At 44.4% G+C, this 119,592-nt stretch overlaps 1 protein-coding gene and 1 long non-coding RNA gene across 2 annotated transcripts; one reads left to right on the top strand and one right to left on the bottom strand.

Moving 5' to 3' along the window:
- Positions 1–3,365: 3,365 nt before the first annotated feature.
- On the top strand, positions 3,366–42,059 carry SUSD1 (sushi domain containing 1). The gene is made up of 17 exons (XM_035140393.2): positions 3,366–3,542; positions 6,441–6,572; positions 8,797–8,952; positions 10,305–10,457; positions 14,938–15,114; positions 15,424–15,606; positions 18,011–18,190; positions 19,851–19,942; positions 21,968–22,154; positions 23,243–23,305; positions 25,034–25,059; positions 27,196–27,382; positions 31,485–31,578; positions 33,416–33,674; positions 36,253–36,292; positions 38,128–38,221; positions 41,137–42,059. Exons 1-17 carry the CDS (start codon positions 3,464–3,466, stop codon positions 41,279–41,281), a joined length of 2,247 nt encoding a protein of 748 aa, XP_034996284.1. The 5' UTR covers positions 3,366–3,463; the 3' UTR covers positions 41,282–42,059.
- Positions 41,167–53,664, bottom strand: LOC118097509 (uncharacterized). Its single transcript, XR_004694058.2, has 3 exons — positions 53,376–53,664; positions 50,850–50,990; positions 41,167–41,301 (listed from the first exon to the last, which is right to left on the bottom strand). It is a non-coding gene; the product is annotated as an uncharacterized LOC118097509 (long non-coding RNA).
- Between the last annotated feature and the right edge of the window lie 65,928 nt (positions 53,665–119,592).

Here is a 119,592-nt window from a genome sequence, read left to right as displayed (position 1 = left end):
CGACTTAGAATAAAGCATTGGTAATCCAGGGGAGCCCGTAACAGACAGGAGAGGAGAGTCAGAGGCCAGAGAAGCTGCAAGATTGGAGAATGAAGAATGGGTGCAGGAGGGAGACAGAGGTCAGGCTTCCACAATTCCTGCTCCTGCTCCCACTTCTCCAGCTCCACTGTCTCCCAGGTCCAGGAGAGGACTGAAGCGGGAGGAGCAGAAACAAGTTACATGCAGGCAGAGTATACGCCTGCTTGCATGCAGCTCGAGTAGGGGAGGTATGTAAGCTGAGTTCAGGGGTGGGGCCTCTCTGTTGCTGCAACTGCACACCTAGGAGGAGCTGAGAGATGGAAGACTGATAGACTTGCCTTTTCCGAACTTGTACGTAAGTGTACTTTTGGCAACAAAGAGTCCATACCTCACTCTGGACATTCCTTGCCTGACAGCGGATGTGGGGTGTGCTGGGGAGATGAGAAGAAGTGGAAGCACCACTGCTCTAGTAGAAATATGTCCAACTCACAGAGATGTACCACTGCGTATCACCCAGACCCAGGTCTGTGGATCCCATCCTTTACATAGGATCAGGAGATACCAAGATGTCAATATTAGCAGTGTGTGTTTCTTTTAAGGCGGAGATTTTGTTGCAGATGCACGGGGGTGGGGGGGTAAGTGGAATATTTACAGTACAGTCGTACCTCCGTTTACGTAACCCTCTGGTTATGTAAACTTTGGGGTGCGTGCACGGCAAACCCGGAAGTATTTTACCGAGTTTCGCTGTGCGTGCAGAAGCGGTAGACCACTTCTGCACATCCTCAGGTTGTGGAAACCTCAGAATATGACCGGACCTCCAGAACAGATCCCGTCCGCAAACGGAAGTACCAATGTAAATTAAATTTATATCACAGCCTTCCCCTCCCTATACTTCTACAGTGGTAGCTGTGTACAAATGTGTTGGTTTTCTTGTTCTGTTTGTGTATTTTACGCTTTTGTGGGTGAGGAATCACAAGAAATATGAACTTAAGAGGTGCACTGCCAACACCATCAGACTTGAGTGATAGCATGTTTTCTTCGCAGTGAGTGTTATTACAATAAAAACACTTCGGTGGCACAATAACCACTGAAGCGTTTTGATGAGAATTAGAGAGCCCTGGTCTGGCCAGCTATTTTTCAGTCCCACTTTATTGCTTATGCTTGCCCTGTCATCTAATGGGAGAAACAGGAGGAATTGTTAATTAATCTGATTTGCAAATAGGCCAGAAGGACAGTATTTGCTCCCCATGCGAGGCACAAATAGGCAGCCCTCCATCAGATTTCATCAACTCTCATCTCAGCTGGTCAGCAGGCAACCAACAGAGCATACAAGAATAAATGCAAGTTGCATTTTGAATGGGTAATCCATATTCACTGAGCTTACTTCCAAGTTACTGAAGGGTAACTTTCATTATGTAAAAAAACCCTGCTACCAAAGCCATAAAAGTCCTTCATATTTATTTGCTGTATTTAAATGTCTGTATTTATGCTTGAAAGAATTGACAAACCTGTTGAAAGTATGCTGCATAAACTGTTAAAGGTAAAGGGACCCCTGACCATTAGGTCCAGTCGTGACCGACTCTGGGGTTGCGGCACTCATCTCGCGTTATTGGCTGTTATATTACTGTTACCATACTTCTAATGCAAGGCAGTTGAACCTTGTAATACTTCTCAGGACAAAAGAAAATACAGTAGCTTGATGGGAAAGTAAATCATTTCTAACTTGCGACCTCCTATTTTCTAACATCAAGCCCATTTTCACGACCAGCTCCGTTTTTCTTTTTGTAATATTATTTTAAATTGCTGATCACTTCCACAGGTGATCCCCTGACCTTCCAAAAATTATTTGTTGTTGTTGTTTTTCATAAAGTATTTCTTTTTCCCCACTTTTACTGTGTATCATGCTGAAAACTGAATGATACAAATGATTTAAATTTGCGTAGAAAAGCTTAATGGGAAAGTCTTCTGGAGGGCAGCCATAAGAACTGCAGTTCTCACCCTGCTAACTTTTGTGGTTTGATCACACTTGGTTTTACATGTCTGCCCCACAAAACAAGCCAGCAAGCCAGCCAACCAACAGCTAACTAGTCCACTATACTGAGAACTGATTGTGACAATGGGAACTCAGTTATGCTTTGAAAGACTACAGCTGCAATCCTAACCCACTTTTCTGGGGAATATACCCCAGTGAATTCATCCGGACTTACTTCTGAGCAGGAATGGTTAGGATTGCACAGTACAGCTCTGTAACATGTTGCACCCGGACCTTTTGGTTTCCCTTTTTAAAATCTCATGTGCTGGGTAGCATATGACCAAGGAATCGACTGAAATGCTGTTGCAACAACTTCCACAATGTGAGTTTCTCGCTTCCTGTCCATGTTTCCCACTGCTGCAAGCATTGCAAAATAGACTGAAGTGTGCGTCAAATTTTAACGCTGTGCAGCCCTTACGATCTCAAACACTGTAGCTTCCAAATAACCATCTCTGTCTGTACTATTCTTATAATTTGGGCTCATCAGGTACCTATAAGCAGATTTTCATTTACTTGTGACATTCGTTTGCAACCTTGTAACATAAAGTTATTGGGATGGCTTACAAGAAAGAAGCCAAAGGAAGCAAACAATTGATTTACAGCTATTTTGCTCCAGAGCTCGCCTACTGCTGGTTTTAATTATATCAGAGAGGTGACACTGGAGAAGGCTTTGTTTTTAAACTATGTGCTGTTATCCTGACCTAAATTATACCTGTTAGCTGTCCTGCTATGAAAAAATACAGGTATTTTCAAAGATTGCGACTGGATTTTTCAGGTGCTTCTTTCATACTGTAACTACATATTCCATTTAGAAAATATGACTTTTGAGTTTGAACAGGAAGAATAAGGGGGTCTACAGAAATAAAGAATCACCATTTTGGCTGCTAGCTGAAAATAACCACCGTTTCGTAAAGCCACAAATAATTCTTATCAGTACAGCCACTTGTGCGTTTCAAACAGAGAGTGTAGCAAGGGTGGCATATGGAAAGAAGATAGGCAATGTTCAAGGAATAATAGCTCAGGACTGAAACCCCAAATGTTGAAACAAAGCAAGAAACATAGTTCAGAGTTGGGCTTAGTCATCATGACATGAGCTTAAAAGTTGTTGCCAAGGGGAGGGGCTGGAGGGTGGGCAGCTGCCCCCCCCAAAATAAATAAAAATACATAGCAAACTGAGGTTCTGCCCCCTCCCCCCCAAAAATTTCTGACTGCTGTCTATGGCCCTGGCACCGAAATTTGTGTGTGCCCTGCCCCTTCCTGGGGAATTTTGCTCGGGCTCCCAAGGGAGTTGGCACCTATGGGTGGGGACCAAAACAGTAGGCGAGGGGGCGTGGAGAGCGAGCCCGAGGCGCCCTTCACTCTCCGGGGCTTCAGAGCTGCGGAGAGGCGCGCAAAGGCGGACCTGGAGGCGCCATGAGTCCGTCTCCGTCGCTCCTGCTCCTTCTCCTCCTCCTGCTCCTCTCGTCCCCTTCAGGAGGAGAGGCGGACCCGGGTAAGCGTCGCCTCTCGGCCCCGCTAAAGGGAGAAATTAAGCGCGCGTTTCACACCCGCGCAGAGTGGATCTCTGCTGGAGCAAGAGTGCCTCTGGCCATGTGCAGAGAGGGGAACGCGCGGAGGAGGCGGAGCTGAGCTCCAGCCACCGTGGAAACCGTGCAGAAGAAGGACGTGTTTCCAGCTTACTTTCTTTAACTTTTCCCTAGCCCACCTTTAAAAAGAAGCTTTGAGGTCGAGGGTGGTGGGGCGGGGGGGGGGGAGAGAGCACCGAAAACCAATTGAACGATGTGTTGTTCCTATGAGTTGTGTGATTCTGTGTTGGCTGCCATAGGAGCCGAGGTCCCTTCGGGGCCCCCCCCCCCGCACCCATTTCTTTTGAAGGGGTGAACCCCCCCCCAAGTTGATGCGCATTGCCATCCAGACGATGTGCATGTGATAAATTATATGGTGCAGGGATTACCTGTCGCCCCCCCCCAATCAATTAAAATACTTAACTGACCAATTGCATCACAGATAACTTGGTTCTGCCCACCCCACCCCCAAATAAATCCTGGCTATGCCCATGCCCCCTCCTCCTATTTTCTTCAAATTCGCACCTCTGGTGGCTGCGCATACTCTGGCTCCGGCATGCTCCCCTGTTGGAAGCGGTGTGTGGGCAGGACATGTACCATCCATATCTATCTTGCTGTTCGTGGAGAAAGATGCCTGTTTGTTGCATTTCTCCTCCAACCAGCTTTCATTGGATTTGGAAATTTGAGCCACGTTCACTTAGCATCCGAAGGGTGTGTGTGTGTGTGATCGGAGACAGCCGGTGCATGTGCACAGATGGTGACAGCTTTCACGAAAAGCGGTGGGTTTTTTGGGGTGGGGTGAACCAGGGAAAGAAAACAGGTTTAATGCACACCAGGTTTCATGTACACACCTCCCCCCTCTCTGGTGTGTACAGCAATACATAAATATGATGGGGTGGACGGACGCTGCTAATGCGTACATATGTATATAAATAGCAGTTCTATTGAAAACCGCCCACATTTCTGCAGGGTTTTTTTTGTTTTGAGCGCTCAACTGTGCATTTTTAGCATTCCAAGTCAGATTTAAAGGTAAAGGTAAAGGGACCCCTGACCATTAGGTCCAGTCGTGACCGACTCTGGGGTTGCGCGCTCATCTCGCATTATTGGCCGAGGGAGCCAGCGTATAGCTTCCAGGTCATGTGGCCAGCATGACAAAGCCACTTCTGACAAACCAGAGCAGCACATGGAAACGCCGTCAAATTTACGTCACATCAAATAACGGTGCTTCTGACAAACCAGAGCAGCACATGGAAACGGCGTCAAATTTACGTCACATCAAATAACGGTGCTGAGTGTTTTCTTTAAAATGTGTTTGCATGTTAGTAACCTTTGGGTTAATGTCCACATTTAGCCTTCACTTTTCTTTAAAATGCAAATAGTAAACACTCGTGGTGGATAGACTAATAATTATTGGGATCACAGTTGGTGTTGTTCAAGATCCTAACCATTTCCTTCCTTGCTATGGCCCTGAAAATTGCTGCTCCAAAACTACAAGGGGGTGGGGAACTGCCAAAGGCACCAAGAGTTATTTGGGGCCAACAGAGTAATCTTCAAAGAGTACCGGTACTGGCCAACATTCCCCCCCCCCCAATCCCCATGCCTGTGTTTGGTAGTTTTGCTCCTAGGCTGGCAGCAGCGCAGTGCTGGAGGGCAGAAGCTTAGGCCAAGACTCAGTGTTGTAACTGGACTATGGATTGTCCTGCTTTAGAGCAGGTAGTGGCTGCATTATTATGTTATTTCAATTCATATGTTGCCCTTGCTTCCAAAGGAGCCCAAAGCAGCAAACACATCAGTGAATAAAACAATACAGTTAAAAATAAAGTATAACACCTGACAACATTAAAAAGAACATATAAAATAATCCGCAGTGCTTGTTGCCGCAATAAGGCTACCTCTTCTGTAATTCAGAATTCCTTCTTTCCACCACTCTGTAGAATTCCAGTAAGAATTCCAGCTGATTTATTATTAATAATTATTGTTATTTGAATTTATATACCACCCTATACCCGGAGGTCTCTGGGCAGTTCACAAAACAGATCACAATATATAAAACAAAAACAAAAATAATAACCCAATAATATCCCCCCCAAAAGAGCCACATTTTAAAAGGGTATAGGATATTGATCAGGTCAACCAAAGAGGAAAATTTTCGTCTGGCGTCTGAAGGTGTATAATGAAGGTGCCAGGGGAACTTCCCTGGGGAGAGCATTCTACAGATGGGGAGCCACTGCAGAGAAGGCCCCATTCTCGGGTTGCCACCCTCCAGACCTCTCGAGGAGGGAAGGAGGGCCTCAGAAGATGATCTCAGGGTCCGGGTAGGTTCATATGGAAAAAGGCGATCCTTGGGGTATTGCGGTCGGTCCTGAGCCGTTTAAGGCTTTATAGGTCAAAACCAGCACTTTGAATTAGGCCTGGAAACTAATTGGTAGCCAGTGCAGTCAGACCAGAATCGGTGTAATATCTTCAAACCGTCTTGCAACCTGGCCGCTGAATTCTGCACCAGCTAAAGTTTCAGAGGCAGCCCTACATATAACGCATTGCAGTAATTATTAATCCTTAGCTTTTTGTGGGAGTGAGCTCATCCAGGCCTGCTATCTGGATAGAAGATGCCTTGTGTCATTATGTCTGCCTTGCTTCTCTGCTCCTTGGCTCTAGAAGCACATGGTGCTGCTATGAGAACTAACATTATCTTGTACTGTATACCTGTGTTGCAGTTATACTTGAGTGTGATTCATTGGGAGGCTGAAAATGCCCCAAAAGTTAGTTGTCCAGTGCACTGCTTGGTAATTCCCCAGTCCTAATTCACAGTGCTTTGTTTTTTATAGATGCTACAAGTGCTTTACCTTCTGATGTGTGCGCCACTTGCCATGCTAATGCCACATGCCAGCAGCGAGAGGGCAAAAACGTCTGCACCTGTAATTATGGATTTGTGGGTAACGGGAGGACTTACTGTCAAGGTAGGTGGCCATTTGCAAGCTGGTATGTGATTCCTTGCAACTTCACAAAGGCATGTGTTGAATAACAATTGAACTGTTACAATTTAGGATTTGTTAGGTAAAGGTAAAGGGACCCCTGACCATTAGGTCCAGTCGTGACCGACTCTGGGGTTGCGTGCTCATCTCGCATTATTGGCTGAGGGAGCCAGCGTATAGCTTCCAGGTCATGTGGCCAGCATGACAAAGCCGCTTCTGGCAAACCAGAGCAGCACATGGAAACGCCGTTTACCTTCCCACTGTAGTGGTTCCTATTTATCTACTTGCATTTTGATGTGCTTTCGAACTGCTAGGTCGGCAGGAGCTGGGACCAAGCAACGGGAGCTCACCCTGTCACAGGGATTCAAACCGCCGACCTTCTGATCAGCAAGCCATAGGCTCAGTGGTTTAGCCCACAGCACCACCTGGGTCCATTTTAGGATTTGTTAGAAGAATGCAAAGGCCTCCACGGGGTGGATGGCGTGACATACTGCTGCTCACATAGAACTGCTCAGATATACTCCACATATTAATATGCCTTTACTGAACAAACCGAACCCCATGAATCGTAGCTTGCAACTTTCGGTTTTCTCCGCTTCTTCTCTTGTGATAGTTTGTTCCCTTAAAGTGATAGGCACACTTACTAGAACGCAAACCTATATGCTGTAGATATAGGACATTAGAGTGTGGCAAGACAGGTTTTGTGATGTGGCAAGCTTGCCCCAGATATGCTAGGTTGTCTTCACAGATAGGACCCCCAGTGAGGGGCTCACAGTAAATTGGGTGAATTATCCGAACAATGGGTTGTATACATCTAAGTTCTATTTAGAATAGTAATGTTCATTAATTTCACTGGGTCTATGCTGAGTACAGCTGAAACAGGATACTGTACAACCTTTTGTTTCCATTGCATCCGTCCTTTACGGAGCTCACACAGCATGTGCAAGTATTGTACCTGCGTCCCAATTTTGCCCTCTCGGCAACTTTTGAGAGAAGGTGACTGGTCCAAAGCCACCCGGTGAGCTTAATGACTGAGCAGGGATTTGAACCCAAGTCTCCCAGTCAAAGATCAATAGAATTGCCACAGCACTGCACCGGCCCTGTGGAGGTATAAATAAATAAATATGGCACCTTCCTCCTCACCCTATTTAAAATTGTTTTATTTATGCGAATCATACACCTGTGGTATCAAGTGTATGGAATCCAGGGTGTAGGAAGGGGCGGCAGTTGCAGGGTGTCATCCGTGAGGGGGTGACAAAATGGCACACCGCAGGGGGCTCACCGTGCCACTGTGCACAGCGGATTGTGCCACCCCCCCACGTGCAGCACCCTCCACCCCCACCCCCGGGTGCACAGCATTCTGGGCTGTTGGATGACCAGATGGTCCCCAACTCCTGCCTTGGGACTGAGGAGAGGGCTGGAGTTTGCCCTCCGGAATCCTTTCTGCTCAGCCTGGCAGGGTTGAGCTTCCTATAGGGACAGAGTCATAGCAAAGAGAGACAACAGGTCCCTGGGAGGGGGCAAAAAAAGCCCTCAATTCCTGAACTTATTTTGCATCCAGAGGCGCACGCTCTCCAGGACGCAGTGAGTGGATCTGGGCTGGATCAGTATGTGGGTGAGAAGGAAAGACGAAGGTAGAGGAGAAGTTTGTTTTCCTTTGCCATGGGAACAGAGGGTGCCAGCATGGAGTAAGGCAACAAGAAGAGACTTGGGTAGGACGGTAGGGAAATGGGAGAGCGGGGGCCTCAGCCTTCGGATTCCCAGCGACTCCATTGCACTGGAGACAGGCGCTCTTTCCGGTGTGGGGTGCGTTTAGCGTGATGCTGCCTCTCTGCCTTTCTTTGGCTGCAAACCCATTTAAAGCACACACCCCCCAAGAATCCTGAGATGTGTCTCTCCCAAGCCTACCCTGAACCGTCTCTCTCTCTCTCTCTCTCTCTCTCTCTCTCTCTCTCTCTCTCTCTCTCTCTCTCTCTCTCTCTCTGTGTGTGTGTGTGTGTGTGTGTGTGTGAGAGAGAGAGAGAGAGAGAGAGAGGGACAAAAAAAATTCCGCACCGGGTACCACCTCACCTTGCTATGCCTCTGATGGAATCAATTCTCTTTTAACAAATTATCTTCTTAAATGGTAGAAAATAATTAGAGAATAATACTGATATATAATGGTTTGCTTTAACCTCTACATTTTTTTTTAAAAAAAATGTTTTGTCAGACAAAAACGAATGTGATATTGGGGCAAGCAAGATTTGTGGAGATCATGCTTCATGCCATAATACACAAGGAAGCTTCTATTGCATTTGTCTAGAAGGCTTCCAGGCTTCCAGTAAAAACAAGATATTTATTCCCAATGATGGCACAAAATGTATAGGTAAGTACAGCAACAAGTCATAAGGTTTTTTTTTACCGTTTTCCTTTATGTTCTTTTTAGAACACGCACACAGAGACACACAGAGAGAATTTTAGTTTTCAACTAAAGCTGTTTCTCTTTTTAATGTATGTCCTTTCCACTACTTGAGCATGTCTAAATTGACACTTTTCATTTTCAAAATTGCTGGGAGCAGTAATTGAGAAAGATCAAGCCCATATTTCCACATAGTTATGTAGGAGAGGGGGGAATTTTCTGCTATATATTTTTGGCAACTAAAATATATACCAGTCAAATCTAAAATAAAAGTTGTAGTTATTATTATTTTTAACTGATTTAGAGAAGCCTTCATTCCCCCCCACCTCCGAAACCTAATAGGGAAGGGGATACTTGAGTCTGTAACAGATTTACAACTTTTCCCGTAAAAATAATTTTCAGGTAAAGCTTTGAATTTGTTGCAATATATAACATCTAAATCACATCAAATGTACAGGTGAAACTCAGAAAATTAGAATATCGTCGAAAAGTGCATTTATTTCAGTAACGCAATTTAAAAGGTGAAACCAATATATGAGATAGATGCATGACATGCAAAGCAAGATATGTCAAGCCTTTATTTGTTGTAATTATTTGTCATTAGGCGGCTCAATTATAAATGGAATGTAATTAATGAAATGTAATAGCGATGTTTATTTTTGTATTATTGTAACTATTTGTTTTATTACTGTGGAATTTCCAAAAGAAAGCATTTGTAAAAATCAAAAGAAAAATAATAAATAATAAGTTGCATTACTGAAATAAATGCACTTTTCGACGATATTCTAATTTTCCGAGTTTCACCTGTACTATATTAGTGTTTTTTCAACAATGGTATGTTTTCATCCATACTTCCACTCGTCCCCACGGATTGAACCTTCCTCCGATTCAGTGCTAAAGAGTGGGTTTCCCCAGGGGAAATGGCACAGAACAGTCATAATATTACAACACTGAGTTCCACCCTTAATCCATATTCACACACTCCAGTTATACTTCCCTCTTCATTTCTCCCCTTTCTTTTCTTTTCCCTCACTGTTGAACCCCCCCCCCCGACACAAGAACCAGTCATTTTCATGTACTGTATGTTATTCTTTAAAGCACTATGTGTGGTAGTTACTCAGAGTAGGCCCACCAAAATGAATGAACATGACTTAAGTTAGGTCCATTCATTTCAGTGGGGCAACTTGGTTCTTTGACGGTGCTAGGTTAAGTTCTAACAATAATCGTTGATGCGTGTTAGCTCTTGCCGACCACCGAGTTCAAAATATTTCAAGTAGTCTTCATAAAAAGATGGTCACAATTGTATTTACATTTTCTAGATCTTGATGAATGTGGAATCTCAGGCATCTGTGGCCTTGGAGGACGATGCACGAATACACTAGGAAGCTATGAGTGCTACTGTATTGAAGGATACCGAACAGAAAATGGAGTGGAACCATTTCATTCGCGTACAACAAATACTTCGTGCAAAGGTGAACGCTTGTATTTTTAAAAAGAGTATACAGTTTTAGCCCCCTTTAGGTATTGAAATACAAGGGAAAACATGTCCATATGCTCTGCCCAATTGTGCAATAAGTAGTAAATCCATTTTCCAGTATCCTAGCTGATGAGGCACTGGGATGATTGACAAGCACTTGGATATTTGGCACTTGCTGTTTAGTTTTATTCCAAGGTTGAATCCCTAGTACCTTGGATCCTGAAAGGCATAGTTGTCGAACAAATCGGCTCCCGAACACCACAAACCCGGAAGTTAACTGTTCCGGTTTGCGAATGTTTTTCAGAAGCCGAACATCCGGCGCGGCTTCTGCTTGAGTGCAAGAAGTTCCTGCAGCTAATCAGAAGCCATGACTTGGTTTTCGAATGGTTTCGGGAGTTGAATGGACTCCCGGCACTGATTAAGTTCAAGAACCAAGGTACCACTGTATTAATATTTAAAAGGACGACAGAGGCTAGAGAACTTGAGTGTGAGGCCCCAAGAAATGCTTCCAGAGAAGGTAACACTGGGCTAAATAGATCATCTATTGATAGTAAAATACTTTGGTGTGGAGCAGGAAGCGATCACTTCAAGATTTGTTACAGGAGAAAGGTTGGGATTCAAACTGCTGACCTTCTGATTAGCAAGCCCTAGGCTCTGTGGTTTAACCCACAGCGCCACCTGCATCCCTGTGTAAAGCAGTGTAAAAAACCAACCATGTTATGCGCTGCTAACAATAGGAGAGGGGGGCAGGAAAGTCTGTTACAGATACGACTCAGAAAAAATGTAAAACAGCACTCTGCTTTTTAATTTCTGTTTTCTGCAGCAGTTCGGTTTAAGACATTGTCGCTTGTGTGTTGTACGAGTGTCTGGGACCTTAAAAAGAGGAAGAACACTTAGAATTTAACTGCCAAGTTCTGTCACTTTTTTCTCTGAGAAAATGCCTAGCGCAATAGTTATCTCATGGGAAAATATATAATCACAGTGACTTGTGTTTTCAGGGGGGAATGTAAAGAAATGAAAGTAATAACAGCAGTACTCCTGCAAGAATAAGGAGCTTTTACCACTTTGCCATGTGGAGTTGGCATAATCTTCGGATGACTCATTTTAAATAAGATAGCAGCACCTCCTGAGAACTGTGCTTTGGCAGCCACCGTAATAACATAGTAGAAATGATCATGATAATAATGATCATAAAAAGACAGAATACTTCAAGGAGGTTATATAATTGCTTGAGTGCAAGACTCATTGTACCAGCGCACAGGTGCTGGCTTTTGATTAGCCATGCCAATAGGTGTGCCAGCACATTTTAAAAGGTGATGCTATGCAGGCATTGCAGTATAGCAACATCGCAGGCGCGGAAATGTTTTAGAACTGCAGTGAAAACATCCATTGCCTCTCCCAGGCACTGGTTCAACCCACTCACAGGGCTCATGCAAAGTATGGGATTTTAGAGGATGGTGGTCCCATGTGCTGCAGCATGGGCCTATAGCAGGGGTTCCCAACAAAATTTTCTCGAGGACCCCTCATCGAGCCGCTATTGTGACAAGGACCCCCATTAATTCCTAATCCTAAAATTAAAAAGTGGTTTTATTTATTTTTCAGTTGTTTTCCTCTTTTCTTTATCCTTCGGGGGGGGGGCGTTGGTGTGGTGGTGGCTGTGGTGGCGGCGGTGTGATGGCCGTCTGGGGGTCGGGGGGTTTCCCTCTGGAGGGGGGGAGGTTTCTACCCTTTCACCTGGGTTGAGTTGAGGGTGGTGGTGGGGCCCTCTCTTCCCTGTCGTCCCCTCTTCTTTTCTCCTCCTCTGGGGGTGGCTGTATTTGCGGCGGTAGCAGCGCCAGCGCCAGCAGGTTCGATGCGGCCTTTGTTCTTCGGGTCCCTACGAGGCTCCCCGTGTGGCGCGCAGGAGCTGCGGGATTGGGGGCCTTCGCTTGGGGGGGGCTCCTTCCCCCTCTTGGGCAGCTAGGGGTGATGGCGACTGCAGTCGCGAGGCAGGCCCCCCAGGATCGTTGCGTGGTGGGAGGTCTCGGGCCACGGAGCTCTGCTTGGCCGTTGGCCGGGCACCCTTGGCTTCAGCCCGGCAGGTCTGCGGGGGGCCTCAGCGGCTCCTCGCTTGCTCCGCCGGACGTTTCCGACGCCCACGCGGTTGCCGCGGGGTCCGCGGGCTGGAAGGCGGTTTTGGGCCTCTAGGCCCAGGGGTTCCACCAAGTCTCCGGCCGGGCGCACTCAGCCTCGGTCCGGTGGGGTCGCCGGGGGGCCTTCAGCGGCTCCCCGGTTGATCCACCGTGCTCGCTTGGCGCCCGCGCACCGGCGGTGGCAGTTCCGCCGGTTCCGGCGGGCCAGAGGCTTGGCATCTAATAGCATCTTGAGGACCCCTCTGGCATAGCTCGCGGACCCCTGGGGGTCCCCGGACCACCTGTTGGGAACCACTGGCCTATAGGATCTGATGAAAGAGGGGATAGTTCCTGCCCTTGCACGACACCGATCTGTCCTAAATGCCACACCTAAAGTGCAAAAGTGTCAATCTTCTAGAGTACCAGTAGTTAGTAGGCAGAGCTGGAGATTCACTAAACATTGAAATCTCAATGTTTTCTTGTCTTTGTTTTCTGAAACCTTTTTTTTTCTTTTCTTTTAAGAGGCTTCTGCTGGAGGGCAGTTTTGAGCAGAGAGCAGAGATGTGAATAGGGAAAGGTGCTTAGCTTCACCTGCTATTTCTTTGCTACAGGTTATCCTTATGTGGGGGGACGCAGGTGGCGCTGTGGGTTAAACCACAGAGCCTAGGGCTTGCCGATCAAAAGGTTGATGGTTTGAATCCCTGCGACGGGGTGAGCTCCCGTTGCTTGGTCCCTGCTCCTGCCAACCTAGCAGTTCAAAAGCACATCAAAGTGCAAGTAGATAAATAGGTGCCGCTCCAAGCGGGAAGGTAAACGGCGTTTCCGTGCGCTGCTCTGCTTCGCCAGAAGCGGCTTTGTCATGCTAGCCACATGACCTGGAAGCTGTACGCCGGCTCCCTTGGCCAATAACATGAGATGAGCGCCGCAACCCCAGAGTCAGTCATGACTGGACCTAATGGTCAGGGGTCCCTTTACCCTTTACCTTTATCCTCATGTTCCTCTCATCTTTCAAAATAGGTGTTTCCCAGTGGTTTCAACCCATTGGGGAGAGAAAGCTGCTTGGCTTTGTGATTTCGAGCAGAGAAACGGATGCAAAAGGGTTTAAGCACTCTTTGCCTCCGCTGCTTTTCAGTTTTAAATTGGCACACCACAAAGCTGCTTTCAACACCCCACCCCAAACCGCTCCAAAAAAAGTACGGCATCAAAACTATAAGCATGCCCATTAGTTCCTTAACAGTATTGTTATGGGTTTGCAGGGGGGCAAGGATCCCCTAAAATTTCTGGGTGCCAGTTTTCCCAGTAATTTCTGAAATCAGTAAATGCGGGGTTTGGTCAATGGATGTAGCAAGGCCTACAAAAGTCAAGCCAGGTTTCTCAGGAGATTGACTTGCGAGAGGTGCCATCAAAGAAGAAAACAGGCAGAGTCGTTACCCATCGGGACATTCAGTGGCAGACAGGAAGTGGGGTGGAGTCCCTCCCCCAGCTGTGTGACAGTTAGCAAAAGCCAATAGCAGAGCTGGGAGGGGGAGGTTGCCAGGGTTACAGGGGCGTGATGTCACCACAGAAAAAAGTGTCCTTTTTGCGTGAGGCTTGGGTTGTGTTTTAGCAAGGGTTTTGGGAAGAGGAAGGGTGGAAAGTGATGCCATACAGGCTGAGGGATGGACAAAGTGTGTGTGGGAGACTCAGAGACATACCTGCCAAGTCTCCCGCTGAAAAATGCGGGATCAGCAGCGGTGCGGCACCAGAAGTTGTGTAGAAGATGGCCACCGGGCATGCGTAGAAGCGACTTCTGGTGCCACTCTGCCCGATTTCCAGTGCCCACGCATGGGAAGAGTGGCACCCAAAATGGAGGCTCCCTGGCAGGTAAGAAATCCGGGGGATTTCCGGGATTTTTCTCCATTCTGGAGAACAGCGGGAAACGGATTAAAATCCGGGGGTTTCCTGTGAAAAACGGGATACTTGGCAGCTGGGCTCAGAGATGGTGTTTGGGTTGCTTTTGAACCCAATGGTGCGCTGCTGCGAGGAGCAAGCCCCTCACGAGTTGTGCTGCTCAGAATCCTCTCTCTATCCAAGCTCAGAGGTAAATATGTGTAAATAAACCATATTTCAGAAAGGTGCTACCGTCTCCACCGTGCCTCATTTTCCACAAGCAGCAGTTCCCAGTATTCTTTGGGGTGACGAATGTGCTTCAAATGTGTGATTAGTGGCAGCCATTGTTACTTTAAGAAATTGGGCCTTGAATGTCCTTTCTATGAGGAAAGAACACTTACAAATCATAGAGTGTTGTTACAAATCATAGAGTGTCTTTGCCTTATACTGTAGTGTCTTAAATTATTCTCTCTTCCCCTCCCCCCTTTGGTGCAGTTGTGGACTGTGGGCTCCCACCTTCCGTTCCAAATGCATATTCTGCAGTCAACAAAACAACTTATGGAAACAAAGTTGTTTATACTTGCCAGCCTGGTTATGTCATCGAAAGTGGAAATTCCACTGCAGTTTGCAGTTCCAGTGGACAATGGAAGGAAACTGATTTTGTATGCAAAGGTAAAAGAAAACAATTTAAAAGCTTTAATGACTGCAGCATTTATTTCAACAAAGGCTATTTGTTACATTAATTGTAAGCATATCCTTAAAAAAATTAGGCATGCTCAAATCGCAAGGAAATCAAAGTTTTTATAATTAAAGTCAATGGGACTTAAGTATGTAGTTAAATGGCTTGGTTCTCTTGATTTCAGTTGGTCGAAGTGCTGCTTCACAAAATACTCAGCAGCATATATTTTACTGATAAATAAATATTAATGGGGAAACTGTTATCTTAATAATGCTGTCATCTTTCTCTTTCTTTCCCATTAGAAATTGATTGTGGAAAACCACGGTGGTTTCCAAAAAATGCAGATATTATCTGGGATAACAGAACAACTTTAGGAAGCAGGATATACTACAAATGTAGGGAAGGATTTCAGTCTTTTGGAGAGCATAATTTTTCACAATGTACAACTTCTCAGAAGTGGGGAAACGTCACCTTTGAATGCAAAGGTAAAAATATCATCTGTAATCTTCATTAAAAATGCTCATTATTTATGAATGAACACCACCATAAAACCTATCCTTTGTGAAGAAGAAGAAATGTTTTCCTGAAAATCCCAAGGTTCTTACCTCTTCTTAACAATGGCAAAATGATTTTTGGGTAACTTGACAAGTACTAGAGGTTCAGGGTCAGACTAGTTGAGATGTTAAACAGCATCCCTGGAGGAAGCCCCACCTCTCATACACTCAGATAGCTGATTCTTGGTTTACATTTTCTATTTGGTTATGGAAATTGGAGAACACAGTATACGAGGCATGATGGCCGTGTGCAAAATTTTTGTGCCTGATGTTTCACAATTTTTTATACATGCTGTAAGCCACCCAGAGTAGCTAGGGAAACCCAGCCAGATGGGTGGGGTATAAATATTATTATTATTATTATTATTATTATTATTATTATTTCATATTCCCAGTTCTATCCCATTGTTGCATCTGAGAGCTTTAAAGGGACAACTGCTCAACTTTCATGCTTGACAAGAAGATTATTTTTTTGTAGTCAGGTATCTACCGTATTGGCCCAAATATAAGCTGCACTTTCCCCCTGAACTATGATCGTGAAAAGTTAAAGTGCAGCTTATATTTGCGACCTTTCACCGCCAGCAAAGCGGCACAGCTCCCCCCCCCCCCCGCAAGAGAGCAGCCCGGGAGCGCAGGGCAACAGTGCCCGTCCTGTCCGCGGCTCCCAAGCCTCTGAATTTTAAAGGTGTGGCTTATTTGCGGGTGCAGCTTATATTCGGGTCAATGTGGTATATCAAAGGACAAAATGTAAAGTGAGAATTGGCCCTCAAAATCAATGGATACAGTCTGGCATGGAGTTGTATGGGAGCTGTTCCCCTTTAGTGGCTGAAGCATTTGCCTTATTTATTTTTATTTAACAAATTTTACATACTGCTTGACTGTAGTAAAACCTCTAAGCATGCATGAAATACACATTTGAGTTCTGCAACTTTGTGGCCAGGGCCTTTCTGGGAGGGAGGGAATATTTATAGAGTGCTCCCTCAAATAAAATGACCAGGCCACAAAGTTGCAGAACTCAAATGTGTATTTCATGCACGCAGTAAAAAACAAAAATAGGCAAATGCAATAAAGCAATACAAACTAACTGTCATAATGTCAAACTGAGAGCCAGTGTGGTGTAGTGGTTAAGAGTGGTAGACTCGTAATCTGGGGAACCGGGCTCGCGTCTCTGCTCCTCCACATGCAGCTGCTGGGTGACCTTGGGCTAGTCACACTTCTCTGAAGTCTCTCAGCCCCACTCACCTCACAGGGTGTCTGTTGTGGGGGAGGAAGGGAAAGGAGAATGTTAGTCGCTTTGAGACTCCTTCGGGTAGTGGTAAAGCGGGATATCAAATCCAAACTCTTCTTCTTCTTCTTCTTCTTCTTCTTCTTCTTCTTCTTCTTCTTCTTCTTCTTCTTCTTCTTCTTCTTCTTCTTCTTCTTCTTCTGCTTCTTCTTCTTCTGCTTCTTCTGCTTCTTCTTCTTCTTCTCATGACCAGCTCATACTGAAAAAGTCTGAGCAACAGAAAAGGGCCTATTGGCACAAGAACATCCTTAGGACACACGCATACACATTTCAGTAGTGCAGGATAGCACCATGGGAAGGTAGCTCCCCTGAAGTCTAATCTTTGCACGATCAGGAGGTCTATGAATTTGTAGCTCAATGGTAGAGCACATGTCTTGCATGCAGAAGACACCAGCTTCAATCCCTGGCATTTTTAGGTAGGGCTGGGAAATACTACTGTCTGAACCCGGAGAGCTGATGCCATTGCCTGTATGTTAACAGTGAGCTAAATATACTTATTGTCTGACTTGGTAGAAGATAGCTTCCTATTGGTACCAGGGCAGCAAGCCTGAACCATGGGAAACTGTGGGATGTGTCATCATTTCAGTTAAATAACCTTAATTGCTCAAGGATGTAAAGGTAAAGGACTCTTGAACAATTAAGTCCTGTCAAAGGTGACTATGGAGTGCAGTGCTCATCTCGCTTTCAGGCCAAGGGAGCTGGCATTTGTCCATGGACAGCTTTCTGGACAAATGCCAGCTCCCTTGGCCAGCATGACTAAACCGCTTCTGGCGCAATGGAACACCGTGATGGAAACCAGAGCACACGGAAACACAGTTTACCTTCCCGTCGCAGCGTACCGATTTATCTACTTGCACTGGTATGCTTTCAAACTGCTAGGTTGGCAGGAGCTGGGACCGAGCAACAGGCGCTCACCCCATTGCAGGGATTCGAACCGCCGACCTTCCGATCGGCAAGCCCAAGAGGCTCATTGTTTTAGACCTGGATGACAAAAAGTCTAGACTACTGCAGATGCATTTCTGAATTAAAACAGCTTCTGATCCCATTTAGAAATAACCTGTGGTGCACCTCCTGCCATACATCACTCTGACATGATATGGAACGGGATATCAAAACCAGGAAGCCTTGTGGAATACAAATGTGTCAAAGGCTTCTACAACACGAGCATGAAAAAACATTCATTCTGCACCAAAAACGGATCGTGGGAAATCTTGGATCTAAGATGTGAAAGTAAGTGCATGATTATAATCCCCAGCACAGACGTTGTGGGCAAGTTCTAACTACGCAACACTGGAGTTATTATTGCTCTTGTGGTGAAATGAGGGCACTATCCCTTTGGCAGGCGTCTACGGGTTAAGAACCAGAGGAGGTTGTTTGTTGGAATCTCCCTGAGTGAGGAGAAAGGGTTAAAGTGCTCCAGGTGAGAGTTGGAAGATGAGTTATTGGCTGGTGAGAGCAGCTGATAATTTTGATAGTGGATGTTGGAAGGGTACTGGAGCTTTTTTTGTGAGTGCACATGTTGCAATTGTTCTGGAATTCTTCTTCCTCGTTTCCATAGTGTTACTCTCTCTGCAGGGGGGAGGGCTATAGCTAAGTGACAAAGCTCATGCTAAATCTATCTGAAACCTTGGAGAACTGCTGCCAGTCCATGCAGGCAATACTGAGCTAAATGGACTAGCAGTCTAACTTGGTTTAAGCAGCTTCCTAACTTTTATCCATTCTGTTGTTGGTGCAGATCTTGGGGATGGTATTGAATGGCCTAATTGTGATTGCAACAGGGTGCGGGAGAATTGATGGTGGAGGGGAAAGCTGATCTTGTTAAGGGGAACAAGTTAAGGGGAACAAGGGCCATAAATTTGATGCAGGAATGAGGTACCTGTTGCTCCTCTGATGTTGCTGAATTCCAGCCTCCATCACCCTCAGCCAAAAGGATCAGGGGAGTTTAGTTCATTAATTTCCCAAAGACTGATTCACCACTATCTGATTTCATAGCCTACTTGCATGTGAGAAAGGCCCAATCTAGATAGCTGAAGGAACTACTGAAATTGGGTATCAAACTGGTTCACTGATGAATATTTGGGAGTTTCAAAAGGATTTTCCTTGTGTAAGATGGACTTCTGTGGATTTCTCTTTCTTAATTATTCTTTTTTGTGTGTGTTTGGCGTTCTGTCGCACCCTGCTGCTACTTTCATATGTTTACGTGGAGGAAAGATCAAGAGAACAATCACCCCTCCTTGATTCACGAAATCCCATGTTGATTCTATGCCGCTTTACCTTCTCAAATGTTGATGTTTAACTGAACTACCCTCTCCCAATAGAGCTTTCACGGAGGATTCTTGAAGTTTTTGGAGCTCTGTGTTTAACAGAACAACAGTGGCATCCAGTGGCTTTCTTTGTTAACAACATGCCAAATATAGTAATGATGATCGATCAAAACCAGGTTCAGCAAATAGACAAGAATATGAAGCATTAGCAGAAGTCGAAACATGTCTCATTCTAGAGAAGGCACCCCCAAACTCGACCCTCCAGATGTTTTGAGACTACAGTTCCCATCATCCCTGACCACTGGTCGTCTTAGCTAGGTATGGTGGGAGTTGTAGTCCCAAAACACCTGGAGGGCCGAGTTTGGGGGTGCCTGTTCTAGAGCAATGATATGGCAGTTCCCTGTATTGTTGATGGAACAAGGTAGAGAGGTAAGTGATGATGGCAAAGGATGGCTACCCTTTCCCTGTCATTAGTAAGTTGACAGTTGGTAGGCTGAAAAAGCTGGATTTAAATTGCAGTTGACCACCACTATATCCTGCAATTGAAACAGTGACAAGAAGAAACCAGCTTTTAAATGGCATTCAAAAATGGGAAATGTTTTCGTTTGTTTGTTATTTTTTTGCAGAAGTGCAAGACTTTGTCGGTATTGCACTGAATAACTCTTGTTTGTCGTGGAGGAGGCTTAATGGAAATATAGCAGTCAACGAGACTTATCAAGTGCGTGAGATATTTTAAATATATTTTTTTGTACTAGAAAGATAAGAGGTTCTTAGCTTTCTAGTGAGAGACAGGCAGGTTTCTGTAAGTAGGGGAGGATGTATAAACATTTTATTAAAATATTGCTAAATAACACCTGCAAATGTTTCTTTTTTAAAGGATGTGATTTAATTGCTCACGGTTTCTTCTACTAAATGCCATAACGTAGGAAGTAAAGCAGAAACACAGAACTTACCTGTGTTCATTTTGAGGTGCCTGGAGACATTTACAACTTGATAAATAAATATAACTGCTTCTTGATTGGCCAGAAGGGCTTCTTTTCTGGCCAAGTCCGCTCTGTCTTTAATGTTGATTATCTTGGCCTGTCTCCTTTCCATCTCAAAGTGATTCTATACGATTTGTGGAATGATCTCCCCAGGGAGCCTCGCCTAGCCTCCTTTATTACATACACTGGCATAGGAAGCCACTTGGGCACCCGGAGTGGCAAACATGACGCGCACCCGGGGGCGGGGCGTTGCTATGTAGAGCGCAAGTGCAGCGTTGCTACGTATGACGCATGCATCGCTACATAGCGACACTGTGTATGCGTGCTACGTAGCAGGGTGCCGCCGTCGCCGCTCGCACTGCCCCCCAAAAAACAGAGCTAGGAGCAGGCCACCCCCTGCCCCCCCTTGCAAGTTACAGGGAACCAGGCAGAGGGCCTTCTCGGTAGTGGCACCCACCCTGTGGAATGCCTTCCCACTAGAGGTCAAAGAGAACAACAATTACCAGACCTTTAGAAGGCATCTCAAGGCAGCCCTGTTTAGGGAAGCTTTTAATGTTTGATGGATTTCTGTATTTTAGAATTTCTGTTTTGTTGGAAGCCGCCCAGAGTGGCTGGGGGAACCTGGCTAGATGGGCAGGGTATAAATAATAAATTATTATTATTAAATTATTACTATGCCCCTGATTACATATCCTTAGGTGCCTGGCAAAAACATTTCTCTTCTCTCAGGCCTTTGGCTATTTAAATAATCTATGGCCTTTTAAACACGGTTTGGGTGTGTTATTGTGGGCTTTTGTTACTATGTTGTATATTTTTGTGTTTTTATATTTCAAATGGCTCTGTGATCAGTGCCAGATTTATGTATAAGCTAAACAAGCTATAGCCTAGGGCCCACTCTTTGACAACCCCCCCCCAAAAAAAAAACTAAAGGAAAAAAAACCTGGATGTACATTTCCAAAATATAAGATAAAAAAAAACAAATAAAATAAAACCTAAAAATGCATTGTATTAACTACAATTACATTGTACAGGTTATAACACTTAATTTCATATTGATTGAGCTATTTATTACTATCAGTAGTTTGCATCATATATTTACACCTATTATTATTTCATGTTAAAGCAAGTTTCTAAAGACTAGATTATGAGTCTTTGTAAATTGTGTTTCTAAAGGAACCTTTGTTATTGCCAAATGCCAACGTGTTTGCATTATTAAGTTTGTTATGAATAAAAAAATCATTTTAAGTTAGAGCTTAATAATTATTTCACTATTCATATACTTATTCTTAATTGTATTTCAGTTCAACAATTACTTTGATAAAATAAATATTTTGTTATGTGCAAATGGCTTTAGATACCTATTAGGTCCATACATTACCGTATAGCATATTTTTGAATTCAACACAAAAAGCAGTGACAATTTGTTGTTGACAAAGGACAGCTGGACATATAAAGGGCCCCATTACCTTCAGTAGCTAAGGGCCTCATCAAACCTAAATCTGGCCCTTTCTGTGATCCTCGGATGAAGGGCAGTATAGAAATTTAACAAATAAACAAGTTTGTACCAGCTTATCTGTCTTGACTTCTTCCCCAAAGACTCCTGGAAAAAAAACCCATGTGGTAAAGTGTGGCCTTTTCAGAATGAGCACCTCCAGAGTTCTCTGGGGACTCAAAATGGATCGTTAACCAAGTTTATATTATAGCTATGCCCCAAAGTTTTGTCTCTGAGAACTGACTTCCCTTTCATTTCCCATGCACAGCTCACAATGAGGATGCTAGGGAATGAATCAAAGAAAACTGTGGCTGAATCAAAGATTAGCTATACCACGGCCGAGGAGGCTATAAGGATATGCTTGGAGCTACGTCAGGATGCAAACTACAGTGTGGAAGTAACTACAGGATCCACCAATTTGGCTTTAAAAGTCCGAATAATGCACCCAGTAGTTGGTAGGTGCTGCAGCTTTGCAAATCATCAATATTGATAGTTAAATGAACTAGGAAATTTTACCCGGAAATCTTCAGTGCTGATAATGACACAGAACAATGTTCTTAAACTGGTGGCTGCTATTACTGAACTGCTCATGAGGAATGGGCTGAGATTGGCTAAGATCTGGCCATGCATCTCCTTTGCAGCAGATCATAGCAGCAAAAGGCTGCTCTACTAAGTACTAAAGATGCTTGCCATGATGGAATTGAATAAAAGTAAGACTGGAGAAGCCTGTATAAGTTGCAATTTCAGCTGAATTTGGGGGATACCACTTGAAGCATCCATTGTGTTGAGCTATTTCAATTGTTTTGCTCATGAAACTTTTGCTCTGTAAATTTTTGATAATAAACCTGATTTGGAATGGGGGGTTGAATAATTTCAATTGCAACTGTATGCTATAGATTTTGTAGTGCAGGCATGTCCAACAGGTAGATCGTGATCTACCGGTAGATCACTGGACGTCTGCAGAAGATCACTGGTAGATCATTGGCTTCCCCCCAAAGAAGGTGAACAACTGTGGCTCCCCTAAAAAAGCTCAACATTTTACCTCCTCCCTGAAAAAACTCAACAACTTTGACCTGAACCCAAAAAAGGGGGAGCAGATCACTGCCAGTTTTTAACTGTGAGTAGATCGCAGTCTCTTGGAGGTTGGCCACCACTGCTGTAGTGAAATGGGCTGGTGAACCCTTGTGATAATGATTAGTGGATTAAAATGAGCCAAGGAATCAAATTGGGAAGCTACATATAGGGCCTAGAGAGACTGTGTGCTTTGGACCAGGAAGAAAGAGGCCAAGCAAGGGAAGGAGCCAAAAGAGAGTTGGGTTGCAAATCAGGAATTATGCCAACTGTGTCTTCTGCAGTAGCATTGCAACCTGGCTACCCAAAAATAGCCATGGCTGTCAAGAAACAGGTGAGTGGGCCTGAATTTTGCATATTGGATTTGCTCAAACCAAGCAGTTCTGACTGCAGGCAACTTCTTTGTGTTACCTGTTATTATTAATAAATTACCAGCATAGCATAGCTGATTAAGAGTTTCTCTTCCCCCCAGAAAAGAAACCTGCATTCAGCAACATCTCCGTATTTAATGACACCTGTATTAAATGGCAAAGAGCAGGGGTGTCAAACTCAAATTCATCGGGGGGCCGCATCAGCAGTTTGCTCACCCTCAAAGGGCCGGTTGTATCTGTAGGACTATGTGTCCACTCTTTATTATTATAAATTATTGTCACTGCATTCAATTATTACTGTTTTTTGTAATAATGTAAGTAATAACTAGCTCTGAAAGCAAAAACATAGTCAGAATAATGGCAAGTAGGTATTCAAATGTACAATTATTGTACAATTTATTGAAAAATGATTTTTGGTAACAGAGTAATTTTTTAAAAAAACATACAAATATTGCCAAACACTGTTTATTACACATATGGCAAACACAAGGCATTAACTTTTTTTTAAACTTTTCTGACTAGATTTTACTCGCTTGCGGGGTTCTTCTCTCCTCTTTTATAATGGGCTAATTCTTGTTTTGTTTTTGGAACCGAGAGGAAATGCCTCTTAGACATTAGCTCCCTCCCTTCTTGGGTTAGAATGGAAAAGGTGGGGGAGGACTGCAGCTGACAAATATTATCCCTCCTTGCCATAGATCGGAGAGTGTATAGATGTGAGATCTTGAGGCCGGCTGCAAAGCGGCTGCTCCCCGTTGTCTCCTAGCTCTCTCGCTCTCCCCCTCAGAGGCTCCCGGCTTGTCCTCCTCCCCTCCCTCCCTCCTTCTCTCCCTCCCTCCCTCCTCTCTCTCCCTCCCTCCCTCCCGCCTTCTTTCCATCCATCCCCGCTTGTTCTCCTCCCCTTTCCCTCTCTTTAAAATTGATTTCAAGGCGCTGCCAGCCCGATAGCAGCTGTTGAGCTCTCCAGAGGGAAAGTGAGCGATCGCTTCCCTGTCAATAGCCTCCCCACTTCTCAAACAGAAAACAATCCTCCGTGAGCTGAAACTGCCAGACCAGCCATCCCTCTCTGGTGCCAGCAGAGATCTCTTTCCCCGTCCCCAGCTCCTCAAGCCCCTTCCTTTGCATCAGCCTGCAACTCCAGCCTTGCCGCCTAACCGGACTTCTCTCGAAAGCAGCGGAAGAAAGGCAGCGGGTGAATGAGCTGATGGTACCCAGCAGCCCAAGGGTTAATCTGCCCGGGTGGGCTCCGGCTGCTTCTGAGAGCCTCCCTCCCTCCCTCCCTGCGTCTCCAGCGGCCACTAACCTTGTTCAATGGCTCAGGAAACGACCCACTCTTGCCGCCGCCATTCATTTCAGGGGGCTTTGCAGGGCGAACTCCCATGGAAATGAATGGCACTTGCGCAGTAGGGTCGATCTCTCTCTCTCTCTCTCTCTGTTCAGCTGGGGGGGGCCAACAGGAACCCCCGGCACTCACGCGGCGGCGGTCTCAGTGGCTTAGGAGCCCTTTGGGCAGCGCGAACACGCTGGCTGCCCTCAGGAGCTCCGTGGCGCGCGCCGTGATGCCTCGCCGGAAGCCCAGCAAAGAGAAATTCTCCCGCTGCAGCTGGACTCCGCCCCCCTGAGCCCTATTGGCTGGCAGAGGGTATGATGCGGCGGCGGGGAGGGGCTGGTGCAGGGGGCCAACTACGCCCCCCTGCAGACGCGGGAGTCGGCCCCAGGCAGCACAGTGCGGCGGCGGCGGTGGCAGTGGCGGCAGCGGGCGGCGGGCGGGCTGCTCAGCGCCCCCTGCATTCTGGCGCTCTAGGCCACATGACGAGGTCTCGCGGGCCGCATGGCGAGGTCTCGCGGGCCGCATTTGGCCCGCGGGCCTTGGGTCTGACACCCGTGGCAAAGAGAATCGTCATCTGAGGAAACCTATGTAGTAAGTGATGTACAGTTTCTGATTGCAGTACTGGGACTAAATCTCATGCTGACATGCGTGTTTCAGCGTTCACAGCAGTGCCGCATCCATCCCATTATCGCCTCTGATACATGTTTTGCGGATTTTGGGTGCGTTTCAAAGAAATGGTTTGATCAGAGACCACAGCGATGTCTACTTATTCAAGAAAGTCAACAATGCCACTGTTACAGGGGTAGAGAACTCAGGCCTAGGGGCCAAATGCAGCCCCCTAGGCCTCTGTTTCACAACTGGAATTCTCCTCAGGCCACACCTATCAGCAGCCTTCCTCCACATCCTCCTTGAGTATTTTTGCCTGGCTGCAGTGTACCCTTGAACTCTGATAATGCCTTGGGTTGAAAAACATACCAGATACAGTGGTACCTTGGGTTACAAACGCTTCGGGTTACAGACTCCGCTAACCTGGAAGTAGTACCTCAGGTTAAGAACTTTGCTTCAGGATGAGAACAGAAATTGTGCGGTGGTGGCGGCGGCAGGAGGCCCCATTAGCTAAAGTGGTACCTCAGGTTAAGAACAGTTTCAGATTAAGAACGGACCTCCGGGACGAATTAAGTCAGGCATCCCCAAACTTCGGCCCTCCAGATGTTTTGGACTACAATTCCCATCATCCCTGACCACTGGTCCTGTTAGCTAGGGATCATGGGAGTTGTAGGCCAAAACATCTGGAGGGCCGAAGTTTGGGGGTGCCTGAATTAAATTCTTAACCAGAGGTACCACTGTATAACAGTTAGCAGTCAAAGATACTTTGCAGTGCCTGATTAGGTAGTGTGTAGATTTGCAAGTAAACTGCTGAATTTTTGTGAGGGACTTGCGTGCCATAGATTCTTATTTGCAGCATATTCTGAGGTAGATCATGTGGACATAAGATTTCTGTATAGTCTCTTGTGTCTTAGCGCTGCAGCCATGGAGATTATCTGCCCCCCCTCATTAAAATTCAGGCTCCTTTCCTGGAGCTCCATGTTGCTTATTACTCTTTTTAAAGCCAAACAGCCTACCTAATGCAGAACGCTTTGGGGGAAGGGAGAGAGGGCTGTCAGAACTTCTTGATCTGAGAAGCAAATTGCCAGTCAACAAAACATGCGAACCTTTATATTGTGGGTTAAGACCAGTGCTGTTTTTCTAGAAAAACTCTGGTGAGCTCCGGCTGGAAAAAAGCAAAAAGCCCTAGTTAAGACCTTGCTCTGACAGGTCACAGAATGCTACGTTTGCCTTCACACAGACAGCAGGCCTTCCCTCAGGACTCAAAATGTGAATCCTGGAAAATCTGGTCAGGCTGGATGAACAGCAAGTGTGACTCAGCTGATGATGCTATCTGAAACCTGGTCTGCACAAGCTAAAGAAGGAGGTGGGAACGAGATGGTAGAAGTGGCCCAGAGGTAGTCCAATGGATTGTACCATTTCAGATTATAAGCAGGAATTCACCTTTTTTTAAACAGGCCCCAACATAAAAGGCTCTCTGCAAATACCAAAGCTAGTACAGCAGGAAACAGGTTCTTGTTGTTTAGTCGTCTTTGTCATGTTTGACTCTCCATGACTCCATGAACTAGAGCATGCCTTGGAAACTCTCACTTTCTTCTCAAAGCTTCTCCTTTTTTATGTCCATGGAGTTTTCATGGCAAAATACTGGAGTGGTGTGCCAGTTCCTTCTCCAGGTGGATCACATGTAGTGATCTGTCCATCTTGGGCGGCCCTACACGGCATAGCTCATAGCTTCTTGGAGTTATTCAAGCCCCTTTGCCACAACAAGGTGGTGATCCATTAAGGGGAGGAAACAGGTTGAGTTAAAGGTTAAAGCACTTCTTCCTGTTGGGCAAGTTTTCCATTTTCAGGGAGCACTTTACAGTGGGGCAGCATTCAAAAGTGGTTTTGCCCTTCCTTTCCACTTCATTCTGCTGCACATGTAAACCTGGCCTTAGAAGCAGGCACTCCCAATAGACAGAGGACATTCAGACCAGGCAAATGTAGTGTATTCTGCTTCCTGCCGCAACCACCAAAACGTTTGCTTAATGTACTTAAACTTAAGAGGCCCCACTAGCTAAGAACATGTGCCAAATGTTTAAAGCGTTTCATTCTCATTTGGGTTGCACACTCCATTTGCAGCTTCAGATACAGGGTCTACGGTGGTATCAGAAACAATTCCGTGATAACATGACCTATAACTTCACCACAAGTTCTCAGACTCCAGAAGTGTGCCTTGACTTACTGCCGGGCAGCAATTACACCGTTAACATCTCTGCAACAGATCTCAACCACAGTGCTCTCATCTACATGAAAACCCCCATCACTGGTAAGGCCTTGCTTTGTATTTTTCTCCTAGTATTTTGACAAGGTTGGAAAATTAAAAGTGCAGGAAGTCACTTGGATCAAATAATTTTCTATGCCAATTTTCCTACTGACACCACAGTGACTTAGCAAGTTGTAGAATATGAAGAGTGAGGTTTAGTGGTTATTTTGGGTCTTACCACAGCAGAGGCACCAGCTCTTGCCATGATGGAACGAGAGCTACCTTCGGACTTGAGTACACCTAGATTCAAATACAGTCGTACCTCGAAAGTCGAATGGAATCTGTTCCAGAAGTCCGTTTGACTTCCAAAACATTAGGAAACCAAGGTGCGGCTTCCAATTGGCTGCAGGAAGCTCCATGGAACCTGCGTTGGACGTTTGGGTTCCATGGGTTCCAAAGAACATTCTCAAACCGGAACACTCACTTCTGGGTTTGCGGCGTTTGGGAGCCAAGACGTTCCACTTGCAAGGCGTTCAATTTCCAAGGTACAACTGTACATGTTTTTCCAATAACAAAAAAAAAATCCTTTATTAGGCATATCAAACCACACATTATCACATAAAAATTATATACAGATTATATAAAATACAGACTCAGTTGAGCAAGGCTTATCTCCAGGAAGAGTATAGATATATATAAATACTACAACCGAACACTGCCGCATCACCTACCAATTAAGGAGCACTAACTCTCTTTGTAATGGCCCAGCCTTTCTGCATGGACAGCACTCAAAAATTCAGCTACGGATGTAGTAATTTGATCATCCCTGTCCGATAGGAGGACCTGAACAGTTGGTAGCTTGGAAATCAGCCAATTGAGTTGCAAGGCCTCTAATAGTTGTCTTCTGGCATGAATTCCAAATTCACAAGAAAAGAAAATATGCTCCAAAGTATCAGGTTTTCCACTAACCTGCTGATTGCTGAACTAGCAATGATGATGATAGGTACATTTTGTTTCATGTGCCTTTCCTGTTCACTTATGAATAGGACTGGGGGGGGGGAATTCTCAAACAGCAAAAGAAGCTTGCTGATCCTTCCCCATTCCTTACCTCCCTTAATTTTGTTGCTCCAGCCACTTTTTGCATTCTGGGCTCTTTTCGGATATCAGAACCAAGAAGAGAGAAAAATGGTTGTAGCCACCAGCTGCAGGAGAGATGAGGCCCAGGAGGGAGAGAGTTCAAGTCTCCTCTCCTGTGTGCTCCTTTTACACCTCTCACCCCTTGCTTTCAGGAGTGCCAACTTGGCCCCGCGACTGTGGGTGCCCAGGGCCGTGAGTGCCATGCAGCGTGCACGGCCCTGGCCCTGAAATATGTGGGTGCCTGGCCCCTTCATGGGGGATTTTTATGGGTGCTTGGGCAACCAAGACCCCAGAGAGTTGGCACCTGTGTTTGCTTTAGATAGGAATGGGGTAGATATGTGAGTGGGCTTGGGGAAGTTACTGACTGATTGAATAGCTTTTCTGTATGGAACACCATACAGTCTCGGTCGTTGTAATGTTGCATAAACTTGGGGGAAAAAACACCCTCATTTCTCATGTGCTGTGTGGAAAAAGGAGGAGACATTGCCATTTCCCATGCACTTTGTGGTTACTCTGCCTGCTAACCAGAAGAAGGCAGCCTTTGCAATTTCTTTACATTTCTTCCCAGTCTGTAATCATCCACTAGGTGAAGCTGTTTATCTTCAGCAGATAAATTGTTTCTGCATCTTCAGCTGTTCCTTCCTTTGTTAGGGTGAAACAGAGAAGTTTCCCCCCCCCCCTAATAACCTTAACTGCTCCCATCCTTCTTTTACTCTGCCTGTGCAACTGCAGCTGAGCTTAAAACATAAAACACAATCTAAATTTTTTATTCCGATTGATAGTCATGTGCTGTATTTGCCGCATATTGTGGATAGTTCTGTATTTAAAATAGCTCGGTAAGGATCCTGCTGCTGTTCTTGTCCACCAACTCGATATAACCATCTGCTGAATTATTCATCTGCCTGTACTCCAAGCCCTCAGAATTTGTGACTCACCAAGCAAAATTCATCATCATCAGCCATTCATTGTGTTCTTCCAGCTGCCTGATGCCCCCCCACCCCTCCCTCCATAGTTCCTACATTCCCAGGCAGCATAAACAGGAGATGTGCTGAGCTGGTATCGGAACTATCATCCATGTCCGATGGACTGAGTTCAGTTTAGGGCTCAACCACGTCTCTGTTTGTCTCACTGCTTTTCCATGGGAAAACCTGCGTTTTAGCGATGAATCGGAACAAACGGAAGTTGGGTTTTCTGCCAATTCTGCTGTTTGTGCTAAAGAGTGGGTATTCTGACAGGAAGCAGTGGGGCAAGGTAGAATCGCTTGGACCCCTGCCTAGAGAGCACAAGAGAAGCGGGAAATGGGTCAGATCTGTGCTTTCTAGGTACTGGTCAAGCGGGAATGTGGACGAGCCCACATTGCAAGGATGCACAGTCTGTGCTCATTTCCTTTTGCAGCCCATGAGCAGGATACTTCCTTATTCTGTCTGCCAGTAACCCAGTCTTTCAAATTACTGGTGCTCTCAATTCAAATACCTGCTCTTTGGGTTATGAGAAAGGGATTGATGGGCAAAACCCACATGCTAAACAAAGCCCTGACACAAATTTTTGTAAACAGACACAGCTTTGAGAGGTTGAAGTTTTGCAGGGAGACAGAGTGGAGTTGGTGGATGTTGAGGACATGCAGAATCCTTTCTTCAACAGCCTGCAACTTTCACCATCGCATATATTTTCCTTTCCTCCAGAGCACTAGTTGCATGTTTACCATTGCAAGCAGGTTGGGCTGATTTAATTAACGGACAAAGCTTAAAATATAGAAAATAATCTCTCTCTTTTTAGTTGTTTGTAGAAAAAGCAACGCTCATAATTCCAGAATTGAATGAATTACAGAGATTTAGAAAGGGGATAAAATATTAGACAGCAACATTTAATTGATCATCAGACCCATCATTTTTTTAAATAAAAAAAAACATGTTTACAGTGGTACCTTGGGTTACAAACACTTCGGGTTACAAACTCTGCTAACCCAGCAGTAGTACCTTGGGTTGAGAAATTTGCCAGGGTGAGAATGGAAATTGCGCACCAGCAGCCCAGCGGCAGCGGGAGGCCCTATTAACGAAAGCGCGCCGCAGGTTAAGAACGGTTTCGGGTTAAGAACAGACCTCTGGAATGAATTAAGTTCATAACCTGAGGTACCACTGTACTTACCTAAAAAGGTAGCCCATTTAATTGGGAGTGGAATCAATGATTTTAATAGAAATACTTATAAAAATTAAAGATGGCACACATAAGCCTTCAATTTATTATCTTTAAAATGGATGGCAAATAATGTGTTGTTTTTTTTAAGTATGTGGGACGCATGTGGTGCTGTGGGTTAAACCACAGGGCCTAGGGCTTGCCGATCAGAAGGTTGGCAGTTCGAATCCCCGTGACGGGGTGAGCTCCCGTTGTTCGGACCCAGCTCCTGCCAACCTAGCAGTTTGAAATCAGGTCAAAGTGCAAGTAGATAAATAGGTACTCCAGCGGGAAGGTAAAACGGTGTTTCCGTGTGCTGCTCTGGTTTGCCAGAAGTGGCTTAGTCATGCTGGCCACATGACCTGGAAGCTGTACGCCAGCTCCCTCAGCCTATAGAGCGAGATGAGTGTGCAACCCCCTGAGTTGTCCGCGACTGGACTTAACGGTCAGGGGTCCCTTTACCTTTACCAAAAAAGTATGTACAGCACAGTAGAAATGCTCATGTAACACATGCCTGAAGGGCTGACTTGCCCTGCTTGTTCCTCTCTGAGCATTCTGAACATCAGAGGCTCTGCTCTGGATTTCCCAGCCAGCTGAAATGCAGTGTTAGTCTGTGAGGACCAGGGCCACCGTGGTTGTGGCGCCAGTATAAGGAACACCCTTGTTTTCTTTTTTGTTCTGCTACTTTTTTTGGTTTTTATCATTGCTGTTGATATTGCCGTGCATTTGATTTTGCAAGTTGCTCAGCTTGCTTTGTGAAGAAGACCAGGTTATGATTTTTTAAAATAAAAAAAATACAAAAGTAACGCATGAATAATACCATTGTAATAAGAACAACATGTGCTTTGCTTTTTAGATCCACCATCTCCGGAAGTAGACTTCGTATCAGTACAAGGTTCTGCACCATTATTCAGCCTAAAGAAGGCAGAAGACAAAAATGGACCAATAAGGTCTCTGGATTTTTGCTACATATTTAAGATACTCCCCTAAACTTATAATACTTACACTTTGAACTTTATTTGCTGAGATTATTTTCCCCCTTTCAAATTTCATTACAATTAAAAGAATTTAATTTCCTCCATACCTGGATTTACTTTCTATCACATATAGCTTACTGCTTTTTGACCCAAAGATGCAATAATCAACCAAAACACAGAATTTTTTTGACATGTGTCACAGTGGCCGGAGTGGACTACTTCAGAGTAACGACGCTACGCAGCTCTGCATTTTATTCTTTTATTGGTGCTGCGTATTTACAGTGCTCAAGTCATTGCTATTTACACGGAGTGATGTTGTCAGTCGGTTTCAGAACCTCCGAATGGCTTTTGGCGCGTCTTTCTCCAACACAAAAGCTTTGGCAGACCCATCCTCTTTCCCCTCCTCTTTCTGCGTAATTCCGGAGTTGGGGGGATGGGTCTCCCGCCCCTTATTCGCCCCTTCCTGTCCCACCTGGGACCCTGGCTCCTCTACCTTGCCTGAGCCTCGGACACGACTTCCTGCTTCCCCACTGGAATCGGAACTCTCTCTGCTTCCCCCTGTGCTCGGGGATTGGCTTGAACTTAGGAGGGGAGGGACTTCGCGATATCCCCTGTCCCTCACAACATGTATGCAATATTTATACACCTTTCTTACATCCTTCTTTATTTAATCTAGACAAGCCCCCTCAGTTCCATAGCTGTAGTCCATAATAGATTTTAATCTCCATTTCACCATAAGTACTCATTCTGTGGTTTCATTAATATAAGGAAAAGATAATAAGGGATATCTAATTTGCATTAGGGCTGGACAATGGAGGTGAAGAGGCAAGTCCATGGAAGCAGGGGTGGCTCATGGTTGCATTACCCAAGACTGCTAGAATAGGGGCCAGCCTATTTTTCAAAGAGAGGGATGGGTTTAGCTTTCTTCACCCAAATGGTTCCAGAGAGTACTTTCTTCCCTGTAAAAGAGAAGCTACCATTTACTCGTATGGATTAAGGCACTGGATGTAGCATCACCTGCCCCTAAGAGTGGTTGCCTCTGTGTTCAATGGAGAGAGATGCTTAACAATAGATGGAATGGATCTCTCTCTGTGGAATGCAAAGAGACACACCACATTCTACTGGGATCCCTGCAGAATTGCCCCTCCTTCCCAGTTTCCCAGCATTGGTAAAGTAAACAATAAAGCCCCCCCAGTTAAATTGCTCTTTTGCAAATCCAGTGCTCTGAATAGTGTGGTTTAGGGACCCCTGACCATTAGGTCCAGTCGTGACCGACTCTGGGGTTGCGGTGCTCATCTCGCGTTATTGGCCAAGGGAGCCGGTGTACAACTTCCAGGTCATGTGGCTAGCATGACAAAGCTGCTTCTGGCGAACCAGAGCAGCACACGGAAACACCGTTTACCTTCATGCTGTAGTGGTACCTATTTATCTACTTGCACTTTGACATGCTTTCGAACTGCTAGGTTGGCAGGAGCTGGGACCGAGCAATGGGAGCTCACCCCGTTGCGGGGATTCGAACCACCAACCTTCTGATTGGCAAGCTCTAGGCTCAGTGGTTTAACCCACAGCGCCACCCACGTCCCAGTGTGGTTTAGCCTGGCGTTATTGAAGAAAGCATAACAATTTAGGATTACAGGGTTGTTGGATTTTTTAAAAAAAGAATACGGTACAACAAGCCATTCAGTGATGGCCAGTGATTGAGAGCTTTTAAACAAAGCAGCACCGTTGAAGAAAATCAATGCAGAAATCAAAAGGCAATTGTGTATAAATCACTTCTGACACTCCTTGATGCTCTTCCATCTCTTTCTAGTTCATACCAAGTGATTGTCCTTCCCTGGAGCCTACAGTGCAACTTTAATTGCTACTCCTTGACTAGACTAGACTATTTCAGCAAAGGCACTGACTCAGAAGGCTATGTGGCAGCAGAAATCCCAGCCAAGGTCGTTGCTGACAACATGCTGGCCTTTGCCCTTGGAGACAGACTTTACTATGGGGATTTTTACAATGCTCCCCTGAAACAAGGAAGAGATTATTGTGTTATACTGAGGACAATCAGTAAATGGAATGGGGTAAGGACGCAGGCCAAAATTCTTCCTGAATAAGAATGATGCATTTATTGATTTGATTTTATACCCTACCTTTCAACAGATTCCCATGACGACTTACAAAAAGTCAAGCAAATTAAAACAAAAACATGAACGTTTCAATCCGTGCTGGATTTACGTATAAGCTATAGTTTAGGGCCCCACTCTCTTGGGGCCCCCAAAAAAATTTAAAGAAAAAAACCCTGGATGTACATTTCCAAAATATAAGATGAAAAACAAATAAAATAAAACCTACATACAGCAACAGTGTTTTCTGTTGTGTAGGCTCCTATGATGTAAATAAGGGGCCCTGCCTGCATAGCCTGCTCCCTAAAATATCACTATCACTATCTATTAATATACTTCTTCTTAATTGCATTTCACTATTAATACACGCCTTCTTAATTGTATTTCACTATTAATACACTTCTTCTTAATTGTATTTCAGTTCAACAATTACTTTGATAAAATACATATTTTGTTACTGTGCAAATGGCTTTAGATACCTATTTAATTACCATATAGCATATATGGTACAAAAAACAACACAACACAAAAAACAGCAACAATTTGTTGTTGACAAAGGACAGCTGGACATAGAAAGGGCCCCATTACCTTCAGTAGCTTAGGGCCTCATCAAACCTAAATCTGGCCCTGGTTGCAATCCTATACTGTACACGTGTTTTCAGAAGTACCGTAAGTTTTATTGAGCTGGGAATGTCAGAAGCTGGCTTAGATGGAGTCAAATCATTGGTCCACCCAGCTCCTCATCGTCTACAGGATAGACCAGGTACATTCTCATCCCTACCTGGAGATGCTGGGGATTTAACCTGAGACCCTCTGCATGCAAAGCAGTTTCTCTGCTACTGAGCTACAGAAGTCAGTCCCACCCATGAGGCCAGGTGAGGCGACTGCCTCAGACAGCAGGATCCACTGGGGTAGCAGGTTCTGATGTCAATCTATCTCCCCTCCCTTGTTCCTGGTGTAGATCTTTCCTTGACCCTTCTTCCTTGCCGGGGGGGGGGGGTCAGCCTCAGGTGACAAAATGTCTTGGGCTGGCCCCAACTCCCATTGAACTGAAAAGCTGTAGATCAGTGGTGGAGCATCTGCTTTCGGATGCAGCCTAAAAGACTACAGTCACACCTTGGTTCTCAAACAGAATGCGTCCTGCGAGTCCGTTCGGAAACCAAGGCATGCCTTCCGATTGGCTGCAGGAGCGTCCTACAGCCAAGTGGAAGCCGCACTGGACGTTCGGCTTCCGAAAATCATCCAGAAACCAGAACACTCACTTCCGGGTTTTGATCGTTTGGGAGCCGATTTGTTCGGGAGCCAAGGCGTTTGAGATCCATGGTACATTGTACATGCAGTTGGCGGAACTAAAAAACAGACACCAGGTAGCTTAAAAGACTTTGTTCAGAAGGTTAAGGAACTTGGGAAAATAATAATAATAATAATAATAATAATAATAATAATAATAATAATAACAACAACAACCACCTCGTGCCAAAAGAACACCCGCAAGTATCCATGTAGACAGCAGTTCGCAGTTGGACTATTACTGTGGAATTGCTCTTTCCCTTGCAGCCGCCAATCACGCAGATGGTTGGGGCACCCAAATAAGGGCTTCTTTGTGTACCTGAAGAGACAAGCGACCTTCAGACATCCTAATCCCAAACTGATGGGTTTTATATGGAAAAGTTGGTATTTTATAACATGATATTAAACATTGTATATAAACATTGTATTAAATAACATTACAGTTTTTTAAAAAAATATTTAACATTATAATTTCTATGCCCTAGTTGTCCAAAACAAGTTCAAGATTTCCAACAGAACTCCCCCAGTGTTTTGATGTAACAGGGCCTAGCTGCTTCAGTACCATAAAACTCCTAATCTATCGATTAAAAAAAAAAAGCTATCCAAGTCCACTCTATCCCCTGTGTGAAAAGAGAACTTTCATTTATTGGAATGTCTGGTTTTCCAAATTCTTCTCAAGTCGCTCACCCTTTTCAAATGAAGAAAGCTTAGGTAGTGCTTTCAGAAATCCTCATCACATGAATTGACATATCCTTTTATATGTTGAAATAGGATTAAAAATAGAAACTTAAAAAAGCAAAATGATCCCGTGAGGCACATGTAGTATTAACAGCGGAATTCAAGTTGTGCATATTTAGTGAACAATAGTTGGTTATTGTGTGGCGTCTTCTTCCAAATTGTATAATTTCAAGATGCTGTTTTCTTTAAAGTTTTGTGTTCACTTCTGACTGTGGACAGGAAATTAAAGCTTTGTATCAGGGCAGTTTTTTTTCTTTAGTCAGCCCAAAGTATAATTGCAATGGTTTTATGCTGTGTTCTTTTTGTTTTGATATTTAATTGCATGTATTGATTTTGTTTGTATTTGCAGTTTATTGGTGAGGGTTCCCCCCCCTCCCAAAAGTGTCCAGAAGACCTGGCAATTTGGTGATATATGAATGCCAAAATAAATAAGTATATCTGTGTGATCTTTCAGCCTTTGTCCCTTAGGAAAGCAATGATGCAGTTTGTGTTATTTTTCTCCCCTCAGGTGAAAAAGCAATCCTGTGTAGTCTGGGCTCAAATTAAAGGTAAGTTTTCTGTTGACTGAGGAACCAACAACTAACTTCCAGTTGCTCCTGTTATGAAAATAGCCATTCATGTGGCTGTTGTTTAACGAATTTATATTGTTACAAAAGCCGGATGCCTTCTCCCTCCCTCTGCCGAGCGGTGGAAAGAGCCCGTGTGGTCCCAGGCACCCACGCAGGGTCTGTGCTCCTTTGCAGAATTGAAGACACAGTAGAGACAGCTGTGGCTTTCATAAATATGGTTTATTCACCTATTTACACCTTCAATCTGCAAGGAGGTAGACCAGATCTTACAGCCTGGCCAACCGCAGTGCAAGCAACCTTCAGCCTGCCTGTCCAAGATGGATCTCAGCTCTTCTTCCTCTTTCTTCCCAGAAACCCCTTTTCTTTCCCCTCAAACCTTGGCAACATCTCACTCCCCAATGGCCCATCAACACCTTTTGTCATGTTAATAGATTTGACCATCACTCAATCATCCAGGCTGGTTTGCATAAGCCAGCCCAGCAATTCAATGAATTCCCTATCTGGCACCGTTCTGTATTTTAATCCCTATTCCAATTAATCCAAACCCTGGAATTTATTAATTTCTAGGGTTCGGGGGGGGGTTCCCCCTCTTAAACCTATAACAATATGTTACACTATCATAATTCAGAACTAAAGAGATAAAGGTCTAGAGCAGAGCGGTGAATGTGACAAAACTCCCAAAATGTAGAGGAAAGAAGTCCACTCTCTCTCTCTGCTGGGTGCTATTGCAGGCTGGCATCAGGGCCGGCTCTAGGGATAGGCTGGGTGGCGCAGGGCGCCGGGTCGGCAGGGGGGCGCTGCACGGCAAAGCCGCTTGGAAACCGCGCTGCGCCCGCCCACCAGCCGCGGGAAGAAACGGGGCGGGGCGGGGGCACCAGAGCGATCTGCGCACCACGGCGCCCGGGCGCCCGACCCGCTTATGACGGCCCTGGCTGGCATTCCCCTGCACACTGGGATGGGATGTGGGAAGTCCCAGGGACTGTCTCTGGACCTTAGAAGTCAGCTGGTCACCATTGTATGCAGTTAACAGGATCTACCTTTGCTTGAATTCATCTGTCATATGATCCAGCTTGTTCTGCATCCTGGGGATTCCTATAAGCCCCAGAATAAATGGGGAAATCTGGGGGGTCACCACATTACTGTAAAGGAAGAGTGAGATAAGAAAGCCATGGGGAAGAAGAAGAAGAAGAAGAAGAAGAAGAAGAAGAAGAAGAAGAAGAAGAAGAAGAAGAAGAAGAAGAAGAAGAAGAGGAGGAGGAGGAGGAGGAGGAGGAGGAGGAGGAGGAGGAGGAGGAGGAGGAGGAGGAGGAGGAGGAGGAGGAGGAAGTGGAAGAGGAGGAGGAAGTGGAAGAGGAGGAGGAGGAGAGTTTGGATTTGATATCCCACTTTATCACTACCCTAAGGAGTCTCAAAGTGGCTAACATTCTCCTTTCCCTTCCTCCCCCACAACAAACACTTTGTGAGGTGAGTGGGGCTGAGAGACTTCAGAGGAGTGTGACTAGCCCAAGGTCACCCAGCAGCTGCATGTGGAGGAGCGGAGACGCGAACCTGGTTCCCCAGATTACGAGTCTACTGCTCTTAACCACTACACCACAACTGCTTTTGAGAAAGACAATTCCATGTAGTTCGTGTCATTTCTTCAGTTGGCTGCTGGCTACTGTCTGGTTGATGTCTGGGGGGTGGGGGAGCAGGAAACCCATAATTTGAGCTTTGTTACAGTACGTAAACTCCAGTCCCTTCTGACAGTGAATCACAAGACTGAACTGCGTCATTTGGTGGGCGCCTATTTGAATTTTAATGTACTTTTCTTTCAGATTTATCATCCCCGCCACAGCGTCTGACTATTGTTTTATTGGGGTCAGTTGCTGCTCTCTGCTCCATCCTGTTACTGTTGCTCTCTGTGGCATGGTATGTGGTGCAAAGAATTTGCTTTCATAACTTTCTTCTGGTCTACTAGACTTAACTGTGTACAAAAGAATGGACAACACAGTAAATTTCTTGGAAGCTAAGTGAGAGACAGATGTAGAATTATGAAGGGCAGTTACAGGAGACCTTTGCCTGCAATGTGAACTCTCTTTGAAACTTTTGTTACAGACATACATATGAGGGAGCTGAATGCTCCACCAGCAAGTTGCCTCCCATTCCACAACATTGTGCCAGCCCTCAGATGTCTCCCCCAACCCCAAATTATGTTTTGGGCAATCTGTGTCCTTAAAAAAAAAAAAGCAGCACTGCACATGCACACAAAACTGATGCCTTTCACCGTCATCTTGCAAAACTAATTTGGGAACTAGGGAACTTGGACAGACATTGAGTTCCCTAGTGATGTCAGTGACACTATTCATAAGACACCTAGCACCATCAGGTCAAAAGACTCAGAGTGGCATTCAGTTAAACCATTGTTCAAGCAGAACTTCCATTTGCACAACAGGACTTTCCCATGTGTGCCCTGCGCTGTCTCCAAATCTGCTCTAGACATACCTGCCAAGTTCCTCTCTGAAAAATAAGGGACCCACCGGAAGTAGCATACCGGAAGTAGTGCGGTGGCCATTTTGGAACTGGGCGGAGCATGCTCAGAAGTGACTTTTGATGCTGTTTTGCCCAGTTCCAAAATGGCTGCCGCACCAGAAGTCACGCTGCAGCCATTTTGGAACTGGGCAGAGCAGCATCAAAAGTCGCTTCTGAGCATGCTCCGCCTAGTTCCAAAATGGCCGCCGCGCCAGAATAAACCGGGGGAAAACCAAAAAAATCCATTTTTTCGGCTGGGGACAGCTGGAAAAACGGGTTTCCTGGGGAAAACGGGAGACTTGGCAGCTATGGCTCTAGAGGGTTGGTGGAACAAATTTAGAACAAATTTAGAAGGGCATGGGCAAAGGAGAGGGAGGAACCTCCCATCGCACGAGAAAGGCTTGCACTGATGGAACATGCAGCTTAGAACTGTGTTGGAAATCTCACGCTGGAAAACCTGCAATCTGCAGAGCCTTTCAGTGACAACCAAAATGTGGTGAAGCTGTGGCCCTTCAGATGTTTTGGGATTTACAGCTCCCTTCATCCCTGGAACTGATGGGAGCTGGAGTCCGACCACATCTAGAGGACAACTCGGGCAACAGTATCAGACCACCCCAGTCTTTATTACTGAGCCGGTTGTTTGGATCAAGGGAGAGAAACAGTAATTGTTTCATGTTTAAAACATATTTCAAGGCTAAAAAAATATGGGCCAGTTCAGACATAATGCGGAACTACAATTTCCTGCTATACAGATGATCCTCAGGTTCATATGTTTCTCCTTTCTCTCTTCTTGTTTGGCCACAAGGAGGATATCAAAAGCTTCTGCTTTTAAAGAAATCCTTTCCCCTTTATTTTGTCCATACAAAGGGAAGTTGAAATTGTGCTTTCTTAGAACAAGCCGGAACCATGATTTGCTCCTGTTTTGTTTTAACAATCTACAGTTTTAAACAAACAACAGTTCCTGGATTCAGACATAATGGAGAGCTGTGGTTTGTTTTAGGGCTTATTCACACTTAGCTTTTGACCCCCCTCTTACCAGGCACAGGTCCATGTGCCCAACAGCGTTGTTTTTATTTTTTTGCCCCATGAAAACCCATTCTTTTGTGCTCAATCAGAGCAAACATCAGCCTGGGAAAGCTCCAGATAAAAAAAAAAAAAAAAGGATGCTGAGACACAGAGCTTCAAATTGCCGACTGTGCCCGGGAAAAGTTAGTGTGGATAACCCCTAAAATAAATGAATGCTTCAGATATCATCCTCATGGCCACTCAAAAGGAGGCAGATTAAGGAGGAAGTGTGCAATCCTGATTCTTGTTCAAGCTCTTTTACATAATCCATAGTCTCCCATTATGTCTGAACTGGCCCTCTGTAACTGGCCCTCAGGTAACTCTGTTTAATATATAAAATCCCCTTTGCCACTTAGCTCTGCCAGTTTGGTAATTTTAAATACGTTTTCAACCAAGAGGTGTGTTTGTAGACACTTTATTTCTGTTCCCATGTCTCACCCGAGAGGCAAATGGCCTGCTTATTTTTGCTTAGGAACTGGGAAGACCTAGTCAATTTAATCCGCATGTTTGGCATTCAGAATTGCATGAGAGATATTTGGAGAGAGGGGGAATAGCGAACGAGGAGGGTTTTTCGCTTTGGGGGTGGGGAGTTAATTAGATTCTCATGATTCAAATCCCAAAGCAAAGTTTCCCCCCCAATACTGTAGTGCCTTTGTGCTCATAATTGGTAGTTGACCAGGAAAGCACTGATACCTGTTCCCTCCTGACTCTGGAGTGTATGATAAATCTAATGTAATTTTAAAACTCCCAACTGAGTTTTGTTCAGAATGATAACTATCTGGAGTGGGCATTTATTTATTTATTTTACTGCAGAAGGCATTTAACAATAAAGATGATAGCAGATGAAGGTAGGATCGTGCCTTTATTAGAAACGCAGGGAATTGACTTGATGTGTTGAACGTGAGGGGACTGCTAGGGAGCCAGTTATGGGGAGGGGGGAATTGGAAAGCTTTGCAACTTTGCCTTCTGCTCAAGGGCACTATTCAGCAATATAATTTATACCCGGTTTTGCAGGACAATGTGTACCTTTTTATCATGGAGTCTTGGCTAAACAAACCCTGGCCCATTGCAGGGTTGGGTAATTATGCGCTGGATAAATTCCAGATACTGTACTGTATATTCTGGGAAGTGGCCAACTGTGAATCAGATTCTTCTCAATGCAGATTTTGTAGACTATTTAAACTTTAACTGTTGTTGTTTTTCCTCCCTCTGTCAACTCCTTTTCGTGGTTTCTTATCTGTACAATGCAGCACGACACAGCACATATCTCCATCTTCACTGCCCAGAAAAGCATTTTCCAACGATACTGGACATTTATCAACCACTGTCAATATTGCCAGGAAGAACATCGCATCGCCTTCTTCTCCCATGCTTCAGACCGTCTCTCTTCTCTAATGTGTGCATCCACCACTAACCTGTAAAGAGAGAATCATGTTTTTAAAATGGCAGTCCCTGTCTTGGGTGCTTAGAACCACCAAATTCACCCACAGAATGTCAGCTACTGTTTCCACATTAGGAAGCCAAGGGATATTTTCTGTTTTGATCCCTCATTTCCTTCATTTGCTTTTCGTTTCTGAACTGTGTTGGGGGGAAAGTTCTTCTGTATAACCACATCTTCATTTGAAATCCTTAGCAATGGTGGTAACTTACTCTCAGCCTCTGTTTGAGGCCGTTTTTGGTGGGTGGGGAGGTAAATTCTCAATCCAAAAAGAAAGGGAAGCGTTGCTTTTACATGCCTCAGTAAAAAGTATATATGAATAAGGATATACTATCTCACGCTTCAGCTGAGCTGGTCTGTTTCATCAGGCTGCAGTCACAAAGCACTGAGCCATCTAAGTCTGAGGCTTTTTTAAATAATAAAATATTCTTCTGTGCTTTAGATACTGCTACATGCTTTTGATCACATTGCTGCCACTGCAAGCCTCTTCAAGGCAAAATGTTTCCAAAGCCATGCTGTTCACTTGGGAATTAAAAGAAGAAAAGCTTTCATTTTTCACCTTGTTGTCTTTTTTCGCTTTAAAACTTGCTTTGGTTTCAGTATTTCTGTATATAGAACTGTAGCCTTACAGTTTTCATCATACCATTTTAGAAAAGTAAAAGTAAAGGATTGTTAATTGTTGTCTTTTGTGTTTTAAAACCGATTTTTAGTTGAAATTTATATGAAAGGTGATAAACAAACAAACAAACACATAATGCATTCTTAAGATAAATTAAGAAAATAATAATTTGAAATGCCACTTTGGGCAGGAGCAATTCAGAAGGAAGAATCAGCAAGAGAGGGATCGCTTAACCTGGGGGTGGAAATCCTAGGACCCTTCAAGTGTTGCTGGAATCCAACCACTTTGATATATTTTAAATAACACAACAGATTGCAAATATTTTTTAATTCATAAACATTTGTAGAGCCATTGGTTCCACACTCCAGATTTAACCCTGTATCTACCTGCCATTGCCCTGCTCTAAATTGCAAGCATATGTTTGCAAGCAGACTTTCGTGGTACTGAAACTTGGAGCAACATTCATTTCAAGTGAGAGGGACTAAGCTTTCAGATGCCCCATCTCTCCTATATTGTTTCTCCTCCATCACTGCCAAACCCCCACCACCACCACTTTGAATGCTGCAGGTTGTAGTACAGCATTGTGCCTAAGCTGGCGGATTAGAGATGCTCTGCCAAGCATCCAATTGCCACCCTACTTGCACTGGAAAAAGTTCCTTAAGGAGGGCTCAGGACTGTTGATGCCAGAATACCAACAGTGCCTACTTCACCCATGTACAAGGCAGAGCTGGATGCCAGGGCCAGAGTGAGGACATGTCCAGAACGATGTGCTACTGGATCTGGAGAACGCAAATACATTCGTCTGCCGTTCTTCAGCCAGAAAGCCCTATGTAGGGACCTAGTTAGAATCATAGAATCCTAGAGTTGGAAGAGACCACAAGGGCCATCCAGTCCAACCCCCTGCCAAGCAGGAAACACCATCAAAGCATTCCTGACAGATGGCTGTCAAGCCTCCGCTTAAAGACCTCTAAAGAAGGAGACACTCCTTGGCAGCAAATTCCACTGTCGAACAGCTCTTAACAGTTGTATGTTAGGCTGCTGCTGCTTCCTGTCTCTTCCCACTTGTCCCTTGCAGGTGTGTTACGTCCCTGTGTCTGAGTGGGAATGATTTCTCAGAATCAAGGTCGGCCACATGGAAATAGCTATGTCCATCTATCAAGCTTGTGGCATAATGAAACAGTGCCATGGCAGTCTTAACTGCCCTCAGTTTATCCTGCTTGTCTCTAGCACGGATCCAGAAGTTAATGTGCTCAAAATTCTTATAACATCTGCAGTGGGTTGTCACATGGCAACTGAGGACTGTGTTGACACTTCTTATTGTTGTCTTCACTCTATTAATGCTGCAGATACAAACCCTGCTTCTACAGCCTGAAAAGAAATCTCAACGAACTCTGTTCCAATTAAGTTCTTGGCTGTTGTCCATCCAGCCATTTTCTCTTACGTTGCTGTCTAGTGGCTTGTTTGATTCAGAAGGAAGCTTTCTTGAGGACACCCTTAACTGCAGCACATGACAAGTCAGAGAAAAGTCAGATGGGGATCCTTTTGGTATGGCAAGTACCCAAAAATGGTTGGAGAAGGAAGTGAGCAACGACATGAGGCTTAGCGGGGATGTGGGTTGGGGTGCGGTTGGAGTCACGGGTCATGTCCAAACCCAAATATCTCTGCCACAAACAAGCTGTGGGTTGTCCTGCTTTTGTTGCACTGTTTCAGAAGTGCCCCTCCAGGCAACACTAATGTGGCAACACTGAGGAAGTGTTACAGAACAACTAATAAGTGGAATAACTTCATTATTCCAGTATAAATCCACCACTCACCCACTATTATTGTGTCAATGGCATGTTGCAGTGTCCACCTGGGAAAAAGCCAAACCATCTAGAGGGGCCTGTCGTTTAAGCTGGCAGTTAAGAATAAATATGGCATTATTTTTACCTCTGTGTTAAATTGCTTGCATATATTTTATAAGCTCTGCTTTGTTTCTCTTTGTTGGGACAGAGCACTAGGGCAAGCTAGAAATAAAAAGTTGGGATCTCAGCCAGAAGTTTGGAGAAGGGGTGGGGAGGGGGGGAGAGACAGCTGTTTTGCCTTCCAGAAATACATATCTTCTTTGAGGAAAGGCTCCATTGAACTTACTCCTAGGGAAGTAATCCTATAGGATTACAGGTCTGGTTATATGCCTAAACTGAGAAAGATGGCATTTCTCATCACCACTAATAATGTGATTTGAGCTTTTCAATTTTAGGGTTTGAATCTGATCTCGTCTGTTATGGCAAAGAGGTGTGTGTATCCTTAAGTTTGTTTTTTTAAAAGAAAGAAGTCATATGACCTTGCGGTTTTAAGAAGGGTTTTCAAGCTTCATCAGGAGACCTCTGATGACAATGGGTGTCCTTTGCACAGAAGAGTCTCATATTTTAGCTTAAGAAATCCTTAAGGATGCCACACTGGCCCCAACAATCCTTGGTGGTTTGTTCCAGGAGCTATTTCAAGTTGAACCTGTTTTGAGTTATTATGTTTTGTAACCCAAATGTAGGGGCATTTGTCTCTGTTCAGCAATTGCTGAAAATCTGTTTAAAGATCAACAGATTCAGTTCAGTTCAGAGGCTTCCACAGATGAGGGATTGTTTTTCAGGATTAGGGGTAACTACTGCAAAACTGCAATTTAAAAGTAGTTTGCGAAATGTGTACAAATCTGTTTCTTTTGGCCAGTGCCAAAGAGGCATGCTATTGTGACAGAAGTTAGCTGGTTATTTATTTATTCAGGAAACAGCTTGTTAAGAATATTGAATGGTCAGTTGAGATCATTTTATGGGCTTGTTAAGTGATGCATAGCTCCTACGGTAGATATAGAGGTATTTCTTAGGTGTTTTGAATGGAAGATCCATCAGAATTACAGGAAGGTTATGTACCACCATACCAGCTCAATGGAGGGGGCAGGAGTGTGTGTGTGTGTGTGTGTGTGTGTGTGTGTGTGTGTGTGTGTAGCGACACACAGAGAAGCAAACTGAGATGTGAGTTAGCAGAAGTCAAGAAACAACATGGGGCAAGGCTAAGCATTGGAATATGGAGGGCTATTCTAGCAATGCATTGCTCAGAGGGTCACCACCAACACTGGGCATCTGGGGGCAGCCCCAACACCCTATGGGGCCCACTGCTGATGAAACTCCCACCCCCTTTAAATAATAATAATCCTGGTATAATTATCTGAGCCGTGCCATGTGGCTGAGTCTAGCTGCCATTTTAATTTCCCACAATACCCAGGATGTAGCATCATTCCAGAGCATTGTGGGAAACTGAAATAATGGCTAGACCCAGAGTGCTGATTCTGGTTGCAAGACAACTGCAAACCATAGGTTATGAACTGGTTTGTGTAGAGCAGGGTTTCCCAAACTTGGGTTCCCAGCTGTTTATGGACTAAAACTCCTATCATCCCTGGCTAGCAGGACCAGCAGACAGGAATGATGGGAATTGTAGTCCCCCCCCCATTATTGTCTTCCAGATAAGGTACCCCTGACCATTAGGTCCAGTTGCGAACGACTTTGGGGTTGCAGTGTTCATCTCACTCTTTAGGCCGAGGGAGCCGACATTTGTCCGCAGACAGCTTCCAGGTCATGTGGCCAGCATGACAAAGCCGCTTCTGGTGAACCAGAGCAGCGCACTTGCACTTTGACATGCTTTTACACTGCTAGGTGGGCAGGAGCAGGGACTGAACAACGGGAGCTCACCCCGTCGCGGGGATTTGAATCGCTGACCTTCTGATCAGCAAGCACTAGGCTCTGTGGTTTAGACCACAGCGCCACCTGTGTCACGGCTTCCAAATAGCACCATATAAATACAAGAAAGAAAGAAAGAAAGAAAGAAAGAAAGAAAGAAAGAAAGAAAGAAAGAAAGAAAGAAAGAAAGATTCTCCAAATGTCTCTTTGGGTTGAAAGAGGTCTGAAGAGGTTAAAGACTAGTGTGTTAGGTAAAAAGGTAAAGGTAAAGGGACGCCTGACTGTTAAATCCAGTCGCGGACGACTCTGGGGTTGCGGCACTCATCTCGCTTTATTGGTCGTGGGAGCCGGCGTATAGCTTCCCGGTCATGTGACCAACATTACTAATCCGCTTCTGGCGAACCAATAGTATAAAACTCCGGCATTGCATGATTGCTAAAGCACAGCTGCTTCTTATCAGACTTCCAGCATAGCCTGATAATAAAGATGCCCTCCCTATTATTTATCTTAACACCACACACTCACAAGAGCCAAGGTATAACAGCTCAAATCACTCCACTGTGAACCGCAACAAGGACTTTCTCTTATAGACCTCAAGGAAACACGATCTGAAAGAGGAGGGGTATTGATTGGACAGAGCCTCTGTTGCTACTCCTTGATCTGCGTGGAAGTGAGTCAGCCAGTGACTGAATCAGCAGTGCCAAAGTCACTTGCCCTTTGTCCTTTGGTGAGCTTAGAGATGGATAACATTTTCCAGCATTGCCCCATTGTAACCCCTATGGGGCTACGGGCTGCCAGAGGGCAGGGCCCAAAAGTGGGTGTAGCAAAAAGGGATGGGGGAGGAATCTGCCTTGCTCACCTGGACTGATCCTGGTAGGTGGGATCAACGGACTGCTTCAGAAGCCAGCCAGCCACAATCGCTAGCCACTTGGGTTGTGGGTGGATGAACACACCATATCAGATGTTTTAAAGAGAAAAAATTGGGAGGCGTGCAACCACTGGACTGCCTCATTGATTTGATTCTCTCTAAAAATGGATTTTTAAATGATGTTAGCCACTCTGAGCCCAGCCTCAGCTGGGGAGGGCAGGATACAAATAAAAAAAATATTATTATTATTATTATTATTATTATTATTATTATTATTATTATTAAAAGCTTTATTCTCTTGTGAGATGAAATGACAAGAACTGCATTAAGTGAACACAGAGGACCCCGTGTGTCTCTCGACATGGCGATATTTCTCTCTTACTACTTTCTATCCTGTCACCAATTATCTCTTAATATTCCATTACGAAATCTGGGACATTGTTTGCTATAGTATACTCTGAAGCAATGAAACGCAGAAGGCCGGAGCCGTGATCTCTCCTTGTTCTGTTCTGACACATGTTCTGAGCCACAGGGGACGTGCCGGGATGCTACAGACTCATCGGTCCAACGCTGAGTTAAGGGAATGAGGTCACTGCTGTCTTTATCTCAGTACTGGGTGCAGCAGACACCACTGCCTTTATGTTTTGTTTTGCCAGCAAGGATACTTGGACAGTCTTCCGATGTATGCCCCGGCAGCTGTGCTTTAGCTCTACATGAGAGCATTGCCAGGTTCTCATTTACACTGTAGGTCAGATCATGTCTCCCACACTGAGCAAGTGGCAAGACATAAACCAAGCTTCCTCTGGGAATCTGACCAGACTTTCTCCCCAGCCACCTGTGCCTAGGGATGGGTGACTGAATCTGTCCGTTTTGGTTTCTTATTCTTCCAATCAGTTCCACCTCAGTTGGTTCTTCCCCTACCCCAAAAGGTTCTCATGAAAATTCACCAGCATTTTAGTGCTAATTTCTCATTGGTTGGCATCTATCTGCCTCGGGAGACAATGGAAGAGTCCAACTTTTGGGGGTGAAGTCAAACCATTAGAGAGATACTGCTCTTGCTGTAGCTGTAGAGACCAATGCAGGAGAGACATGTTTTGTTGCAGTTGGGGCAGATGAAGGCGTCCGGTTGTGAGAATGGGCCACTGGCAACTACCTGATGGTGCTGAGCTCTAACACCAAGACAGTGAAGAAATATTTCAGAGGAACAATCCCTCAAAAGCATTACATAAAAGCTTTGCTCTCATGCAAGCATGCTCACTTTCCCAGCAGAATCTCTGGGATGCGTTAGCTGCGCAATGACAATCTTATTGCAAAATCTGGGCATGGGTCAGACTGAAATGGTAGAATATTAACCTGCTTCTCACTGTTGTTGAACGAAAGTTCCCCACACAGCCTGGGATGACAAGTCCCGTGTCCTTTAACAAGTAATGCTTCAGTGCTTTACCATGTGAATGAGAAATACTTCTTGTCTGCGGCTGCAATAAGAACCTCCTTTCTGCTCTGGCTTCATCACGGGAATGTGATGTTTATTTTCAAAGTCTCTTCTTTCTTGGCTGGGTTTTCATGTTAGTTTTTTTCAAGCCCTTGAAATCACTCCCGACAATAATTGGTTGCAGTGAGTGAGAGGTTTTTTTTTCCTCTTTTCCCTTTCCCCTTTTTCTTGGGACTGATTAGCATGTGACACACATTCCAAAGTCTTATAACATTGCTCTGACAGATTTGAGAGTCACACTGGGATATTTGAGAGAGTCACACTGTTAAAAGGCTCCTTGGTTCTACTTAGGAAGCTTTGCCACCAGGAAGAAACGCAGAGATCAAAAGCAGGATAAGCCCCCCAAAAGCTTAAACAGATCATATACATAGTTTCTGCTTATGTGATAATATTCACGTAATATTTAGTTAGTTAGCCCCTCAGTAGTTAGCCCCTCAGTAACAGGACACAATGGGTGGCATATAATTTAAAAACCAATACAATTAAATCACGATAAAACCACAGAATCATATTAGCAGCCGGGTGTGGTATGGGGCTGCCCTCTTTCTTCCTGGCGGGATTCTTACATTATATAAAACTTCAGTATCTGAAATCATCACTGCAGTTCCACACTGGGGGAAATTGCATCAGCACATTAGAATAGCCTACCTGTGGTGAACCTGCCAAAAGATCTAGGTTTCTTGTTAGGAGAGCTGGGGGTGGTAGCAATCCTTAAAGTAGATGTATCGATGCTCAGGTTTCTTCAAACAGAATCTGGACTTCAAAGCAGCCATTGGTTGGGCTCTTTGTCAAAGTTTTGCTTGCAAATGAAGAGGAGCTAAACTCCACTGCACGTTAGACAGACAGTGCTAGAGCTGCTGCTTGTTAACACTGGGATATGATGCGATGGAGGAGCCACAACAGGAGTATCTGAAACACCCTTGGGCAGCGTTGGAGAGACTGTGGTCCTCCAGGAAACTCCCATCAGCTCCAGTTGGTATGGCCGATCAAAGACACACAACGTATAAAATTATTTTTCGTTTTGCACAGTTAGCGCTTTTCAGTCTGAAATCTGTGTACGATTTACCTTCAAATAATGAATTTTTTTAAAAAAGTTTGAAATAACTTTTGTTAAAAATATTTTTAAAAAAACCAGAAGCTTTTCTATTAGGAATTTTAGGTGCAGAAATACCAAGGGAGCAGTATGTCTGCAACAACAGCTGTATGGATGCTTCTAGCCCAGAGACGGAAGAAAGACAAGGTCTCTACCAGAGAAGAATGGCAGACTAAGTTGATGGATTCTGCCGAAATGTCAATAATGACTGGAAAGATCAAAAACCAGGAGGACCAAAATTTTGATAAGGAGTGGGAGAAGTTTATAGTTTATCTTGGAGACCACTGTAAACAATTAAAAACATTGTTGTTGTTGTTTAGTCGTTTAGTCATGTCCGACTCTTCGTGACCCCATAGACCAGAGCACGCCAGGCACTCCTGTCTTCCACTGCCTCCCGCAGTTTGATCAGACTCATGTTGGTGGCTTCGAAAACACTGTCCAACCATCTTGTCCTGTGTCTACTCTTCTCCTTGTGCCCTCAATCTTTCCCAACACCAGGGTCTTTTCCAGGGAGTCTTCTCTTCTCATGAGGTGGCCAAAGTATTGGAGCCTCAGCTTCAGGATCTGTCCTTCCAGTGAGCACTCAGGGCTGATTTCCTTCAGAATGGATCGGTTGGATCTTCTTGCAGTCCACGGGACTCTCAAGAGTCTCCTTCAGCACCATAATTCAAAACCGTCAATTCTTCGGCAATCAGCCTTCTTTATGGTCCAGCTCTCACTTCATTAGCAGGTCTTAAAAAACACTTGTAATGTAACAAGAACTATGGATATAATGGAGGGTTTGTTTTTTTTATATAAAAAAGGACTATTATAAAAGATGCAACATATAAGGATTAACAAGGGAACCCACAGAGGGAAGTCCAAAGATTCGTGGGAATCTTTTGTTTTTGTGATTAGGATGTGTGGTATGAGTGTAAATTTTAATTTGTAAAACCAAACAAACAAACAAATAAAAAATCCTTCAAAGACTCCATTCTGACTTCTTTTCTTGGGTTACCCTTGGGGTAATGTGGAAATCTGATAACGAGTGTGAGAGAAAACTACCCTACAGATTTATAGTGATCATTCCTTCTACTCAAGGAAACTACATTTCTGGGCAGGAAGCTTAAGGGTCTTTAACATTCGGAATGCTGGGTGGTTGTTTGCAGAGGATGAACTTTTGATGAACTGAAAAGTTCATTTGGATGAACTGGAACCGAACTAGTTGGTTTTGTAAAAGGATAAACTTGGAAGTGAAACTGGTTTATTTTTGAGCTTGATCTAGAACTAGAACTAGTTCCTTTTGGGGGAAAAAAATCAACTTTCCATGTGTTGAGTAGCAGGGAGGGGCCTCATCTGGATTCAGTGGGGGGGGGGGCTTCACAAGAAGAAGGAACATGAAGACCCTGAGGAAGAAATGGAGGGTTTCCAAGAAAGGCTGTAAAAGCAGACATTGCTATATCCTGAACAAACAAAACCAGCTAAACTCCGGTCCAGAACGAAACAAACACTTACCCTGAGTAGACCCACTGAAGTTAATGGACATGGCTAATTCAGGTTCGTTAATTTCAGCGGGCCTACTCTGAGTAGGAATTAATTGCCCACAACCCCAAGTCCTCATGGGAAAGGCTTTTGTTTTATTTTGGCTTTAAAAGAGAAATGTATTCTTGTTTCTATAAAAAAGGACCCTGAATAAATGCTTTCTGCCAGTATTTATTTTTTTAAATTGTCTCTATCAGAGTTGTTCAAAAAGTATAAATCAAATACCTTTCTTGGCGAAAGATGCAAGTTGTTTTGTTGTTGTTTTTTGATATTCACTCCACAGAAAATATGTCCATTCCACTGGGTCACTGAGGTTTATCACGGTACTGCTGCTGTTACTCTAATGCAGCCATCCGGTTTTTTTACCTGTTGGAACATTCAGTGTCCTTGTCATCTAATTTCCTCTCTCAGTGTAGGATGATTTGTTGACAAAGAAGGGGGAGCACTTTTTAAAGTTAAAGCTATGATCAGTTTGTAAAAAACAAACAAAAAAACCCTATGACTTATAAAGACCCAGGCTATCTACTAAATTGATAGGGCAAATCTCAGAATTTCAATTTATTTCAGTTTTTCCACTTTTAAATTCAGTTCCCCACATTTTCTCACCAGTTTGCAATTATATATATTTATATATATATTTCCCATGAAAATGCATCAACATTTTTATGAGAATTTGTCTTAATATACATGTTTCCTTGCAGTTTCCCCTAATAATATTTTTTGCAGTGGTATTTCCAGTAGACTAATGCTTTGTTTGTGGCTTTCATGACTATACACATTTTTATGCTCACTTTTTTGGGGGGGGGTTTGCTGGCAGTTGTGTTCCTCCGTGAAGCTAGTGTGTTGGCAGCGAATGACAGGGCCCTTTCTACAGTGGCCCCCAGGTTCACGCTCCCTAGCTTCATCATTGTATACATCTCAGTGTCAAGCCAAGGCACACCCTTTTGCACTGGCCTCCAGGGCTGGAGGGTGAGTTCAGAACACCCCTCCCAAGCAATGCTTATGTATTGCATAAAAAGATATTGACCCAGACTTCAAACTCTCCTACAGTGAAACCTCTGGCCTCTTCTAGCTTCTTAGACTGGTTTTTGAGTCAAAGTAAGTTACTCCTAGGGACACGGGTGGCGCTGTGGGTTAAACCACTGAGCTAGGGCTTGCTGATCAGAAGGTTGGCGGTTTGAATCCCCACAATGGGGTGAGCTCCCATTGCTCAGTCCCAGCTCCTGCCCATCTAGCAGTTTGAAAGCACGTCAAAGTGCAAGTAGATAAATAGGTACCGCTCTGGTGCAAAGCTAAACAGCGTTTCCATGTGCTGCTCTGGTTCACCAGAAGCAGCTTAGTCATGCTGGCCACATGTTCGGCCAATAAAGGGGGATTAGCGCCGCAACCCCAGAGTGGTCCACGACTGGACCTAAGGGTCAGGGGTCCCTTTACCTTTAAGTTACTCCAAAAATTATTCTGGGATTTGCAACACACATTGGCACAGGGCCAAAGTAAACCTTTTGGTGCAGCCCTGCGTAGAGCTGATTTTGGGCAGACACATTGACAAAGCAACTGACATGTATTGTTAAGCATTTTCTTATCACAGGCTCCAGCTGCGGGAGAGTTGCATCCAAATATATTTATTAGGCTGACAGAATGCCAGCTTCCCTTCTCTGATTCTACATCCATCCAGTTGATAGTACATAGGTACTTACATTTCATTTCAACCCAGCTGGGAAGCTGTATGTGATTATTTATTTATTTTACATATGGGGTGGGTGGTGGGGAAAGAGATCTTTTCAGTGATCCATAATCTAAAATATTGCGTAAAGTGCAGCTCCTGAGCAGTAGAGAACTTTAAGTTTGAAAAGCAATAAAGGCAGAAAAGTCTTCTCTACCTTGTAAGGGTAAGAAAACGGTAATCCCCACCCCAAAATTTGGGGAGAAACCATCTTTCCTCTATGTTTATTTTTGCTAAGCTTTTGGTTTGCCCCCAACCATCCAGCAAATGTTTGGAAAAGACATGCAGCTCTGTTGGGTATTGTATTTCGTGCGCCTCCTGCCCTTGAAACCATCATTACATGCCCTGTTTTTCGCGAGAAACCCCCGGATTTTAATCTGTTTCCCGCTGTTATCCCGAATAGAAAAATAATTCCGTAAATCCCCCGATTTCCTACCTGCCAGGGTATTTCAGGTGCTGCTCTGCCCATGTCTGGGCACCGGAAATCAGGCAGAGCGGCACCGGAAGTTGCTTCTACGCATGTCCAGACATGTGTAGAAGCGACTTCTGGTGCTGCGCTGCTGCTGATCCCGGATTTTTCAACGGGAGACTTGGCAGCTATGGAATGATTGCTATTGTTATTATTTATTTGATTTATATACTACCCTTTATCAAAATATCTCAGGGCAGCGTACAACATTTTCAAACATTTTACAGAGCTTAATTATAAAACACATAAAACGAAGCATAGTAGTAGACAGCATACTAATAAAAATAGTCATAATAATAGTCTCCTGCCCCACAACATTAACAGGCCATAGATTATTTAAGCCTCTCTGGAGAAAGCATTCCACAGACGGGGAGCCACCACAGAAAAGGCCCATTCTCATGTTGTCACCCTCCAAACCTCTTGGGAAGCGGGTACATAGAGAAGGGCCTCCGATGGCAAGCAGAGGGTCTGGGTCAGTTCATATGGAAACAAACATATTAGCATAAGTTATCCAGCAATATGGCTAGTAAAGGCAGAATTCACAGAGTAGTTTGATTACCTATGGCAAAGATAGGGATCCTGTGGCCCTCCAAATGTTGCTTGACTACAATTCCCGGCATTCCTAATACTGTCCATTCTGGGTGGGGCTGATGGGAGTTGGAGCCCAACAACCGATTCAGAGATGTGGGTTCCCTATCTCTGCCCTAGAAATGAGAAATGTGGAAGGCAGGATGAGGCTTTCTCACACCCTCACACTGTTCTGCCATTAACCGTTGCTTCCCTTATGTGGTTGTTGACTGAGAGCAATAGTAAAAATCATAACCAACCCGGAGAGGGGAAGTTGAAAGAATGACCGCATTGAGCACATGATGAGGTATGAGTCACTCTGGGTATTCAGCAGCCTTGAGATGTTGATGTGGCTCCGATATGCTTTTAATCGCCAACCATTACTCTTTTTTACAGACTTTGGAAAGCACCGCCCTTAAAACAAATCTTCCCATGCTCTGTTGGAACGAAGGTCACGAGTACCTCATATATAGCTTCTATGCTTTGGTCTACAAGGCTTCCCACGCAGAGGGTGTGCATTTATGTTTCTACTTATGCTTGGACATGTATTATGCACACAACCACACATCAGAGGGATAGAAAACCAAGCTGAGTGCTGGAACTCGGTCGAAGTAAACAGGGCCACAGTCTTAAACATACGTTCCAAGGCAAGCTTCCTCAGACTCGGCCCTCCAGACGTTTTTGGCCTACAACTCCCATGATCCCTAGCTAGCAGGACCAGTGGTCAGGGATGATGGGAACTGTAGTCTCAAAACATCTGGGGGGCCAAGTTTGAGGAAGGGCCTGTTCTAAGGAGCAAGCCCCACTGAATTCAACTGGATTTACTTCTGAGTAAACATGCACATGCTTGTACTGCATATATCGATTTACGTGTTACATGTAGTCCTATGCTGCCCAAATCTTTTGCTGCACTGTTTTATCAAGCGTGCCTATTCTGGAAACTCCTGAGAGAAACAAAGCTTTTAAAAAAGTCACATTTGCTTGTTTTCTTCTGGCACACAATCATTCTTCAGGGTACTCCTGTGCTTGTTTACCGAGAAGTAAGCCTACTTTCGTTCAAGGGGGCTCACCCCTCTGCAGCGATGGACAGTTTCAGTCTCTTTGCTTTTTCTCATTTCTTCCATCTTAGGTTCCCTTCACCACATTTGTTTAATAATAATAATAATAATAATAATAATAATAATAATAATAATAATTTATTTATACCCCGCCCATCTGGCCAGGTTCCCCCAGCCACTCTGGGCGGCTTCCAACAAAACATTAAAATACAGAAATCCATCAAACATTAAAAGCTTCCCTAAACATTATTAAGAAAATTCCCTAAACATATTAAGAAAAATGCAAACCGATGCTTGAAATTGAATTTAATAACTGACAACAACAACAATGTATAGGTCGCTCATCTGACCGGGTTGTCCCAGCCACTCTGGGCAGCTTCCAACAAATTAAAACATCCAACACAGTAAAACATCAAACATTAAAAACTTCCCTCTACAAAAAACTTGAAATTGACAGATCCATCTATTCCTGTCAGGGAATGACCCCCTGATAGGAATGGACTCAAGCAAAAAGATTTCTCAGAACAATTAGTCTGCTTTTTACTCTGTGTATATCTTCTAACCCTGAAATGCCATGGGCTGGATTAGTGAATGAGAGTCTTTTTCTATTCAGTGGCCTGTGTTTGCCTGAGCTTGAGTCTGGACTAAGGATTCTGAGCCCCTGTGATCTGATTCGATACATGATATCCAATCACAGAACATTTCAGGATTTGGGCCTCTGCCATTGGCCCTTAAACTCTGAGTCACGATTTGCAGCTTGGGAGTTTAGGCAGCCAATCACGTTGAGAGTGAGAGTGGCCCAGGCCTTCTGAAATGTATATCAGCAGTTGCTTTGCCCCTGTTGTCCAGTTTTGTTAGTTCAATAAAGGTTCTTGCTGTTATCACTGTGTCTTGGTTCGTGAGAACCCACCTACACTTCAGAGAGCACCCCACATATCCATCCCTGATTTTTATCCATATAGACAACATCCCAAGAATGGTGGACAAACTTGTCTGACTCAGCCATTCACAAACGGGATGCTGCCAGAGAAGTTATCTCTCCCATCGCCAAAACACAAACTTTTTTTGTTCCTCAATAGCACATGAGATTGAAAGTGCTTATCTGTACTAGGTTCCGGGTAGGTTACCTGCTTTTTGGTTTGTTCAGCATTTTTAAAAGCTTATTTCCCACCGTTTATTCAAACCTTGAAATCTACTCTGATAGGAAGGGGAGGCGGTTTCATGACTGATATAAAAAGGTCACCCCCAATCCACAACAGCTCTGATAGATTTGCTTCATGATTGAAACAAAGGCTAGCAGGTCTGTGCTGTGGAAATTTGTTTTCTGTTCTAAACTAAAAGAGCAGGCTCAACTGAATCCAGTCCTCAGAAGACAGCTTTACGTGTATCAGATATGTGATGGGTATACTTTCACAGCGGGCTCACAGCTGAACTGATATATATCTGTATGCAGCCTTACTAGCAAACATGCTAAATGAAAACATTTTTTTAAAAGACTAATGCATGCCTCCTACTTTTTAGTTTGGAAACAAAGTGTGCTTCAGCGGTCAGAAGTTTGGGAAATGCTGGTCAGACTAGGATAGATCTGATCGTTTCAAAGGAAGCCGTTTAAAACACTATTTAAGGGAGTGGAGGATTGAGAATCTATCACCGAGACCAGTGCTATTTTACTAGAAAATGAGGAATTCACCATGAACATTTGCCTCATTCTCTTAGAAGGGCAATGGCGGCCAAATGAGAGGGGTTGGAACTGAGTTCTGGTAAATTCCGCCTGGGGGAAAAGCCCTAACCCTGACTGCTTTTCCAAAGAGCAATTCCCCCCAAAAGTTTGCTGGTGGTTTGGAATCACGTGGGAGAATTTTGGGACAAGATAGTTCTGATCGTAAAAAGAACAGTAAACATTTTTCTCTGCATTCCAATGCCAGAGGAGAATTTTTGACAGGGGGTGAGCAGTGGTGGGTGGGGAGGCAACCATGATGGCACCCCCCCCAGGATCGCGCTGCTGGGGGCGATACGCTCCGCCGCCCCCCCTCTTCCTCTGCCAGTGGGGGGTGAGTAAGTGGGGGAATTCACAGGATGTTCGTTCGCAACTGCTTTTTGGAAAACATGCTCATCATTCTGTTAAAAGGGCACAGGACTCTGTCCTTGTTGGCTGAACAAGCAGGGGTGTGAACTTCTTTTAAAAATATAAAAATTAGCTCCTTAATCAAAGTACCTTTAGGTTCTCTAAAAGAATGTCTTTTTTTCCTGAAGGGAACCAGTGTCTGCAGAAATGAACCCAAGATCACAGTTCCTCTGAGCACACGCAAAGTGCCTTTCACCTCTGATAGGCAGCAGCAACAACAGAGTAATAGGGGATGATCAACCACTCACCCATCACCAAAACGAGAGAGGAAATGAATCGCCACAACAACAACAACAACAACAACAACAACCAAGGACACAGATTTCAATAAAGTTTGCAAATTCTAATTGAGTTGCATTGATGTAAATTTAGAAATAATTGCTATGATCTAAGTAAAAATGCAATACATCTCATCACCATGGAGAAAACTGAGCAGGTGACCTGCTGATGGGCAGCTTTAGGGCTTCTGCCCCTCTCCCTTCTTTATCTTCAAACCAGACTCCTTCAAACAGACTCCTTCAAACAGAGCATTGTAGGACACATTGCCATCTTTCAAAGCAAAGCCTTTAATGGTTTTCAGTTCTGCAAGGATGCTTTCATTTAAAAAAAAAACAGAATTATTCAATAGAACATTCAGTAAAATATTAATAAATAATAACACATTTATTGGTTTGCTTCCTGCCTGTTCCCTTCTCAGCATGAGGGGCAGGGGGCTTTGAACCCTCAGCCCCCAGGCTATCCTTGCATGGGGGAGAGGCAGTGTGGTATAGTGTCTATAGCATTTGCCTAATCAAGTAGAACTCCCTTTGCATTCCCATTCAACTATGAACTGCCCTGGTTGAGCTTAAGTCCATAAGCAGCCATCTCTCAGTCACCAACCCAGGGCTCTGTGGCTGGAGGTGTCATGGCAATGGCTACATCTATATGGAACCCAATCTGTCCATTTCTCCCTCCCTCCCTCTCTCTCCCTCTCTCTCTCTCTCATATAGAGATAGCTATTACATTACTTCCTTTGCACTTCCACTGATTATGACGCTCACAACAACATACATATTTTCTTTCTTTTCTTTTTTTTGAATATATTTTAATTGATTTTATAAAAGGTACAAAAAAGGGATATAAAAAAAGAATACAAAAAGGGAAGCAAAAATAAAGAACAAAAAACAAAGAAGAAAAAATATTTATATAACAATATCATATATAATTCTTATTCTGTTGACTTCCTCCTTCCCCCCCTTCCACATTTCTATTAATGACTAATATAGCACTCTCTTCTTCTTAATCCATTTCTTCTTCTAAAATACTTATTATAAAAAAATTATTTTATCCATTTTAAACACACATTCCCAATATTTCAAAATATCATTTGGATCTAAAAGTCTTAGTGATTCTGTTGCATTTAAACATAATCCCTTCTTACTATATCTAGTTGCTTCTACAGCCTCTTTGTACAACATACATATTTTCATGCCAAATAAAAAAATAAATAAAGATTATTGGTCCTAACAAGAGCAAGCAATAAAATAATAATTGCTTCACCCACGAGCAGGAATTATAACGAGAACATTAAGGTAAAGGTAAAGGGACCCCTGACTGTTAAGTCCAGTCATGAACAACTCTGGGGTTGTGGCGCTCCTCTCGCTTTACTGACTGATTTGTTCTTGTTCTGTATCAAATTTGAGCAGATTTTGAGTATTGCTAGTCTGTATCTATTTTTTTTAATAAGCACCTTTGTAGAATGGGAAATGTTTACCTTGGGGGGGGAGTATGGTGGCAAGAGGAAATTTAGATGGAAGAGATGTATAACAGTGGTGTTATCTTTTATCAGAAAAAGGGACTGAAATTCTTGCAGGAAGGAAGTGCAGTGTCGATGTAGCCTTTTGCAATTCTGTCTTTGTGATTTCCAATTCATGTTTGGACCAATGAAGGCTAGAAGCTAATTTTTAAAACATCAAAGATTGCAAAAAGAAAAAGGAAAAAAGTCCGAATCCAAGTTTTGGGGGGGAAAACAAAATAAAGCCAAACTCTGCCGAAGGATTCAGAATAAGCTCTCACTGTTTCCGGAGCTGAAATAAAGGGACCACAGTTTCTCTCCCACAAGTGTGCATGGATGTATTAGAGTTGTTGAACCTTGCAGTATCATTTCTTATTTGTTTGCCTTTGGCAACATTGCCCTGCTTTTGCATCTTTTGTGAAACGGAAACTTATACTGTACAGTATTTCCAATGTTGACAGGCTATCTGCTTTTAGTGCCTCTTTTTCCTTGAACAGAACCTATACAATGTTGCTACAAGCTATGACAAAGTGGCTTTTAGTTGACTCCTTTCAAGGCATCCTGTTGTTGTAGATTCGCCACACAATCTGCCAGGAAATCCTTTTGCAGGAGTTCCCCTTTCCCTTCCTGGCTGATTTCAGGAAGGCGCATGAAACCAAGGGTTAAAACAAGGCAGGCCTGGCCTTGGAAGCCATCTGGGTGAGAACCTGTCTGCTCAGCTGTTGTGGGAAACGGGATGCTCCACTAGATTGGCCTTTGGTGGGATTAAGCAACAGTGGAGTGCGGTCAGTAGACTAGATCTAAGAGCCCTACTGCCATTTCGCCAAAGCTCTTCCGGTTTGGGGAAGGAGGAGATAGCAGAGCCCCAGGATTCTACCAGAGGCCTGGTGTCTCCTTCCCAAAGCCTGGGAAGTTCCTGTCCAGTTTAGGGTGGGAGATGCAATAGTCTCACACTCAACGTTAAGACATCACTACGTCACACACACAACTTGCAATCGCCCTCGCAAGCTGGTTCTGTTTCCCTACGGAAAATTTCACTGCATGCCACTGTTCAGCAGAGCTCCCATACCCTCCAACATTTCTCTGATAAAAATAGGGATGTCCTATTCAATAATAATAATAATAATAATAATACCCTTCCCATCTGACTCGATTGCCCCAGCCACTCTGGGCAGCTTCCAACATATATAAGAACATTGTTGTTGTTGTTTATTCGTTTAGTCGTGTCCGACTCTTCGTGACTCCATGGACCAGAGCACGCCAGGCACTCCTTTCTTGCACTGCCTCCCGCAGTTTCGTCAAACTCATGTTCGTAGCTTTGAGGACACTGTCCAACCACCTCACCCTCTGTCGTCCCCTTCTCCTTGTGCCCTCCATCTTTCCCAACATCAGGGTCTTTTCCAGGGAGTCTTCTCTTCTCATGAGGTGGCCAAAGTATTGGAGCCTCAGCTTCAGGATCTGTCCTTCCAGTGAGCACTCAGGGCTGATTTCCTTAAGAATGGATAGGTTTGATCTTCTTGCAGTCCATGGGACTCTCAAGAGTCTCCTCCAGCACCATAATTCAAAAGCATCAATTCTTTGGCGATCAGCCTTCTTTATGGTCCAGCTCTCACTTCCGTTCATCAGTACTGGGAAAGTGGGACATATACTGTAAGAACATAATAAAACATTAAACATTAAAGAACTTTCCTATGCCGGGATGCCTTCAGATATCTTCTAAAGGTTGTATGGTTACTTATCTCCTTGGCTTGGGGGTCAAATGAATGAATGAATCTTTATTTGCGTCTGCCATCGGCCATAGCAATAAAACAACAATACGATATACAAAGAATAGAAATAAAAAGTCAGTCACATAAAACACATTTTAGGGTTTTGAATCAATAGTCAAATAGTGTATCTTATTCTGATTGCCCCAGCTAAAAACCTTGCAACCTTTGCTGTCACCTGCTCATCTTGATCTGCCAAGAGGAAGGACACTGTGGCAGTGGTTGGGCGACCCAGAATGAGAGGGGTGATCATCTCATTCCTCAAGAGTGCAAGCCAGGAGGGCATGTACCACCGATTCTATACTGCCATCTCCACAGGGACATAAACATATTTCATGTGGAATCTGTTGGAATCGTCCCTTGAGTACAGCCGAGGGCGATGCATTCAGTCTTGGGGGGTCACATGACTCCATACCCTCCAACATTTCTCCAATGAAAATAGGGACATCCTAAGGGAATGTCTGGGATCAAATTCTGGGATCAAATCAGAAACTGGGGTGGCTTCTGTAAATCCGGGACTGTCCCTGGAAAATAGGGAGACTTGGAGGGTCTGGGCTTCTCTTGGGTGGGCCTGCCCAAGCATGTAGCATGCCTCCACTGTGAGCTGCCTCTAGGAGGCATGCAAGCAACGCAGGACACTTGCTCAGACTCGGAAGGTTATGTAAGCAACCCCCCCAAGCTAAGAGCACAGTCAGAGGCAGGATGAGTCCTCTCTCTGTTCATGACAACCAGGACACTGTCGATTTTCATGTCTCTGCCCCTCCTCCACTGGCGAGGAACAACCAAATCCTGCTGCCTGGGGAATCCTAAAATCCGGGGACAAGGGCATCCTGGTCTCACACCAAATCCAAGTAGAACAGCCAGATGCAAAGGAGGGCAGGGTACCTGCACATTTTATAGCGGTGCCCAAAATGCCAGGCCTTCACTGGTGCTGTTGAAAACAGCTTGGCTTTTAACCTTTAATTCAGGTCAGAATTCTTGAAGCTACCAGCATGAGTTTGACCAAAGTGTGGGTGGCAGTGGAAGACAGGAGTGCCTGGCGTGCTCTGCTCCATGGGGTCATGAAGAGTCGGACACGACTAAATGACTAAACAACAACAACAACAACATGGAACCTTTGGCCATCCAGATGTTGCTGAACTACAACTCCCATCAACCTCAGCAGACATGGCTAATGGCCATGGATAATGGAAGCTGAGGTTGAGCTGGAGGACCATTGATTCCACACACCTGCTCTAAGCTTGTATTCATGGAAGGAGAGCTGAGCAAGTGCAGTTCTCCCATTTTTAGGAACGGCAAGAGTTAGGATCTAAGGCAAACTCGGCCCTCCAGATGTTTTGGGACTACAACTCCCATCATCCCTAGCTAACAGGACGAGTGGTCAGGGATGATGGGAGTTGTAGTCCCAAAACCTGGAGGGCCTAGTTTGTCTATGCCTGATCTAAGTTATACAGACTTTACACATGATTGGGCAATTGAAACGACATCATTATATGAGCAGGGGGCATCCATCATGAATTTTATGATTTTATGGTTTTTTAAAATTAATATTGTTACCATCCTTTAAAAAACCCAAAAACACCCAAATGAGCTGGAGAATGCAAAGAGCGGAGTAATGACCTTCAAATCTCTTCCAACTCCATGATTCAGAAAGTCACCAGAATATGTTCCAGTAGATGGTGCTCAAGAACATCAGCATGGTTTCAAGAAATTAAACTTCCTTTCCACTGCAAGATTTTACTCATGGTGCTCATAATAATTCCAGCCAAGGAGACATGCTGGGGATGAAGCCAGTTTATCAGGGCAAGCAAAGTTCAAGAGAGTTGTTTCTATGCAAATATTGTTCCTTTTAAAATTGCAAAGCTATTAAGACAGTCTCCGTAAACAGCTTATGGGGGGAAGTGAAAGATTATGACTGCAATCCCTTTATACACACTTACCTGAGACTAAGTCTTATTGAACTCAATGGGGCTTTTCCTCAAAGAGACAAGGGCAGGATTGCAATGTAGGACTGCTACTTTATGCACTTATTCCGTGGTGCAAGCTCCTCTAGGGTTGGGGTGGGTTTCTTGTTTGTAAAAAGGTAAAGGTAAAGGACCCCTGAAAGTTAAGTCCAGTCACAAACGACTCTGGGGTTGCGGCGCTTATCTCACTTTACAGGCCAAGGGAGCCGGCGTTTGTCCACAGACAGTTTTTCCAGGTCATGTGGCCAGCATGACTAAGCTGCTTCTGGTGCAACAGAACCCTGAAACCAGAGCAGCGCACGGAAGTGCCCTTTACCTTCCCACCACAGCGGTACCTATTTATCTACTTGCACTTTTTGGCATGCTTTCGAACTGCTAGGTTGGCAGGAGCTGGGACCGAGCAATGGGAGCTCACTCCGTCGTGGGGATTCGAACCACCGACCTTCTGATCGGCAAGCCCAAGAGGCTCAGTGGTTTAGACCACAGCGCCACCCGTGTCCCTTGTGTTTGTACAAATGAAGGACATTCTTTTTTTTTTGCTTTAAAATCAGAACAAACAGCAGCTTTATTCTACTTTGTTCTAGCAGATTTCAAAGCCACAGAATTTGAGAGGGAGAGGAGAGAGACAGCTGCATACCCTCCAACATTTCTCCGGTGAAAATAAGGACGTCCCATTCCATAATGATAATTTTACTATTTATACCCCACACGTCTTACTGGCTTGCCCCAGCGCCACTCTGGGCAGCTTCCAACATCTATAAAAACATAATAAAAACATTAAACATTTTTTTAAAAATGCTTCCCTATACAGGATTGCCTTCAGATGGCTTGGGGGGTCAGATAACTCTATACGTGGGATATTCCGGGATGAAATCAGAAACCAGGACAGCTTTTCTAAACCAGGGACGTCCCTGAAAAATAGTCTGCAACTGCACTAGATGCTGTAGTTTGATAACCTTTCTAGCAAATCCCACTCCACAGCATGACACTCATCAAGAGAAAATGCAAGAGGTATGTGGGATATTTAGAAGTAGCAGTTATCGTGAGGACATGTAATCTTCTAGTTATATGTTTACCGTTCTTCCCTTCTTGAAGAACAAGGGATCCTTTTTTGCAGTGCAAAACAGGAAAACACAAACATTCGCAAAGGGTAGCTCTCAGAGCAGGTAATATTCCATCAGCAAACACAAAGCACAGAGAATCCATTTGGTTTCATGCTCACATTTTTTAAAAAAAACTATATCCGGCATGGGAGAATACGAAGCTGAGACTTTCTGCCACTTTTGTTCTGCTTCTAGGCATGCTCCAGGGTTTACTTATTTATTTATTGCCTTTATAATAAGGCAAGGCACCCAAGGCACTTTGCAATCTTAAAATGCTAAAATAAGCCAATGCAGCAGACAATCTGACAGCTGTCTTTGCCTTCCTGCCTCAATCCCTGCCTTGTTCTCTTCTTCCTTGCCACAGGGCCAGTGGTGTCTGTTGCCCTGTGAGGGGACAGCGTGTCTGGATCAGGGCTAGATGATGTTGCTCTTGCCTCCCTGCCTCTCTTTCCTCCATCCCACAGGGCTGATGATGTACCGAAGCACACATCTAGGTTGGATGTAAGTTTGTTGAACATTGCATGTTAGTAACTGTATGAGAACACAGCTCAACGATTTGTGTACACAGGTGTACAGATTGTACACTCATTGCTAAGGCCAGCCCAAGACATTTTGGCACATGAAGGGGAACCACAAAATGGCACACACACACACAGCCCGGAAGAAGGGGTGAGTGAAGATCTACATCAGGCACAGTCAAACTTGGCCCTCCAGATGCTTTGGGACTACAATTCCCATCATCCTTGACCACTGGTCCTGTTAGCTAGTGATCATGGGAGTTGTAGTCCCAAAACATCTGGAGGGCTGAGTTTGCCTATGCTTGATATGCATCAGGAACAAGGCAGGAATAAAGATCTACATCAGGAACATGGGTGGGAAAAGGTCCGCAGCGCCTCTTTTTCCCTAAGAGGCTACCGTAGATGTAGCATTGGGAGCTGTTGCTAAGGAGGGAGCAGCAATGGGCAATGCATTCATTGGAGGCTGGATCTGCTATCCCTATGGATCCTGCCGCCTGAGGCACTTGTCTCACCTTGCCTCATGGGTGGGCCGGCACTCCTCATTTCATGTAACACGTGGGCACTCCTAAGGCAGGGGTGCCAACTTTAATAAAATATGAGGGGGAAGATAAGCTCCGCCCTGCAGAATTGATCAAATGACATGGCGCGCACACACCATTTGAATAGCAATGCCCATCAATTTGGGGGGGAGGGGCGGCACCCTCAAATATTTTATTGGGGGGCCAAAGGGACCTCGGCTCCTAGGAGTTGGCTAATATGCCCTAAGGTGTTGTCTATTGCTGAGAATCACACAATTATAAGGAAAAAGAGCCTGGAAGAACACAAAGGAGCAGACATACAGATCTTCACTGCCTGGTTTTTTGCAAAACCAACACAAACCTTGAGGAAGGGGAAACGTAGGTGTCCCAAAAACTGTTCTTTATCAAGTCAATTTTGGGTGGACTTTAGTGAGCGGGATTCTGGTTCAACTGCTTTATGTTCTAAGAGGAAGAACTTGTATATTTTCACCATTTGAAATAATAAAAAAGATAGATAACCCTGAAAAGCTGAGTGTTGTTATTTAAAGGGCAGTGACCCGACATCACTCAGGCGTTTCTGTGATATCAGCCCCATGGATCTGCTGGGACCTCAGCCAGCTCTTTCAGGCCGAACGCCTGCACTCTGGTAGATGAGCCATTGCGGCCCTGACCAGCACACAAGGCCAGATTCTGGCCAAGGAGCACTTTGCTGATCTAGCAACTTCAGAAAGACTTTTTCCTCCTCCTTCCAGCTGTTCAGTAAACAACCCAATCAGCAGCCAACTGACATCTTTGAATAATATCTAGTTTCCTTCAAGCTTCCTTCCTGATTGCACGAGGTCCCAGGAGGGCAATAATTTAAACATTTCATGAAATCGAAGAGGGTGGCTTTTGAAAGATTCAGCTGTTCATTCCAGATGATTGCTGTCAACGATCCCTCGTAAATGCAGTTGCGGCTGATTCGCCACCTAGTTTCTGTCCTCCATATTATGCAGACCTTTTAAACTACTAGAGAAAATGTTCCATCTGTCAAGGCAAGCTTGCAGCATTCTTTGGCAAATGCATGGATGGGACATTGAAGTCTGGTGTATGCATGCAGCAGAATGAGGAGTTCTGAGGTACTAGGGTGAACAGCACCGTTTCAGGCTGCAGGGAGAGACATCAGTTTTGAAAGCTCTCTCATGTAAAAAGAACTCCCTACATATAAATACAATTTGCAAATTAGGGAGAGAAGATTTATCACCTCAGAAGTCTCCCCCCACACGCACCTAGCGATGGGGCGGGGGGATATTTTAAAGGCAAACCTACATAATTTGCACTTTCCGGAACAATATGTGAACCAAAACCCAACCATTCTTCAAAATCCACACTTCACCGAATTTTGCAATGCAGTTCTCACAGTCAAATAATGTGTACAGAAATGCATTTTTCTAGGGTAAAATGCACACACACACAAAGGCATACATTAATGAAAGCTGATTCGCCACACAGAATTTTCACTGTATAGGGGGAAATTGCTTTGCAAAAATGAGTAGATTTGGATTTTTGATGCTGCAAAAAACGAAATTCAACAGGTCCCCTTAACGTACACCAGATCTTTCTGTGTCAGATATTGACAGGAATGCCATCAAAGGAATAGGTGGTGTTAATCGGCTTGCTGTTAGGCAGACTTCATGAAATATCCATGCCCAGGAATCCTGGGCAGCTCCACCACATATGATAGAAGATACCTCTCGTTCCACATCCTCTCCAGCGTAGAGGGCTAATAGTTTTTGTGGTTCTGCTACGGGTGTAGCAAGTCAGATACCGCCAAGGCTCAGCATGAAAGAGCCCTACTGCTGTCTTTCAGTGACTGATGTTTGCTCTAATTTGGCTCTGTTTTATTACTGTACTTTGGCTGTAGCATTGGGGCTTTCTTCTATGATTGTTAGAAGATGGGTTGCATGGAGAAATTCCTTCGTCTTCTAAGGTGTTCTAGGAACTGGAGTGAAAGGAGTGGCCTTTGAGAAGGGTCATCTGATGCATATGTTTCAGGGCTTCATAATATCCATTGATGCAAAAGGAACCATCCATTGAAACGGAAGACATTCCAAACCTTCGTATTAAAATCAGCAGCTCATAACATTCCCAAACCTCCTACTCCTGTTCCACTTTTGGAGTGATTTACTTGCTGGAGTATCTCATACCATAAACGGGGAGAGTCACATTTTATTTCCAGTTCTTCTCCTAATTATCCCTAACGTGGAATTTGCCTTTACTGGGGCTGTCATCTCTACTCAAGAATTAAACTGTCACAGTGAAGTTGGAAGGAAGGAAGGAAGGAAGGAAGGAAGGAAGGAAGGAAGGAAGGAACATGCACTGGTTTTATTAATGTGAAATACCTGAAATCTGGTTCTCCTTAACTAGGTCTCTCTAGGCAAACAAGTTTCTTGCAAGATAGCTATAATCAGGGCTGGTGCGAGGGTTTTTTTTGCGCCCTAGCGAGAAGTTCCGGAGGTGCGTGGGGAGCGGCAGAGAAGGGCGAGCGGGGCCCGCCAGCCAGCATGATCAGCAGGGTCTTGCAGGCTGCAGTGGAGCAAAGAGCGGGAGGAGGCAGCCCTGCCCCCAGGCTCGCACTCCCAGCGATCGCCGCGCGCCTCCGGAGCTCCGGAGGCATGCAGGGGGAGCGTGAGCCTGGGACCACCTCGCTGCGCCTCTCAGCTGTTCAGTTGAGGCGGCCTCAGCCTCCCACTCCCCACGGATAGCTCCGCAGGCACGCTGGGAGCGTGAGCCTGGGGGCGGGGCTGCCTCCTCCCGCTCTCTGCTCCGCTACAGCCTGCAAGACCCTGCTGATCATGCTGGCTGGCGGGCCCCACTCGCCCTTCTGCCGATGCCACTTCTCTGCCGCTCCCCGCGCACCTCCAAAACTTCTCGCTGGGAGCGCGAGCCTGGAGCTGCCTCGCCCACCTTTCAGCTGTTCAGAGGAGGCTGCCCCAGGCCCGCGCCGGCCCTGGCTATAATTTTTGAAGAGCTATCCTAAAACAATGACATCCCTGCATTCATGAATTTCCATTGCATCTATGAACCAACCTGCCCCTCCTCTACTGTCTATTATAGAGGGATGAAATGAAATGGTACCAGTAAGATACCATGCCTAAGAAATGGGAATTTCTCATGAAATGAAGATGCTCGAACTCAGGACAAAAGGGAGGAACGTGCTAAGAGGAAGGCACACTTGGCAAACCCTCACCATGATCAACTCCCGCCCGGAAACTTATGTCCCCATTGTGGAAGGATGTGTGGATCCAGAATTGGCCTCCACAGTCATTTACGGACCCACTGTTAAAATCGTGTTTATGGAAGACAACCTTACTCAGCTATGAGTGATTGCCAAAGAAGAAGAAGAAGATTGTCTATAATAGAGAGATGAAAGGAAAAGGTACCAGTGAGATACCATGTCTAAGAAACGAGAATAGCTTCTATGCCAGTGAAACAGGCCTTGATGTGTACTGACAAAGGCTTGCAATCTGGGTAGCCTAAACTTGAACTGTCCTTCTAGTTCCGTGGTGTGTATTTCGAAGCTCCATTTCAGTTGGAATGAGCCAAATTGTTTTCCCCTCATGCACATATAAACAGATCAGCCTTTGAATGAGGTGGCAAGGTGGGGGGAGAGTATATCTTGGCTTAGCACTAATTAGGCACTTAGCTGTTCTAAAACTGCACTCATTTTGCATTGCCATTAATAAGAAATACTAATGAGATGCTCATAAGAAACTACAACCTGGAAGCACACATACAAAAAAATACAAATAAAACAGAAAATAATGTGCCCAGCATTCACTTCAGGGTAGTAACAGGTAGAGAGGTTTTGCTAGGAGACTAAAAAAATGGGCTTACCATTTTCGGCTAGTGAAAATTGGATGTTAAGATATATTTTCCTGGCCGGGTGGGATGGGAATCTTTGTCTAATTGCAAACTTCAATTTGTTCTAAAGATTGTTGATCATGTCTGGGATATGGTCTGCTTTTATATTGCCCTTAATAGAGGGCATCACCATGACCCTGTTAATTCCAATTAATAAAGGCTTTATCTCTGTTGCACTTGACAAAGAAAATGAACAATGCTGATGTTTTCAGTATCTGAGAAACCAGGGAAGTGTGTGTTGCAGTTGGACTAACATTCATCACTCGCTGAGTTGCCATACATCATTGTCTCTTATTAGCTTTCAGTTTGGTGCCGATCATGGGAGATTTCTTGAGATAAGAGACAATGATCGATGCTAGCTCATAAGGTGTTGAACAGCAACGGTGTGAGTTATTTTGGTTATCAAGTGATAGCTGCAATCATCATATGAACAAGGTAAGTATGTGAACTTGCTGTTATTTTTTTCTTAAAATGTCTCACACTGGGGGTTGTGAAATTCCAACCTACTGGATAAAATCAGGTCAATGTTGTGATAGACAGATAACATAGGAAGAAGCAGGTCTAGGGGGTAGGAAGTATGGATGATAAAACAGATGAATGCCTTTTTCTGTTTCAAGATTTGTCGCCTAGAACAACTGAGTTGAAATAATTCTAAGATATTTTTAAATAAATATTTTTAAATAAATGTTTTTGTCTCTTTGCCACAGTCCTGACAAACATTATTTCCACAAAGCTGTTATTTTAATTTACCTTGCAGTACAATGGGTAAAACAAACATCATTAGCTGTACTGCTGAATAAGTGTTTAATAGTTTTTGTATTTGTTTAAAAACCAATAATATTTTGTTTAAACAAAATTAAAAAATCCTTCCTGTAGCACCTTAGAGACCAACTAAGTTTGTCATAGGTATGAGCTTCCGTGTGCATGCACACTTCTTCAGATAATACAGATAACAAACAGATTTTGTTTGTTTGTTTTAAAGCTGCTATTTTCATTTTCAGCAGAAGCTCTCATTGATGCCAATGGAGGCTCCCCTGAAATGCAAATAGCCGCTTCAGAGAGGTTATTTTGGTGACAAGGAGAGAAATTATTAAACTCCCCACCACCACCATCCTATGGCTGCTCAGGCCTCCCTGCGGCTACTATTTATGTAACAAAAAAGGCAAAAAAAAAATCACATTCGAGCAATAATGTCATATGTATTGAACATATTTGAACAGTCCATGTTCAAATACTCTGCTGATTGCTACTACTATACATGGTCAAATTAGTAAAGAGGTCTGAAAAGTGACCAAATCATTGAAAAGTAACCCTCCTCAAGATTTTAGAGAGGGAGTTTCCGGCAAAAACATTCCAAAGCATTGAAAGTACAATATGGGAAGCAATTTCCTTTGCCTCCTGCAAGCTCTTTCCCTATTACAAGTAATGTGATGCATTGAATGAATATGCTGTTCTTCCAGGCTTCTGGCAGATCAAGAGGCAACGCTCCCTGGAGTCAGTGGGGGACAGGACTCCTTTGTAGACATCTTAAAGTGTAAGTTTAGCAAATTTCAGCCAGTTTATAGGGGATCCTGGGTATGTGTGTTGGGGATAAAGCATCACATTTTGGAAAAGAGATATGGCTCACTGAATTACTTTCTCTGCAGGAGGCATAAATATCTTCAGGAACAAAAAGAGAGAGAAAGAGCTCTCTGTGGTCCTAGGGAATCAGTTGAGTGATGGCCCCTTTGTAAAAACAAGAAATTCTTTTACCAGCCTAGCTTGTTTTCAGCAGGTTGGGGAATTTCCCTTGGGTCTGCCATGTCTCCGAAAGCTTCACTATTCACCTGTATTCAGGCAATTCTTCCTTTCCTCAATTCCTTTGGCAGCAATGTAATACCTTTCTGTCTCTGGCTGCCTGATCAAAATTGTTGTCTCTTGCCCCTCAACTTGCTCTTCTGTGAAATTCCACGATGCATGTCTCAGTGTGATCTTATGGCTTCCTTGAGTAACATATGCGGCATCTGATGTTTACTTCAAATCTTTTATTTTATTTTTAAGAAAACTTTGAGGGTTCGGACAGTGTTTCTGCACATTACAATGAATTCAAAGGAAAATCATATATAACCTTGGCTTCAGTATATGCTGGAATTACATCTTGTCATAATACAGGATCATATTATTTATACTGCATGCAAAGCTCTTGCCTCTGTTTTGCAAAACGATGAAACTCTCTGACCCAGATTTCCCTCCCTACTCCTGATCATCCTTTCAACCAGTGCTTTTTCTCCGGGGGGGGGGGGGGAATGCAGGGGTACGCATACCCCTAAATATTTTGTGAATCTAAGTTTGGCCTCATTGAGGGGCAGGATTTCAATATGAGTAAGAAAATGAGAGTACCCCTAAACAATTTTTTAAGAAAAAACCCACTGCTTTCAACCTTTTAGAAATTACCAAACAATAGATGTTTGGTTATTGTTGTTTAACAAAAAATTACTCCTTTGCGAGGGTTGCCGGACTCAATAGAGGACAGGACTTCTGTGCCTTTAATTGCCCTGCTCTCTTTTGAGTCTGGAAACCTTAAAGAGAAACCAGCAGACCCTTTGTTTAATTTCCAAGCAAAGGGTCTGCTGGTTTCTCTTTAAGGTTTCCAGACTCAAAAGAGAGCAGGGCAATTAAAGGCACAGAAGTCCTGTCCTCTATTGAGTGGCAACCTTATCCTTTGCTGTTTTAGAACACACAATTATATGGTTCTAGGTGTTCCCAATGAATGGCCATTTTAGCTTGTGTGCACCTCATTTACAATCATTAACCCTTTCTCTTTCTTAATGTGTGTTTTCTTTGCTGCCTTCTAGCAGCTAGCTTCATTGCCCTTCAAGAGATTGCCCATGAGATATTTCCAATGGTTCTTTGCTTTTGCAGGTGGGGTTAGGGTTTCTGTTGCTGGTTGTTAAACACTGCAACAAATTTGTTTACAGAAAACTATAGCTCCTTCCCATTTAACATACAGGGGTGGCAAGAAGTAGTCTGGCCTATTTACCATGGAAGAGGTTCCTTAGTAGGCCTGTCTGGTTCCTTAGCATTTCCCTCCTTTTGCTCAGAGCTTGGTGGTGCCACATGGGCCAATTTTTCACTTCATATCTCTTAGGCTTGGCTGCAAGCTTAAGTTTGTACAGAGAGTTGGACATATCTCACTAAACCTTAGTGACTAAGTCTACATTGAGGTCGTCACTTTTGAATACTCCCCCCCCCCTATTCTGTCTTCTCATTGTGCTAGTTTTTCCACACATGTATCTATCAATCAACTTTTTAAAATTGGAACTAAATTGCATAACAAGGGGGAAAGACATACTAGAATCTGTTTTAATTGGACTTCTGTGTGCTCCCCACCTCTATAATCATTAACCTACTGCACTTTATAAAACTACTCTCAATAGCACTGACCTTCATGGGTGCCCTCTGTTCCGTTGGGTGATAGGATACAGACAAGAATGATTCCGGTAAATCATTTAAAGATTTTTAAAAGGCAACATACCTGTGTGAAATGGACCCAGGAATAGTAAGTAACCCTCCGTGATTCCCTTGCCTTCCAAGCAAGTACTTCAACCTAATTATTCAGAAATAATTGTGCAACTGGAAAGGGGATTGGAGGAGCATTTGGTGCAATACAGCTGGACTCGTCTTATAGAATCATAGAGTTAGAAGGGACCACAAGGGCCATCTAGTCCAACCCCCTGCAGTGCAGGAATATTTCACCCAATGTGGGGCTCGAACACACAACCATGAGATTAAGAGTCTCATGCTCTACTGACTGAGCTATCCCAGGAGCATGATGAATTAAGGATCTGAATTCCTTAAATCAAGCTACAAACCCATATAAGCCCACTAAACACAGTAGGCCTTACTTCTCAGTAGGCATACCTGAGATTGCACTGCAAAGCCCTAGGCCCATGTGACGAAACAGTGATGAAATCAGGATGGAAGAACCACCACAGTTTCTGAAGGGTTTCAGCCGGGATCTTTCTATGAAATTTAGCAATACAATTTTTGCTGGCATCTGCCATTACCTCCAAAATTCTTTCTTGTTTAGTTGACAGCTGGGAAAAGTGACCAATACCCCCCCCAAGAACCCCAAATGTAGCTATGGTGGTGCTTCCAATTACCATATATAATGTATTAGAAAGAGGTAAGTCGACTGGGGTACATTTCCCCTTCTAATTCATGGCACAAAACTGCTTTCGAATACTCTGGAATTAACATAAATTGCCAACAATAATTTGCCTAATGGTGGCACCCTAATGGTTTAACTTTTTTCTTTGTGTGTAGCACAGTCGTCTCTGAAGTGCCATAGGGTATGTTGTTGCTTTTACTGGACAGCCTTAAAAAAAATAAATAAAACTAAACAAGAAACCTCAAGCATTTGGTATTTGGCAGGTGCAACTTGCTGAAGCAGAAACTTGAGAAGATAAAGTGGGGAGTGCATCTCCAGGCTCACACACTTATCCTTTGGTGATTGCAGTTACCATGCGAAAACATAGTAGGAGCTGAGGGGCCTATTCTGTGGTATACCTTTAACCGTGAGGTCATCCTCCCAAATGGAAACTTTTTTGGGGGAAAACACAATGCCCCTAGTGGAAATAACATTCTAAAAAAAAAAAAGATCCTGTTTCCCTCCCTTAGCTCCCTGGCTTATATAGTATCCTTGTTAATGAATTCTCCATGGGCCCATAAACAGCGCTACACTTCATTATTTCGTTCTTTTGGACATGCGCCTGCTTCAGGCTTCATTAACAAAGATCATTGCGAACCATGACTAATTCATCCCAAAGTGTCTCCTTCCATCACGATCTCTTTCTCTCTCTATTTTTCCTTTGGAAAAGTTAAAAATAATTGCAGCTACCTAACTTTATTAAGAGTGAAGTACAGTGGAAAGCACCATAATTCAAAAGCATCAATTCTTCGGCGATCAGCCTTCTTTATGTTCCAGCTCTCACTTTCATACATCACCACTGGGAAAACCATAGCTTTAACTATACGGACCTTTGTCGGCAAGGTGATGTCTCTGCTTTTTAAGATGCTGTCTAGGTTTGTCATTGCTTTTCTCCCAAAAAGCAGGCGTCTTTTAATTTCGTGACTGCTGTCACCATCTGCAGTGATCAAGGAGCCCAAGAAGGAGACTCTTGAGAGTCCCATGGACTACAAGAAGATCAAACCTCTCCATTCTGAAGGAAATCAGCCCCGAGTGCTCACTGGAAGGACAGATCCTGAAGCTGAGGCTCCAATACTTTGGCCACCTAGTGAGAAGAGAAGACTCCCTGGAAAAGACCCTGATGTTGGGAAAGATGGAGGGCACAAGGAGAAGGGTAGACAGAGGATGAGATGGTTGGACAGTGTTCTCGAAGCTACAAACATGAGTTTGACCAAACTGCGGGAGGCAGTGCAAGACAGGAGTGCCTGGTGTGCTATGGTCCATGGGGTCACGAAGAGTCGGACACGACTAAACGACTAAACATCAACAACAGTGGAAAGCAGAGTCAAGCATTGCCAAGCTTGTCACATGCTGATTCTTTTGTTATTTATTTAATTTCTTCCATTTATATCCTGCCATTTTTCCATCATGGAACCCAAGGGGGAGTCATGGGGTCTTCAGGTGATCTCTTGCCCAGGCACTGATCCTGCATACTTAGCTTCGGCAACGTGGTGGGCTCAGGTGCCTTCACAGTAGGACTTTAGGGCAGATGCCCCACTCAGAATGAGCAAGAGAGGTCCCCAAGACAGCAGGATTGGTTTATCATAGTTTGAAGCAATTGAAAGAACATCTGCAGAAGAGGGACTTATAAGACCATTGGAAGTAAGTGACCATAGAAAGAATCCTCCCCTCTAAAAACATTAAGTCTAAAATGATCTGAGTGTACTGCTGCAAGCCGAAGACAGACATCACACTTTAAGACCAGTGAAGGAACCCTCGCTGTGTTCAGAACAAACATGTTTTTCCATCACAGGAGGAACTCTGAAAAACTGGTTCTGGATGTTTTCAGTGTGGTTGAACTGGGGGGGGGGGGGAGAGAGAGAGAGAGAGAGAGAGAGAGAGAGAGAGAGAGAGACCAACTATGGGAAGGACCTATTTGCTAACACCTGTAACACCAACAGACCTGCTTTCCATTCATTGGATCTCTTTTGCTACGATGTTGCACAACCCTTCCTCAAACTTTTATATGGTGAAGGGTGAACATCTACGTACATCTAGACCAGGGGTAGTCAACCTTTATATACCCACCGCCCACTAATACATCTTTCTTGATGGTAAAATTTCCTTACTGCCCACCAGTGCTCCACAGAAGGAGGATTCAGCTTGTGCCGTAGAACCTCCTACCGCCCACCTAGAATCCTGAAATGCCCATTAGTGGGCAGTAGGGACCAGGTTGACAACCCCTGATCTAGACATAGGCAAAATGCTAAAAGCATTTTTTTAAAAAGCAGATAATCTGAGGAAAGAAATCAGGGAATCAAGAAATCTGCAGGCAAGGGCTGACATAGCTGGGCTCCTGAGCTCCACAGAGGTGCTGCAGAAAGAATGTAGTTGGTCAAGAGAGCTGTGGGCTCAAAAAGATTGAAAACCTCTGGCCTACGCTATAGCTGCCCTCTCTGGCTGACCACAATGACCTGAACCAATTGTTCAGAGCAAAGCTAAATTACACACTGACTGGCAGGGGCGACACTGACCTGTTTAACATTATCAGAACAATATTAGATATATCGTTCTAAAGCGTTGCAGGGCAAATAATAATAATAATAATAATAATAATAATAATAATAATAATAATTTATTATTTATACCCCGCCCATCTGGCCGGGTTCCCCCCCCTGCCACTCTGGGCGGCTTCCAACACACATTAAAATACATTAATATATCACAGATTAAAAACCTCCCTAAACAGGGGTGGGTGCCACTACCGAGAAGGCCCTCTGCCTGGTTCACTGTAGCTTTGCTTCTCACAGTGAGGGAACCGCCAGAAGGCCCTCGGCGCTGGACCTCAGTGTCTGGGCTGAACGATGGGGGTGGAGATGTTCCTTCAGGTATACAGGACCGAGGCTGTTTAGGGCTTTAAAGGTCAGCACCAACACTTTGAATTGTGCTTGGAAACGTACTGGGAGCCAATGTAGATCTCTCAGGACCGGTGTTATGTGGTCCCGGCGGCCGCTCCCAGTCACCAGTCTGGCTGCCGCATTCTGGATTAATTGCAGTTTCCGGGTCACCTTCAAGGGTAGCCCCACGTAGAGCGCACTGCAGTAGTCCAAGCGGGAGATAACCAGAGCATGCACTACTCTGGTGAGACAGTCTGCGGGCAGGTAGGGTCTCAGCCTGCGTACCAGATGGAGCTGGTAGACAGCCGCCCTGGACACAGAATTAACCTGCGCCTCCATGGACAGCTGTGAGTCCAAAATGACTCCCAGGCTGCGCACCTAGTCCTTCAGGGGCACAGTTACCCCATTCAGGACCAGGGATTCCCCCACACCCGCCCGCCCTCTGTCCCCCAGAAACAGTACTTCAGTCTTGTCAGGATTCAACCTCAATCTGTTAACCGCCATCCATCCTCCAACCGCCTCCAGGCACTCACACAGGACATATATCTAAATTACAGCGTTGTTGGTATTGTCAAAATGCTGTCTCCCTACTGCTGTTTGCTGGTTGCTCTGCAGTGGCCTTTGGTGTCACATTTTAATAAGGCATTATGAATGTTAAAAGTAGGACGTTGTGTCTCCAAATACGTTATTAAAAGCATTCCTTAACCCTTCCTTAATGTTAAAAACCGTGAGTGTAGATCTACCCATAGTCTTTTCCAGGACTCATATGAAGTTCCAGCTTCTTGGTAGCAGCCAGGCGAGAGAGAGAGAGAGAGAGAGAGAGAGAGAGAGAGAGAGAGAGAGAGAGAGAGAGAGAGAGAGACCTCTCTACCCAGCCCAGTGTGATGATGGGGACCAATGTTGGTTTTAAACAAACAAACAAACAAACAACCCCCACTACCACCAAGTTGCTAGGTCTTGTGTGGAAGGCCATATATGGCTGATGACCTGTTAGCCACCCCTAGAGTCAGGCATGTCCGGGTAATGGGATTAATTTTACCATGGCTGAACCACTCAGTGCAAATTCTGTTTAAGTAATATGTCTGTCTGTCTACACTCACAGATTTTTAGGAGGAGATAGTTTAAGTTGGCAGAGCCTTATGTGGATGGAAAACAGAGGCCGTCCGCTCTAGCACCTATGCACCGAGTTGCTTTGGGAACAATACATGCCTACTTGTAAAAAGCACTGGGAGACAAAAGAGAGATAAACAATTATTAACTCAATTTCAGTGCGGCATGGAAAACTGTAACTCGGAAAGGTTCTTTGTTTGTGCAGCTTTCCATCAGCCTAACATAAGCCTGTCTAAATATAGGCCAGAATCAACTATTCTCCCTCCACCACCTTCAAAAACATATGTTTGTTATTCTCTGTCCAAATGGAAGATGGTTATTTTTAAATACGGCCAGCCTGCAGAACAGCTAAATGTGCTTGTGATGTAATCTAAGGAAAACCTAGCTGTGGTCTTTACAGTCTGATTTCATAGCAAAGAAATGAGGTGTATTCAATGCTGTTTGCATGCTACATTTTGGTGGGCGCAGAGAACAGCTCTGAATGTTATGACCACCACAGAATTCAGCTACTAAGTATGTCAATTTTCATTTTTATTTTCTCAAAAAGAGCAAATTACTAGCCATTATGTTTGCAAAGACACACTTGAAAACGTATATAGGCAATGCCTTGTGAGATCTCAAAAGCTTGAGGAGTTTCCCAATAAACATTGTCAAATGACAGAAGTGATTTAGGGTGCTATTCAATCACAAAGCAGCAAATTCAGGTTGTGAAGATAACGTTCATTTGGCAATGTCCTGCAGTAAATTCACTTTTTCAAAAATGGAATCTTTGCGGTAAGGAAAGTGATGTGGAAATGTGTGGGATCCCAACTACTTGACGCTGTGCTGTATAATTTCACTGCAAACTAATCAGAATGAATGCTCAGTAAACAGCAGACTTTTTATAACCTCCCCACAAACTTTATGCAAACAAATCAGGACTAATACTATAAAAAGCCGGTCATCTGGATTCAGAGGGCAAGGAGTTAGTTTCCTGTATAGCTCCTCCCCCATGACTGTATGGAAAATAGTAAAAAAATAAATAAATGCATAATTTGTTTTTGAAAATAAGACAAACCATGCACAGTTCTTTAATATAGAGCATAGTATTCAGTTTTCCTTGTGACAGAATTTACACTTTATTGTTTGGGGTTGTAGAACAAATTACAGAACTCTGGTGATATGAACTCAGAAAGAACAAGTTCTAAAAGGCCAGACCCTCCAAGTCTCCCTATTTTCCAGGGATGTCCCTGATTTAGAGAAGCTGTCTAGGTTTATGATTTGATCCCGGAATGTCCCACTTTTCCTTAGGATGTCCCTAACTTCATTGGAGAAATGTTGGAGGGTATGAAGTTATCTGACCCCCAAGCCCTCTGAAAGCAATCCTGTACAGTTGTACCTCGGAAGTCGAACGGAATCTGTTCCAGAAGTCTCTTCAACTTCCAAAACGTTCGGAAACCAAAGCACAGCTTCCAATTGGCTGCAGGAAGCTCCTGCAGCCAATCGGAAGCCTCAGAAGCCGCGGAAGCCCCGTCAGACGTTCAGGTTCCAAAGAATGTTCGCAAAGTGGAACACTCACTTCCAGTTTTCGATTTTTCGGGAGCTGGAATGTTCGACTCCCAAGGCGTTTGGTAGCCGAGGTACGACTGTATAGGGAAGGTTTTTTAAAAAAAATGTTTAATGTTTTTAGATTTGTTGGAAGCTGCCCAGAGCAGCTGGGGCAACCCAGTAAAATGTGTGTGGTGTCAAAAGTGAAATTATTATTAAGGAATAGGGCATCCCTATTTTCATCGGAGAAATGTTGGAGGGTATCAAAGACCCATTAAGAAAGTTTATTTTCATGCCCATTTTACACTTTTGCTCAGTGACCTGCAGAGATACTGTTGGCCTCTTCCTTTGCACAATTCAGCCAAGGAGAAAGCTATAGAAGGCTGCTGGGGAGAAGTTGCCCCTGATGCAGGAATTAATTAATTCAAAAACCTGTTGGATATAATAAAACATTTTGACACTTCATTCTCGGTGCCTCCCCCCGCCCAATCCTATGCCTTTAGGAGGGCTTGTATCTACAAAGGGCCTGTGTGTTAATTTTTATGAGCTTTAAGCAGAAATGTGGTGAAAGCTGTGTCAGGATTTTGTGTTACAGTTTGCAGCTTGTAACTTCCTTTTTCTGGATTTGAGAAATTTTACTCTGGGGGTTTCACAAAGCTGCAGAGTTCACATTGCTCACGTTTTAATAGCCTATCTAGCTGCTACCTTTATTCCTAGAGAGCTGCTCCCTTTCTGTTTCTCAATTCATTATAAAATGCTACCACAAACTCCCCAGGAATTAGCTCATGAAGCAAATGCTGTTACTTTAGTACTGCCATACAGTTCCCAGTTGCATCAAGGGTTTATGAGCAGCTGGAGATGGGGAGGATAAAATTGGTATTCCTTCCAATTATAGCTTTGTTTGAGTTCTTCCTAAGGAAACAGCCCAACTTTGGGAATAAAACAAAAGATTTTTAAAGTTAGAGATGGCATAAGGATGTTCATTCGGGATGGTTAGAATTACCTGGGCCTGCAATTATTGTTATTATTACTTCGCATATTGATCGGAAGTATACAATGTATTTCAATGTGGAAATTTGCGGGGAGAACAATTTGGAATATATAAGGTAAAGAAATCTCTATTATAAAGGCATTGCATTCATAATAGTTAAACATCCAATATGTTAAGAGCAATCTAATTCTCTGAGTCCAATCCATGCAATACATTTTAAGCAGTATTATGCCACAGAAACAGCTATGACTTTCTCCAAAGGATCCTGGGAACTGTAGCTTGAAAAGGATGCCAAGACTCATTAAATTCAGCAAAGGACTAGGATTGGCCGCAGCTTCTCATTGAGTGTATACTTAGGCTGCATACGCACAATGCTTTTAAAACCTATTTTGAGATCGCTGTTTCCCTCAAAGAATTCTGGGCACAGAAGTTTACCTCTCACAGAGCAACAATTCTCACTAACTCTTAATAAACGACAGTGCCCACAATTCTTCGAGGGAAAGATGTGTGTCGAATGTGCTCTAAAGGTATCGTGTGTTTGCAGCCTAATTCAAAGCCTTCTGGCAGGGATGAAAAACATTCTGAAGGCCTCTTTAAATTTCATCTGAGTTTATGGAATCTATGGAACTGTCCTCCTCTTAGGGCTTTGAAAAGACAATGTTACAGGTCAATTTCAAACTCTTGTTACTTTTCGCATCACCCACAGTTAATTTCTGTGGGCCACCGTCATTGTGTCCAATCCCTTTGTATTATGTCAACTCTTTAAAACCACTCAGCCATTCAACCACAAACCTGTCCTGGCATGACATAAACTCCTATGTCCCCACCAAGCACTGGCAATGGCCTCATGAACTGTTGCCTTGAAATGAGTGTGTTGGGCAGATATGAGGTATTTTTGACATTAAATACTTGATGCAAGTACTATCGGTGGGATCTCTTCCAACACTGAAACACACCAGCTTTTCCCCCTGTCAAATTGTCTAGCTTTCTTTTTGTGTGTGTGTGTGAGAGAGAGAGAGAGCAAAAAACCAACAGGTGTAGCCCGCTGATTTAGTGCTATTTTCTTTGGTCTACTTCATCTATTTGGGGAATGCCAACTGTCAGCCTTTCTGAAAGGAAACTTTCAGTGCTGCTCTTTCATTCAAATCATGAGGGCAACCCTGTGTGCATCAGAGATCAAAAACAGCCTTGCTGTCATTCTTTACACTTCTCCAAATAAAGACATTTTCAGTCCTTATCCAGTGAGAACTGTTTAAGAGCCATTGCCCAGCAACACAACATTTAAGTGAGGGGAATAAGAATTTCATAATATGCTCCACTGAACTGAACACGAAACCCATTGGATGAAGAACAGCACATTTCTCCACAACCTTCTGCCACTTGTTGTAGCCCACCATTGCACCACAACCTAAGCTTAGGTTTGATTCATACATCACCATAAACATTTGGATAGATGCTCTCCCAACATTTAGAGCAGTCAATTGGTTCAGGAGAGGCAAACCAAATTACTGTTGTCGTCATGACTACAGGAAGATATCTCATACTGAGTCAGACCACTGGTCCATCTACCTTAGTATTGTCTACACTGGGATGGAGAACGTCCAGCCCAGAGGCTGTGGGTTGAAGGTTCTCCACCCAGATTCATGATATATTTAGAACAGAACAAAATCTACAATGTTTAGCTTTCTCTTCTCCATCCATCATATTTAGTACAACTTAACCTCTGTCCTGTTATCATTAGCCTGTCTGTTTCTTCGTCCTTGCCAGCAGCAACCAGTTTTGTACAATGTGAGAAGGAAACACAGTGTAATATTGTCAGGCTCCAAGGAAAGTTGTCCTGAAACATTACTGAAGAGGCATTTAATAATGGGCACTGCTGTTTTGGGCGGCAGACCCCGTGTATTTCCAGTACTTCTTTCCCAAGGGGTCCACCTACAAACGTAAACTTTGAACGCACATCTACATGTGCGAATATGCGCAGACCCTTCAAGTGCCCCTATTTTCCAGGGATAGTCCCAGATTTAGAGAAGCTGTCCTGGAATATCCCTCTTTTTCCTGGGATGTCCCTATTTTCATTGGAAAAATCTTGACGGTTATTGTGAAGTTATCCAATCCCCAAGCTGTCTGAAGGCAACACTGTATAGGGAAGTTTTTGTCAATGTTTACTTATGTTTTTATATATGTTGGAAGCTGCCCAGAGTGGCTGGGGCAACCCAGTGGGATATAAATAGAAATATTATTATTATGGAACGGGACATCCCTATTTTCATCGGAGAAATGTTGGAGGTTATGGTGTGTGTTGTTTGGTTACAATTGTCAGAAGCTCCGATTTGACAAGTCTCTCTGGAAAACCCTGACAGCTAGATTACTTCCATGTATCCTTTGTGCTCTCAGGTCTTCTATGTTCAGAGAAAAGGGCCAGAACAGAGAAACTGCTTAGCTGAGCTGAAGGAAAAGCGACCAACAGGTACCGGTAATACTGTGATGGCCGCAGTCCCTGTTTAAAACAGCAGCTGCCGTCCTGCATTAACCTACAGGTATGTGATAATGGTTGCTGGGTTGAGGGGGCGGGCGGGATTTCCTTCCCCACTTCCATCTAACAGGCTAAGCACCAGCGATTTAACCAATCTGCCGGGCTGTGCAATCCTGAAGCGCCCTGTGTCTTGCAAAACAGGTTTCGGAGCGCGTAGACTGGCAGAGAGGGAGTTCCCTAGGCAACAGCAGACCTTGAGAGAAATCGCACGTTGGATATCCATCTGTTGGCTCTGTGTATCTATTTTCCATTCACAGGTTGCTCAGAGAGCTGGCTGGGTTATTATTAAGCAGGCTGTGCTCCCTGGGATTTTAAGCAAAATAAACAGGAAGGAGCTATAAATTACCAGACATTCAATTAGAATTTCTACAGACAGGCTCTCCTTTTCCATTTCCCCCCCCCCTCCCTGTTGCTGTAGACTGTTGTCTCTCTTTTTAAATCTTTGTTTGAACAGTTGAATAATAAGGGTCCTGTTCCAGCATCTGCTGTGGCAAAAGAGCCTACTCAAGCTCACTTAATGGGGATTAGTTACCCCTTTGCATGCTGTGACATTCCCACCCCAGCCTGTCATTCTTACAGGCAGGGTGAGAAAAAAGGCTAAGGAGTCTGGGCGAGGGGGGACAGAAAAGCATCTCTCTTTAAATGCATGGGTGCTTTCATGGGGTGGGGGAATAGCACAAGGAAAAGGCTATTATTAACAACGGCTGGATATAAAAGTGGGGAGAAAGGATGAAATTGCTTATAAATGTACGCTGGTGTTCTAAGAATTCTAAGATTTCCAAACAAAGTGAAGTGCTTTAATAGTGCATGCTTAAATGTCATCCATTGAAATCAATAAGGACCCGTTAGCATACCCTCCAACATTTCTCCGATGAAAATAGGGGTGTCCTATTCCATGACGAGGGATGAGGGATGCGGGTGGCGCTGTGGTCTAAACCACAGAGCCTAGGGCTTGCCGATCGGAAGGTCAGCAGTTCAAATCCCGCGACGGGGTGAGCTCCTGTTGCTCGGTCCCAGCTCCTGCCCACCTAGCAGTTAGGAAGCACATCAAGTCAGGGCCGGCTCTAGGTAGAGTCCCGGTGGTGCGGGGTGCCAGGGCGCTGGGCTGGTAGGCGGGGTGCTGCGCAGCAAAGCCACGCGGAAGCCATGCTGCGCCCTGCAAGGGCGGGGGCGCCGGAGCGATCTCCGCCCCTCAGCGCCAGGGCGCCCGACCTGCTCAAGACTGCCCTACATCAAGTGCAAGTAAATAAATAGGTACCGCTCCAGTGGCAAGGTAAACGGCGTTTCCATGCACTGCTCTGGTTCGCCAGAAGCAGCTCAGTCATCCTGACCACATGACCTGGAAGCTGTCTGCGGACAAACGCCGACTCCCTCAGCCTATAGAGCGAGATGAGCACCGCAACCCCAGAGTCGTCCGCGACTGGACCCAACAGTCAGGGGTACCTTTACCTTTTATTCCATGACGACGACAATGATTTTATTATTTATATCCCACATGGATTGTTATCATGGATTGTTCTAATTTCCTAATCTAGGATTTAGTTTTTGTATATATATATATATTCAGTATGTAAAATAATGCTGCCAGGTAAAGCAATTAGTGATGATTAGATACTGCTAAAATATATTAGTTTTTGAAAGACCATGCGATTTCCAACTGAACTTAATCCTAGTTTATACTCTGACTGACGATTCATATACCTGTAGTCCAAAACATCTGGGAAGAAACAGATTGAGGAAGGCTGGTTTACTGTATTCATAACACAAACGTATCGACATGAAATGGCAGTGGTTTTCAACCAGTGTGCTGTGGCACCCTGGGGTGCCTTGAATGATGGTCAGGGGTGTTGCAGGCAACACTGGCCTCTGTCCCCCTTTCCTTCCCTCCCTCCTCTGATGTCCTCTTGTGTCTCTGCCTCCCAATGGCTTGCTCAGCTCTTTATTGCAGCAGCCTATAAGTTCTGCAGGTGAATGGTGCCTCTGGGAGGCACCTCTCTTTGAGGCGGGGCAGGGGGTGCAGCTCAGAGACCAGGGGCTGTGGCGGCGGCTACCCAGAAGACTCCCAAGGAGAGGAGAGAGGAGAGGAGGCTTAGGGAACACTCCACAAGGGAGAGTGTTCGAAAAAGGGTGAGAGGCTGCTAGCTTTGCAGGCAAGGGGTGACATAACTGGGCTCCTAAGCGCCACAGGGGTGCCGCAGAAAGAATGTGGTTGGTCAAGGGAGCCGTGGACCCAAAAAGGTTGAAAACCTCTGTGATATGGACATCAATTGTATATGAAACATTGATGTTAGGCAGCCCTGTTTAGGGAGGCTTTTAATGTTTAATCAATTATTTCATTTTATTTTTCTGTTGGAAGCTGCCCAGAGTGGCTGGGGAAACCCAGCCAGATGGGTGGGGTATAAATAATATATTATTATTATTATTATTATTATTATTATTATTATTATTATTATTATTCGTGTCAAATGTTGCATCTTCAGCATTTGCTGAAAGCTGTATTATGAAGGTGCCAGATGCTCCTCTTTGGGAAGAGAAGTCCACAACTTAGCGGCTGCCTGGAGAGACCTATCAAACAGTATCGGAAACGGCCTTACTAGAAAAATTAACCAATAAGCTGAAAATGACAAGGGGACAAACAGAAGAAGACGCCCTTCATCACAAGACAATGACAAAAATCTACCAACAGCATACAAATCAATATGGCTAACCTGATCCAAAACACCCACCCACCCCACTCACACATGAAAACAAAGACCGCCACAGCCAACCACAAATGAACAACCACACCCTAGGCCAACCCCAACCTCTCTCACCACCAAAGGAACACAAGCAAACAAAAGAGAGCCTACACAAGCAACGCTGACATCAAACTCTACATATATATAAGTAAAATACAAGCATTGTCACCCAACCCTCCCACCTACTTCTCTTCCCCTCTTCTTCCCAGTGTCTCAACAAATGAAACTGATTTGTATAAATGATAAACGGAAAAAATAGGAGAGAGAGATATTGTGCATACTTTTGTAAATCAAGAAACCTTTAATAAAAATACTTTTTAAAAAAAGCTTGGCGGCTCCCACAGAGATCGGAGAATGCCTTCTCTCTCTCTTTTTCTTTTGAGTCAGGGGTGTTGCCGTTGCCTATTGGAACACTATCCTTTTATTATTTATTTATCATTTTCGATCATAACGAGAAAGAAAACATTTCACAAGTCATTCAACAGTAATTCTAACATTTTGAACCCCAACTTCCCTCCCCCTCTCTCTGTGGTTCCTTGAAATTATTTTCATCTTTCCCCGCATATCCCAAATTGTCTCATTCTTTTGATCATCCGTTGTTATATATATATATTTAGAAACTGCAAGCTTTTACAGTAGTCTGTCTTGCTAATGCCTTGATCTGTTTGTAATTTGCTTGTAAATATTCAATGTCTTCTCCGGGGGGGGGGGAAGCAAAGGAAAAGATGTCTATTGGTTTTCAAACGAATATTGTCTGTCAAAATGCTCACATCCCTAAAATATGAGAGAGAGAGAGAGAGAGAGAGAGAGAGAGAGAGAGAGAGAGAGAGAGAGAGAGAGAGAGAGAGACATAGCTGCCAAGTTTTCCCTTTTCTCGCGAGGAAGCCTATTCAGCATAAGGGAAAATCCCTGTAAAAAAGGGATAACTTGGCAGCTATGGAGAGAGAGAGAGAGATCGGGGTCTATATATAGTATATAGCTAAAAATATATAAAAACGAGGGATGCTAGATAGAGAGCCTTTTTGCCTTTTTCTTAGAAAATAAAAGACAGCTATTGGGTAGGGCAGTGGGAACATCATTTGCTGACGTTTTTCCTGGGATTTGACTATTGTGAACATAGATCATTCTCACCATTCCCTTGGGCCTTTTTTCAAAGCATAAATTGAAATCTTCCATTTCCATGCCCTCTCCAAGGGCTCCAGTTATGTAACATATAGATCGGCAATTCCTGCAAGTGGCCAAGGGTTTTTGTCCATTTGTTTGCTTCAATCCCCATTGGCTTCTGTTAGCAGAAGGGTGAAGAATGGCAGCTGCAGGCGGAATTCACTACGGCCTGAAGAGCTGATTAATGACAAGAAACCTGCAGTTCACCTTGGGCTAACAGGTGTCCTTGGCGGTCAATAAAATCTATTCAGGAGCGACCCGTGTGCCTGGAATTTTCTCCATTAATGACTAATTAAGAAAAACAAAATGCATCTTTAGGGTAAACCATTTACTCACAGTACTTTGTTAGCCAGCTATTTCAATATACTATGGTGGAAAAAGGGCTCAAAAAGGAAACAGATACAGTATTGCTCTATAAATAGTGGTGCGTTAAAAACTCTGGGAAACCACTTTGAATTTTCGCTCAGCAGCAAGTCCCATTGAGTTGAATGGGACTGTAGCGGACCCACCACTTAATACCACCCATTAATAATGCGGTAGATCCAATCCTGCTAACTGCCCCCAGTTAAATATAGTGCACCCACCTCACGGTACACCAAGCACATGGATTTCTACAATTTACCACGGATTATCTAGTGGGGGACGTGTGTGAGGGAAAACTTAATGATTAAGAGTCTCAGGCAGAAAATAAACAAACAAGAAAAGTTAAACAAAAAGAAGTTTATGAAACAAAGTGGGTCAGGAAAGGCGTTCCTTCGGGTAGAAGTTAACTTGTTTACTTTAACTAGCTCTAAGATGTTTCAGGCTTAAACACAACACTGTAGGCACAGCTCTTCTTGAACTTCAGTTACTAAAAATCTGTTGATACACTTCAGGTGGTAGACACTTGGCTTTCTAGAATAGATGGTAAAATGCTCAACTCTGTTTCTGTCACTTTTATATTACAGTGAAATACTTTCACCATAGAGCAGGCATGTCCAAAGTCAGTTTCAGGGGCCTAATCAGGTCCGGTTTAATCTGGCCCCTGTGGCAATTTATTTCCTGGGGTAAAATCCTGAAAAACCCTCAACAGCTTCAATCCTAAAAAAAAAAACCCTCAACAACTTAAAAAAAGGTTAACAACATCGGTTGGCCCTTTGGTCGGGCCTCACGGCCCTTCACTTCATCAAATCTGGCCCTCTTTGAAAAAAGTTTGGACACCACTGCCATAGAGTTTCCTTCACAACTTAATCCTTTGGTTCATGAGCGAGGGCCATTTCTCAGTTGCCCACTCTCTTAACCATCCCACACATGATGTCTTCTAAATGGTATAACAGACCCAAGGATCCCCTCACCCCTTGTCACTCAGTTGGGAGCCTTCTGTACCTGGAAGAATTCTGCCCTCCTGGCTGTACTGAGACCCAGGTAGCCTGTATTCCCATATGATCTACCTCTCCCGGTTCAGTCACAGCCCTCTCAGGACACTGCTGTCAGCATACCTTTCCCAGACCCTCAGCCAGTTCTCCCTTTCCAAGTTGTGAGGCTCTGTCCTCTCACCATTTTAGAACCTAAGTTTTACTGCCTGTGCTTTCTGGCTGTTGTATGGAAAAGCACATGAATCTGACCTTTGAAGAGTTTGTAAGTAAACTATGTTTAACTTACCAAATGTGTAGTCTCTTTCTAGGCTAAGGAAGAGGGGGATTTTGGAAGCACCTTAGAAAGGCATATTTTAAAGGTCCAACCTCTATTTCCACACTTTACTTTGTGAAAATATTTTGTTAATGATAATGACATTATCATTATATTATCAGGATATTATTATTAACAACAACAACAACAACAACAACAACAACAACAACAACAACAACAACAACAACAATTTAAAATCTCTGCTGGGGTTCTCTTGCCAAAAAGTACTTGCCCCAAACCTGGTTCTTGGTATCCAGAAAATTCTCATTTTTATATCTATATTCATACCTATATTTTTTCTTTATCCAAACTTAGGCAAAATTCCTCCTGACATAGGTAGCATTGCCTATGAAGCTATACATAGTTTCCAGGATGGCACAAGAGCTTGAGGACAAGGTGGAGGTCATCTGTATCAGAAAATAGGAAGTTTGCTGCCCTCCCATTTCTCATATTGGAAAACACCCCTGTGTACATAAAAACATAAGAATAGCCTGCAGGATCAGGCCAATGGCCCACCTAATCCAGCATCCTATTCTCACAGTGGCCAGCCAGATGCTTGTGGAAAACCAGAGAGTAGAATGTAAGCACAAGATCACTTTCCAATCCCATGGTTTCTAGCATTCAGAAGCATCGCTGCCTCCAGCATAGTCATCATGCCTGAACTTCCAACATTCACTGGATGTCTATAAGTTCTAGTGTTAAGGGAGAGGGAGAGAAAATCTTCCTCTATTCACTTGCTCCATCATGGCGTGCATGATTTTAGAAACTTCTTTCGTGTGTGAGTTCCAAGGGTGAGGGCTGTGTAGTTTAACATTTAGACAGTTTGTTTTTTCTCAGACGAGATATTTATGTGATTGTTAAGATACATGGCAAATTATATACACACCGAGACTTATTTTAATATTCTTGGAAACTATCTCCAAACAAACCTATGTCCCCTTGGCTCGCTGACTCAAGTTCCCGGTTCCATAAAACTCTCTCTTCTTGCCAAGAACTGCCTTGTCTGTAGGATGAGAACCATTTTGACCATAACCTTCCTTTCTCCAGCTCCATGCCTCCTACATCACCCTCTGCTTCCTCAGGTTCTTGCTTTTCTGCTACCTTTAGCTACCCTGTCCCTTGGCCAGCTTTCCTCCTGCACTCGATATTCTTTCCATTCATGATCTCCAGCTTCTTCATACCCTCTTCTAGAGATGCTTGACGATTCGCTTGGCCAGTATTTTACTTGCCTGATTCACCTTTTCCAGACCAATACAGAGATTGGAGTTCAGTTATCCTGTTTTTGTATCTCTCTACTTTTGTAACCCAGGTGGCGCTGTGGTTAAACCACTGAGCCTAGGGCTTGCTGATCAGAAGGTCGGAGGTTCGAATCCCTGTGACGGGGTGAGCTCCCGTTGCTTGGTCCCAGCTCCTGCCAACCTAGCAGTTCGAAAGCACGTCAAAATGCAAGTAGATAAATAGGAACCACTACAGCAGGAAGGTAAACGGCGTTTCCATGTGCTGCTCTGGTTTGCCCAGAAGCGGCTTTGTCATGCTGGCCACATGACCTGGAAGCTATACGCCCGCCACCTCCCTCGGCCAATAATGCGAGATGAGCGTGCAACCCCAGAGTCGGTCACGACTGGACCTAATGGTCAGGGGTTCCTTTACCTTTACCTTTACTTTTGTAATACTGTTCTTGGCTCAAAAAAAACACACGTGAAAACTTATGGGAAAATGTGCAATAAAAAGACAAATATGCATACAGATATTTTTTTTAAAAAAAATGCAGAATGATGCAGTGATGGGATGGAACGGACTTAATGAATGAAATCATCTGCAACACTGACATGAACCAGAAATGGACTGACCTGTCCCTCTTTTCTCATGAGTTCTCCCTAGCCTTCATTTGATTAATTTATTGTATTCCTATGCCACTCTAAGATCATGGCCACTGGTCCCATCACCTCCTGGCAAATAGAAGGGGAACAAATGGAGCCAGTGAGAGATTTTACTTTCCTGGGTTCCATGATCACTGCAGATGGTGACAGCAGTCACAAAATTAAAAGATGCCTGCTTCTTGGGAGAAAAGCAATGACAAACCTAGACAGCATCTTAAAAAGCAGAGACATTACCTTGCCAACAAAGGTCCGTATAGTTAAAGCTATGGTTTTCCCAGTGGTAATGTATGGAAGTGAGAGCTGGACCATAAAGAAGGCTGATCGCCGAAGAATTGATGCTTTTGAATTATGGTGCTGGAAGAGACTCTTGAGAGTCCCATGGACTGCAAGAAGATCAAACCTATCCATTCTGAAGGAAATGAGCCCTGAGTGCTCACTGGAAGGACAGATCGTGAAGCTGAGGCTCCAATACTTTGGCCATGAGAAGAGAAGACTCCCTGGAAAAGACCCTGATGTTGGGAAAGATGGAGGGCACAAGGAGAAGGGGACGGCAGAGGATGAGATGGTTGGACAGTGTTCTCGAAGCTACCAACATGAGTCTGACCAAACTGCGGGAGGCAGTGCAAGACAGGAGTGCCTGGCGTGCTCTGGTCCATGGGTCACGAAGAGTCGGACACGACTAAACGACTAAACAACGACGACGATGCCACTCTTCATTCAAATGAATCCCAAAGCATCTTACAAATAATAAATAACAATAACATAATAAAGGTAAAGGGACCCCTGACCATTAGATCCAGTCGTGACCGACTCTGGGGTTGCAGCGCTCATCTCGCGTTATTGGCTGAGGGAGGCAGCGTACAGCTTCCAGGTCATGTGGCCAGCATGACAAAGCCACTTTTGGTGAACCAGAGCAGCACACGGAAACACCGTTTCCTTGGAGATCTACTTGGAGATAAATACCTATTTATCTACTTGCCCTTTGATGTGCTTTCGAACTTTGAGCTGGGACCAAGCAACGGGAGCTCACCCCGTCGCGGGGATTTGAACCACCGACCTTCTGATTGGCAAGCCCTAGGCTCTGTGGTTTAACCCACAGTGCCACCCACGAACAACACAATTACAGCATAAATCATATAAAATAATTAAAAAGTCATCAAAAAAACAACTGCAATATATAAAACACTATTCACAAAGCACCAACTGAAAAGTAAGCCAAGCATGACAATTACAGCAGAGTCATATTGTCTGATTAACAAATCAATATGGTATTTACAATCTATAAAACAATATTAACAACATTAACAAAATAGCAGCTAAAAATATAAACTAAGTTGTTACACTTCTGGAGTCCCTGTTTGCAACGTACACAACAATATGACTTACAGACGCGCAACTTATAGGTGTTTCCTGTGTTGCATTATTCAAGCCTTTTCAGCTACCCATGCCTCGGATTGCTGTTTCCCAATACATTTCTTTTTCCTTCCAAACCCTTATTGCAGGATTCTCTTAGCTTTCCGGTCTTCTATATAAACCTTTCCCAGATGTCATTGGACTACAGTTCCCATAACCCCTGACCATGGGGGCCATGCTTTCTGGACCTGATGGAAGTTGTAGTACAACAACTTCTGGGGGCACATGGTTGGGCAATGCTGGCCTAGATGATCTCTTCCAAATCCTTAGTCTTTCCACCAAAGCCATTCCTGTTCTTAGGCTTTGAGTGAGGTTTAATTCCAGTCAAACTGTCGATTTCTCTTCCCTCATACAAACACACCTGCAAACATTGACTGTTTCCTGAACAACTGAACACTCTGCACATCACACCCGATCAGCTAACCAGAGGTGCATTGGTTCTTACTAGCTAGGTCAGATTGAGCTCTATCTGCACACAAGAGCCATTTTTTAAGCATTGTTGATAATGGGATAACCCTTTCCCTGTTGGTGTGCACAGGACTAAATTTATTTTTAAAAACCTGCAAAGTGGTTTACAGAAAAGAAACACAGCAGTAAAACCAAGAAAAAATAACAAGCTTGACCCTGCTCCACTGAATTGAAATTTCGGCCTTCACGACATAGGAAAACGGCCAAGTAAACAGCTTTCTTTGTGGAGGAGGGTCAAGATATTAACTGATAAGCATGAAATTTCATATATAGCTATATATTCCCGAGTGTAGTAAGGTAAGACCTTTGGAGCAGGCATTTTCAAAAAAAAAAAGTTTTTTATGAACCACCCTAATAGGGCAGTAATTGTTGCTTGATAATTTGTCACACACCCCTCTGTGATGGCACACGGGGTAGACCACCCCCACCCCTTTCCTACACCCCTGCTTTTAGATTCTTTGTCCCAACTTCAAACAGAGACTTGACAGTGTATCTGGCAAGACTTTGGCCCGGCCACGTAAGGACCTGCCTTTTATTTATCGCTGTGTCACACAGCTATCGGAATGATTAGCTCAGAGCTTGTTTTCCTCTTAATCCAAGAGGGCCAAAGGTTAATGGGATCTCCATCTTTATTTACATGCTTTGGGAATGAGAAACAGATGGCAGAACTAGGCAAGAGGCAGGCAGGGAATGGATCCCAAGAGAAATAGCAGAGTTGTCCCCCATTTGTGCTGGAATACACTCCAGACATTATACAGGTGAAACTATGGACATTTCTGCGTCCTTGTAACTCCTTTACTGAATTACCTGGGAAAACCTGAATGCAATTCAACTTTTTTCTGTGTATTTATTTATTTCCTTACACTTATATATTGTTCCTATCTTCCATCTTGCAGCTCAAGGCAATGCATACCAGGTGATCGCACTATCTAGGCACAGACCAGACAGAGACGTGCTTAAATCCAGCAAGATTGTGGCTTCATATGCTTTCACATAATCCTCTGGTTATGTACAGCAGGCATATCCAACAGGTAGATCGTGATCTACCAGTAGATCACTGGATGTCTGTGGTAGATCACCAGTAGATCAGTGGCTCCCCCCAAAGAAGCTAAAAAACTGGCTCCCCTAAAAAAAGCTCAACATCTTTGCTCTGCACCCGTAAAAAACGGGGCTTTCCTCCCTATAAAAAGCTCAACATCTTTGACATGAACCACCAAAAACAGGGTTTTCCTTCCTTAAAAAAGCTCAGCATCGCTTTCCTCCTCCCTAAAGAAGCTCAACAACTTTGACCTGAACCCCCCAAAAAGGGGGTAGATCACTCCCAATTTTTAACTCTGTGTGTAGATTGCGGTCTCCTGGAAGTTGGCCACCCCTGATGTACAGTTTCACTTCTCTTTCTGTTACTCCTAGCTTTCACACTTTTTCTTCACCCCATCTTTCAGGTATACAGGGCCGAGGCCATGTAGGGCCTTAAAGGTCAGCACCAACACTTTGAATTGTGCTCAGAAATGTACAGGGAGCCCATGTAGATCCTTTAGGACTGGTGTTATATGGCCCCGGTGGCTGCTCCCAGTCGCCAGCCTAGCTGCCACATTCTGGATTGGTTGTAATAATAATAATAATTTATTATTTATACCCCGCCCATCTGGCTGGGCTTCCCCAGCCACTCTGGGCGGCTTCCAACAGAAGTATTAAAACACAATAATTTATTAAACATTAAAAGCTTCCCTAAACAGGGCTGCCTTCAGAGGTCCTCTGCCTGTTCCCCTGTAACTTGGGTTCTTGCAGGGAGGGAACTGCCAAAAGGCCCTCGGCACTGGACCTCAGTGTCCGGGCAGAACGATGGGGGTGGAGACGCTCCTTCAGGTATACTGGACCGAGGCCCTTTGGGTGTAACTTCTGAGTCGCCTTCAAAGGTAGCCCCCCCTACCACTGCACATTGCAGTAGTTCAAGCGGGAGATAACCAGAGCACGTACCCCTCTGGCGAGACAATGCGCAGGCAGGTAGGGTCTCATCCAGCATACCAGATGGAGCTGTTGTGCTTTCCTGAGCGAGCATGGTAACAAGTAAAAGGGAAGACAATTAGAAACATGAGCAAGGAACTGGTTAAAGCAAGTCCAGGCTGAAAGGTAATTTAAAATTGAGAGAAAAGTGGCAAGGGGAGTTCCTCTGCTACTGGGATGGGGAATCTGTGGTCCTCCAGATGTTGTTTGACTTCCAATCCCATCAACCCCCAGCCAGTTTGGCCAATGGCCAATGTTGTTGTTCAGCAACATTTGGGAGACCACAGGGTCCTTACCTCTGCTATGTGATCGGTCTTGGGATCTACTTTGTTCAGTCTTTCCATTGGTAACACTGACAACTAAAGGGAAAGTCCTGTGGGAAGGGAGAGACATTCACTTCACAGCCAGAGGATTAAAATTAGCAAAATAGAATGTAAAGGCACACTACCCTAATCTTAGATTTGCACTCCATAGATCATTTTATACAATGGGAGGTAAGTTCTGGTGCAATGTATTTCCCACTGAACATTGGTTAAGACTGTGCTATGTAGCTAATAATGATCTTTGTGATCTGCTGGTGATTCAGGGGCACTGCATGAAAAACAGGAAGAAAGGGGGCAGAGGGAACTATGAGTCATACCTGCCAAGTTGCTGTCAGAGAAATAAGGGACCGGGCCGGAAATAGCAGGCCGGAAGTAGCGCTGCCGCCATTTTGGAACTGGACGGAGCATGCTCAAAAGTGACTTTTGATGCTGCTTTGCCCAGTTCCAAAATGGCCACCGCGCCAGAAGTCATACTGCAACCATTTTGGAACTGGGCAGAGCAGCATCAAAAGTCGCTTCTGAGCATGCCTCGCCCAGTTCCAAAATGGCCGCCGCACCAGAATAAACCGGGGGGAAACAAAAAAATCTGTTTTTTTCAGCTAGGAACAGCTGGAAAAACGGGGATTTCCTGGGGAAAACGGGAGACTTGGCAGCTATGCTATGAGTTTCCTTTCTAAAAAGTAATTTTGGAATGAGGTGTGCATGTGCAGGACAAACAGGCCAAACCCTACGCCAAAGGATAAATGGACATAAATCTGACATCAGGAACCAGAAGACAGAAAAACCAGTAGGAGAACACTTCAATCTCCCAGGACATTCTATACAAGATCTCAAAGTAGCTGTCTTACTACAAAAGAATTTCAGAAATAGACTGGAAAGAGAAGTTGCTGAATTGCAACTTATCACCAAGCTCAAAACCATGGAGGGACCTGGTTTGAACAGAGATATCGGGTTCTTATCTCATTATACATGATAAGCGATCTTCAGCCATCTCAACCCTTGCTTTTTCATGCAAAACCATTTGCAGTCGTTTGCGGTCATCAACAGCTATCAGTCAGTCAATCACCCATTTCCACCACCCTTCTGAGTGATCCCCCCTCCCCATCCCCACCCCTCCCCACCCCTTCTCTACATAAGTGCCTGGAAACTTCCATTTCACTGTATCTGAAGAAGTGTGCATGCACACGAAAGCTCATACCAAAATAAAAACTTAGTTGGTCTTTAAGGTGCTACTGAAGGAATTTTTTTTATGTGCAGGACAGTTTGTGCAGGAATTGTTTGCCGCTTCGAAGATGCTGGGAAGCATTGGAATACTGTGTTTAGTTTGGGCCTGTGTTCAAGGATACAAACAACTAAGAGGAACAGCTAATAAGGAACAGATTTTGTGATTTTAAAAGTACTGTAATTGTGTAATAGTTCTGAGAAGCATTGAGGTTGCTTGGAAGCTTATCAGACGTTCCTCAGTACTGTAGTGGAAGTCATCCCCTTGCAAAAGACAGCTCAGCAGCAATTTTCCTTGCAATACATAGTTACAAGGAAATTCTGGGCATGTTCTGGGATGCCGGTCATGTGCTGTTCAACCAGAATCCTCTGCATCATGTAGAAAAGTCAAAGTGGAGAAGGTTCCAGCTGCACCATGAATGTTTGAAGACTTTCCAGTAATGGGTCCATTCCAAAAATATAATACTCTGCAAATACAATTGGCTTGGAGAACTACAGCATAACCTTATATCCGTTGACTCAGCGATAAGCTCCGCTATGTTCAATAGGGCTTGCTTTCCAGATAAGCAAACATACAGAGGACTGCAACCATTAGCAAGTCTGAAGGTGAAAGTCAACGCAAGTACAGATTAACATAAAGTGGTGGTTCATAAAATTCCGAACGGAAATCAAGATGGTCATTTCTAACAATCGCATGGGTAGCACATTGGACTATCTGCATGGAAAGATTATATAAGGTGAACTTGTAATAAATGAATAATAAACGTTATCTTTGGAGTCCTGGTGGACAGGTCCAGCGAGAATGGTTAAGGGTCTAACTGACTCTTGCCCTGCGGTGTGCAGAAGGAATTGTCCCCCAGATCAAACAGGCTGGTGGCTCTGGTGGTTTTTCTGGTTCTCCTAGAGCACAAGTCACAGCTTGCCAGCACGTTGGTGCACATTCTTTAAGCTCTCTATGATCCTTGTGTGATAGAGAAATCTACCTCTGACATAGCTCTCCTTTCAGCAGGGAAGGAGGGGAAACTTCATTCTTTATGCATTTAAAGCCGAATCTATCAAATCTGCACTTTCTGAAACAGTATGTGAACTGATACGGCTGCCCTTCGAAATGAGCAATTATCTGAATTTTGCGGTGCAGTTCTACCGGTGTATATATTAGTGGGAAAGTATGCTTAAAAATGAAAGTATTAGTGAAAATAATGGACAAAAATACATATGAGGGAATATTGCAATAAATGCGACTTGTCTCAAATTTTACCCCTGAAAAAGAGGGCGTGTCCTGGAAAAAGAGGACACATGGCAACCCTCCTTAACCACTACACCACACTAGCTCTCCATTCTCATGGGGGTTTACATCATGCTCCTAGTAGTTGTATAGCACATTAAAGTGTTGAAAGCATTTCAGATACGTGATTTCAGCAATCCCTCCTCAACCCGATAATGTAAGTTAGTCGGCACAGTATTATTATCTCCAGATTGCACGGAATGGAAGCAATTGAACACCTTGCCAGGGAAAACAGCTCTCAGTGTTTGCCTTTCCAATCTGTTTCTCTCTCCCTTCCTCCCTTCTCTTTCACCAGCAGGACTGTTGTTCACCGCAGCTCTTCCTTCCTTCTCCAAATCTCATGCCTACAGTATTGACATAGAAACCATTTTGGAAAACATCAGCAATACACTGGTTGGCTCTCCGAACCAAAGCCTGGGAAAATGTCTTCCTACAACACCGCCAGACTTCAGGATGCACAGAGAGTGTGGAAATTGAGATATTTGCTCCATTTATCCTTTGATTTCTCTCTGGCTTTGACCCAGAATCACATGAGAGGCTTTCTCTTTGCAATCCTGGATGTCTTTTGGGCAATTGCAACCCTGTTGTTCCTGGTGCAGTCTGAGAAATTTTTGCAGAAGGTTGTGGGTGGGTGGATTTCCAAATATCTCTTAGGAAATATTTTCTGCATCCTGAAGTTTAATGACTAGCTAAGAAAATAAGAATAATTCTCTATTCCCTTTCTTTTCCCCTCCTTTGAATCAATAAACCCCTGGAATATTCTCCATGCCCCCTAAGGGTCACTTCTAGCAAAACTATCTAAACAAATTGCTGCTCTCTGAAACCTATTTCGCAAGTTTAGCTCTAGCATCCGAGACTGTGGATCCCAGGCAGGGCTATTTCACATACTATTTATTTAATGTAATTTATAAATTGCTTTTCCCAGTAGTGATGTATGGAAGTGAGAGCTGGACCATAAAGAAGGCTGATCGCCGAAGAATTGATGCTTTTGAATTATGATGCTGGAGGAGACTCTTGAGAGTCCCATGGACTGCAAGAACACCAAACCTATCCATTCTGAAGGAAATCAGCCCTGAGTGCTCACTGGAAGGACAGATCGTGAAGCTGAGGCTCCAATACTTTGGCCACCTCATGAGAAGAGAAGACTCCCTGGAAAAGACCCTGATGTTGGGAAAGATGGAGGGCACAAGAAGAAGGGGACGACAGAGGACAAGATAGTTGGGCAGTGTTCTCGAAGCTACCAACATGAGTCTGACCAAAGGACGCAGTGCAAGACAGGAGTGCCTGGTGTGCTCTGGTCCATGGGGTCATGAAGAGTCAGACACAACTAAACGACTAAACAACAACAACAACAACAACATGAATTGCTTGCCATGAAACTTTATGTATGTATCGATTTAATTCATATGCTGCCTTTCCTGATAAAGGAGCTCAGGGTAACAAAGAACATGTAATGAAACAATAAAAATATATTAATCCGAACACCATAGTTTAAAACTACTTCTAGAGGACAAGAATCCCAAGACTACATTAAATGTAGCCAAATTTTGTGTGTCTGCAATCAATCGCAGGAAGCAAGTGGTATCCCATAATGATCAAACCCCTAAATGTTAACTACAGGGGGTACACGAATAATTAATTTTAATTTTTATATTTAAATCCTTGTTATATTCACACTGTCCTTTGTATTTTTGATATGTTTTATGATCTGTGATATTGTGCGTGTTGATGCTGGTCTGCGACCGTATTAATAAATTCATTCATTCATTAAAAAAGCATTCAAATATAGAAGAAGACTGGGAAAGGTCTCAGTTGGCTTATTGGGAAAGGAAGGTCTCCAGGAGGCACCAAGGAGACAAAACAGACTGTGCATGTCTAATGTTTGAGGGGATGGAATTCCAAAGGGTAGTTGCCACAACACTAAATGCTCTGTTTTGTTCAAAATGGACCTCGTGGTGAGAGAAAGAAGGCCTCCTGCAGATATCAGCCTCTTTCCCTCAAACCCAGGGCTGGCCATACCATTAGGCAGAGTGAAGCAGTTGCCTCAGGTAACAGTTGCTAATGGGTATGGAGGTGCTGGAGGGCATGGCTGGATGTGCCACAGGACCTAAACTATCCTGCTCACCAGGTACAGTGGAGAATGCCCTGCAGATATAGCTGTCCTGTCGCCAGCATTGATGTAACATGTAATTGCCAGTTGGCTTTTGTTATACAGAAAGGGGGATTATATAGAAAGGGGGAAGGGGCCGCCATCTTGTATTTCGCCTCAGGCAGCCAAATGTCCTGCTTGAACCTGTCCAACGTCACAGGGTCTGTAGCACCAAGAGGTCATGTGGGAAAAGGAGCAACCATGGATGCAGCTTTTCACACAAGATTGCAGCTCCGCCTACCAGAATTTCCTCACAACTCTCAAAGGCACACACAAGCTGAGGCCCATCCTCTTTTGCCTCTGGCCAGACTAGACAGTGGTATGCCATGCGAGGAGTTAACTGTGTCAATGTAATGCCCCATGCAGGACTCCACGTGAAGTGTCTTTTTGTATGCTGTTGCCAAAATAGTTTGGTCAGTGCGTGCAGCCACACATACACACACCAGTGGTGGGTGGTGAATTTTTTTTCAGGGGAATTGTTAGGGCCAGATGTGCCAGCTTGTGAGGGCGAGCGGGGGTGATGTGCGCATGAGCATCGCACCTCCCTCCCTAAGCCAGACAGAAAATTCCCAGGCTTTGGGAAGGACGCACCAGGCTTCTGACAGGATGCTCAAGCCCAGGAGGGCTTGGGGAAGATGGCAGGAAAGCTCTTGGACCCCATTGGAGCATTGCACCTCCCTCCCTGAGCTGGACAGAAGCTTCCCAGGCCTTGGGAAGGACACACCAGGCTTTAATACTTTAAAACTCTAGGTCAGGGGTAGGCAACCTAAGGCCCGTGGGTCAGATGCGGCCCAATCGCCTTCTCAATCCGGCCCATGGATGGTCCGGGAAGCAGCGCGTTTTTACATCAGTAGAATGTGTCCTTTTATTTAAAATGCATCTCTGGGTTATTTGTGGGGCCTGCCTGGTGTTTTTACATGAGTAGAATGTGTCCTTTTACTTAAAATGGGTTATTTTTGGGGCATAGGAATTCGTTCATTTCCCCCCCCCCTCCAAAATATAGTCCGGCCCACCACATGGTCTGAGACATGGTGGACTGGCCCACGGCTGAAAAAGGTTGCTGACCCCTGCTCTAGGTTACTGGGAACATTTAAAGGACTACCCTCACACCGCTGACACACACATAAATCCCTGCCGGGTTCCAACTGTAACCTCACTCAGCTTGCTCGATGTGTGACCCCACTGCCAACTTGGGCCATGCTAGCTCAGTCCCAGACCGCATAGCTCTTTTCAACAATGACAACAATCAGAGCTGTTTTTCAGCCGGAGCTGACCGGCTTTCAGCTCTGGAACCTCTTAGGTGAGTGCCATTGCCGTTCTAAGAGAACTAGGGAGAAATTAATGGTAAGCTCTGGCATCTCTTTTTCTAGAAAAATAGCACCTCCTCCTCCTCTTCTTCTTCTCCTCCTCCTCCTCCGTCCATCTGGCTGGGATGCCCCAGCCACTCTGGCTGGCTTCCAACACGTTTTAAAGCTTAATAAAACATCTCCTGCTGAAGTGGAAGAGAAGCCAGCTGCAACTTCCCCCATTGCCCTTCATGTCCCTGCTGTTTCCCTGCCTCCTCACCTGGAGCACACCTGGAGACTGATAACCACTGCATTAATTGATGAGGAGGTGGAAACCTGGACTGTGCAGGAAGAACAGCTGTGAAGGAGATGTCGCCTTCAAACAGTCATGTCTGAGCACTGTCAGGTTTCACCACAATTTTGTTCCCTTTGGACACTTCTGCTGTTTTTTTAATGATTTATTTCCTTTTCCTTGAAGGGTGCCTTTTATTAGGTGCAGGGCAAGAACAGGCAAGTTCTGAACCGCTGAACGTTTGAATGCAAACAGTCAACAAGCCAATTGTTTTTTCTTTCCTATTTGGCAAGGCTTTTCATTGAGACTCAGCTGGAGAATCTCTGCTTTAGGCATGATGAGAGAAATAGATCATAACTTTATAGCATCACTGGTACAGCTTTCTAACAGCAAGAGCAAATAAAGGATAACTGGGTCAAGAACCTGCAGGTGCTTATATTCAGAGACCTTCCTTTGCAGAAATGATAGGGAACCACTGAGACTTTTAGACAATTTTATAACACTGCCGTAAATATTTATATGTGTGTTTGCAGAATTTTTTACAACATTGTAATAAGACTTGATGCAACCTGAAATTAATATCAGGCTAAATGGGAAAGGAAATTAGATGTGAATATCCCAAATGAAAGTTGGACTTCACTATGATGCCTTGGCAGATATTACAGTATGCTTAAACTTTAGAGAAAATTGTTATTAAAATCCCAGTGTCATTGGCCTCTCATTTCATCTTGATGGAATAAAACTTTATATGCATTGTGTCAAGTACAGGAGAACAGGTGAAAGAATGTACCCATGTCTTTGGGAATGTAAAATTTACAAATGATTAGAAATGAAGTATCAAGGGAGTGTGAATATCAGCTTTCATTAGGACCACTTTCTGTTTCTTAACCTTGATTAATCATTGACTTGGCAAGTTCCTTTGCTTTCCTACGGCTGGTCTCTCGATTTGGCTGGAATTTCCTTAGGGTCTGTTCATTGGTTCAACATGTCTGCCTAGTTAAGTACTAGTTTTCTTCTTTAAGGAGTAGAATGGCCATGGGCGGGTGGCTGGGAGGGACATTTTCACTGAGCAGGGAGATAGCAGAACATTAACAAGTCGGAACTTGGGTGGAAACTTGTTCAGGCAAACCAAAATGTAGCTTCCTCTCAAAAATTCACACTATCCCCAATGTTGCGATGTGATTCTCCAGCAGCAGCAGCAGCAACAACAACAACAAAGCATTAAAATGTATACATTAGGGGAAAGTGTGCACAAAAGCACTTAGCAGCTAAATAAAGTACACGAGCCACTATATATTATGAAAAGTTGCTTTTCTTTATGCATTTGGACACCTCTTAAAGACCTCCTAATCCAATTTTTCAGGAGGGTTCCTGAGATGAAGGAGCAAGACATAATTGGAACCAAAATGACAGTCCAAGCCTTTCAAAACTGTGCTCATTTTAAAACTGCACTGATGTTGTCAGTTTCTTAGAATTCCTCAGCAGCATCTGGTATCAGCCTGCTAGTGCACTGTATCAGGGGAAATTGTTTGTTGAAAACGGTTTTTTTTATTTATATATATATATAAAAGATTTTAAATTTCAAATTACACAACATACCAACAGAAGGAAAATAGAGTAGTACCTTAGTAGTTGTACATAAAAAGAAAGAAAAATAGCCGTTGACAATTGTAGTTCCAAGAAAGGCAATCAAATAAAAGTATTTCTCTATAAGGTTCCATGAGTTGATGAAAACCATGTTTGATTGTCTTAACAATGTCAATAAAAGGATACCATATTGTATAGAAGTATGAACCCCCTCCTCCGATTGATATGCCTTTTGTGAAATGGTTAACTTGTCCATAAGCACAATGTCCCATACTTGCAGCCTGTCACGGTTCGTACTGGGATTTGTTGTTGTTTAGTCGTTTAGTCGTGTCCGACTCTTCGTAACCCCATGGACCAGAGCACACCAGGCACTCCTGTCTTCCACTGCCTCCCGCAGTTTGGTCAGACTCATGTTCGTAGCTTCGAGAACACTGTCCAACCATCTCGTCGTCTGTCATCCCCTTCTCCTAGTGCCCTCCACCTTTCCCAACATCAGGGTCTTTTCCAGGGAGTCTTCTCTTCTCATGAGGTGGCCAAAGTATTGGTGTCTCAGCTTCAGAATCTGTCCTTCCAGTGAGCACTCAGTACTGGGATTAGAAGCTTCTAATACAATCCTATGTAGGTCTACTGAGAAGCAGATCCCACTGTGTTCAATGAGACTTGCTCCCTTGCAAGCACACTTACACAAGAGATCAAGGCTCACAGACCTCTCTGAGTAAACAACATGCATAGTGTTGCTCTGGTAAAGGCTCTTCAGATCATGGGAAAACACAGAAGTCAGACTCAACAAAGGCTAGCGGTTGCCCAGTTTATCTGAGGTTGAACATCCACACCCATATGGAGGGCCATAGTCAGGGTGGGTCCAAGACATGTTGCTTCCTGAGATGGAACAGAAAATTGTGCCCACCTAACCCTAGTCAAGGGACCCAGGTGGCGCTGTGGTTAAACCACTGAGCCTAGGGCTTGCTGATCAGAAGGTCGGCGGTTCGAATCCCTGTGACGGGGTGAGCTCCCGTTGCTTGGTCCCAGCTCCTGCCAACCTAGCAGGACCGACTGGACCTAATGGTCAGGGGACCCTTTACCTTTACATTTAACCCTAATCAAGGTGTATCATACTCTAACAGGGGCGTAGGAAGATAGGGGCGGTGAGGGTGGATCGCCCTGAGCGATGCGATCCCAGGGGCGCCATCGCCGCTGCCCGCCCTGCCCCCAAAAGGCGTGACCCGCCCCAAAACGCGCCACGTCACTGGGGGCAGTGCGCCTGCTCACCGCCCCCGGTGGCGGAGCATGAAGCTCCGCCGCTGTACTCTAGGCTGGTCAAGTTATTTGAGGCAGAAAATCCCACAAGCATCTCTCTCCCCACCCCTCTTGTTTTCTGCCTGTAAAGAAGTGCCACATTCGTAATTTAAATAACCAATGATTTGCTGCCCTTGCATGACACCCAAAAATCAGTTACCTGAGGTGACCCCCTCATACTTGGCCTAATGGTAGGGCTGACCCTGCCTGTGGTACATTTTTCAGTGATTCTCCAGCTTCCATCATTTGATCTTTTTGCCTTTGCAATCAGAAACAAACCTATACTTAGCTTACAAAATGTCTGCAGCAGACATGGTGGTTATTATATCATCCTGGGGTGGGTATTTTGGGAACAAAGTCACACAGTGCCTGACTTCAGACTCTAGTTAGCCCTATCGAGTGAGAGTTTGCTCCTTCCAGATCTACAACCATTCCAGTGTGCAGCTGAGGAATACATCAGACTTGCCAAAGTATCCCTATTTTCTTGGGACAGACCTGGATTTACAGAAGCCATTCCAGTTCTGATTTGATCCCGGAATGTCCAGCTTTTCCTTAGGACGTCCCTATTTTCATTGGAGAAATGTTGGAGGGTATGGAGTTATGCCCCAATTTAAGGGGGCCAGGCCCCTCCAAAGTTGATGCGCATTGCCATTAAACTGCTGTGTGTGTGTGCCATGTCTTGTGATCGATTATGCGAGGTGAGGCTTACCTGCCCCCCCCCCTAATATTTTTTCAGGTTGGCACCCTTGGCTGCTGCCTTCGCTGAGATTCCTTCTCTGATTCCGTCAAACGGTATGGAAGGATGCAGCCTCTTTCCTAGCCACCATCTTTAAGAGTGGTACCTGCACTATAAGGAGGAAAGGTTGTCGCCCACTAATTTTTCCTCACAATAGGCCCATGGAAATTGATGGTATGAAGCATGTGTGCATTTGTTTGAACAGGCTGCAGAACATACAACATGCCATGGCAGACACTCCAAGTGTCCTTATTTTCCAGTGACAGTCCTGGATTTACAGAAGCCACCCCAGCTTCTGATTTGATCCTGCTAACAACAACAACAACAACAACAACAACAACAACAACAACAACAACAACAACGTACTATTTATACCCCACCTATCTGGCTGGGTTTCCCCAGCCACTCTGGGTGGCCCCAAACATTAAAAACTTCCCTAAACAGGGCTGCCTTCAGATGTCTTCTAAAAGTCAGGTAGTTGTTTACCGTATTTCCTTGACATCTGGTGGGAGGGCATACCACAGGGCGGGCGCCACCACCGAGAAGGCCCTCTGCCTGGTTCCCTGCAGCTTCACTACTTGCAGTGAGGGAACCGCCAGAAGGCCCTCGGAGCTGGACCTCAGGCTGAATGATGGGGGTGAAGATGCTCCTTTAGGCATACTGGGCTGAGGCCATTTAGAGCTTTTCCTTATGATGTTCCTATTTTCATTGAAGGTATGTTGGAGGGCAATAAGACATCCCTATTTTCATTGGATAAATGTTGGAGCGTATACCATGGCAGGTGGGCACATGAGAAATAAATTTTCCTGCCCCAGTAAAGGCAGTTTAAGGTCTTCAGGCCTCCTCTTTGTAAGTCAATACTGAATGACAGCTCCAAGATAACATCTCTGTCTGCAGAGGAGGGAAAAGCCCTTCCCAAGGCACTTGTTAAACTGCCCCAGCTCTCCCAAACTGTTTATCAAAGGAGTTGCTGTTACTTTCTCAAAGCAAAACAAGAACTGGAAAGTCTGACTTTTATCATGGTTAAAAAGGAATGACCATAATTTTGCTTTAATGAAAGAAAGAAAGCAAAAAAAAAAAAAAAGGCTGGGAGTATCTAGTGATAATAACATGTTCTCACAAGCCCTTATTTCCACCAACGCTCTTCGAAGGGAATGTCTATTCACCGGCAAGCAATGAAATTTTAATAGCTCCTTAAAAGTGAAGCTGTAAGTTCAAGAGCTATGGATTTCTTTTTCATTCCATTCAGCTGATGTGGATCACTGACACAGTTACACCATGTTAGACTCTGGCCTTGCGTCACTTTTCAACCTTACATTTAAAATGCTACTATGACACTTTAAACAGCCATGTCTTTCCCCTATGCACCCTGGGAGCTGTAGTTTGTTAAGGGCGCCATTCCCCTCACAGAGCTGTAATTTTCAGAGTTCCCTGGGAAGAGGGGTTTGCTGTTAAATCTCTCTAGGAATTGTAGCTCTGTGAAGGGAATAGGGACCTCTTAACAACTCTCAGCATCATTAACAAACGACAGTTGCCAGGGGTTGGGGGTTGGCAGGGGAAGCCATGACTGTTACTTAACTTATTTTGATTTCACAATTTTTAAATACTGTTTAATTGTAATAAAAGCTCAATGCGGTTTACCAAAATAGTAACACAATAAAATTACAAGTAAAAAGACTATTTAAAACAACTATTTAAAACCTAAAAAAGTAAAATCAAAAATCATCTAAAAACCAGATTAAAACATATATCAACATTCTGCATGTCTAGATAAAAGGTAAAGGGACCTCTGACCATTAGGTCCCGTCGCGGACGACTCTGGGGTTGTTGCGCTCATCTCGCTTTACTGGCCAAGGGAGCCGGCGTGCAGCTTCCAGGTCATGTGGCCAGCATGACTAAGCTGCTTCTGGCGAACCAGAGCAGCACACGGAAATGCCGCTTACCTTCCCGCTGGAGCGGTACCTATTCATCTACTTGCACTTTGACGTGCTTTCAAACTGCTAGGTTGGCAGGAGCTGGGACCGAACAACGGGAGCTCACCCCGTCGTGGGGATTCGAACTTCCGACCTTCTGATTGGCAAGCCCTAGGCTCTATGGTTTAACCCACAGCGCCACGCATCCCTGTATGTCTAGATAGCCGTGCCTAAATAAATGTTTTTATAAAGTGCCAAAAAACATACAGTGAAGGCACTTGCCTGACAGTGCCAATAGGCAGGGGATTTCAAAGCCACACTAAAATATCAGTTTATTACCAATGTTTGTGGTATAATAGTGCTTTAAATGTAAGCTGCAGAGGACGCCTTATAGGGCAATGTATAAATTGAATAATTGATGATGATGATGATTCTTTTTGCCTAACAGATTCCATCTGTCATAGTCCATCGTAAATATCAATACAATGGGTGCTATTATTGTGGATTTTTCTGCAGTGCACAATGTTTATGAATCTATTGGGGGGGGGAATTAATATATGAATTGTATTTTTATTTGTCAGGATGAAATAGCTAGATCTAAAACACCTTGCAACCTATTCTGGAAAGTAAAGAACAAAAGGCAGCTGTACCAGTCTCATAAGAAGAAAACTCCAGAATTCAAAGTTTGGCAATACCTTTATTAGGACAAAAAAAAATGTTCTAAAATACCGAGCAAGCTTTTGCAATATCTAGAACTGTCCAATTGGATTGTGACATAGAATTGCTCGTGTTGTTAATCATTTAATGAGGCCATCCAGCCAGAATTAAACCCTTTCTAAATCCAATTAAATTCAAGTTACAAATTCTGCATGTACTTAACTCTCTCCAAAGAGAGCAACTGGACTTTGAAAAGTGCTTCATTTTGGCTGGGATCATGCTTGATAATAATATTAGCCAGGTAATAAAACAAGAAGCAAAAGAATAGAATGAGCAGATCAACCTGCTTATGATCTGGGAAACCCAGCCAGATGGGCAGGGTATAAATTATTATTTATTATTATTATTAATCTACTGCTGTAACAGCATTAGGAATTCATGGATCGGTTCAAGTGGACTAGTTGGCAGCTGGCTATGGGTGATATTACATTATGCAGAAAGACTTCAGTTATTGCTGTTCTCTCCCCCCCCCCCCACTGAAGCTGTAAATTTTTGGAGCAGATGGACAGTCTGGGCTGATTTCCAGAGTCCTCTACACTCTAGAGTCTTGTCACAAACATTTCTGGAAACGGAGTACTAAATATGCATCCTGAATTCACTGTGAGCGAACCTTCAACTCCAGAAGAAGAGGGCAACCCATGCCACAAAGCCAAGTGCAGTTGTGTACACTAGCCAAATATGATCAAAAAAGGAACAGCTCTTCATATCTACCCATATCATCATTTCCTGTTATGAAGCAGATGGATGTAGTAGTAGATCTTCTTTGAACCCAAATTCAAAATACTGTCAAGCATTTCTCCCCCTGCTGACACCTCCTTTCAGAACATTGAAATGACAAACCAGACCTTTCCAGACTATGAAAAAAGGCTGCAAGCGTGCTTTGAGAAATTAATTAAATTGATTGTCCTTGTGAACCCCAAATATCCAAACACAGAGCGGGATTTCTGTTGCATCTTTGTCTGATCTGCAGTTCTGACTTTGTCTCCTTCCAGCCAGCCTCTGCTGATCATTGTAATTTCTGCATCGGCTGTAACTGGCTCTGTTCTTTCTAAGGCTAGTGGCGTAGCGTGGTTTCTCAGTGCCCGGGACATGGATTGTGGACGCCCAAGTCCTTGCTACCACCTGAGCCATCCGCAGGGTCTAAGCCAGCGGTGACTGAAACAAGATGAAGGAGAGGTTCCGGTTTCCGCCGGCAGGAATGGCGGACCTGTTTTCCATCCCTCTGACCTTCGTGAGGAATTTGGCGGTTGCTAGGGGAGTAAATGGCAACCCCCTACCCTCTCCGGGGGTTACGGAGAGGGGCCGCTGGCCCGCGATGCCCCCAGACCCACTCCGACTGTTTATGGAGTGGGGGGAGCTTGGGCTGAAAAGCACTTACGAGGGCCAGGACTCCCGGACGCTAATCTGCATGGCGGGGATTTCCATGGTTAAAGAAGATAATTAGGCTTAAATCTATGGACATACTTCAGAAGGAGGGGAAGAAGCGCTGTTTACTGCTGAGAAATCTATGCTGCTGAGGGAGAGGAGTTAAAGGCTGTATATCATCTGGAAGAAGGATTGATGGGGACGGAGCGATAAGGGAATGGAGTTTTATTTTTCTTCATATGAGTTACTTCGTACCTTCCCAGACGCGATGTCCTGGCTTGTTTGGAGTGAAAGAGAAGCAAAAGACTGTGTGAGTTGAACTTTATAAACTGTTGTTACTGAGCATATTTTTTAAAGATGTGGAGTTGCCGATGAGAAAAGCCCCCCCCCCTAGTCGGACGGAAGGAGTCCTGGACGCGTTCGGAGGATTTATGAGCTGTGACGCACTTTGAATTGGAGCAGCGACCTGAAGCTAAGTTCAGCTATAGGGCAAGGAGATCCATTAATTTACCAAGAGTTTATGGTTTGATGTTTGGGTCTTCTGCCTGGAAAAGCTGTAAATTTTATAAAGATCGTTAATCTTCATGGCTATGAGAGAAAACGAAAGTGATTTGAGCTTTTTAAGATGGCGCTGCTTCGACACAACAGGGAGCTCCAGACTAAGAAGATTTATGGGGAGGCTGGACTGATTAACCCACACAGGAGAAAGAACATTTGTGAAACCTCGTTTGATATTTATCTCAGCAGCTGGGAAACAATCGGTTGAAAGTGGAAAACATCTATGTGACTGTAAGGGGAAGATCTGGATTATTATGAATTTGGAGGACGATTTGAACTTTAGAAAAAAGACGGCAGTGGACGGTTGCGAGGAATCCCCAATTTCTTGAAGCATGGGAACCCAAATAAAAAATTCTTTAGACGATTTGGCATAACATTCGGTTTGATTGATATATATATGTGTATAATTTGAAATAATGAATGTGATATAATTGGTTTTAATTGGAAAATTAATAAAATATATTTTTTTTAAAAAAAAAGAAACAAGATGAAGGAGAAGAAGCCTTGAAGCGGCCCCATGACAAGAGCAGACCTGAGGGCTGTGGTGTCCTGTTCGCAAAGGAGGAGGTGACTGCCAGAGCCTCTCGCCTCTCCTCGGTGGGCAGTGGTGGTGGCGCCCTTCCATTCCCTCCCTCTCAGCTGGCCCATGGGCAGGGCACATGCAGGTGTCCCTTCAGCAGTGTCAGGCTTCAGGGAATCCAATCCTTTCTAGGGTGGCAGCCAAGAAGCACACCAAGAGTAGTTCTTACCAAGTAATTTGTTCCATAATTCACAGAGAGAGATGAAGGAATGCAGTCTCCCTAAGATAATGGCGTTGCTCCAAGTAAAGTCCCACCCGCTATGTTTCTACTATTCTACGTCACCCCTGCGTCAGCTAATTTGAGCTTTCTGCCTCTGAGCTTTCCGTTCTACTACTCTCAATGCCTGCCTGGTTCTGGGAGTGGGGGCAGGAATGCTTTCCAAAGACACTGAGTCTGTCACCTATCTATCCCCCGGTACTTCTTCTTCCTGCTGCTCCTCTCCCAATATTTCCCAGCTTCTCCCCTCTGCAGCCTCTGAACTATGACCTTTTGCAAACCACTGTTCTAAATCTATACTGTGCTCCTGTTCTTGGTAAGGTTTAGGTCCCCCACCATTCCTCAGTCCAGCCGCTGATAGGCAGTCATGGGGAAAGGGCGCTGCCAATGCCCCAGCTCCAAAGCGAATGGTGAGTGAGAGAGCCTCACTGCACCTCCTCACTCCCTGGCCCTCTCCATGCTTTACCCCTGCCTGAGGCATAAGATGGCTGCGATATTCTCTGCCCTCAGAGGAGTCCACATGTTACGATCCGTGCAATATTGTAGTAGAATTTCCGAGATATTCCTTGTCTTCCAAAAAAATATGGGCACCAGTTTCTTCCAAAGGAAGCCATATAACACTCAGATGTAGGGCTATCTTACCCATAGGCGCTACGGGTGCAGGGTACCCAGGCACCGGGCTCTCAGGGGTGCCAGGCTGAGAGTCTGGGACTCGAGAGTTGAGTCTGGGGAAGAGCCCACCCATTGGTCGGAGCGCCGCAATGGGCTCTTCTACTGTGTGTGGCTCTGTGCTGTGGGTTTGGGGGCGACTGAGCCAGTGAGATGCTGAGGCGGCCGGTAGGCTCCGCCCTCCTGCGCGCCTGCAACTGGGCAACCTGGGGGGGTGGGCGCCGGGCGGATCTTTGCATCCCGGTGCCACATATGCTTAAGACAGCCCTGCTCAGATGTCCACTATTTCACCATGTCCGCATTCAGCAGAAGCCGGGAAATGAAAGTCACACCAAGGACTGAACACAAGCCAATAAAATGGCTATATGGGTCATCTCACAGGGAGTGTACATTGGCATCATTTTATGAATGCCAGCAGAGCATTTGTGCCCAACCTGTGTTTATCTCTTTATTTGGAGCCTTGATTTCCCACTTAAAGCCGCAAAACACCCCTTCATCGGCCTTGCCGCCTTGCCACTGCCCTCGGTTTAGAGCCCTTGTTTACAAAAAGAAGCAAACAATGTGGGAAGACCGCCGCACACCTTCATCTGGGAGCTTTCAATTAGAGGGAAAGCTTATCGCAGAGCCGCTGAGCTTGAGATCTGTTTGCAATTTCAGCTGAACAAGCAACTGGGAAGATAATGGAAAATGCTGTCCGGGTGTTTCCTGCAGGTTCCGTCAGCTGGCTTAATCCCTCTTTCTTTTATCATGAGTTTAAGCTTCTGGTTTTATGATGGTCGGTTATGACCCACACGAGGGACTTGCGATGGCTCAAGGTGAGCTGCAGCAACAGGACCGTAACGAGGGGACGAAACAAGAGAGGAAACGAGAAAAGGCACAGGGGATGAAGAGAGATGAGGTCTGGATAGGTAGAAATATATTTATATAAGCTTGCTTTAGGAAGTTCAGAGTGGCTTATATGGGTCTTAGATCAGTCTACCACCTGTGCACCATATATATTTCAAGTTAGGGTTAAATATGGTCCTTGACTCAGGATATACGGTAGGTGACTCATGCTTCCAGTATATTATCAGTTTAGTTGCATGTTTCCCTCACCCTGCACTTTATTTCTCACAACCACCCTGTAAGGTAAGCTTAGGTTTGCCACCTGTCTTGTATAATACAGAATTGTCCCGTATTTCAATGTAAAATGCTACATCCTCTATTGATACAGTTTTGATACAGACCTGTATTTCAGGTCTTCTCTCTCTCTCTCTCTCTCTCTCTCTCTCTCTCTGTGTGTGTGTGTGTGTGTGTGTGTGTGTGTGTGTGCGTCAAGTTAGGAATCCTCCCCAAATGCATGTGTTTGAAAGGGTGTGTGAAAGGTCACGTATTTAAGCTCTCGGTGCCCAAGCACAGACATATTTACAAATTCATATGTGTGTGGCCGCATGTGTGTGTGACAAATTCCAGAGAGGCCATCCTGTTGGCTGCAAGAGATTGTAATGGATTGCTTTGAAGTCACTTCAGCACCAGATTTTTTTTGGGGGGGGAACACCTTCCAACTGCCCTGCCCTGCCCTATATTTTGCCAGAACAGATGTGGCAACCCTAGGTAGGTTACACTGAGAAAGAACTCAATGATACCCAGTAAGCTTCATAGCTGTGTAGGGATTTGAGCCCAGGTCTCCCCAGCGGCAGAGCATATGCCCATGCTGCCCAGGGTGGGCACGCTCCTGAGGGGGGCGTGGCATGGAGGGTGCCCTCCCAGGCGCAGGATAGCTGCTCGGGTGCCCAGAGCGGTGTGCGTGCCCTGCAGGCGGGGGCGGAGCAAGCCGCCCGCCAGCAACTCCCAAGCCTCCCCCAAGCTGTCAAAACAAAGGGGGGAATGCTGCCAGCAAAGCAGCACAGCCCCCCCCCCTTACCCCGATGGCTCAGAGTAGGCTTGGGAGTCGTGGGTGTGCCAAATGTCACCCCCTCAGTGATGGCGCCCGGGGGGAACCACCCCCTCTTCCTACACCCCTGGATCTCCCCGATCCTTGTCCGACACCCGGATTGCTATAACACACGGCTAAGATTTCTTCTGTTACGTCATCGCTGTCAACGCCTGCATTGTAATCAAGCTACGGCTGATTTCACAGGCGATGCATAAATCAGCTCTTTGCATTTCCCATGTCCATAGCCTTAAATGCAAGGCCTGCATTGGGTAGAATGTACACTGACTCTGCCACCTTCAGCATTCATAAATGGCTTGTGCCAGACCTTAAGGTGTGCATGCAAGGTGTTTCTCTTAAGAGAAGACGCGTTTCCCCTCCCTTTCCTAAGCTGTCTCTCTGTCCATTAAGGAGATTCCGATCTGTTTTGGAAGCAGTGGGGGGGGGGAAATAAAACTGCTGTTTCCTGCAGGTTCTGGGAGCACCTGATGGCATTTCTCCTGGTACATATCAAACTGAGAATCAGAATAGAAACTGAGCACTGTGAACCTGTACGGATTGTTCCAGCCCTGAGAACAAATGTTGATCCGCAAATATTCCCTTCCTTCTTTTAATGGGGTTGTGACAAGTCACTCACATCAACACATCAGTAGCAAAAGTTACACAAGATATAATCGTGATGAAGCAAAACTGGGTGGTTTGGCGGTGGTGGTGGGCGTCTTCTTGCCTTTGCAAACAGCTGCTATGTCAATCTCAGCTGAACAAGCAGCTCTAGGCAGGCAGGTAAACATGGCAGCATACAGGTGAAACTCAGAAAATTAGAATATCGTTGAAAAGTGCATTTATTTCAGTAATGCAACTTATTATTTTTTCTTTTTCTTTTAATTTTTACAAATGCTTTCTTTTGGAAATTCCACAGTAATAAAACAAATAGTTACAATAAAACAAAAAAAAAAATCGCTATTACATTTCATTAATTACATTCCATTTATAATTGACCCACCTAACGACAAATGATTACAATTACAACAAATAAAAGCTTGACATATCTTGCTTTGCATGTCATGCATCTATCTCACGGTTTCACCTTTTAAGTTGTGTTACTGAAATAAATGCACTTTTCGACGATATTCTAATTTTCCAAGTTTCACCTGTAGAGTCTTAGGAATTTTTCTTATCCTCGACCTACCCATGCTCATTTACAGCACATCCCTAATTGGTGCAAAGGGTGGATCCCCCACACTCCAAACAGACCCCTCGAGAGAGTCCATTTGTGGCTCATTGTTTTGTTTAACTAACACTAGCAAGGACTGTGCTAATCTTTTAGGCCCGTGGAGCACCTTTGGATTTTGAGTGAGAGCCGTGGGCACTGGGCAGCCTCACTTCCTTCCCCGGATCAGCCCCTCACCACACAGAGACGACCCATGGGGTATGCAGGCTTTGTATGCAGAAGGTTCCAGGTTCAGTCCTCTGCATCTGCAGGTAGGCCTAGGAAATATTCCAGCCTGAGACCCAGGATCGCTTGTCAGTGTAGACCAGGGATAGGGAACCTTTTTCAGCCTGAAGGGTATGCTCCTTTCTGGGCAATCTTCAGAAGGGGCACATAACAGAGGCAAAAGTGGACAGAACAACAAATGGGAATTTTACCTTCGTTATGTAGGCTAGTTTCCACACACCCATCTCTATCCTCTATTCAGGATACTAGTAGTGCTATTTTTTCTAGAAAAAGAGGTGCTGGAACTCACCATGAGATATAAATGTAAAGGTAAAGGACCCCTGGACGGTTAAGTCCAGTCAAAGGTGACTATGGGATTGCGGTTCTCATCTTACTTTCAGCCCGAGGGAGCTGGTGTTCTTCCACAGACAACTTTTCAGGTCATGTGGCCAAACCACTTCTGATGCAACAGAACACCATGACGGAAACCAGAGCACACAGAAACGGCATTTACCTTCCTGCCACAGCAGTACCTATTTATCTACTTGCACTGGTGTGCTTTCGAACTGCTAGGTTGGCAGAAACTCACCATGAACACCTCCCTTGTTCTCTAGGAATGGCAATGGTGCCCACCTGAGAGGTGCTGGAACTGAGTTCCAGCTGAAAAAGCCCTGCTTACTAGCCAATCAACCCATCCTTTGTGTTCAGTGCGTGGAAGACGGCCAACTACCACATTTGCATACAGTAAGGTCTTGGGGACAAAAGAGGCCTTGTCATTTGAACCGTGTGTGTGTGTGTGTGTGTGTGTGTAACGGGAAGCATGTGGCTACTGCTGCTAATTTATGTTTGTCATCTGATATAGGTGCCTACGGTTCGATTGTCTGGTTTCGCTTCCCTCTTGGTCAACACACCAATGCAGCTGCTTGCCCTGTGGGAAAGCAGTTCTGTCATCTTCCCATTAGGTGCCCACTGACTCAAGCCCCATAGCTACCACGCAATCACGCATATGCTTCACCACATACCCAACTGCATACGGGTATCCAATGGAATCCAAACACTGAATGTGCCAATCTGGTGGTGTAAATTGACATCTGGTTACTCACAGCCATCCATTTTGGTTAAAAATTGTAATGGATTTTACTGAGGTGTTCGGAGTCAGTTTGGAATGCTTTTCGCTCTGATGGATGATGAGCCATTCTTACGACCAGGCCTGGCATGGAGGTAGTTGGCTGTGCTTGCTTTGGCCATTGTGCCACATGTAGAAGCAGCTGTGTTCAAGGGTGATGGTACGGAAAGCTGTGGTTTCCAGATGACCACAGGATCCAGCACACAGGATATGCAGATAGGTTCTCATGCATTTATTTTCAGATTAGGTGTGTGGCATCTGTTCTGCTCAGATGGGTCTGCAGACAGTTCTTGTGTTATTCTCTTCTCAGTTCCTATTTCCCAACTCCACAGTACATTGAGGCTCTAGGTGGCTTCGGGAAGGACTCCATTATCATCGGAGCATATATTCCAGACTTATTTGCAGGAGCTTGGTGCAATAGCTTGCGCCACCACTGATTTGCCAGCTTGTTGGCTACTGTATATTTTTCTCTGCGGATCTTCAGTGTGTCCTGCCTACCTCTTTTGTTTTCTTCTACATCTTGTTTCTTTTCCTTCTTTCCTTCTCTTCTTTCCCTTCTCTCTCCCTGTGATGCTCCATTTGCTGAAGCTGTGGCAAAACTCCCATCACCTTCCTCACCTTCTGTCTTGTTCCCCTTTGGACAGTAATAATAATAATAATAATTTATTATTTATACCCCACCCATCTGGCTGGGTTTCCCCAGCCACTCTGGGTGGCTTCCAACAGAAATATTAGAATACACTAATTTCTTCCCTAAACAGGGCTGCCTTCAGATGTCCTCTAAAAGTCTGGTAGTTGTTTTTCTTTTTGACATCTGGTGGGAGGGCGTTCCACAGGGCGGGAGCCACTACCGAGAAGGCCCTCTGCCTGGTTCCCTGTAATTTGGCTTCTCGCAGCGAGGGACCTCAGTGTCTGGGCAGAGCGATGGGGGTGGAGACGCTCCTTCAGGTATACTGGACCAAGGCCGTTTAGGGCTTTAAAGGTCAGCACCAACACTTTGAATTGGAAACGTATCAGGGGCCAATGTAGATCTTTCAGGACCAGTGTTATGTGGTCTCGGCGGTTACTCTGTAAAGGGTTTTTTGAGGGCTATAACCAACTAAATCATTGCATGCACAGAACTGTGAGGACACTGGAATATCTCACTCTTATCTCCCTGTGCTCTCCCCCCCCCCCATCTGCTCTGGATTTTCCCTAAATGCAGGGGTGTATTGGGGTTAGGGGAGACAGAAGGGAAGATGCATTGTGCTTGTGGAAGTGAGATTAAACTATGTCAGATTCTACTTAGCCCTTAAAGGGATTGTGGCAAGGAGATCTATGCGGAGTACTAAATATAGACCCTGCCCCACTTTAGACCTCCACCACAAACTCATGGAGTGGGGAAAGGGGAGGCAACAGAGAGCAAAAGTATTTCCATCTCTGGGCCAATAACATCCATGTAGCTGTGGCTGCCTTCAGATGTCTTCTAAAAGATGGTAGTTGTTTTTCTCTTTGACATCTGGTGGGAGGGCGTTCCACAGGGCGGGTGCCAATACCGAGAAGGCCCTCTGCCTGGTTCCCTGTAACGTGGCTTCTCGCAGCGAGGGAACCGCCAGAAGGTCCTCAGCACTGGACCTCAGTGTCCAAACTGAATGATGGGGTGGAGACGCTCCTTCAGGTATACAGGAACGAGGCCGTTTAGGGCTTTAAAGGTCAGCACCAACACTTTGAATTGTGCTCGGAAACGTACTGGGAGCCAATGCAGGTCTTTCAAGACCGGTGTTATGGCAGAACATGTGGCCTTCTGGTTGTTCTCCGACCAGCCTCAGTCAGCATAGCCAATAATTGGGGGTGATGGGAGTTGTAGTCCATCAATAAATACAATGTGGGCTAATGGGATGAACTAAGGGCATGGCCATGTATGTTGGAGAAATTAATTGACTTTAAGTGAATAGTTTGTTGAAAGAATGGATGGCAATAGGAGTTGGTGTGGGGGCAGGATCTTCAAATCTCCCCCTGCTTCAATTCCTCCCCTCAGTTGCTTTTCTCCTCGCTGGGCTCCAAAACCAGAACAAAACTCAGACAGGAGAAAACCAAGCTGGAGGAGAATGGGATGTGGAGGAGAAAGCTGGAAATGGAAGATGTTTTAGCATCATCTCATGTAGGACGAAAATAACTAAGTTCGTGTTTGTTTGTTTGTTTGTTTTATTTTTTTTTATTTTATTACAAAGAAGAAAAAAAGAGAGAGAAAAGAAAATACAAAACAATACATAACACTGTACACAATACTATATGCAGACTTATATACATATTTTCCGCAATAAATTCTAAAAAGATGATAGCTAAAGACTAAGAAGTGAAAAAAGAAGAATAGAAAGTGGATAAATAGACGTGTGATATATAAAGGGAGAAGAATAGAAAGGATGGGGAAAAGGAGAAGAAAAGAAAGAAAAGAGAAAATGGCAAGTTACTTCTCTTCACCAAATCCTTTCCGTATTCGTACTTCAGTCACGTCAATATATAGATTTGATTTAAACTCTTAGTAAAGGACTTCCACCGCTTTTCCGCACAGTCCTTAGCTATCTTATTCAAAAAAGCATCTGTTATTCATTAATTTCTTTTCCTTAAACTCTTTCCTGATCTGTCAATTTTTGAGTTCTCTATATTCTTCACAAGGTTAATCTAGACACAACCAAATTTTTGTACAAGAGCCCTGTTTGCATAAATATTCATTCAAGCATTCCCATTGTTTCTGAATTATAGTTCATGTTTATAGATAGATCTATCTAACTCTCCATTCACAAAGCAGAGATGGGAACCAAAGCACAGCCCTCCTTTGAAATCTGCACTCCTCTGGATTTTGCAGTGCACTGCCCTCCAAGCGGGGCCTCCGATTGGCCCATTCAAATTAGCACTCTTTGGCGGGAACACCACCCCTTAATACCACTGGCCGAGGGGAATTCCTCAACAATGGTGGGTGGATGAGCATGCTCTGGCCTCCAGGGGATGAAGGTGGAGTGCAAGGGGCTGCAACCGTCACCCCTTGAGCGGCCATTTCTGCAGCCAGGTAATGTGTACAGCAATGCATATACTAGTGGTCGTGTGCAAAATAATAATAATAATAATAATAATAATAATAATAATAATAATAATATCTGAAAATAAGAAACAAAAGTGCATTAGGGGAAATTGCTTTGCAAAGAACTGTATATTAGGCAAACCTATGTACAGTGGTACCTTGGTTTACGAACTTAATCCGTTCCGGAAGTCTGTTCTTAAACCAAAGCGTTCTTAAACCAAGGTGTGCTTTCCCATAGCAGCGGGAGACTCAGTTTACAAATGGAACACACTCAACATGTTCTGCTTCCAAGGCAAAGTTCACAAACCAAAACACCTACTTCCGGGTTTGCAGCGTTTTTAATCCAAGTTGTTCATAAACTAAGCTGGTCTTAAACCAAGGTACCACTGTACAACATTAAGAGAAAATCGCATTAAAAATGCTGGTGAATTTTCATGGTTCCCCCCCCCCAAAAAAAAATAACGAAATGATGTTGAACTGTTAAGAATTTGAAAACTGGAATAATGAGAAACCGAGATGAACTGAAATGGATGGATTTGCCCACCCCAATCCTTCCGCTCCACTTTTCCACCTCATACTCTCCCCCTTCGTGTTCTCATTTTACAGCTGCTGAGCTTGAAGTTTGAGTTTGAAGTCACGGGTCTTGCCCCCCTGCCGCCGCTGCCCATCATCGTCTACTTCCATTGTTAGTCAGGCTCATCACAAGAGCCAGCGGCTAATTTCGCACTGGTAGCTGTTCAAGGAGCAAGTTGTGGGGGCGGGAGAAGGTCCAAGCCAGACTGGGCGCTTTGGTATGTAATTAGATTTCTTGTCAAGCAGTGGAAAGGCAGCTAGCCCCGCAGGTAACCTCATCAGTACTGGTTGGCTGCTCTGGCGTAAGCTGTGGCCCCATTACAGGAAACGAGATGTTCCCACAGATGTAATTGGACACACCAGGCCACCAGCCTCCCTGCTGCTCTGTCACTCAGGAAGCAGGTGGCCTCTTGGAGCTGCGGACCTCCCTCTTGCCACAAAACAAGGCTCTGGCTTTTGTTACGCAGCTGGCTGTGTTGTGGGCTGTTTCCTTAGCGTATAATAGAAACACCTTAGTGGAAGGCAGGTTGAGCCAGCACTCGAAAAACAAGTTTGTGTTCTGGAGCAGAAAAAAAGAAAGAAAGAAAAAGCCACAGTTGCAAACACGAGAATGTGATGTGCTTGTTTTGCTATTTAAAAAATGTTGCTGTTGCTATGTTTCTCTCCAGTTTCTCCTCTAAGGAGCCCAGGGTGGAACCTGGGACTCTCCCCCTCCCCAATGCATGCTGACAACAACCCTGTGAGGTAGGATAGGTTGAGAGACAGTGACAGCCACATGGTGAGTTTCATGGCCAAGTGTGGGCTTGAAGCCTGGACTCCCACGTGCTTTAATCCAACACCCATAACCACTACTGAAGCCCTGTTTCGGGAAGTTTTTAATGTTTGATGTTTTATTGTGTTTTTAATATCCTGTTGGAAGCCACCCAGTGTGGCTGGGGAGGCCCGGCCAGATGGGCGGGGTATACGTAATAAATTATTATTATTATTATTATTATTATTATTATTATTATTATTATTACTACTACTATTATTATTATTACTGCACACTGGTTCTTTTCTTTCCATATGTGTGGAGTTTTGCCTCATCCTTCCTCTCTACTGCCATTTCTGCTCCTCACTGCATCCCTCTGGTGACAGAGCACGTCTCGTTCACACCTTGCTACGAAACAGCATTGCTTTGTACTCCCCGTTTACCTGAACGTCAGCATTTGACAGGGCCAGGCCAGGAATGAGTACTGGAGGCTTTTGTGATATAATAATAATAATAATAATAATAATAATAATAATAATAATAATAATTTATTATTTATACCCCGCCCATCTGGCCGGGTTCCCCCAGCCACTCTGGGCGGCTTCCAAAAAAACAGAAATTCTAAAATACAAAAATCCATCAAACATTAAAAGCTTCCCTAAACAGGGCTGCCTTGAGATGCCTTCTAAAGGTCTGGTAATTGTTCTCTTTGACCTCTAGTGGGAGGGCATTATCTGTTTATTTGCAAAGTATGCAAGTTGCATCAAGGGTGTTACTCTGCAATGCAGCAGCAATGGCAACAAGGAAAAATGTATCCCTCCTGGGAGTCTTTCTTCCCAGTCAGCAGTAAAACTCACTGGCTATGGTCCAGCTGCCAATGTTTCTTCCTAGACCACGCCCAAGCAGGCAGTGAGTGATAGGTAATCAGTAGCTGTCAGCCAGTGTGGTGTAGTGGTTAAGAGAGGTAGACTCGTAATCTGGGGAACCGGGTTCGCGTCTCCGCTCCTCCACATGCAGCGGCTGGGTGACCTTGGGCTAGTCACACTTCTCTAAAGTCTCTCAGCCTCACTCACCTCACAGAGTGTTTGATGTGGGGAAGGAAGGGAAAGGAGAATGTTAGGCGCTTTGAGACTCCTTTGGGTAGTGATAAAGCAGGATATGAAATCCAAACTCTTATTATTATTATTATTATTATTATTATTATTAAGGGCCATCAATGCTCAATTCCATGGAAGAAGAAGAAGAAGAAGAAGAAGAAGAAGAAGAAGAAGAAGAAGAAGAAGAAGAAGAAGAAGAAGAAGAAGAAGAAGAAGAAGAAGAAGAAGAAGAAAGTATTGTGATGTGTAAAGGAAAGATTTCACACACACACACACACACACACACACAGAGAGAGAGAGAGAGAGAGAGAGAGAGAGAGAGAGAGAGAGAGAGAGATTTGTTCTATTTAAGAACTGTTTCCAAAACTGGAAGAAGGTACGTAGTACCAGCATCTCCCCCCCCCCAAGTGTTGTTGTTGTTGTTGTTGTTGTTGTTGTTGTTGTTGTTGTTGTTGTTGTTGTTATGCCACTCACCAGACTTGGTTAACCCCCGGGCACTTTGGGCAGCTTCCAGCATCAAACAGTAAAACATCAAACATTAAAAACATATACAGAGCCGCCTTCAGATGTCTTCTAAAAGTCCGATAGTTGTTTATTTCCTTGACATCTGATGGGAGGGTGTCACTGCCGAGAAGGCCCTCTGCCTGGTTCCCTGTAACCTCAATTCTCGCAGTGAGGGAACCGCCAGAAGGCCCTCGCCGCTGGACCTCAGTGTCTGGGCAGAGCGATGGAGGTGGAGACGCTCCTTCAGGTATACTGGACCAAGGCCGTTT

The sequence above is a fragment of the Zootoca vivipara genome, chromosome 16, assembly GCF_963506605.1.
Source record: "Zootoca vivipara chromosome 16, rZooViv1.1, whole genome shotgun sequence".
NCBI classification, from domain to species: domain Eukaryota; kingdom Metazoa; phylum Chordata; class Lepidosauria; order Squamata; family Lacertidae; genus Zootoca; species Zootoca vivipara.
This window is presented reverse-complemented; position numbering and strand designations above follow the sequence as displayed.

Bases quoted from the DNA above. Each gene is read 5' to 3' on its own strand.
- SUSD1 (XM_035140393.2), top strand. From the start codon at position 3,464: ATGAGTCCGTCTCCGTCGCTCCTGCTCCTTCTCCTCCTCCTGCTCCTC. The intron at 6,573-8,796 runs GTAGGTGGCCAT...ATGTTTTGTCAG, and splicing joins CGGGAGGACTTACTGTCAAG to ACAAAAACGAATGTGATATT. The intron at 15,115-15,423 runs GTAAAAGAAAAC...CTTTCCCATTAG, and splicing joins AACTGATTTTGTATGCAAAG to AAATTGATTGTGGAAAACCA.